This window comes from Cynocephalus volans, chromosome 1 (assembly GCF_027409185.1).
Source record: "Cynocephalus volans isolate mCynVol1 chromosome 1, mCynVol1.pri, whole genome shotgun sequence".
NCBI lineage: Eukaryota > Metazoa > Chordata > Mammalia > Dermoptera > Cynocephalidae > Cynocephalus > Cynocephalus volans.
In genome coordinates this window covers 127,273,506-127,417,684 of record NC_084460.1, presented here as the reverse complement: position 1 = coordinate 127,417,684, position 144,179 = coordinate 127,273,506, and the positions used below count along the sequence as shown (strand labels likewise).

Below are 144,179 nucleotides of genomic sequence, written 5' to 3'. Positions count from 1 at the left end.
TTGTTCTCTTCGGTTCCTAAAGTTTCTCCTTTCACAGGGTTTTGGGTGGGCCTTTTTCACGGGCTTGTCCTGAGCCTTCAGACAAAGAAATTTCCTACAAAGGGGTAGTAAATTGGGGTACTCACAGACGTCATCTGGGAAGATTGTGCACCCCAACCAATGAAAAGGCAGGGGCAGGGACTTGCACACTAGGAAATAAATTGCTTGTTACAGCCCTTTTCCGTGTGCCTGCCTGTCAGACACCTGAACCTTGCAAGGCAGTAATTAAAGTCTCGCTCTACTGTACCTCATGTCTCCGTGTCCACCCTTTGGCCTTGGATGGGTGAGGAGGTTTCTCACAGTTATTCTCATCCACTCTAAAATATTTGAACCCCCACTTGAAGTTATTGTTTTGTTTTTTAATTATTCTATCTTAAATAAGTATGTTATGTACCAAATGCATGACTACATCATTATTGATATGTCTACAGGTAAGGGAAAACCTCCCCAAGAGCACATGGTTTCTCTGTTGCCTACTCATGAGAACCTGAACACAATTTGTCAGTCAGAGTTTCTCAACAAATCTAAAAATTTGCTGGTGACATTACTTACACTTATAAAGTTCCTTTATAAAAAGTACTTATAAATATCTTAATCTATTATTGGTTTAATTATAAATTCTAAAATATAAAATTCCATGATATTTCATGTAGTTATAAATTAAGAAACATACAAAGAATAGATTAGAAAGATCGATGGGGGGGGGGCTGGAGGGGAAAGTCCCAAGATTAGCCAGTCCTGGAAATATATTCAGCAGAAATTTCTTAAATTATACCATACAAACTTCTACCATGTCTCTCCACAGGTAAACTGAGGAGAGAGAGATTTAAAAAATCAATGGTTATTTGGAGATAAAATGAGATAATTGATATAGCAACATGTGTTGTAAGTATCAAAACCAACTGGAGAGTATTTACCTGGAGTCATGTCATGTGGCACAAGGGAAAAACAGTGCATCAATTTTAGAAAGCCTGGATTCTGGTTTTGGGACACCCACTAGCAGTGATGTGGGCATTTGTTTCCTCATCTGAGAATTGAGGCTGGTAGACAGGATGATGCAGAGACATTCTTCCAATTCTGACAGCGTATGTTTTTTATCCACACTTGCAAAGCTATAGACCTGACAGGATATAGGACTGAAATCCTGACTAGATTGTTTGGGCTAGATTTAGAGCATCTCAGAGACAAGTCTGTGTGTGGTCTCCTGTGGTATAACAAGAAATATTGCAGGGCATGTATGTAGGCAGAAGTGTGAGGTTTCTAGAATGCCATAGCTGCTGCAGGTATGGTTGAATTGTAGGTCCTGGAAAGATGTGACAAGGGAACTCAGTTGTGAGTGAGGACGAGGCAGTTGGGGGCAGTTTCTGAGTCAGGCTTCCTGAAGTAGGGAAGAGAGTCTAAGGGCAGGATCACTTTCTGGAACATTACAAGGCGGACATCACTTGTCATGAGCACCACCACTGAAACATCAGAGAGAAAGGAAGACAGACATATGGGTGACAGATCTTTATATATCCTTGAGAGAATGGCTTTTACTTTTGAAAATTATTTTTAAAAGAAAACATCAGGAAAGCTGGTCAAGCAGCTGCCTTTTGAGTAAACAAAGAACCAGAGTTCAGAGAGCAAGGATGGCTGTGAAGATGGAAAGGTCAGAGGGTAGATGTTGTCTCAACACGAATTGTGTGAAGTTTCTCAAAACTTGCATCATAAATAAATCGCAGTGTACTAATGTTTTTCTTTATTCTTCCTTCTCTGCTGGCTCACCAGAGACTTCACTGTCACACCTGCTCACTATTTTGCCATGCTGTTTTGTCCCTCCCCTTGCCTAGGTTCCAAATAAAAGATTTGGTGGATGTGTATGGTAGGTCCTGTCAGAAGCAAAGGCAAGAACCCTAATGTGTTAGTAGAATATTTAACAAACACCAGAGCACACCTGGCCAAGTTCCTGGATGGTCAGAGTTGCATCCCTGAAATTTCTTTTTATCTCAATCTAAATGATCTTGATCTTTATCTAGACTAAATGGTATGGTCTCAAGTTCTTTGCACTGTCCTCAACATATAAGCATATAAACATGAAGATTATACCTGCTCTCAGGAAGTTTGTACTCCTTTCCAAAGTATTCTCAGGAAAGCTCTTTTCACTAATGTTTAATTTCAACAATAGTATTTCTGTAATAGCTTAGCGTTCTAAGCATGCTCAAAAGTACTTCATGTATACTCGTTAATCCTTACCATAACTATGCACTAGGTAATCTTATTGTGCCCATTTTACAAATAAACTCAAAAGCCAAGAGAGGAAAAGTGACCTGCACAGAATCACACAGAGAATAAGTGACTGAGCCACCCTACGAAATGCTACTCTTGCAAGAAAACATAAGAGTGCATGATGGTGCCACATAACATGTACTCAGCGTGAGAGAAAGAGAATGCCTTTGAAGACAGAAGAGTCTGGGTTCACATTAAAAATCAGCTGCATACTAGCTGCATGATTCCGGGACAAGTTACTTAACATGTTTGAAGCTGGAAGTTACCATCTGCAAAAACAGAGCTAATACTTATAGAGGTGATGTGAGGGTCCAAAACAATGTACAAAACAATGTACAAAAGGGTCCAAAACAATGTACAAAACAATGACATGGCAGTCACTCAAAGAGAGCTGTTGGCATGATCATCACCATTGGTTAACCACAAAACACTACCTGAAATTATTGCTCCTTATTTTTCTCTCTACTGTAATGGAGTTTCTGCTATTTCGTCACTCCCTGTGAAATTTTCCTCCTTCTCTCTTGTGCAGTAGGGATATGGATCAGGCCTTTCTGTGACAAGCCCATTGACAAATGTGATGCTGCTCAAGGGACGGGGTGCGAGCAATAGGAAGGGCCACAGCAGGCCATTGCATATGTCTCGGATCCCCAGGACAAGCTTTGTTCACTGAATGGAAGAATGGCTGGTTAAGTTAATCCCAGGGTTGCATTCTCAGTAATGATACATCTCAGGCCATCGATCCATGGCTTTATTTTCAAGCTTATTTAAGCAGGAGCTATAAAAAGCAGAGTGTCATGCACATGCAATATGGAATTAAGCCTCACACTCTCACCCCTCTAATTCTCTCAGATATCTATTTGTTTGTTCTGATTTTAGAAAGCAGAATTCAATAAAGAAACAGGTTAGGGAATATTTTTTAAAGTTATAATTTCCCATATAATGATATACATAGTTCTTTGTGGAATTGCTATCTTGCTAGTGAGTTGATTTCTGAAATAATATGCCAACAACAGAAATCAGTGTTGGTTCTTGAGGCGATTCACTGTGGCATTATGGCTGCTGTGAATTTTCTAGAAATTATAAGGTACATCTTTGAAAAAGTAGGGGTGGTTTTAAATTTCTTATATCAATAGGCAATAGGATTAAATGTATCAGGCCTATAAGATGTGAGAAGAATTATCAATATATTTTGGTAGAAGGAGAAAAGGAAACTCGAGGCTATTTTAGCCATAAAAGCATCCTTGTTTCTTCTTTTTCCTTCTCCAGCACCGAGATAGTAAGCAAGAAGGTGATGTGTTCCTGAGAAGCCAGGAAAGGAGGTAGGGACCATGTGCCCTGCTGGGTGGAGTTAAGAGGATCAGAATCTCTTCTGATATCTGCCTTAGACATTTCAGGAACTTCCGTGCAATTGATTTAATCTTGAGAAGCTCTATTATCTTCTGTGGTGGAGGGTGAGGGGAACTAGAAAATTACCAGAGTAATAATTTTCCCCAGAAAATGTTATTTTATTCCCTGAATGGAAAAAAAAATTATATATATATATATATATATTTATATATGATTTGCATAAAATCAATAAGGATTATAATACACATTTTCAGTATATTTGAAAGAAAACAAACTAAAATATTTGAGCCTCAAGTAAATTTTTTCCTTGAGCTCCATATCATGGGACTAAGTTCTTAGTAAATTAAAAATAGGATTCTAGGTGATTTGCATAGAAAAACTCTCAAGAGTAGAATATTAGATATATGACATATCAAATGGGTACTTCATAGATCCTATCTGGGCAATATCAGACCCCAGAACTCTTGCTTATCAATAGTAATTCCTATATAGCTTCTAAGGGGGTTTGGCTGTCTACATTATGAGAAGTGCATGTTGTTAAGAGCTTTATAGGAGTCCAGAGAATTGGCTTCTGTCTCTCCGTTTGCACTTAATGTTCTAAGTTCTTAAGCTGGAAATGTTCTGAGAAGTCTCTCTGGGACTCTATTTCTCAGATACTAAATAATCAAACCTATCATCAGCCAACTCTCAGTTTTATTTTCTTGCAGGCAAGTTTAAAAATATATACATATATGGTACAGAAGCTGGATTTTTTTTAAAAAACCTTGTTTTATGAGCCAATATGCTTGTTTCCCAAAGAAAAAAAAATGTTTGTTTTCATGATTTTGGCAGAAACAAATGTTTTCTTTGAGGCTGTTTAGACAGTCAAATATTTTCAAGTTTTCTTATGCTTCTTTCTATTGGGGGGAGCACCCCCTGGTGGAAAACCGTGAAAATGTTTGCCACGTGTTTTGACTGTTAGGTGCAATAGACAGATGTGTTTTGAAAATATTATTTTTACACAAAGCACTGAACCATTTTCCCAATGTTAGCATCTTGAAAAATTCCACAACTTCTTTCTAATCATTGCCACAATACTTAGGATGTGCTCCCTTGTTTTAGATGTTACATAGATACAGACAGAGATGCTGCTGTGATCTCTGTGTCAGAAGTGAGGGGGAAAGGGCACCTTGGCAATATGTTCTCACATGTAGAAGGAGGAGGCTGTTTTCTTCACGCCCTCAGTTCTTCCTTACTCCTTTCCATTTCTTCCTGTTACTACAAACAATATTTTATTTATTGGAAGGCCTGACTGGGTGAGAGAAGAGCCTGCCATGACAGTGCTCAGTTGTCTATAAAGACTAAGGTGCATACCTTTCCAGAAAAAGGTCCCTGTCAGTCACAGCAAGCTGGAGGAGATTAATTTGTTGGGAGATCTTCTTGGTTCCCAATATTTCCCCTAATATAAACTTAAATAATTACTGACAAACATATCAAGTTAATCTCTGAGCCTACCCTTACTGCATCTTACAGAGAAAATAAGTTTCATTTCCAGAGTAACTGGAAAGAGCAAGGCACTACTGCTTATTCTTTCTGTCATGAGTTGAGTTGGGTCCCCCATAATTCATATGTTGAATCCCTAACCTTCAGTACCTCAAAATGTGACCTTATTCAAAAATAGGGTTGTTGTAGATGTAATCAGTTAAGATGAAGTTATACAGGAGTAGAGTGGGCCTCTAATTCACTATGACTGGTGTTTTTATAAGGGGAAATTTGGACACAGACACACACAGGGAGAACACCATGTGAACATGAAGGCAGAAATTGGAGTGATATTTCTACAAGCCAAAGAACACCAAAGATTGCCAGCAAACTTCCAGGAGGTAGAAGAGAGGCATGGAAGTGATTCTTCCTCACAGTCCTCCCAAGGAACCAATCCTGTCAAAATCTTGATTTTTTACTTCTAGACTCCAGAATTGTGAGACCACCTATTTTTGTTGTTTAAGCCACCCAACTTGTGGTACTTTGCTACAGCAGCCCTAGAAAACTAATCTTCCTCTGAAATCAAGTAGTAGTCCCCTCCCCACTACAGTGTTTCTGTGTAGAGATGTTAGAATGAACCAACTCCTTTCCATGGTCCCCTGGCCATCTGTCCTCAAAAGCACTCAAGACAGAGATGGAAGGCAAATGGCATGTTGGGTGCTGGGCAATATGGTTGGTCTACCAAGTCGCAATGGCCTGTCCTAATACGAAAGCCTAGCAATAAATACTTTCACCGTCACTACTCAAAACCAAGATGGAACGGCAGAACAGCAAAGGAACCCAGAGTCTCTCTCCCTGCATTCTGTGTTCCCAATAACTTGGGTGTGGTTATTCCAGCAGGCAAATAAAACAAAACAAAACATAATAGAAGCAGATAGATATGTCAGCTGGAATACTTGTGCTGGTAGAAATTTTCTTGACAACTCTCTTCCATCTAGCTTCAATGTAGCCAGTTATTACACCAAGTATCATCTTCTGCTACACACGGTCTTGATCCTCCTGCCCAAAGGGCCTGTCCTCCACACTGTTCCCCAAACACATCAAGGTCTTTCTTCCATTTGATTTGCTCATTGTACAACCTGTGTCCCCCACTTCTCTTTCTGGCATGTATTGAAACACTTTTCTTCTTTCAAGGTCAAGCTTGAATTACACTTTTTACTTGAAGCCTTTCCCAACTGCACCAGCCCACATTCATCTTTGATTTCTGTGAGACATGTGGACTCTACTGCATCATTCAGCCTCACTGGACTTCCCTCCCACATAGAATAGTAGTGTCCAATAGAGACAACAAGGAACTTTTTCTATTTTAAATTACACCTCATAGCATATGCCAGGCTGCTGAGCAGAGAGTGGACGAGCCACATAGGCTTACTCACTGAAATAAAACAAATAATACTGATTATTTTGATGTATATCCCTGTCTCCAAATTATATATGTGTGTGTGTGTGTGTGTGTGTGTGTGTGTGTGTGTGTCTGTGTGTGTGTGTGTGTGTGAATAATGACTTTAAAGTCTAAAAAATATTTTTATTTGCACTATGCCATGTAATCCTTACACCAACCCTGAGTGACAGATATTCTCACAATAGCATAGATGGTTTAGAATTAGTTACAGGGTAGTTTTAAAAAACCTTGGTGTGTTGTAGGCCTATGATTCTCAGAAAATGGTATTTTATAGAAAAAAATTCTATTAAGAATCTTCCAGCTTTGAAAAGTTCTTTTTTCTTTCTTTCTTTCTTTTTTTTAAAAAATTTTTCTCTTCCTTTCATTCATACTCCTGGTTAGTGAAACCCCAGCCCCATCTCATCATCCACACTGCTACGCAGATCATGCTCACATTTTTCATCACATGCTCTGTTTTAAACAAGCCCCCCAAATAAAGAAAAATAATCTGTGCCATTGTTTTCTTTTTGTAAAAAATGATGAAACAAATAACAAGGGGAAAGAACCATCTAACAAACCTGCAGTTTCCACTTCAGGAAAATGCTGAACTGCTTTCCGCTACCAGCCAGCTTGATTAAGGTGTCATCCCTCCTCTTCGTTTAAATTTATTATTTTTGGAGGATTTTTTTCCCTTTAGTGTTGTTTATCTTTTCCAATTTTTTAAAAGTCATGAATCATAGTTTGATTTACAACCTCACTTGGGGGAGATAGGCAACTCTAACGAAGGAGCAGCCGGCAAGTGTAATTAGTACCCACCAGAAACATTACCCCATTAGCAGCCAGCATCCTGGGCTGGGGAAGGATGAAGTCGGGAGGCATGCTTACAGAGCTGTGCATGCCAGAGCATTAGCAGCGATGAGTGACATGGAGTGGCAGCGTGCAAGGGATCGCCACCCCACTGGTCAAACACAGAAGACTAGGAGGACAGGGAGGTGAGAGGAGTGGAGTGGCAGAGAGCCCAGGGAGGAAGACCAGCAAGGCACAAGGAAGGACACAGAGACAGAGATTCCGCGTGTGGCTGATGGATCACTTCCATTTAAAACACAAAAAAAGGCAGCTTGCCAGAGCAGTTTGGGCCAGTTGCATTAAAACTCTTCATTCATCATACTGAAATGAGGCAGTATTTGTTATTGTGCTGGTGCTGTCCTAGTACCGAAGCTATTACAATACTAGGTGGTGACTCAGGGCGGGCAGAGCAGCAGGTGGGGAAGGAGACTGAAGAACAGCAGGAGCAGCGTGCATTCGTGTCTGTCCTGTGCTCCAGCTCAGCCCTGCACCCCACTGTCCACAGGCATGTGAGAAGGCCAGAACCTCCATAATGGCAAGAACCAGGAACCTGAATCCCACTCTCAAGCCACTCCCCTGGACAAAATAATCAGAATTATCATCAGTCTGGCTCTTCACTGGGGGTATCATGGGGGAGCAGCTGCATCTCCATATGTTGCCTCGATGTGCTTGTGGAAGACCAAGTTTCTGTAAATGCACAAAAGTGAATATCCTTTTACGTGTGTGTGCACATGCATACGTGGGTTCCTGTCCATCCTTAAGAGTAAACTGTGAAATGTGAAATACAACTATGAAAGTGGTTAAAATGATAGCATCCCAAAATTTGTCCAGTTATTTTTGTTTTCTTCTTTATCAAAAAACACCACCACTTTTTTTGCTTTTAAATACCTTAATGGGGGGGAGGGAAGCCAGAATCAGATCACAGTGTAAAGGGGCAGCACTAAAAATTGGGTCTGACACTGGTATAGGTATTTCCCTGAACCTGATTACACAGAAGAGGAGAACAAAAGATCTACACAAGAAAGGCCTGACGGTTGTTTCTCATATATCACTTGCTGTCCCTAGCCATGCTATGCCAATCTTTCGTAGGTGCAGTACTCACCCTGAGATATTTCTGACAGTCAGATTATAAAAGCTTATGTAGTAATGTTGAAGGTGCTATAAAATGAACAAAATCCCCCACAGCTGTAAGAACATGACTGGCAGTGATGTTGCAAGATGAGGAATGAACTGCATATATCAGACTTGTCTCCCATCTTTTGATGGATTCTTTGTCTGCTCCCTTATGATGCCAAGCCTGCGCACCAGGAGCCAACAGAGAGCATGCATTGCTGAATTACACGGGGAACTTCTGCAGAGCACTGCTACTCAGTTGTTTGTTTTCCAGGATTGAGGTTGGCATCAAAATACCAGAATCGATTTTTCAGCTTGGAATACTGACCAGAAATATGGCATCTCATATGTGACATAAAGAGTTATTTGAATTGTGCTCTAATTTTGTTCCTTAAAATTCATTCATCATTCATTCCTTTACTCATTCAACAACAGTGCTCTGTTTTTAAAGCCTGCATGACAAAGTCTAGAAAATGGAGGTGCAGAGACGAATAAGATATAATGCCCCTACCAAAGGCATGCACATGAGCTATGTTTACAAATAACACATCTGCGATAAGTGATATTAGAATGATGCAGTTTCAGTGTTATAAGGATTCAATGAAGGAGACAAAGTGCTGACAAAATACATTCTCACAGACACACAAATACACACAGTCTGTCAGTTATTTTATTGTTGTATTTATGAATTTGGCTCTAAATAGTAAGAGCAAGAATACGGCACATTATTTTCAGTACTAAAATGGAAAAATAACCTCCATTGAAAACACAGTCACACTTTAGTCTTGCAGTTGACTTTTTCACTATTCAACCAGTTCAAACCCCGAAGTCCAGCCATCTCATAGGAGACTTACCCGAGCTCCCTACGCCTCCCTATTCTCTGGTGGTAAAAACTGTTTATTAATGGCCAATAAAGAGCAAGTAAGGGGAAAAATCAGAACCAAAGAGCTTGGGTAATTATTAGACTGAATAATTGGCTTCTGCAATAATGAGAGTTGATTGGATATATAAATGACTATTAGCAAAACAACCCACATAGTTCCATAACAACAATTATAACATTCAAATGGTATAGGGTATATAGGTAATTTGATGAGATGGAAATATTCTCTAAAAGGCAAATGTTAAAAAAATAAATGTTATCATTCATCCAGTGTCAACTGATTAATTATAAACTCACTGTAGCCTAGAATAGCTCACGTACAGGAAAGCAGTGGTTCCTTGTCATTGTTAAAAAGTAACTAAATAGCCATAAAAGTGTGGAGCTTCCATGCAAGGTCTTTCTGGCTCATCATCAAGCTGCCCACCAAAATATATCTACTTGTCCTGCTGGATGAAACCTAAACCATTTCTTATTTATTGTGGTTGGTGATGGTAGAGATGGTATAAATAAATCTATAGAAAAATTCAAGCCTTACATTAGCTAATGGTTGTAACTCTCTTAGAATTTCCACTTTGGTCTTTGGAGGTGTCAGTTTTCTATATATCTGAAAAAGCCAAAGAGAAATATATTGTTTTATTTCTCGCTTCTCTTTCATAAGTAGCCTTCAAAAATAAAGCTAATACTCAATGAAATAGACAAGAGAAACATTAAGAAAGGTAGAATATAGTTTAAAGAAATATGCTGAGTTAGTGCATTTCAGATTATTAAATTAGAATGCCTTTTGTAGGAATCTGTCTGCTACCTTATATGAATTAAAGATTGAGCAGTTACAGGACCTAGAAGATAAATAGAATAAACATAGCATGTATTCAGCTTCTGTGATGTGCCAAGAACTATTTTAACTTTTTAGCTGTTTTCCTATATTGGAGACAGCAGGGAACACTGCTGTATAGCCCTGAAGAACAACATAGTTTATACATTGGGGACACACACACACAGATACACACATGGACGGACACCCTATATGGATGCAAGCTGCATAGTCAAAAAATACAAAGGAGTGATTTTTTACCAATGGAGATGTGTCAGACTTGCTTTAGAAAATCCCTGTTAAGGAAGATTTTACGTTTAATTTTGGGCTACTTTTATTTTGATTGGCAATTTTATTTGAGTACTTCAGAGTTATTTCTCAATTTAACATGTTCACATCAATCTGCAGCAAACAGCAAAGACCTGTTTTAAATAAGATGAGAGGCAGTATTTTATATTACGCTAGGTTCAAATCCCAGCACTGCCACTTCCTAGCTCAATGATCTTGAACAAGTTACTGAAACTTCCTATGCCTCAATTTCTCCATCTGTAAAATGAGAATAATATTAGCATACCTGCCAAAAATGGCTAATACATGTAAAGTGTTTAAAAGAGTGCCGGTACCCAGTTAGTGCCACTTAACATCTTGCTATTATTATACTGATAATATAGATAAAGCATATAGCCCATGCCTGGCACTCAGCAGGGATTTAACAATTCCCAGTTTCCTTTCCTCATATGGAAACCCACAACTGCTTTCCCTCAAAAAAAAAAAAAAAATGTAGTTGAATTAAATTTATTTTGGACATTGTTTAATGTCCTTTATTTTGCTACTCCTCCAATTCTCCTATATTCCTACCTTAGATTTTTACTACCCTTGAGAGAAATATACATATCCTCACATATCCCAAGAATCCAATTACCATTCACAGGCTCATCCTACAATTCTAAAGGATTCATTCAGATTTCATCTTATGATAAAAATAAGAAAATATCTCAGTATACACTTCTGCTTAAATGTCATTGGGTATGAATTAGAATGATATATATATTTCTTCTTTTAAAAAAAAGAAAATATAAAATCAAACATGCTGAGTTAGGAATTATACTAAACCCTATTCCCTCCCTTTGCCATCTGATGCTAAATACTTATGTAATGAAACAAAAAAATGACTACTGAGACTCGATATTTCCATTCTAATGATTTTTTATATGATGAAAACATTTTAAATCCATTTTCTTATCTTGAGCTGAAAATTGTGCATCTTAAATTTATTGGCCCTAAATCTACTTTCTAGGAGAATGAGAAGCATGGTTGCTGTTGGTATTTGTAATGGATGCTAAAGTGAGTTTCCAGATCTGCACCCCAGAACCAAAATATTCATTTCCCTGCTGCTGAGTCATTCTTACTGAGATATCAATTTAGTCTTTCCCAAAATTTACAACTTTTCTGGGGCAGCCTTTGCCCAATGACTGGTTGTGCAGGGGCATAAAGTCCTGGCCCCTAGCTTTTACAGAGTCAGCAGAGGCCCTCATGGTGAATGAATTGGGGATCCACACCTCCCTCTGCCCGGTCATGCTTCCTTCACTCCCCACAGGTGTTGACCTCAATGACTCTCCAAATAAACTTTGATCTGTGTCTCAGAGTCTGCTTCCTAGGGAACCGGACCTGCTCTATTGTGTCCACCATTTTAAGCTTGAATTGTACTGCTTCCAAGACATATGCTACTCATTTGTTTTTTCTCACTCATCTGTTCATTCACTTAGTCATTCATTCACTCATGTCTTCATTCAACAAAAAACTTTTGAGTAAGTTTAACATACAGTAAAGGTAACATGCTGAGTTCCACAGGGACAGGGAATGTACACAATCAGTCCTTTCCCAACCCTCATCCTAACATAGTTCACTATCTAGAAGGTAAGACTGGACAAGTACCCCAGTACACCAACAATAATACTAGGGAGATGATAGTGGGGGGGGAGAGAGAGAGAGAGAGAGAGAGAGAGAGAAGGAGAGGGAGGGAGGGAGGGAGAAGCAAGCTAATCAAACAAACAAACGAACGAAACATTAGAACCCATTTACCATTGAACATCATTGTAGGGGAGTGTGTGTGTGTGTGTGTGTGTGTGCACGCACACATGCGCACGAGAGAGATCTTCTTAAAGACATCATTCCCTACTCCTTTTCTACTACATCACATTATTTGTAGTAGTTTCTTTTCCCTCCACCTATGCTATTATTTTTCTTCCCACTTAGAATTTCTTGTGGATATCTTTCCAGTATGCAACCTTAGACCCTTACTTAGCTTCCTATACCCTTAGGAGTTTCAAATGTTTCAAATTTGATTTTAAGCCTGAAGGATCTTGACATCTTTCTTTTCCTTAAGCTTCCTACTAATCCACTTTCTCCTGTTAGTTCTTTCTATCATGTGCAGTTCGAAGAGAAATGATATCTCTAATGAAAATGCCATGAGGGAGAGAGGGTGGTTACAATTCAGGCCTTAAATCTCTGCTCAGATCTCTTAGAAAGTTGTAGTAAGATATTGTAGTCCTTTACTGATAAAAGAGGAGAAGATTAAAACCCAATGATTATCAAAAATTCCCAATTTTAGTAAAATAAACTAACACAGAAAACACAGAAACTAAGTTGTGTCTGTTGAGAAGAGAATGTTCATCAATGCAGAGTATAAATTTAAGAGCAAATGAATAAATAAAAGAAAATCACTAGCCCAATACAAACAGATTTTAAAGTATGATCAGCAGCATTACAATTAAAATTTAATTCATTTAAGCTTTTGGGCTATGAAGTATTAAGCATAAATCATAATTATTGATCAGGTAAATGTCATCCATGTCCAATGAGCTCAAGATACCTATTTTTGCCCTCAATAGCAAGAGAGTCTAAAAAACAAAGGTGCCCAGAGAATTCCCACTGACAATAATTTCACAAATCCAGAAAGAATTACAACTGCTCCTGAACTGGACACAAAATAAACATCTGCTTAAGTCACTTGTTTTAAAACAATGAGTTGTATTCTTTCCTTTTCTAAGATTTTCCTTCCTTTTGTAAGATTTTCCTTGTTAAATGAACATGAAAAGTTCCTAACTTTTGACGGTGAGGCAGTCATCTTTGTTTTAATCCATGGTGAATCACAAGTGCCTAGAACACAGCCAGGTACCAAATAGGCACTTAATAAATATTTGTGGAATAGGTTAATGGATTCTTTCTTGTCTCTTCAAAGAAACTATTCCACAAACTCAAAGCTCAATTTACTAAACTTTTCTCCTGCTTATTCTTACACAAGCCATTTTTTTTTTCTTTTCTGTTATTCTCCATAGTGATGCTTCACTGGGATATTCCCCATACTTTCCAATTAGGTGTCCAATTGGGTGTCTGAAAACAATCTGGAGTAGATGACATATGTTTTAAAGTAGATTTATTTCGAATGAAACAATATTTTAACACTCCATTATTACATGATCATCTTGATTACTGAAGTGGCTGTTGTGATAGAGTTGTTTCACATTGTATTTGACTAAATGCAAATTAAAGAATCACTAACATGTAAAATAATGAGATATCCTTAAGGGATGTGGGAGAGGAAAGGAAAAAGAGAAACATAATAAATTGATTGTTTTTAAATTACTTGAATAAATTGATACCTATGATCTGGTTTGCCACATGAAGTAATGAAATTAACTGGGTAATTTTAAAGACTCTAATACAAATGTGTGTGTGTGTGTGTGTGTGTGTGTGTGTGTGTGTGTGTATCTACATAAATTTTTTGGTTTGTAAAACTAGAGATAGATTTTTGTTTTTGTTTTTGTTTTTGTTTTTGTTTTCTCATAATAATCCTTCTTCTGAAATACTACCAACATACTCCAGGTAAACCACTATAAAAATTTCAATCTTTTTCATGAAAAAGACTTTTTACCTTTTAACATGACTGCTGATTTCACAGCTGCACTATCTTCTTTTTATTTTTGCTACCTTTCAGTTTCAAATGAATACAAATTCTACTTACTTATGAATCCTTTTTTTCCCCTTGAGTGAAATACGAATTTCATATCCAAGATGTCACATTTCTCTAGGTCATGACTCAATAAATACTTGTTAAATGTTGCATGAATGACCAAGGATCATCTGCATTGGATTATAACATTACATACGTGTAGATTACTACAAAAGGGAAAAAAAAGATTTTTTGGTTGATGTAATCAAAATTACAGCACTAAAATAAAGACCACATATTACATAAAAGTTTGTATGTCTCTCGTATTTCTTATGATAGCTTAATATCTACAATCCAGTAGCACTGAGCTACTTCTACTCCCACTACACAGCTCTTCCTTCTGCACGTTTGCTCATGCAGTTCCCTCCGCCCGGAATGTCCTCCCATCTGACCCTCAGCATCGGGCTGCAATTTCTACTCTTCCTTCAGATCTCAGGTTAGAAGGCACACCTTGAACAGCCTCAGTGGACACTCCCAGCCTTTTGGGAAGTCTTCCAGTAAGCTCCAATACCATCTTACAAGAAAACTCAGATGATGTAAGAAAATGAATGATCATGTTTGTTTCTTTTCCCTTACGATTGTGAGTTCCTCAAAAAAAGGAACTGTATCTTGTTTGCCATTGTTTTTATACATAACACAGTGTCTGGCACTGGGTAGTTTAGTATTTGATAAATATTCTCAACTGATGGACTAATTTACTTTATTTATTCATTCAATGTATGCCAATTTTCTTTATTTTTGCTACAACCCTAGCACTGCATGTGATTTCCATGAAGCTGACTTATTAAAGCAAAGTGTTAACATTTTGTGGCAGGTAATTTTTGCCTTCATAGCCAGTGCTTAGGTACTGACTTCTTGTTAGAAATGTCACTGCCCTGTTCCTGTTAAGCTTACAGTTGACATCTTAGAAAATTTCTCACTTTTCTTCTCTGTCAAAGTCTTTTAATCACAGCAACATGGATGAGCTTGGAGAAAAATTATGTTAAGTGAAATAAGCCGGGCACAGGAAGAGAAATGCCTCATGTTTTCACCCATATGTGGAAGCTAAAAATGTTGATCTCATAGAAGTAGAGAGTATACTGTTGTTACTAGAGACTGATAAGGAGATGGGGAGAGGGGATCAGTGGATACAAAGTTGGAGAGAGATGGGAAGAATAAGATGTAGTGTTTTATAGCACTATAGGGATAATACAGTCAACAATAAATTACTGTATAACTTCAAGGAGCTAATTGAGAAGATTTTTGTTATGTTTCCAACACAAAGAGGTGACAAATATGTGAGGGGATGAATATGCTAATTACCCTGATATGATCATTGCACACTGTATAAATGTACCCAAATATCACATTGTACTCCATAAATATCATGTTGTACTCCATAAATATATACAATTATCATGGGCCAATTAAGAAAAATAAATTAAAAAGAAAAAAGAATTCAGAGACAGAAGTATATTAGTGGTTACTAGAAACTAGAGGGAAGAAATAATGAGAAGTAATTGCTTAATGGGTACAAAATTTATGTTTAGGATGACAAAAAAAGTTTTGGGAATAGACAGAGGAGGTGATCATACAGCATTGTGAATATAATTAATTCCATGAAATTTTATGTTTAAAAATGCTTAAAATGCAAACCTTATGTTATGTGTATATTATCATATTTTAAAAAAAATTCATCAGTTCATAAAGAGGCCCCACAAAGACATTAATTGCTACACAACTTATAATAGGGAATTATTTGGATAGTCAAATAAACTGGTATATCTAAACTATAAAATATTATACAACGATTAGAACATGGTAGATCTAATATAATAAATTGATATTTTACTATTGAACAGAGAATCAAATAGCTAAAAGATACTTTCAGTACTATCCCTTATATCTTAAGAAAACTGCAGTGTATTTCTATGGGTATTGTACAGGTATGCTATGATCCAGGCATATGAATGTGTGGGAAATAGTCTAGGAGGACTCATATTAAACTGATAACAATGGCTACATCTGGAAAGATAGAGAGGGAATGAAGAATAAGGCTGGAGATCAAAGGGGACTTTATTTTATATGGTTTATTTTTTATCTGCAATGTTTTAGTTTCTTACAAAGACAGTTCATAGTCATTAAAATTACTCTTAAACACGTTGAACCTTGATATATTTAAAAGACAAAAATATATGCCCTATGAAGAATTATGTAAAAATAAATTATCCATGTATCATTTTATATAAGGTAGAATGCTAAAAACTAAAATTTGCCTGCAATAAACACCCCTAAATCAAAATATTTTTCTTTCATAATAAAAGAGAAGGTATTAGTTATCTTTTTTTTTTTTTAGGTCAGCATTGTGTAGATAGTAAGAAGAAATAAAAATGACTTCACACGTCAGAAATATAAAAAGAGCCATCAATTTAGAACCTGTTGACATGAGGGCCATCCTTGGCTCCACCACATCTTGACCATGTTTCTACATGAGTCATAAACTCCAGAGTCTCTATTACGCTAAGCTTTGTACTTTGTAGTCAAGTACTTTGTAGTCAAGGGGGGACCGGAGTAGTCCTTCTGAAACCTACAAGTCCTGGTGCTCTTGGAGGAACAGAACAAAACAGTACTACATTGAAAAATATGTTGTCATATGCTGCCTCATGATAAATTGTAGTACAGGTAAATGGTAATATGAGCACATTTGTTTGCTTAATTATGTGTTTTAAAGCCTCTTCTCCCACTAGACTGATCTGAACAGGGGCAAGAGAACATGTTTTAGTCAATGTTTAGTGTGTTTCGTAGTACATAGCACAAGTTAGACATTCAGTAAACTGTTTTTAATGAATGAATGGCAAAAAAAAAAAAAAAAAATCACAGGAGAGAAGTTTAAATCTGATTAATTCTGTTTGTTAGACTTTTCCCCCCTTATAGATAATACCAGCATTATTTTAATATAGAAAATCTACACTTGGTCCAAATCCTAGAATGCAATTGAGAACTCTGGTTATGACAATCTTAAAGGATCATTCTCCTCTAAGCTAATATGTCTATACAACTTTCACTGTCTTTAAAAAGCCTCTCTATCATATTCCCTGAGGAAAACAGTCTCTCATCCAGATCATCAGATGAATGATAGTGAAAAAGAAAATCATTTCTCCAAATATTTAAAACTCCTTTCGATCACCACCCTGAATTCTTTAGAATAATTCTCATTTACTTGAGTAATTTCCTGTTACCTTAAAACTACATAGTAGTTACTCTCGTAAAGTGAATGTACACTTCTACCTGGTATAACATGAACTCTGGAACCAGATTTCTTGGGTTTGAGTCCTAGGTCTATCACGTATAAGCTCTGTGACCTTGGAAAAGACACTTAATGTTTCTATATCTCAGTTTCCTTATCTCTAAAAACAATACAATAAAAATACTGACTTCAAACCCTTGATATAAGGTTTAAATCAGTTAATATATATAAAATTCTGAGAACACTGTCTGACCCATAGTAACTGCTATACAAATATTCTTTGAAAGAAAAAACAAATACCCTATGCCTATGCCAATCTTTTCACCAGACTGCATAACTACTCAATTTCAACAAAGTTGGCTAAAATTATGCCAATATCATCCAGGAAAAATGTACTCAGTCATGAACAGCAGAGAAACCTTAGGAAGAACAATTGAAGCATGTAAAATAAAGACACAGAGAAATCAGTGATACAAGTTTCTGAAGAGGTACTAGAACCAACGGTTCCTGAGGTGGACGATTAGGCATTTCATATCTACAGATGATTCTATCAGCTTGAAAATGAGGGACCTGGTACAGTACCTGACACATGGTAAATACTCATTAAAATTGTTTAATTTATTATAAGTAAACTTAATTTGATTAAGTATTTAGTTTACTGGTAAATAAAATAGTTGTTTGACTGTAAGCCAAGTCACTAGACATTTGTAGATTTCTGTTTCCTCAACTGTAAAATGAGGAAACTTATCTAAATCAGCATTTTCTTAATTGTGTTCAATGAAAAACTAGTTTTCCAGAGTTGTTAATCAGCGTCCTTGAAAAGAAATCAATCCACGGTTGAATAAATTCTGGAAAAACCATGTGCTATATTCTTCTTTTGCATTCACAAACACATTAGTATAGTAGACATTTTAAGATGTTTTATCATAAGGTGATTCTATTTCCCAAACTTAATTGACCATGGGACCCTACTTGTATCATACAGAATTAGTGCTATTCTGAACAAAAATGAGAAACATTGCTAATCAATGTTTGGTTTGCAGACCAGTGGCAGTCTATAAATTATTTACCAGTCTATGACAAATAAGTACAAAAAAAATGGGAGAAATCATTTAAAAACCTTTGTAGCAATTTGACAGAATAATTTTATGTCTATTGAAGATAATAATAAAAATTAGGGACCGTATTTTGTATGTTTTCCCTTCATTGCCTTTTTACTTTTAGAAATTCATTAGATTATGTTTAATCTAATTACACACTGGATTATTTTTTTAATAAGGAAAATGAAAAGAGTTCTTTACTGCAGATAGTTTGAGAACACCAAGCCATTTCCCAATCTATGATCTATTCCATTATGAGGGAATCCATTAACATGAAGATACCTGGGTTCTACTACAGACTTTTATCTCAATCTTTAGACACACAGGGAATCTGTATTTCCATGGCTCTTCAAGTAATTCTGACTATACTTTGAAAAATAATGCCTTACACTATGAGCAACCCAATGAGAAAAGTTGTATTTATCTTCTTTCTTATCAGTGATGAACCCACAGTAAATAAATGTTTGTGGAATATGTAAATGAGAAAGCTCAGGTAACAGAACATGGAATCTGTCATTTGTATGGGACTTCTGAGTCCTGTGTTCATGTATAGTTTAGAGTTAACCAAAACTGGAAACAAATTACTCGCTTAAAAATTCAAATCCTCCTTATAACTTGTCAGGAAAGAAAAATGTAATTCTTCAAACACTTCCACTTACAGCTCTCTTCATGTTTAAGTTATTTTAAAGTGGAAAGGGTTTTCAGCATGATCCTTGAAGAAATGTTAACCAATTTTTCTTCTTATCCAAGCATAGTGCCACAAGAGAAGCAGCAAGTTGATTTAGTAAACAGCTCTCTAGTATTGCAATTCAATATAAAAACAACCTCTTGGTCCATGTCTATGTTCATCATGTGGACACAAATAATTTAAACTCTTTGTTAAGAGATGCTTTTACTAGTCCTTGTCCAGCAAGGCATCAATCAGTTTAATATTAGTTTGGTATTTATGTTCATGTCTTCATGGTCATACAAAAAGCTAAGTGTTTATAGTTTGACATGTTTTCAATATTTTTATGCTGTTAACACAATTTTATACAAATACGTGGTAATCATCGGACAGCTCAGACCCAAGGCAAATATGAAGATTTGGAGTAGGATTGACTTGGAAAAGGGACAGCTGTGAACCCATGGTGAAGTCTTCTTCCATTCACTGAGAAATAAGAAGCTTGATGATGTCCAGTCCGAGGAGAGAGATATACAGCCTTTTCCACACTCCTCACCCTGTCCCTCCTGCATACCCTTTACAATCATTCTCTGCTCATGAGATCAGGTTGTTTATTAACAAGAAAAAAGGAGTTAAGAGACAGAAAGTAAGGGACCACAATATATGAGGGGAGTGACAGAGACAAAGTGAAAGAGAATGTCTTCCTTAAATAGCCAAAACAAAACAAAACAAAAGAAAAATCAGAAAACAATTATCCCTCTTTGCAGCCTCAGGCCCTTGGGTCTAACCTGCTCCTGAAGTACCAGGGCCCTGAAGGTGTGAATTTCTTTCCTCGGGGCAGATCCTTTCACCTCTAGACATAGCAAGAAGCCTTTGAAGGGATGGAAGAGGAGGAGCAGGAGAAGAGGATAAGGAAAGCTTTACTCGGGGAACAAGAGGGATTTGGCTCTCCCCTCTCATTCCCCCACACCTGGAGTGCTCAAGTGTGCCGTCCAGTCACATCCAGCCAAATGGTGGCCTGTGGCTTCCTCTCCTATGCCCAGAGGTCATATTCCCTGCTTCCATCTCCTGCCATCTAGGGTGGTTTCCACCTCAAGTCTTTGTTCCTGGCACTAGGGTTAGGCCTGATAATGCCTCAAAGTCTTAAAATCATGAATAAGCCCTATTTCATAGGAAGAAAAGCATCTGTTTTGATTAAGAATATCTTATATCATCATCAGATACATTCATAGCTGAAGGGCACTTTCTTCTCTGGGATATCATTTCTTTGAGTTCAAGAAAATATTCCTATTTGTTCTAAATCACCTCTAAATTTACTTTGATTTGCAAATTCAGTGCACTTTGTGTAAACAGCACTGACAATGCATGAACAATACCGCGTGACCACTTCTTTCACTGTATGAATATAGATTTTTATGCTCAGAGCATGTCTGTGTCCCCTTCACATATTTTACTTCAGATCTTAATGAGTAACCTTGAGCCTTAATAACTTTTACTTTATGTCAAGCACCCCTATTTTTCTTTGATATTTTCCTCAACTACACACACGGGAAAAGGAGAGGGTGCCTGGTGAGGGAGGTACCCTGTCCACATAACAGCACGTTGCTCTCCTGTCTGCAGCCTGCTGGTCACTACAAGGCAAAAAGCAAGGTGTGATAATTTACCACTAGTACTAGTCAACCCTGCCATTTAGACAAATTATGTTATCTATGGAACTTACTCTAAAGGAAATTATTGTTCTGTTTTAATCGATTTCCTCATTTCTCACTATCACCAAACCATATTCTACTTCAATTGATTTTTATTTAGTATTCACTCAACAAACTTTAATTGGGAACTACCACATGCCGGGTATCATCCTACATTCCAGGAAATAGTTTAGACTCATGGTCCCAACCTTCAAAGAACTCACAGATTCTTTGTGAAGAAGAAATAAGAAAACCAAAGACTACAAACAATAAAATAGACAGGCAGACATAGTTGACGAGCAGCTATAGGCTTTCTTAAATAGGACTGCAGAGAAAGGACGGCTAGCTAATGCATTTTGGCTGGAGGGGAGAAGAGGAAGGAATAGTCAAGGAAGACTTTCCAAAGAGGGTGGGATGTGAATGGAAGTTACTTAGGCAGAGAGGAGGAATGTGCAGGAATAGTGAGGAGTTTCCAGCAGGAAATCCAGTAGAGTCAAATCTTAGATGCTTTTATTATCAAAGTATGCAAAGAAAAATTGCTTGCAGTAAAAATCACCCACAGAAATCCCAAATTTTCCCAAGAAACATAACACACACATTTCCATTTATACAACCCTGTATAATAATTGTAGCCCATTTACAATTGGTAACCACTGAACCAGAATAAAGGAAATAACAAAAGGAAAATCTATATGAGATACCTTGAGATTCAAACCACTCGGCCTTTTAGATAACTATTATGTCAAATCCCTGGAGACAACTGGAAGACAAAGAGGAAAAATATCTGAATTATTTCTGGTTAACTAAAGGGTTTTCCATCCTATTTTGACAATAAGACTCTCTTACATGTTAAGGCTCTCTTATACATTAAAATGTTTGTTGTTATGTGGACTAGGTGTTATATATAAAATCACTTGGCACAGGGTCTAACAGTAATACTTAATAGATGTTTCTGTATGTGAATCTAAGTCTTGATTAGTCAGACCCATGTACTTGGCCACCCCTTTATTATTCCAAGTTGATGTTTTTTAGAGTAGCCTCATCAAGTTGAGTTATCCCTGACATGATTTGGGGAACCAGTCTTATATTCTGAGTAATTTAAATCTTAAAGGCAGTATGTAAAATATGTTGTTATGTAATGTGACTTTGATGATTAATTTGTATAAGAACAGAGGCATCCAAGTGCAGCCATGAAGAGGACTTTAAGCACTTCCACCAAGATGCACATACAGAGCATGTGGAAGGGTAACCAGAGTTAAAACAGGGGAGGCTGCTGCCAGGATGACCTGAACTAACACAAGGGATTGTTCTGACAGCTAAGGATTTAAAATTGACAAGATAGGCAAAGTTCTTGCCTCTGAAGATATTAGAATTTGCTGGTTTAGGATAGAACGTAAGCCCATATATATTACTTCTATTTTCAGTTCCCTTTTTTTGTTTTGTTTTGTTTTAATTCATTGCTTTGTTATTGGCTTACCCTGGGACACCTAGGATCATTTCGCTCATAACTCAATTTGAGTTTACACAATTTCCATTACATCTCTGCCGGTATCAAAGTGCCATTTTCCTCACCTTTATGAACAATCCCATCATTTGCAATATGTCTCTCAAAGCTGCCCCTTGGCACCATGGCAAAAAGTGAGTCATCATATACCCATGAAATCTGAGATGATGCTTGGATAATTTAGTAAAGATTAGCTATCTCACACCTTTTCCCCTCACTCTGTTTTTCATTCTGGCTCTCTGCCCCAGGCTGACAAAATGTGCACATAACTTTCTATCTTCATTCTGAATTGTACAACACTAGAATGTTTCCACAACCACATGCCTCTGATCAAAATCCTACATTGATTTACAATGCATGAGTCATATCTTGGGTTCTATTTGGGAAAATGCTGATCTTAAAAAACAGGAATGTCTCATTTCCTCCCCCTCCTTTATTTTCCTTGATCCCTAAAGCCTACGCAGAAGTTCTAGCCCACCCTTTGCATGGACGATTGCTTACAATGCTCCTCGGTCACAAAGGCCCAACAGTTGGCAGGGGTTTGCAGGATTGCCACTTGATCTGGTGTACACAGACACTGGCTCCTTTTCCAAAGTATTTAAGGCCCTCCTCCTTTTTGGAGACAAAATTATTCCTTTGGTATATGTGTGTGGAAAGGAGTGGTGAGAGAAGAGGAATTAAGGCTACATTGAGGGGACTGGGCATATCTCTGTAGGTGCATGATGGCCCACCATCTCTCACAGATGATACAATCCATTTCATTTTCTGCCTTAGCTGGTGTAAAGCATTATGAGCCATCCAAAATAATCCATTTTGCAATAAAATGCTCTTGCATTCCAGTATTACTGCCTGTAGCTCAATTTAAACTTGACCCCACATCAAACGGGAGTGAAGCAAGTCAGCTGCTAAGTCTCAGTGGATGCTCTTAGGTTGTCTTCAGGGCTTGAATAATGTCCATGGAAACCACATTTTAACACAAAGTGCACTGTATATCAGTGGACATGCTTTAGTAGATCAGAGTGCCGCTGCAGGCCCCCTCGGAATGCAAGCACTAAAGCTCTGTAGGTTGGTGAACAGAAGAGCAAAATGTAGTATCAGAAGCTAAGGGCAGTTTTGAAACTTTTTGAAGATTGTTACAAATGGGCACAGTTAGGAGATTCTAGTCTTCTCATATAAAAAATATAGTCTTCTCATATTAAAAAATCTTCACATTCACATAAATACAAAAGATACGGAGATGTGTGAAGGTGTTAGGAACAAGGGTTCAGGCTAATGAGCCTCAGAGGACTTAAGGGCACACTCTGTAATCATCAGTGATGGTAGTACAGTCAGATAAAATGCCATGGGGTGAAATGTCTGGCTGAATAGTAGTGCTCTCCCATTTCTAGAGGATAATCTGGTTCTGGTCCCACTGTGTCTCTTATTGTCTTCTAATATTATGTTTGAAGTTTGTTTTTTAAAAAACATTCCATATTAATCTTCTTAGTCACTATGTTTGCACAAGTCTGTTAAAGAAATAAACATGCACATAGAGATATATGTGTAGAGGTAGACATACGGTTTCTTCTTCTTCTCTTTTTCATGACTGGCACTCAGCCAGTGAGTGCACCGGCCATTCCTATACAGGATCCGAACCCGCGGCGGGAGCGTCGCTGCACTCCCAGCTCCGCACTCTCCCGAGTGCGCCACGGGCTTGGCCCGACATACAGTTTCTTCTATGCGTGCCAGTTTACCTACATTTCCCTGCTGTGAATAATAGAGAAATTTTGTATGTTGGTCCTGCCTTTCTCATTAAGTTGCTAACTCCTGTGGGGCAGGGATCATGGCTACACAATACATTGCCTCTAGATACCCATCTGAGAAAGACAGATTATTCTCTTGAACAAAGAGTGAACATTAGGTCAGGTAATCTTGGATCTATTCTGATATGAATTTAGTCAGATAACAATCTCCGTGTGCCTCAGACTCACCAGCTATAAATCAGGATCAGAAGCAATTTCTCTATTGGGGGAGGCCTGAGAATTCTGATGGTGGGGGGAAATTTATAAGGAAAAGATAGTGTAGAAAGGCAGTGTTCTCTTTCACCGTCTAATTCTTTCTGTTTGTGGAGAGTTTCAATCCTAATCCATCAGGTGTTGCATTGAACACATTTTATTTTCTCCATAAATTCTAACTCTGCCCCTTGTGCTAGGTAAAATAACTTTTATTTTGCTTTATTTTATTTTACTTTATTTCCATTTGAATATTTATAACTATTCAAAAAATCTTACCCAGATACTTCTTTTGATGAGTTAAGTTATGTAAATGTACTTTCTTCTGTGGGTTTCCTGGAGTCACTATTTTTTTTTTTAATATTCCTGATTTTTTTCTCTTTGAGCAATTCATCTGCAACATTTTGTGTTTAAAAAGTAATTTTTCACTAGGCCCCCATCATGTTATTCATTAGAGACATTTTTCTGTTGAGTACTTCACAATTAGTTTTATTGTCCCATCTTTACCATTTCTTAGGGAACAACAAAGATTTAAAGGTCAAATTGCAAAATGTGGTATCAAAAGCTAAAGACAGTTTTGAAACTTTTTGAAAAGTGTGACAAATGGGCAAATTTAGGAAATTCACTTATGTTGCCTCCAGTTTCCTTATTGAAGATGTGTTTTCATTATCCTGATTAATAAATGATGAATAAGTGATATAGACACTCTTCGGTGTTGAGGCATAAATAAATAAAGAACACTCTATTAGATACCTTAGGAAATAACTTGTCCTCAGGAGCTAAAAGTATGATTGCTCATTTAAATAACAATACAAAACAGAATACAATTAAGTATTAGCAATCTGATTGACAAAAATATAATGAGAATTACAGAACTTCTGAGGCTGTATGTGTTTAAATGATCTGAAAGAAGTAGGTGACAAAGTACACCTTGAAGAGCAAGATAGGATGACATATTAAAAATAAACTCAGTAACTCACAGAACTAACGATAGGTCTGGAGAACAAGGTTCGAGTTTGGAAAAAATGTCCCAAACTACATCTCAGAATTGGTTCTGATGTGGCAAAAAAAGATTGCCTCCAAAGAGAGAGAACTTATATCACCTGCTTATTGAAGTGTCTAATCCAAAAGCACAGCCAGTGGCCCAGGGCTTGTCATTCCCACAGTGTAGGTTCTAAGCTTATGCCCAGCTGCAAAGGAAGCTGGGAAAGCCAGTTTCCTCTCCAGTGGTGGGAAGTAATGTCCTCACTGAGACACAGAAATGTGGTTTGAACAGCAATGGAAACTTGCAAACATAGACATGGACGGACAGGTATTGGAGAGCCACACAGAATAATACATGCTCATTATCAGCATCCTCTTTCAGTCAGCATCAGCTCCATGAGACTCGAAAAGATTTAACAGTGCGGGTATATCCTTGCTCTTAAACTCTTAGCATTTTATTTATTTTCTTTTTACTATTACTTAGGTTTTTATTGAAACATAATTGATTGTACATATCTGTGGGCACAGCGTTGAATATCAATACCTGCGTGTGATATGTGATGCTCAAGTTAGGATGATTGGTATATTCAACATGATACAATGTAATCATTGTTGTAACCTTTTACCAATTTCTCACTAACTCCCCTTCTTCCCACCTCTGGTAACTGCAGTCATAGAATTGTTTTGAGGTAAAATAATACTGATTGTCAACTTTGTACCCCATAAATATTTATAAATAGAAAATATATATATTTAAAAAAAGGAAAGAATGAAAGTAGAAGCTGAGCTTGGCTGAGAACATGAATAGAGAACTCTTAGCATTTTAGAGCTACAAGGATCTTAAAATTCCTTCCATACAATATCCTTAATAAATAAACCAAGGCTCAGAGAGATGAAAAGATATATCCAGGGTCACACAGCCAATTACTGGTGCAGCCATGACTAACACCCTGGTCTTCTAACCCCTGCCCAGTGCAGTGCCTACATCCCTACACCACGTGCAATTTTAAGAGAAATGCTTACTTCTTGGAAGAGTGAGAGTGCCATCACATCACTCTCTGCTGGAGGGAACCCTCCTTTTCTGCTGCTTAGTAGCAAAGTTTTAGCCAAGTCAGGACTAATCAAAGGCTCTTGTAACCAATCCCTGTGTGTTACCCTGTATTCTCAGCCCCAGGCTCTTCTCCTTTTGCCCTGTCCTTTGGCTCTGTCCTTCACGGGTGTGTGAACTTGTACCCTTCACTTCCTCTTTCTGGAACTCACTTTCCCGATCTGTAATGTCACAGTACACACCTCTGAGGTTTTCAGTTTTGTTTTGTTTAATTTGTGTAACTTTGTTTCTTTTAGGATCAAATGACACATCAATGCACCAAGTTGGTGCATAATAAATGTTCATTGAGTGAATGAGAGAACAGTGAATGCCTTTCCAATGTGCATTTATGTTCATGTAGGAAAACCAAGTTCTCTCTCCCATGCTCACCCTCAACCATATTCTCTCTCTGCCTATTTAGCTTCCTCTCTCTCTCCTCCTCTCCTTACCTCACTCTCTTCCTTTGGCCCCCTTTTTATAATCTCTGTCTCTCTCTCATGCATACACGTGAATACAGACATGCACCGTATGTATATATATCATGAAGCAGGTACAACTTCTATCCATCAGGAACATACATATTTCTTTAGAAAAATGTAAAACTTTGCAAATCTTTACCAATAAACCACAATTATTTGGCCCCTTTATCCTCCAGCTTCCGGCCCCTGTTTTCAGTTTTGATGTCAGGATTAACCTACTGATTCTTGCCATTTCTTTGGCTCAGTAGTCTCCCAGAAAACAAAATCTTAACCACCTTAGTGAATTGGGTACTATTATAACTTGAATATCTCCCAAAAACTCACATTGAAACTTAATCTCCAATGCGTCAATATAGACAGGTGGGACTCCAGCCTAATGAATGAATTAATCCATTCGTGGATTAATGGGTCAATGGGTAAATGGGGTTATCAAGGGAGTGGCACTGGTGGCTTTATAGGAAAAGCAAGTGAGCATGTTAGGATGCTCTTGTCCCCTCACCACATTCTGGGCTGCATCAGAACTCCTTAGAGAATCCCTACCATGAAGAAAGCCTTTATCAGATGTGCTCACTCAACCTTGGACTTCCCAGACTACAAAACTGGAAGAAATAATTTATTTTGTTCATAAATTACCCAGTTTCAGGTATTCTATTAGAAGTGACAGAAAACGGACTAAGATAGATACCCACCCCATGGCCTATTGAGCATTAATCTAGGCACATTTATATAACAATATACATCTTCTCTTAATCTCAGAAGACATATTAATCTTCCTGTGGCTCCTGATTCCAAAGAATCTTTGTTTTAGATCATTTGTTTAAATCAATGCATTGGCTTGAACTTTTTTAAATTTAATTTTGTTATTTTTTTCCATAATCTTAGACACTTCATACCTATGATCCTAAACAATTTCTGCTTTTCTCAAGCTTCAATGTGCTTGCAACACCTTGCTTAATGTCCTCCAAATAAATGTGCCATAAATGTTATTTATTGCTTTTCCAGACTTCTAATAAAGACTTTAATCTGTGCCCACCAATTGTCACTGAAATCACTCCCTAAGTAAATATGTGGATGGATTGGTTCTTATTAGAGAAATTGCAGCCTATATGTAAATTGTCACATATTTTATCTTGTATTAAGTGCTTCATTATTAGATTTTAATTTCTGATATTCTAAAAGTTTTGACTGATAGAAATTGCCATGGCACATGATTAAATCCAATACAGGTATACCTTGGAGATACTGTGGGTTTGGTTCCAGACCACCATAATAAAGCAAATATCACAATAAAGTGAGTCATAAGAAATTTTTGGTTTCCCAGGGCATGTAAAAGTCATGTTTATACAATAATGCAGTCTACTAAGTGTGCCATAGCATTATGTCTAAAAAAATGCACATAACTTAATTTAAAAACACTTTATTGTTAAAAAATGCTAATGATCATCTGAGCCTCCAGCAAGTCATAGTCATTTTGCTGGTGGAGGATCTTGCCTCAATGTTAATGGCTGCTGACTGACCAGGGTGGTGGTGGGTAAAGGCCTGGGTGGCTGTGGCAATTTCTTAAAATAAGAGAACAATGAAGTTCGCCATACCAATTGATTCTTCCTTTCATGAAAGATTTATCTGTAGCATGCCATTCTGTTTAATAGTATTTCACCCACAGTAGAACTTCTTTCAAAATTGGAATCCATCCTCTGAAATTATGCCACTTTTTTATCAACTAGCTTATGTAATATTCTAAATTCTATTCTATCAATATTCTTTGTTGTCATTTCAACAATCTTCACAGCATCTTCACCAGGAATAGATTCCATCTGAAGAAACCATTTTCTTTGCTAATCCATAACAAGCAACTCCTCATCCATTAAAGCTTTATCATGAGATCGCAGCAATTCCGTCACATCTTCTAACTCTAGTTCTTTCGCTATTTCCACCACATCTACAATTACTTTATCCACTGAAGTCTTTAACCCTTCAATGTCATCTATGAGGGTTGAAATCAGCTTCTTCCAAACTCATGTTAACGTTGACATTTTTACCTCCTTCTATGAATAACGGATATTCTTAATGGCGTCTAGAATAATGAATCCCTTCCAGAAATTTTTAAAATTTACTTTGCTGAGATCTATCAGAGGAATCACTACCTGTGGGAAACTATAAACTTATATAATATATTTCTTAAATAATAAGACTGGAAAGTCAAAATTACTCCTTGATCCACAAGTTGCATAATAAATGTTTTGGTAGCAGGCATAAAAACAACATTAATCTCCTTGTACATCTCTATCACAGCTCTTGGGTGGCCAAGTACATTGTCAATGAGCAGTAATATTCTGAAAGAAATATTTTTTTCTGAGTGGTAGGTCTCAATGGTAGGCTTAAAATATTTAGTAAACCATGCAGTAAACAGACGTGCTGTCATCCAGACTTTGTTGTTCCATTTACAGAGCACAGGCAGAGTAGATTTAGCATAATTCTTAATGGCACTAGGATTTTCAGAATGGCAAATGAGCATTGGCTTTAACTTAACGTCGCCAGCTGCATTATACCCTAACAAGGGAATCAGCCTGTCCTTGAAAGCTTTAAAGCCAGGCACTGACTTCTCCTCTTTAGCTGTGAAAGTCCTAAATGGCATCTTCTTTCAGTAGAAGTCTGTTTCATCTACATTGAAAGTCTGTTGTTTAGGGCACCCACCTTCATCGGTGATCTCAGCTGGATCTTCTGGATAATTTGCTGCAGCTTCTGCATCAGCCCCTGCTGCTGACCCTTGCATTTCTATGTTATGGAGATGCCTTCTTTCCTTAAAGCTCATGAACCAACCTCTGCTAACTTCACACTTTTCCTCCACAGCTTCTTCACCTCTCTCAGCTTTCACAGAATTGAAGAGAGTTAGGATCTTGCTCCAGATTAGGCTTTGGCTTCAAGGAATGTTGTGTCTGGTTTGATCTTCTGTCCAGACCACTAAAACTGTCCATCTCAGCAATAAGACTGTTTAGCTTTCTTATCATTTCTGTGTTCACTACAGTAGCACTTTTAATTTCCTTCAAGAATGTTCTCTTTGCTTTTACAACTTGGCTAACTGTTTGGCACAAAATGCCTGATTTTTGGCCTATCTTGGCTTTTTCCACACCTTCCTCCCTAAGCTGAATCATTTCTAGCTTTTGATTTAAAGCTTGAAACTTAGGACTCTTCCTTTCATTCAAACAATTGGATGCCACTGCAGGGTTATTAATTGGCTTAATTTCAACTGTGTTGTTTCTTAGGGAAGAGGGAGGCCCAAGGAGAGGGAGAGAAATATGAGACAGCCGGTCAGTGGAGAAGTCAGAACACACAACATTTATTAGTTGTCCTCTTATATGTGCAAGGATCGTGGCACCCCAAAACAATTATGACAGTAACATCAAGGATCACAGATGACCGATCACCATCACAGATACAATAATGATGTAAAGCTTTGAAATATTGTGAGAAAAACCAAAATGTGACACAGAGACACACAGTGAGCATGCGCTGTTGGAAAATAGTGCCTATAGATTGCTCAACTTAGGGTGGCCGCAAACCTTCAGTTTGTACAAAATGCAGAATCTGTGAAGCACAGCAAAGTGAAGTGTGATGAAACAGGGCGTGCCCGTAACTGTGCTGTGGAGACACACGGCCTGGAGCCGGGAACTGCGAGTTCATTCCTGTCACTGGGTGACTGTAGGCATTTATTTTTCTTCACCTTTCTAAGCCTCAGTTTCTACAACTTCAACATGAAGCTTTAAATTAGGTAATTTCTTACTTATCCTCTAGCTTTTTAAAAATCTATATTTACCTGTCATAAAGTAAGGTCTTGTTTAGACCTATCTTTAAAAGAAATTTTTTTTTTTTTTTTGTCTTTTTGTGACCGGCCACACCGTGCTCAGCCAGTGAGTGCACCGGCCATCACTTATATAGGATCCGAACCTGCGGCGGAGGCGCTGCCGCGTTCCCAGCGCCTCACTCTCCCGAATGCGCCACGGGTCGGCCCAAAGAAATTTTTTAAAATATTGTTTGAAATATCTCAGAGAGAAAACATATAAAACACTTTGGAAAATAGTTCTAGAAGATTTTACTTTAAGACATAAATTTGGAGATAAGCTCTAGTTGCTACAGGCTTTTCACAACAACAAACAACAAACAACAACAAAAAAATCCCATGGTGTTTTCACCTCACCCAAGTAACAGCTCCCTACCAGCTCTTTGGAAATGCCTGCATGTCAGTGACACCCCATGTGGAGTATAGTCCAAAGTAAACCAATTAGCTCTCATACCTCCGTGTTACTCAGACTCATAGCCTCAGAGTTGCCCTTGAATTCTGCTCTTTGCTCTCTCCATTCAGTTGGTTGCCATGTTTCTTCTACCTACCCTCTGTCCCTCACTAATTCTTCTCTCTCATGTCTATCACCCAGATTCAGGCCTCATGAACTGTCATCTAGATTATTTTAATCATCCAACAGCCATTCTTCCTGCTTCCCTGATCTCCCCCCTTTTTAATTGACTTACATAAGGCTCTCAGAAAAATCACTTTGACTATAGCTCTGATCATATTATTCTTAAACACATTCAATAGCTTCCTGATGTCTACCAAATGACTTTCAAATTTCTTGGTTTATTAAAAAAGTATTCTAAGATCTGATCTCAACCGTCTGTCTTATCTTTCTATTAGCTGGTTCAAATGATAGTCTTTCAAAGCCCAGTTCAAAGTCAACCTTTTCTTAAGATACCCATTAGGTGTTAGAATAAATCTCCCATGCCTTCAATGTGACTCTTTCATAGCACTCATGATGTCCTAGTATAAATTATAATTTCTTGTGTACTCATTAGACCACTTTTTCACTGAAAGGAGGAGGGAACTATATTTCTCTCCAATATTTCAGCCTTCATTATCACCTGTAAAGTGATTCTTATACAAATTCAAAATGAATAGATGGTTTGCTTATTCCCTAAGGTAAAGTAGAAATGTATTTTCTCTGAGGTAAAAACAGGAATGGAATTATTTTTATATTTTATATTTCAACTGAGAAATTAAAATTAAAAGGTATGTTATACTTGGATATCTTCTTTTAAAACCTCATGCAAGTTTCATCAGACCTTTCTTTAAAAAGAAAGATGATCTTTTTATTTATTTAATAAAGACATTTCAGTTTCAGAAAATAAGCTCTACTTTGTTTAATATATGTGTCTTGGTACTTTGCTAAGTAGTGATATTCTACAAGTTCAATTCTAATCAAAACTCACTGGCTTAGCTATCAAAGTTTATCTCTCCTTTTGAACCATGTACAAGATAATGTAAACCCTATCCATTAGTAGAAGTAACAAGGGTTTCTTTAGTTTTGAAATAAGTATACCTTCCCATCTATCAGGCTAAAGAACAGGATTAAATACATATCAGGAATAAATAACTCCATTAGTCTAAAGAATAGACTCATCAACCAGCTTCTGAAGTCAAACATTTAACAGGTGCCAATGAGCTCTTTCCAATATCACCTTTCAGAAATGAGGACATTAAAGGAATTAACCAAGGTATAGTCAAGGGGACTGCCAAACTCACAAGGACAGGAGATACCAGTTGGTTTCACTCAAGGTTGCAGGATAAACCCAGAAGCAGAATGTACTGTGCAATTTTTTAGTTGACCCAAATAGGTAAAACTGGGGAGCTATAGACAAATACTTCACATTTTCACAAAAAGTTATACTTAAAGGTCATTCAAAGATATCAGAGCATAGAGCAGTATAAATATTTACTAGTAATGTAGATCTAGTTGAGATTTTCCTTGCCAGTAACTAAACATAGCAGCATAAAATTTGGCCATATTCTTTTTTGTCCTATTTGAGGAACCTTTTGAGTCTCCTTTCTAGAAAACTCTCATGGTAATGAATAGATTTTTAGCTGACTATCCCTGAGAACATCCCCTTCATAATACATAGTCTGATGGGAGGGAGATATGATATTTTTATTTGATTTACTTGAATTCCTGCATTTACTAATCACACAGACAAAATGAGATAGAATGTCTCTGATAACCCAGATGCCTCTCCCTCTTCCTTAGGCAGCCCTCACTATTCACTACTCTTGCCAACTAACTTCTTTACTTGACCATGAGAGCTGGCATGAAGGATGCAAGGGTCAGGGGTTTCACATACTTGTTCTGTTCTGTGACTATGGACTGCATCCTTTACTCAGGTAGCTGGATGATGCCTACAAAGAGATTCAAGAGAAGCACAGGATATCACTCAAACCCTCTCAAATAAGCAGGAAGAAGACTGACAGCTCAAACCCAAGGCAACTCTTTCAAAAACTGCCAGATGATGAAAATTAATCTGAGTTCTTGTTCATTTTTTATAGTTATTACCTCTTCAAGGATAACTCTCTCCCCAGATTCCTGCCCCCCCATTAAATATACTTAGCTGAGGCAGCACTCAACTCATACATAAAAAGCAGAAACAACACACTACTGAGTCCATATTTCTTTCTTCTAGGCTCTTCTTGTGTTCCATAGAAAATACTCATTCTTAACACTACTGGCAAGTAATAAATGAGAGACTATTTCCCCACTAAAATTCTTCCCCAAACCTGCTACCCTGAAAGCCTTGTCACCTTCTTCGTCAGATAAGGATCTTGTTTTTCAACTCAAGGGAGCATATTTCTCTGGCCAGAATTTGAGACCTGGGTGCTAATTTTAGGAAATCAAACACCCACAGCACTGCTAGAGTTACTTTTACAGGGCAAGAGCCTATTCCTGATGAGCAATGCATTGCTGTCTGCCTAAAAGGGATAGAGCACTGGGAATAAAAAGAAAAAAGCATCAGTGAACGGACTCGGCAGCCACAAACAAATTACCAGAGACATGTACCTTCCTGAGAGGCAGAGAATTATGGAGGCAATATTGCATGATGGGATATGTAAGTAGATCCTTGCAGGATCATGTGTGAATGGAAACCAATTAAGTAAAGCACTTAGGAAATTGCTTTCTACTGTCTAGATGAGAATTTATCATGAGACATGGTTTTTAAGTGAAAAATCTTATATGTAAACCTGGACTAAGTGTTTTGTCCAAGGTGACACAACAAAGCAAGTGGCAGAGATAAAAATAGAATGTTTGAAACCAGCCTCCTGATCTAATCACCAGACACTTTGCCAGTTTATTGAAGAGGTCCTAATGCAAAATAGAACCTTAAGAGTGCGAGGTCAGTTTAAGAATGGCAGCAGCTCATTGGACAGCAAAAGAAATAGAATTGATTGCTTCCATAAAGAGTGATAAAATTTTATCAATAAGGACACAACAAAAGAAAAAGAATTGCAATCATATGTATCATGAAGAAAAAAGCATTTTCTCCCCTAAAATGGCTTTTGCTAGTCATTACTAGTCATTAAAGATCACATGACATCTGACCCCCCTTAATCTCAGTATTTTGGCTGAAGCTGTAAGCAGGCAATTTCATTACATCTCTATTTTTTTAAAAAGTCCATTTTGGTACAATTTTCTCAATCATTCAAAGTTTTACAGAACATCTCCTAAGTATCAAGTGCTGTAAAGGGGATATAAAAACTGGATGAGGCTTATTTCTACCTTTCAAGGAGCCCAGGTTCTGTTGCTTATGGATGCCTGAATAACACTTCTGGATACAAGGTGGTGAGTGCTCTCAAAGAAATAAGAACAAAGTCCTGTGCAGTAGGGGGATGGAGAGAGGGAGGCTGAGAAACAAAGAAATAAAAGTTTTGCTATGGTGGAATAAATTGTAGAGTTAAATCAGGCCCTGAGAGCTGATAACTTTGCAAGTGGATACAGAGGAATGACGTGGAAGAGAAGGGAATTCAAGGCCAAAGGAGAAACCTGAGCAAAAGCTCTTGTACTTCAATTACGTACTGAAGTAGGACTGAAGTAGGATTTCCCTTCTCATACATTTATTTCTCACAGCAATCCAGGCTATATGCCTTATTAGGTGTTTTACATTTCTTAATCTGGAGGATGCTCAGTTTCCTGACCTATATGATGGTGATACTGATAGTATCTGTCTAATATGGTGGTTGTGAGGATTAAATGAGCTATTTCATGTAAGGACTTCAATAGAAACTTAGTATTTTGTGAGTTCCACACATAATTATTAGAATTATTTACTTAATGGATAGAGAATATGAACCCTCCTTTTTTCCATGCAGGACATGAGTCACATGAGACCATCACTGTTCCTACTCATCATGGAGAACCCAAAGCCATGCCTGATCAATGGTATTGCCTCAGCGGTTTCTCACATGCTTCAAATACCACAAATATTAGGTAGATTAGGCCACTGTTTTCTGAGAAGGAAGCATTCAGTTAGCCAGCCTTTGCAAAAGAAGAGCTGAGTAAACCAGATTCAACTAGCAAGAGCTGCAGCATACACAACCCTGAGGAGATGAGAAACAAGCAGGTATATTTTGACATGAAAAAAGTCTAAAGAGTCACAGGGGAGAAGTCTTGGGGACAATAGGACATCAGAGAAAATTCAGGAAAAAATTTGCCCACATCACAATTCTGCCTGGTGACTGTCCCCATGAAATGATAATTAGGAGATGATCTACTAGATTAGATTATGTCCATCACATCAGCAATATGGACACTATAGTTGGGGCTACAGGCGGGGTGAACTACATGCTGATAAGATTTGTACCAATTTGTTCATAGTAACATTTGCCCTCAGCTACTCAAAGTAACTTGGAAACACTTTATGGATGTGGTGGCTTGGGAGAGGAATGCATCTTAAAAATAGCCATATGCTTGAATGCTATTAAAATTAGTTTTCTTGGAGAAAACATTTTATATTACCGTGAGCAGGTGCTTTTCACTCTCAAGAATGAGTGTGTGTGTGTGTGTGTGTGTGTGTGTGTGTGTGTGCACTCATGTGTAGGGGGTTGCCCAGGATGTATACAAAGAGTATCTAAATATAACCTGTTTTTGTCATTTGAGAATCTATGATATAGTTTGAAGAACAATTAAGACTAAATAGCACATTGAAAAGTGACACAGATGACCATGCTGTCTTGGGAAGTAAGAGGAAGCGGAAAAAATTGATTTCTTACTACATCAACTGCTTTATAAAGAAAAGCCTAGAGAAAAAGTTTAAAAAAAAAAAAAAAAAGCCTTTTTTTCCCCAAACCCAATCATTTCTGTTTATTTTATCCTAGTAAGAAAGTTTAATTTTAAATGATGATGCTTTTCTGCACAGTATTATTAATTCTAAATTATTCTGGAAGTTTCAGTGCCCTGCAGGGGGGAGGAAACTTCTGTATTTTCCTTTGGTCTGTAGCATGAAATAGCCTCACATCTTCCCACAAAGTAGCAGTGATAAAATACTTCCTCCAAATATAGTGAACCTGATATGAGTATTTAACAAAACAACAACAAGAAAAACCCAGTTCAACGTATTATCTAAATCACCAACCCAACATAAGGGAAATAACTACTATCTAGATTTTAAAAATGAATAATGTTAAAATACGGAGTTTAGCACATAGAGACAAAAAACACTTGGAGTATCAATATAGGGGGGCAGTTAAGAGTGAGAGCCTTGGTGTCACACAGACTTGGCTGGCATCTAGACTCTGACTCTTACTAGTTGTGTGATCTTGCCAAGTTACTTAATCTAAGACTGTTTTCTCATCCATAAAATAAGGATAATATTATGGAACTCAGAAAGTCAAGGAAAGAAAATTATTCATAAAAAATTACTTGGCATTTAATAAAGCCCTGATAAATGCTATTTACAGTATTATCATTACCATTTACATTAAATAGCATCTCCAAGTCATAAAGCAAGACTGCGGCAGAGCTAAAACTTAAACCAAGATCTTCTACCTCCCTGTCCATAGCTCTTCACATTTTCTGCACTGGTACTAATGATTTTCACAGAAATAGTGTATCTATGAAGGGACACTTCCTTTCATTCACTATTTTGTTAAAGTATTAAATTAATGGAAATGGGAGTCTTTAACCCTGTTAGAAAATCTGTTAAGAATGTAGCTTTCCCAGACTTTGAGAGTAAACCCATATGGTAGAACAAAGGACTCTCTCTCTCTCTCCATGTGCAATGACAAATAAGGTAAATATAGTAGCATGTGCTGAAGCTGCATGGACCACATCAAATTCATTTCATTTGTGAAGTCAACTAAAAGAAATGGCTGTGTGTTTGCCAGCCACTTGGCCTGTGGTGGCATGAGCACCTGTTACCACAAGGTCAACAGTGGTGACCTGACAGTGTTAGTGCCCTGTAAAGTGAGGCATAAGGGATGGGCTGGCTCAGAGCACCTCTGTACTGATACTGTAACAGTGTTGTGGGCTTTGCAGGTGACGTCAGTGCAGTGCCTGTGGTCATCAAACCAATAGATACAATTAAACCAACTTTCAATTGAATGGATGAATATGGGGCAAACATTGTTGTATGTGGTGTGAAGGTAGCAAAAGGTGATATTCAACATCCTCTTTCCTTTCCAAATGCTGGGCCTCTTTATCTGTTTAATCTAAACTGGCCTTTCCACCCCACCCCACCCCCAAATTTTAGGACCAGTTGTCACCTAGGGCAGAGGATAAATAAGACTCTTTAGATTCATGTTTTTTTTTTTTTTTTTTTAGCAGCTTTACTGAGATCCATATTCTTGACTTACACAATGGGTCATGCTTACCAGAATCCAAAATCAAGTATTTATTGAATCCCTTCTATATGTTTCAGATTCTGGTCTATGCAGGCCACCTTTAAGCATATAGTCCATTGGACAGAAACAGAAATAGCGTAAGTAAATTTACAGCATCTCAATAAAGGATTACCATGAAGCAGAAAGGGTAATCAGGAGTGTGTCTCCTCAAAGAGCTGATCTGCCACTTTAAATAAGGGTTATTAAGAGAAGCCTTTCTGAGAAAAGTTTTGAGGAACGTTAAGGAGCAAATCAAGCAAATATCTGGACAAGAGTGTTCCAAACAGAGCAAACAAAAAATGCAAAGTTCTAAGGGAGAAATGTGACTGGCGAGTAAGAAGAGCAGGGAGACAGTCTGGCTAAAGCACAGTAAGGAAAGGAGAAGAGTAGATGAGGCTGGAGGTAACAGGGACAGATCACACAGGGCCTCATAGGCTTCCGTCAGTACTTTGGTCTTTATTTTTTAGTAGAAGCATAATACAAACTTACTAGTTGTTTAACAGGATCACTCTAACCCGCAGCTACTTGTTTTTCTACTTGTACAACCTGCAAGCTGACAATGTTTTCAACATTTTTAAATGATTGAAAAAAAAATCAAAAGAATAATACTTTTATGAACGACATGTGGAAATTATATGTAATTCAAGTTCCTATATGTCTGTAAAGTTTTATCGGAATACAGCCATGATCATTTATTTTCCTCATGTCTATTGATGCTTTCATGATGCAATGGCAGAGTTGAGTAGTTATGACAGAGACCGTAGCGCTGCCAAAGCCTGAAATGTTTACTCTTTAGCCCTCTACAGACAAGGGTGCTAACCCTAGACTAGACTATGAAGGGGAAATGTGGAAACAGAGACCAGTTAGTAGGCATTGCAACAGGTGCTGGATATGTATGGAAGGTAAAGTCTATTTGCTATTTTATTACAAGTAAGGTGCAGGAAAAACAGAGGGGTCAGGAGGACTCCATAATGCAGCCTCCAGTCCTGATACCAGGTCCCCAAGCCCCAGGGCCACCCACTCAGATGTTTCACAGTAGTTTTATTTTTTAAAATATGCTTTCAACTGATCACTGTCCCCAAATTCTTAGTCTCGTAAACTCTCTTCAACCTCACTCTCCTCTAGGAGAGGATACTTGTTTATCCATCTCTCTCCCAGATCAAGATTATATCTTTATCTCTTCTTTTTTCTGTGTTTGTTTACAAACCAGAAAGTGGAGAGAATAGAAACTAGAGCTACATAGAAGATTATTTAAAGGGAGTCTTTTGAATTACCACATTTCCTTTTGGTCATTACTAAGAAGCAGTGGTTCTTTAGAAACTGTGACAATGAGCAAATTTTGTATTTTGCCTCTGTAAGAAAGATTCCAGAAACAGACCTCTAAAATGGTAAGCTGCTTTTTCAGAACAAAATATCTAAAAACAATGCTTTTAAACAGAAAACTTATCAGTATTTTTGTATAATATAATCTTAGAATAGTAAATAAAGAAATTGATTTCTCATCTATTTTTGCCAAAAATTAGAAACATGAAATTGTACTAAAATTGCTATGAGAGTTTGCCAGAATTACCTTTTAGTGTTAAAATTATACAACTTAATTTACAGTATTTCACTTATGATCCAAGGAGATGCTGAAATAAATGGTTTTCATTAGGGCTTCAATGATTTTTTTTGCCCCCACAACTTTCCTAGGCATCAGTTTCTTCATCTAAAAATGACATAGGTTGATTAAACTATCTTTAACGTCCTTTTCATTTTTAGCATTTTGTGCTTGTGAGTACTCTTGGGGGTCTGGTAATATTCAAGTAGTTTAGGGAAAATAATCTGATATAAAACGCTAAGTCCTTTTACAGATTTAGTTCCTGCATTTTACACTGTATAGTATACATTCCGACATTTTACACTGTATAGTATACATTCCTTCTTGTCTCTCTCCTGTTTCTGTCCCTCCAAGGCAGGCTTTTTGCATAGAAACTGTCTCTTTGCCAGGTCTTTTGTTTTTCTCTAGAATCAGAGGTCAGGCTCCTCTGCTTACAATGTCACAACTATCCCAACTGGCTAAAGGCTGTAGGAAATGCCAATTACTACACCTGCAGATAGAAGCCAATTATTTTTTCCTTAAAATAATGTGTGTCCTGTAGTCAAAATGAAGAATACAGCTCAGTAAAGGAAGCCAGCTGAAGATTAAGAAGGAGGTGAAAGAAAAGGGCAGTGGGGTGAAAGGAAAGTCAGGATGTAGTATACTACAGAACTACAGAACGTTAGAGCTAAACAAGATATTAGAGATCATCATTTCAGAATTATATGCTTAGCCCTGACCCAGTCTTTGGAAATAGGAGGTACCCCCCAGCTGATGACTCAGGAATCCAGATGTCTCAAATAACACCATTTCAATTTTACATATATTCTGCAAGGAAGCATGTAATGTAAAAAATAATAAAGCACATAGGGAAAATCAGACAAATCTAGAGATGAATCCTAGCTCTACCATTTTTTAGCTCTAAATCCTATAGCAATTTAACTACCTTCTCAGGATCACAACTTTCTATAGGAAAACAGGGATGATCATAGCTACCCCATGGAAATCATGAGGTTTATTGATGATGTAGTTAAATCATCTGGTACTAAGTAGACACTTAACAAATAGTACTCTTTACTATGTTCTGTGTGTAGTTTTGTTTAACATGTTTCTCCAATCTGTTTCCACTTACATTTTCCACAGCTTTGTTCTCCAACCATCTTGATCTTTCTTGAATGCTTAACATATCTTCCTCAAACAGAAGGGGACCCCCAAAGTCCTTGGATATCCTTTGTCTTTCACTAGATCAGATTGAGAATTTAAAAGTCCTCAGGCATCCCTCTGCAACTGCTACCACTGTTCTCTGCTGCCATTTCTTGGAACTAATCTTATATAGAATTTACTCCATTCTAGCAGCTGGCCTTTATACGGCATTGTAGAATGAGGTATGGTTTTCCAGGAATGTGACTGCTATGTGTATGTACATATGCATGCACTCTGTAGATGCACCATTTTCTATATCTCTGAATGTAGGACAGGAACCACTGAACTGGACTTCTAGGTTCCCTGGCAAGGATTCCTAGGAAGAGCTAAGTCTATATCCAGTAAGATGTATAGTGTGAGGAACCAATATCCCAAGCCTCAGTAAGAGGCTGAGACATTTTTCTCTTGGTTGGTAATGAGGAAGTAAAGATTTTTTTCCCCTTATTTCCTCTTTCCTCTGTGGTACAAGTAAGGGTATACAAAGACAATAGAATAGAGAATACCTAGCAGATTTGACTCAATGTTCCTAAATATACAACTCAAATCTCTAGGATACTGAATTTCTTAGAGAACATCCAAGTTTGGAAATCCAACAGATAAATTTGTGTTCTAGAGTCAGCCTAGGAGTGTGTAAGAGAAGAGACTCCAAAAGTGCTCCAATATTTCTAGAAAAAATTAAGATCTCCCCGAATAAGCCAGAAGCAGTGAAGTTCAATGCCCTCAGATGCTGCCTTACAAATCGCTGATTAATCTATGGGGAAAGGTCATTTTTGAATTTGTTTCTGCATGTATGCAAACGCCATGTAAATGTATGTATCATATTTGCATTTGTCATAGGCCCCAGCATTAATAGCATATTTAAAAGTCATGATGTCACTGCCGTTAATCAGGCCCTGTGGTGCTGTGTTTCAGTGTCACCTATTAATCACCAGTGTCTGCAGACAGGTGTGTTTGGAAAGGCTACGTTAAGATCTATAAAACATGATTTACTTTTTTAAGTAGCTTCATTGAAAACATATTGCCATCTTTCCCCACTTTGGAATTTCTTACCATTGTGTCCTTGGGAAAGGTCTGGCATTTTCAAACTGGTATTTAAACAGCTATTCTGAAACAATGCAGTTTTAGAGGTCCTGAAAAAGCCACTGATTAATATCTTGCTTCCTCTTTAAAAGAGCACAACTCTCATGTGCAGGGAGTTCAGTCTTGTTCTTTCTGAGTCAAGGCTTCAGGAATAGAGGGGACTTCACAGAGAGGTGAAGGAGCTGTACTTCCAAAGGACAACAATCTTAAGGAAGGACACTAGGTCAAGCCCCAGAGGATTACTTCCCACTAGAGCCTGCTGCTTATCTGATTTCCAAAAAAAGAAGTTTGTGAAGATTTACTTGCTCATGGGTTGTGATGCTGCTGTTAAGATTGGCCACATTACAGAAAAGTCACAAAGAATTAGTCCAGTGTTGAGAAAGGGAAATAAAAGAATAAAATGGTAGGAAGAAAGATGCTAGACCAATGCAATAAAACAAGAAACCAAAAAATGAGGTAATGAAGAGAAATAATAAGAAAATAATTGAAAAACTGACAAAATGAAGTAGAATGCAGGACGGGAAAAGACATGGGAATCACAGGCAGTGAGCAACCTGTTGGTGTGGAGTTCTCTGCTTACTTATTTTCCTCATGAGAGCCCTTTCTTAGATTAACCTGAGTTTTTTATATATTGTCCTGGTTTTAACATTGGAGTGTATGCTTTACCAGACCTTTACGTGTCTTAGCATAAATAAGTAATATCACCATCTATTTAGTTAGTCTAAGACACTAGAAATGCTTCATGTGGATCACTATGTGATGCATTTCTCCCATTATCTCATTTGATTAGAAAGTCCTCAGCATTTTCTTTACTTCTATTGTATATTTCAAATCTTGTAAAAAAAAAAAAAATGGAAGACACGCCCACACAATAGCTTGTGGTTGTAGCCCTAAAATAGTCATGAAGTCTCAATAGGGATTTGAGCACTGTTCTATTCAGAAGAAGAAATCAAGTTGTTTTGTTAGTCAGTTACAGAAGTTATTTTATATGCATCTATCGGTTTAAGATAACATTTTTTTTTTTCTTACTATAGCATCTCTCCCTAAACTCTGACCATGTGGTCTTTCACATTTACCCTGTCATTACTCACACATCTCTGGTATGCCATGCACGGCCTCTTGGTGGACACTAGGGAGTTGGAAGCTATTATTACTAGAAGATCAAGGTGCTGTTTCCGTGAGCTTCTCATTTCTCTCCAAAAAAAATTAAAAAGAAAGAAAGAAAGAAAGAAAGAAAGAAAGAAAGAAAGAAAGAAAGAAAGAAAGAAAGAAAGAAAGAAAGAAAGAAAGAAAGAAAGAAAGAAAGAAAGAAAGAAAGAAAGAAAGAAAAAAAGAAAGAAAGAAAGAAAGAAAGAAAGAAAGAAAGAAAGAAAGAAAGAAAGAAAGAAAAGAAAAGAAAAGAAACAATGTCTCTCCATAAAAAAATTTTTAAAAAGAAAGAAAGAAAGAAAAGAAACAATGTAAAACACTCTTTCCTAAAATGGTTTGTACATTGGCTCTTGAGACTCGGAAAAATATTTTGTCATTACCTTGCCTCCATTTGTATAGTTCAGCTTGCTTCAAATCTCTGTTCAAGAAAGATTTTAGATGAGCAGAAGGGAAAGAAAAGTACAGAGGAATGACTTCCAATGACATTACCCACTGTATATTTCTGTGATGAATGAAACATAATCCCTGCCTTCAAAGAATGTATACTCTAGGTAAAGAGTGGTAAACAGACCCCTAAACAAAAGGGCAATACATTTTTAAGGTTCTACAATAAAAGCCCATCAAATGAGAAAGTGCTACTTCTGCTACTGAAACAAAATGGAACTAAAAGGGGAGGTTGCGGGCAGGGGAAGGAAGGGAAAATTTGGCAATAGGGAACTTACATATGAAACTACTGTTCTAGAGAATGCCTTTCAGACATATGTTCTCTTGATCAATAATACATAATTATCAGTCACTTTGTACTTGAAATTTCAGCCAAAATTAAAGAGCTGGACATCAAGAAGCAAATAGCAGAGCTTATGTTTGCCAGTGGATTTTTAAAATCTGGAATAAATTCTATGAGCAAATATTGGGGTCCACCCCCAAAATATGTTGAAAATAAATAGAAGGTAAGCTGTGACACTTTCTGCTGTCCTAGCAAAGATGACACTAATAGTAGAGCACACTTGTAATCTAAATAAATGAGAAACACAACTACACCATGTTACATATTCTTGATTCTAGTTAGAAAGCATTATTCTTATTTTCTAGAAAACAAAGTCGTATACATCTCTACCAATTTAAATGGCTGAAAGCATATGTATTTCTAAAGATTCTAGTCTTTTGCATGTATAGAAACTTAGATTGCCTTTTAATTGTGATTAAAGTAGAAATAAGTATGTATAGTCAGTTTTCCTTTTATTTTTCTTCTCTCATGGTTGTTTTTATAGAATCCTGTGAAAGATTGCTTTTCTTATAATAAAATGGACTTCAGGGTTCAAACTCAACCTTTGTGTTTCAAAATCCAAGTGGATGATGGAAAGGGAATGTTAATGATAGGAGCTGTAAAGTCTCGGTGGACAACAAAGAGTTAGACCCAATTTTTATCAATATCTTCCCTGAACACACACACATCCTTCTCAAGAAAATTTTTAATTAGATTGTAACCTAGTGGAATGAATATTTCACATGAGGACTGATCCTTTCCTGCAGGCCACTGAGTTTTACTCCCAGACACCTCAAAAGAATTGTGTAACAATAGCCTTCTCAAACCAGTTGTTTCTTTGTCTTTGATCTTTCTCTTTTTGCAAGGATATCCTTTGTCCTTTGCTCATTTTCCCACAGGGATCCATACTCTAAGAGGCAGAGCAGGCACAGAGGACAGGAGCAGAGGCTGGCCCATTTTCTCCAATAACTAGTCTTTAAAATGGTTCTAGAACGTCTGCATTGGTTCAAATCATATTCGTACCTCGACTTCCTACATTTCTTCTTAATCTGTTTCCCTTATAAGAAGACAATCAAAGCAGAACCATATCCTGCCTGCTTTTGCAGCCTCATCCAGCTCTCTCAGGAAATTGGGTCTTTGGTCTTCCTTACTCCAAGAGCAATATCTTTGTCATTGTGTTTACTCCGCTAGACTGCAAACTATTAAAACAGAAGAATGACTTGATTTATAATGTTGAATGGATAAATAAATAATAACATTATTTAATAAAGAATGTGGAGAGAAGGCTATCAACTCAGTGGCTTTATCTAAATAATAAAACTATTAAAATTTTTTAATTAGACATGCACATAGATATTAGCTGCTTTAAAAGTACCAATGTGCTAAGAAAATAAGTTGGACTCTTGTTTATTTTATGGGAATCTTCAAATAAGAGAAGTAGAAAAAGCTATTCTCAATGCCTTTCATAACAGCACACAAGATCGTATTTTATCAGTGGTATCGGATGCTATAACCAGGACTCAGAGAGGAGACAACAGTATAAACCTTTATGACTGACCAGGAAAACATTCTACCACCTCCTTTAAAAGCAAAAGAAAGACAGTATTAGGAAATGAAAAGATGAAACAATTCTGTAATAGCATTTGGGAGCAACTTGAGAAACAGTACAATGTTGTATTTCAGCATAATAGAGATAGGGTAAACATAAAATAAAATGAACCTTTCATTTATGACTGCTGGCAGAGAATTAGACCAGAGGTGTAAAAGAAAAAAAAAAGTAACTATGAAATGATAGAATGGAAAAATCTTAGTGTAGAACCAATCTCAAATTATTAAAAAAAGATATCAGATATAAACACACTATTTCTTAACGTTCCAGTCCAAGTAATTCCAGAAAACTTCAGCCCTCCAGTGTTGGTTATGAAAATAGAGCCATCACTCCGACCAAACAAAGAGTAGTATCACTTCATATACTCAGTATGTTTTTAAAGGTGTGTATAAAGCAAACATTTTATTAATTCCATTTTCTCATTGATTTCCATTAAAATGACACACATGGATAACCCCTTGAAAAACAGTTGAATATCATTTTAAGAGACAAAATATGCTAAGAATTATAATAGTTACCTTGACATTCAGCCTTTGTTGATACAACACCTGCCTCTCATCCTTGAGCTCTTCTCAGTCTCTTTTGCCAGAAGCTAATCAAACTTTCAACTAATCCACATCATTGGATTGAGACTTCTGCTTCAAGCTATGGTAAAGCAGCTTGTAACAGTCTAACTCTTCACTGTGAACAACTATAAAAGCGGGATAAAATACAAAAAGTATATAAATGGATCAGAGGGCAACCAAGGCAGCCAGAATTTAATAATCCAAGATCCCAAGAAGGAAAACACGTTGAGGTGAATCCAACTTTTTCCACTACTTTTTCCCTCAAAAGCATTTGCCAACTTGTAAGCAGTGCAGGATTAAAAGCACAAGCAGAAAGTAGGAGCTCAAAACTTTTGACAAGCTCTTGAGACTGGGGAGATGAAAATTGAAGTTTAAGATTAGCAAGGCAGTCAGGACATGAGGGGGCTGAGACTGAAGAAAAAAGGGAACTTCAGATAAGTGAACCCTTCTTTATATGCCACTTTTTCCCTCATGACATTTGACGATTCCTAAGCAGCAGTAGGCAAGACCTAAGAGCCAAAAGAAAAAAAAAAAAAAAAAAGGCAACTATGAGGGCACAAAAGCAAGCAGAACATTCAACTGTCTCAGGGCAGTGGGAAGACAGAAATTGGAGTTAAGGGCCAGCCAACGAAGGTTCAGTGGTAAACAGCCCAGGCTTTGTGTTGAGAGCTCTGAAAATCTACAGCCTAGGAGTGAGAGCAAACACTCCCAAAGACAGGCTCTCACAAAGACTGAACATCAGCCTCAAATCATCTTAATGCCTTATTGGGCCAAGATGATCAATCTCTAATTCATGCATTCTCAACAGGGATGATATTGCTTCAAAAGGAGTGAAGATTTGTCCTAGAGTCATAAGAAAATAATCTTAAATGTGTAGTCTGTAGACTTCCAAAGCTCAATTCTACCCAATTGAATCTTATCCCTTAATATTTATTTTCTTTTGTTGGATTTGCATGGGTATCACATGAACAACACTGACAGTGAGTTCACAAAAGATACACAAAATATATGCAAGATTGGTGCTACGAAAGTATGGTGAACAGATGTCTGTAACTGTGGGACCTTCTCTTATTTAATTGTTCAGTCTCAAAGTCATATTGCAAGAGCTGGCTTACATGTGCCTAAAACATATCTACCTCATGGAGGTTGTTTACGTTTAATACACAGAGCTTTTTGCATGTGGCTTGTGATTTGAAAATTTAATAAATTTTTTTTATATTTTATTATTGCATTCTATGAAAGTTATTCAAACAATTATTAATTATGTCAAATGCTTAAAAGAACAATGTCAATAAGATCTGAATTAATATCTGGCAGCTACTTAAGTTAATTATTTTTCATATCATGTAAAAATTATATTAAATTCACTAAAAATTTTAAGAAATAAATTTAATTTTTCAATTGTTTTACTTTCGGTGTAAAAACATTAATTGTAAATCATTTAAAAATGTGAAATGTGATTGTATTGCTATTATTATGTATTTATATAAATTTATAATTTGCATATATAACAATGTATTAAAAGTTGTTCAGCAGACACAGTTGGACAGTTAGATGTTAGTAGCTTTTTAATTGTTAAATTAATTAAAAAAACATTTTTAGCTTAAAATTCTTAGTCCTGTATTACATAAGAAAGAGTAAGTTTAATATTTATTCTTTGTCATAAAAAAAGAGTAAGTTTAATATTTATTCTTTGTCATAAAAATGAGTAAGTTTAATATTTATTCTTTTTATGTATAAAGCACATATACACAGACACTTATAAACAGATACACAGTATAACTACTACATTGTAATTTCATGAGGGAGGGGTTGGTTAGGAAACAACATGTCTAAAAAGTCTGATTAGTAAGGCAGTAATTTCAAAAGATTAAGAAACACTGCCCTAATCTGACTTCCAGAGGAAAATGAAACTTGCTTTGGAGGAAGATTAAAATTTTTTTCTAATTTCATCTAGAGTCTCTAAAATTTATAAGCACAATGTCTGGCATTCAATACAAAATTACTCGTTGTGTGAGGAAGTGGGAAAGAAAGATTAAAACCAAAAAGAAAAAAATAGATAATAGAAATAGACCCAAAGGTGAGAATATTGGAGCTATCAGATATGGATTTAAAACAACTATGACTAACATATGCAAAAACAGACGAGAAGATGAGGAATTTCACCTATAAATTGGAATCTATAAGAGACAATGAAATAGAAATTCTAGAACTAAAAAATGCAATAACTGAAATTATGAACTCAATATATGGTTTAACAGCAACTTGGATATAGCAGAATGGAATTTTTTTTTTTTTTTTTGGCCGGTAAGGGTATCACAACCCTCGGCATGGTGAGGTCTGCACCGCGCTCAGCCAGTGAGCGCACTGGCCATCCCTATATAGGATCCGAACCCACGGTGCAGTCTCGGTGCTACCAGCGCTGCACTCTCCGGAGTGAGCCACGGGGTTGGCTCCACAGAATGGAATTCTAACGTATGTGTAATGGAGAGATAAAAGAAACAGAAATAATATTTGAAGAGAAGGTTTCAAATCAGACTCAAAATATTAAGGCACTGATTCAAGAAGCTATACAAACCCCAGGTAGGATAAACACAAAGAAAATGACACCTTAGGGGCCGGCCCCATGGCTCACTCGGGAGAGTGCGGTGCTGTTAGCGGGGAGACTGCACCGCGGGTTCGGATCCTATGTAGGGATGGTCAGTGCGCTCACTGGCTGAGCGTGATTAAGTGCTAAAGAAAAAGTGAAATTCCTTTCTGGAATTCTATGTTTCTAAGTTAAAATATTAACTTGATATTAGACTTGGTGTAAACTGATACCATACAAATAAATACCAGAAGTTGTTTTGTACCAGCTCTTATGCAGACAAGTAACTGTCAACTGAAGCTTTCTATGAGCTCAGCTCATGCAAAGGAAAGAAAGAAAGAAAATCTCTACTCAGTCCTCATCCCCTTTCTTACACACAGATCCAAGCCTAACTTTCTCCATTCAGGATGTAACTATTGTCCTTGACTTGATTCTCATATCCATCCAGAGGGAAATCCCTCAAATACCTTAGTTATTTTAAGACCCTATCTGTCCAATTTAGCTAAATATATTTTCAACATTTTTTATATCTTGTAATAAGCCATGACAGTAATAAAATCAGAATAATTTCATTGTTGATAGCACAAAATTCAGTACTTTTCTTCCTCTGACATCCCCCCCCCCCTTTTTTTTGGTAGCTCTACTTCAGGTACCTATAGCTCTGCATTGAATTAATATTCTGCATTGTCTTGTTTTCTTCAAATATCTGCTCCTCAGAGTCTCTTGAATAAAGATCTGATATCACATTCCTCTTCCTTAAATTCATGACTTGGGATAAATTCCAAGTTCATGAATAGAGTGTAAAAGACCTCTTACAATTCAAGCATTGATCAACTCTCCATTTTCTTTCCTTTTAGTCTTTGGAGCTGCCTTTAGTTGCCCTGCACCCCACAACACACTCACAGCTCCACACCCTGTTCATAACGTTCTCTCTACCTAGAATAGCTTCCCCTTCTTCCTCTCAATGCTAGATCACATACATTCTTTAAAAATCAGTTTAGGTTCTGTGCTCAAGTGGCCTATTCGGAAGCTTTAGATTGGGATTTAGTACTTTTCCTCCATGTTCTCTTTACACATTATATTGAAACTTCTGCTTCTATACCTGTTCCCACTCTACTAGAATAGAGTCTTCATTAGTTCAATAGTACTGGAGCCAGTAGCACTCAGGAGATAGTAGGCCCTCAATATATGTTAAAATGAGAGTAGTATAGCTCCCAAGAGAATATGAGATCTGAAATGCAGTCTCTTTGGCCATTTTAAATTTGAAATACCCAGTGATATTTTGAAATTACCAATATCTTCTCTGGACCTAAACATTCAATGATTCCTTATATCAATTATATTTTTCTCTGGAAGGATTCTACACCTTGAAAGATTAGAGTGCAAATGGCAAGGTATGGTGAGCATCGTTTGTTGCCAAACCATACCTGATTTTGTCATGCCTTTGGGCTTCAAAGAGAAAGGCAGGTGAAAACTCTCATCCATTTGGTGGCAAGCTCTTTGCACCGTTTTTCTTCATTTAAATCTGAACTGCTTACCTGTTCTTGTTCCTTACCTGTTGATCCCACAGGAGCATTTGCACTGAATTCTGATTTTATACTGCTATCTGGATTTGATGTCAGCCTTATTTTAAGACCTGGATTGTCACATGACTCAAAATGCCTGTCCTGTCTCTTATGTGGAACAGCTGCCTTGCTATGAACACAGGTTTTGATTCTTCCTTTGACACAGCAGTATCAAATTTGATTTCCTGAGTATCAGTACTGGATCCTGACCTTGAAGTTCAATGGATGGTTTATGGAAGGTAGAAAAGGGGCCTATTTCCTGGGTAAATGTATCCTTTCATGATTAAAATCAATCTACTTAGGAATATTCTGTAGACATTGCATGAAAGGAGAAAAAGAGTAAAAATAGGTTCCAATAGCAATATTCTTAACTTTTTCTAACACAGTGGAGGAAGAGGACAGAGGGCAAAGAACTAGAAATGAAGTTCTGGAGGAGTTTCTTATAAACATGGGGCATTTTTAAACTTGACGAAAAAACTATATCATTGCTTACCTTTCTAGATTTTTTTCTTTCCCAACTTTGGATACCCAGTATAAAAGAACTCCTAGCATTCAATCCAACAAATATTGAGTGCACTAAATACCTGGCACTAAAATTGGCCTAGAGTTAGAAAATAAATTAACCCATTGATGGTGAGAGAATATGGTTTTAAGGAATTTCATGGCCAGTTTCATGATTGGTTCTTACAAATACTAATTTTCCTAATTCAGCAATATGGTATTTGTATCATTCAAGAAATATTTATTAAGTGTATACTTGAGCCAGGCTCAAAGCTAGACACCAGGAATATAAAAATGAACAAGGTATGTGTTTCTGCCTCATAGACAGACAGATATAGATAACTAAATAGGCAATAACAAAACATATACATGTAAGTAATAAGATAAGGAAACAAGTACACTGTTTTGGCTGCAAATAGCAATAGCACATAACCTGGTCTAGGGGTTATCTGCAACTCTCTCCTGAGAAAGCACGGCAGGATTAGGAGGAGAAAATCAACGTAATAGAAGGGATAAGGAAAGAACGTCAAAATTAGGCTAAACGGTAGGATCAATTAAGCACAGTGATAATAATTAAAGTAATTAATAGAAAACTCTAAAAGAGAAACTTCTCCGACAGGTGTTGATTTAGAAAATCATTTTTTCTCATCTATGCTCAGAGATAGCTTGGATTTTTGCCCCAAAAGGGAGAACTGAGAACTCATAATATGAAAATTATGTTTCTGAGCATTGCTGAAGATAGGAGATTATGTGAAGGAAAATTCCATTGTCTCAGCCAACACAAATGTTCAAGAATTCCAGCTATAAAGGAATGCTAATCATTCTAATTATCCAGATGTTGTTACTTTGGATTTTTTTTTTTTTAAAGAAGGCAGCTGGGGGTGGCTGAGAGCCCTGATGTCACTGACATAGTCTCCATGATAGACAGCAGTCCAGGGAGGAATACAATGGCCTGTCTTGCTGCCTAAGCTTTGTCCACCCAGCAAAATGTCAGCAAACCGAAGCTGCTGTCATCTGCTGTACAGAGTGAACAGGGAGGGGAAAGTGGCATATCTCAACTTACATGTGAAAGGGCACCATTCAGACATGTCTGTCCTGGCTCTCAGCCCTCTCTTCAGCCTGGAATAGAGGCTGATGTGGATAAATCTTCCCTAATGGATAGGGTTGTCCACAGTGTGCCATGCTATTCCCTGATGAGAGATCCAACATGTTGTCCGACAAGAAAAACAAAATCAGATCTCTGCTTATTCAACTTGACTCCCTGTCTCCTGATAATTTTTGCTTCCTCTGCTCCAGTTCCTACCCACAAACCCAATTATGATCAAACCACCATTCAGCATGCAAGAGAAGATGGTCAAAAAATAAAAATTAAAACTAAAAAATGTATTTATCCCTTTCTGGATTACTCATGGATTTTTGTAAATTAGTCTTGATGACCTGTAACTCTAGTGCTTAATTTTTTTAACCCATATGACATTTCCTTCAAACAAAACCTTATGAGGAAGCCCATATATAAAACAAGTGAATTGAAGTTGCATTGGTTTAGCTCCTATCCTTAGACTCTAAGCCTAAGAAGTCCCATCCCACTGAGCTAAGTCCCAGGGAGCCACAGTCCTGTACATAACCCATCTTAGACCCATTGGGACTGTCCCACCAATGTCTCCTATCCTTTCTTGCTTCAGTCACTACCAGTAAACTAGACCTATCTGGCTATTTGTTTTAATCCAGACTCATTTACAGGTTTTTCAATTCACCTCCTATTCAGGCCCAATCCCTGACCTCTTTGACTTCCCTGAGCTGCTCTCTAGTGTTCATTTCTCAGAACCTTACCTTCTTATCTCAGCTGAAACCCAATGCTCTGAGAACAAAATTTCTTCTATAACCTCAAGCAGTGATTGTGTTTTCCCTTATACATCTCATTACCTCAAGGCCAGAAAGTGGGGCTGGTGTCCCCCTTGCTTCCCCTGGTGGCTCCCTGACTATTACCAGCCCTCTCCCCTTACAAAAACCACTATTCCTTTAAGATATACACCATCCTGACAAATCATAGTCTTACCTTTCTTGCTGCTGTTACCTCCCTATCTCCTTGTCACTTCCTTTATTTCATGGGAAATGTTACCACATAGTTTCTCCCCACCACAACTGTTGCCCTTATTCACAGTGAGTTCAATGTCCGCATTAATGAATCAGCTTTCTTCTCCTTTTCTTCACGTCTTCATTTTCCTACAAGACCTCCCACCAACTCAAGTACATGGTCAAGGGCACACTCTGGACCTTGTGCTCACTAGAAACTCAATTTTAAATATTTTGATATTTGCCGACTACTTCTAAACATCCCCCTGATTTTCCCTGGTACTCCTACTCCCACAGTTTTTTGATTTCCCAAATATCTCCTTTATCCTCCTCTGTCTCCATTCTCTCACATATCTGTCATCGTTTACCTGCGCTTGCAAATGCTTTCAGCTCCCTCTATTATAGTCATCTGGCAAAATTCCAACTGCGAGAGTATTATACCATTAACCTTTTCTGTACTTGCACCTAAACGGCTAAACAGTCCTGCAAAGATCTTACCTGTAATCCAACTGATTTCATTTAAATTACATAATAATTAGCCTCAAATAGGAATGCAATAATGTCTGGCAATCTCACCATAGTGTTCTAGGACTTCGCTGTTTTAGTCATCAAGAACATTTTTATACTTTCTTCACTCTAAGACTTTCCCTCAGATTTCATTAGAAAAGAGGAAGACTAATCACCAACACGAACACTCTTCATTCTCTCCTCACTTTATCATGTTTGCAAACCCACCTGCATCCACACTCTTCTTCCTCCTGTTACAAGAGAGGAGGCAGCCTTCATTCCATCGAAGCCCAGTTCCATAGCTTCTGTGGGTCCTATTCATTTTCACCATCTCAAAGATACTAATTCTTCATTTGTCCTCCCTCCAACCTGTTTCCCAAATTCTCAGTTATACACAATCTCTCAGAAGATTTGTGTACATGTTTCCTCCAATTCCTTCCTTCACTTCTCAACCTATTCCAGTAAAAGCAGGTATAAATCAAAGTACATAGTATCACACCTTTAAATACACACACACACACACACACACACACACACACACACACACACACGTATACATAAATTGGAAGGTTAGAAATCAGAAAAGCTGCAGTTCTGTCCAAGTGATGGGATTATACCTACTTATTTTCTTTATGTTTAAAGGAATCTCCTATGTTTGTATACACACACTCAAATACCCCCATATTTAGAATTCTGATTTGCGAAGCAATTTACTTTACATTTCATGAATGCACGTCATGCATGAACAACCAAGTTTCTAGTTTTGCATTGCTAGTTAAGTTATCCTGGGACAGAGACAACCATTCAAAGGTTCAATACTAACCCTCACTATCCTAGCAGGACTCATTGCGAACATTTTACCTAGTTATTCCACATTCTGTTTCAGTGATCTGTAATCCATATGTTTGCTGCCATTATTGTCATCCTTCTCAGACAGTAATCCTTTGGGAAGCCTCTGCCCTTAGGCTAGATTTGTTATGCCTTGATAGATAGATTTAAAGAGTGTGTAGATGAACAATACTCTTTGTGAAAAGTGAATAGCACAAGAGAAACAAACCAATTACACTATTAAAATAGGAAAGACAGTAAAGTGTTGTGATGATAGGAATGAAATACAGGTAAAGAAGAAAGGGTGGATCTTTGGAGGAAGTAGGTACATTGATAAGAGAAAGAAATATGAAGGTGTCTTTTTAATTTCTTGGGTCACTGATGAGGAGAGGGCAGTGGGACATTTTCCTGCACTAAATTTATGGCTGAAGCTGTCTGCAGCTCACAGATGATGGCTCGCTCCTTCAAGAGTTTCTTTGGCTATTTCTTATTCTTTAATATTTTTATTTCTCCACACAGGACTGGCGAGGGGTGTCATTCTTTACTTCGGGTGCTTCTTTGGGATGTTTCCACTTCCTTCCGCATTCTGATTTTAATGCTTCTATGATTGGCCATTTCAAGCAGACAGCATGTTGCAAGATTTTTCACATCATAGCTCTATTAAATCAATCCTATTTGAACTCTTCCTTTTCACCACTTCACTGAAAATAACCTCCTGAGGATTGGAGCGATTGAAAAGGGCAAAAAGCTTTAGCTATTGCTTTGAAGAAAACTTTGTGTAAAAAGGAAATATCAGACAGAACTACTTGCATTCACATATCATGTTTACATGTCCATTTAGGGCTATATTCAGAGGTCATTTCTCATGATGACTGAGCAGGGAACTGACTATAATGGAGAATAAACTAAAATATACTTTATAAGAAAAGAAGAGGAAGATAAAACAAAGAGTTAGTGATAACAGCAATAAAAATACAAAAATAAATGTAAAATCTACTGAACTTCTTGGATTCAAAGAAGGAGATATAAAAATTCCTACAGGTGTTCATCACAGGATATTTACTCTCCAATTAATGAGATTAATTCTTCCTGTTTTCTCTATCCCTTACCATAACCTTATATATAAAAATAAAGGACTTTTTACACTAAGACATTTAAAGAATTGGAACAGTAGCTTCCTAGGATCGCCTATCACAGGCAGTCCTCCATTTTAATTGGCCAGACCACTCCCCTTCTCCAGTGAATCCAAACTTTGCTCAACAAAAGAGACTCCCACACACATCATTTGACAATAACAATAATACCACACGCTTGCAACGTGTGTATATAATTTATGAAGCATTGTACATGCATGCATAATTTTTTTGAATAATGCCAAGAATAAAATTAATGCCACTGTCCCAATCTTGCTATCAAAATCTGCTCCTGCAATATGCGAAAAATTCTGGTAAATTTTTCTCATCCATTCATGGTGGTCTGAAACTCCTAGTTTTTAAGGAAAGATAAGACTCCCATGTCAATGACGCACCTTTGAACCTTACTTATTCTAAGCCCATGGTCTTCTTTATTACTTATTACTTTTCTTCATGTCATCCTTTGCCTCCATTTTCCTTTCTCTTATCATTGCTTTGACATCCTATTAAAATAGAGTCCCTAAAGTAAACTAAGGCAATTATTCGTGCTTCACAGTTAACATGTTTCACAAAGCACATGAATATACTATCTCATATTATCTTCATAACTCCGTGAGGTAGATAGTCCTGTAATGACCCTGCTTTTAAGGACTATAAAGCCTGGAGAAGAGACCAGCCCGTGAGTGTAGATACGACATTGCACGCCAGCGTTAGGAGCTATTACATACACCTATACCTGTGAGTGCTTCTTCCTGAGTTATTCTGACCACACACACACTACTCCAGTCCTGTTACTAATGCCCAGTGTTGTAAGACCTTTGAATGTGGACCACTAATCTAATCATCAAAACAGACAGGATATTATATATTTAGGAAAACTTAAAGTACAGAAGAAAGAAACATTTTGAGAAGGACAGTATATAAGTTTGAAGTTCATAAACATGAACATTGTAAAGAAAACAGATATATTAAATAAATAGCACTTTAAAAGTGATTAAAAGTGTGCCAATATGTACTAAGGTATTAATTTTTCTTCAAATTGCACTTTAAATATTGCTATTATGTCAGAATTCATAAAATGAATTAACTAGTACTTAGCTTTGAAAGCTGGGATGCCATATTAAATAATAATAAGTTGAATTTTAAAAACTTAAAATATGAATATTAATCTTCTGCTCCAAAACATTTATGTATATGACTAAGAATTAAGTATTCCTCTTGGAAACTTTACATTAGACTTTATAAATACCATTGCACACAGCTACTACAATTGCAAGAACTACATGTGTCTAGGGTGCCTGCCTTAAAAAATAACCCTATTTTAGCAGCAAACATTCTTGTTAAAGTAGGAGGGGTGAGTAAACAGAGAGCACATTGTGAATTCGGGAGACGTCCATAGCTGTAATGTCAAAACAACCATCTGCCATTTCTAATTTTTACTAGGACTGGTCTTTTATTTTTGATCGTATTCTTTGGGGAGTTGGGAGATCACGTAGGCACATAATATTCAGGACATTTTCAGGTCATTTTTAGTGGAAAGGTATGATTTAGAAGAAAGAAAATTAGATTTGATGTCAGAAGACCCTTTGTTCCAGTTCTGGGTCTGACTCTAAACTATTCATCTGTAAAATGAGGAGACCACTCAGTCCTTTCTAGCTGCTGTGGCTTTTGTGATTTAAGTGATATCCTTATCAGTTCTCTTTTTAGATTTCGTCTAAAGCCAGCAGGATCTGGGGTAGGTATGGCAGCAATGTAGGAGGCCCCATGGGAAGAGAAGCATTAATTGAAGAGTCAAGAGGAGAAAGAGGCAGAACAAAATAGGACCACCCCCAAATATCAAGTAAGTGAGTCATCCTACACTCTGTTGTTTATTGCTTATAGCTTTCAGGTCCACAGTCAGTCTAGCAGAGACTAGTAAATAAAAATCTTTCTACTTACAATTCTTTGCTTTACTCAGTTACTTTTCACTGTGGTAACTGTTAGGCATTTACCAGTAATTCTTTACAACACAGACAATATTCCATGTAATAACAGAGATATAGAAACATTACTGCATTACTCAAGTAAAATGACATTTTCAATCAATTTAATTGAAATAAGTTATTTCTTTATGCAAGTATCTAGTTATTTTCTAATTATTTTAAAGATATTCATAAGGCAAATAAAGCAGAGTTAAAATAAAAATATTGCTGTTACACACAGAACTATCAAGAGATTTGAGAAATGGGATTACAATATCTTTACCAAAGCTTTGGAAACTCAACTGCTTTGAGACAGGGTAACTAATTCCCCAAAATTGTAAACATCCTCAAATGAGAACTATAAGAACATTGTCTTCTTTAAGAAGACATGTGTAACCTTAAATTGTTTTTCTTTCACATGCTATAATGAGTGAAGGCAGTATTGTTTATTTTAAAATTCTAGTTCCAAAAATGATTGCTTTCATTCAAAAAACAAATAAATTAACCATCCATGAGAGTGGAGATGTGGTAATAGTCTTTTCCAAGATAATAGCAAGTTGGGTAAATGTTTTGGTCCATAAGCTACAAGAAACCAGACTTTTTGCTATGACAAGTCTGCTGGGTCACTTAGAAGGGAGACTGTAAGGCAGCACTGACAAAAAAATATAACATGAGAGAAATGTAATTTTACATTTTCTAGTAGCCCCTTTTTAAAAGTAAAAAGAAACAATTAATTTTAGTAATATATATTATATTTAACAAAATATATCCAAAATAATACATTTCAACATGTAATCAATAAAAAATTATTAGTACAATATTTTACATTTTTTTTTCATAATAAGTCTTTGAAATATGGTATATGGTTTATACTCAGATCATATTCCAATTTGGATGTTACATTTTCATTGGAAATATTTGTTGTGCATTTATATTTCCTAAAATTTACAGATGAAAATGTAAATCCACATACCGAAATTATTCCAAACATACTTAAAAAGTTTTCCAATAACTGAATCAAGTGTAAGTTTTAAAAAATTTAAGTTAATTAAAATTGAATAAAATTAAAAATTCAATCCCTCAGTTCCAGTAGCTGCATTTCAATTATTCAATAGCCACATGTGGCTAGCAGCTAGGGTATTGAACAGTGCAGCTGTAGGGAAAGGAGAGGGTGATAGTGCCCAAGAGCGGTGCTGATGAAGATCCTAAAGAATTCTGATATTTTCTAAGTCTATGAGGAGTATTTCTTATGAAATATAACCTCCTGTGGGTTTTTTGTTTTTGTTTGCTTGTTTATTTCCTGAGGCTGCTGTAATGACTTGCTGAAAACCTGGTGGTTTTAAAACAACAAATTTATTCTCTCATAGTTCTGGAAGCTGGAAGTCCAAATTCAGCAGGGTCACCCTCTCTGGAGAATCTAGGAGAAAATCCCTTCCCTGTCTCTTTCAGTTTGATAGCATCCCTATATTCCCAGGATTGTGGCCATACCACCCCAACATCCGCCTCTGTGTTCACATTGCTTTTCTTTGTGTGTCTGTGTTATCAGCCTTTGCCTCTCTATTATAAAGACACATAAGTAGCTAGCTATTGGAAGTTGTGATGGCATTTTAGGACCCAGTGAATTAATCCAAAATAATCTCCTCATTTCAAGATCTGTAACTTACCTACACCCACAAAGACCCCTTTTCCATATAAGGCAACATTTACAAATTCCAGGGATTAGGATGCAATATCTTTGGATGGCCACTGTTTGACTTTCTCAGATCTGTGAAACCCTAATTTTTCTTGTATCTGTAATACAAAAGTTGACAGTTTGACAGAGAGGTCTTTTTCTACATGAACAACAAATGCATCCAAATACAAACAAATCTGGACCCTACAGCCTCTCTGTTCCTACTCTAAAGAGCAGTGACAGAGCAGCCAGAGGGATATTGAGCCAGAAAAGAGCCGATAAGCTGCAAGAGGCCTAATGGGAACAATCAGAGAGATATGAGTTGATTAACACCATCCTGATTAACACATAAACACCCCCATTAAAACATACACACACATACACACCCATGCTTTCCTTCCAAGACATTTGTTGGCAGAACCCAGGATTTTAAAATATAATCCTATCTGAGGTGATACAGCTGCCATTGCCCAGTGTAGAGTGGTCTAGGGTACAGAATGCTCCAAAATGAAAATTATAAACTACAGAAATGAGGAGTCATGGAGAAACACAGATGCTCTTAAAGAGAAGAGATGAGCAAATGTTTTATGCACATAATTGCACAATTTTCCATACTCCAGAAATATGGCTATGCTGGTCTGCATATATATTTATATTGTAATTTAAAAGATACTGAGCATAAGAAAAGAAAGAAATATTTAGAAATTTTTAAGGTGAAGTTTGAATGTAAACACAGGTCTGACAGAAGAAATAAAAAGGAAAGACCCCCCCCAAATGGCACTTTTATCACTGCTGAAATTGATGGATAGGACTAAGGGTTCAGAAGAATTCTGAGTGAAGTTGAGTAGTCATCTCCTGTCTGCATAAATGATAGTTCTTGATTTATTATCAAACAGCTAGAGGTAAGAAGATCACAGATGCCAAATAACAGCATATTAATTGTTCTACTTAAACAAACAAACAAACAAAACAAGAAAAATAAAAGCATCATTTGTGACTTTATCAAGGAAATTAAGCATTTAGTATATATCTATATAATCCTTTTTTCAATTGACAGGGGAGAATATGCTCAGAGAAAAAATAAATTTTGATTCATTTTTCTTTCTCTGAAGAATGGAAATTTTAACAAGAGTCTGTAACAGTTTAGCAAGGGCGTCCTCACTTTCTAGTGAATTCTGAATTGGGTCATCATTGGTCTAAATGCAAAGCAAGGAAAACCTTTTCAAACTGTTAAAATAAAATAAGCACTTTAGTTTTCAGCGTTTTTTTCCCCCTCATCTGGCTGGTACAGGGATCCAAACCCTTGACAATGCTGTTATCACACCATACTCTAACCAAGTGAGCTAACCAGCCAGCTCCTCAGCACTTTTTTTTTTTTTTTCAAGAGCTTCCTAATGCTCTTAATTTTTTTTTTAAGGCATTATCTAACTCATGAGGGGAAAATGTGGGGTCTATTTAAAAAAAAAGTTATTTTTCTCATGTCAGTATAGCAAACAGATAATGGACACAGCCTGCTGTACAATTCCAAAGTCTGTGGAAAAGCCATTACCCACTATGGGAAAGGTTATTAAAACACATCAGAGCCTCTGGCAGTCACCTAATCTGTTGAAGTCTTGAGTTATTGATGAGAACAATTTCATTCCTAGAACAGTTTTTTCTTTCCTCACTCATCTCCCTACCACCTCCACCCCTGGTACAGCACATTCTCTCCTGACTTAAGAGAAAGTTCACAATGAGACTGTAAACAAGAGTTGGTAAATGGACTATTACAGGCTTCCACAAGTAATCTGGGTAATTCTCAGCATCGTCACCAAATGTCTCTGTAGTCTGTAAGGAAGCTGAAAGCAAGGCAAGCGCTTACATGGGTTTTGAGATGGTTGCTGTTTTGAAAGGCAGCCAACCACCACCACAATTGGCCCTAATTGCTTCTCTTGTTGGCAGTCTCAGGAGAGAGGACAGGGCTGAATGAGCGAAGGAGACTTACACTCTCTCTCATTAAGAGCTCAGCCTCTATGGTCATGGACGAAGCCCCGAGGGGAAAGGCACATACAGCAGGAGCCTTGCAGCACTACCAGTCTTACGGGTCAATGAGAGACCAGCCTAAGACTTTCAATTTAAAATCCTCCCTGGAATAATCTGAATTGATTAAATGAGAAAAATAGCAAAGAGGACAGGATGAATGACACTGGAATGGGGGGAAGCTATCCTTGGTTAGGATAGCTGAGGGAAATAAGTAGGCACCGTAACTCAGGAGTTCAGAGAGTTTTTCTCTAACTTGAAATGTGAGATCTGAGAGCCCATCCCCTCTAAGCTATTGTGGAGTTGTGGAAATACTTTCTTCCTTGCTTTCTTTTCCCATTACAAAAATGATATTCACTAATGAGGATGAAATATTTCATTCCATTTTGAAATTGTATTTTTTTAAAAAAAACTACATAAAATCCAAGTAAGTCAACTAACCATAAAAAATGCTAAATTTATTTTATATTTCAGATTTTTTTAAAAATTAACTTTTATTTTTCAATAGTTCTATATTTGCAGAGAAGTTGTGAAGATAGTACAGAGTTCTGATGCACCCTGTACCCTGTTTCTCCCATTGTTAACATCTTACATTAGTAGAGTACATTTGTCACAATGAGTGAATGAATACTGATAAATTATTATTAACTAAAACCCATATTTTATTTTGATTTCCTTAGTTTTCCCTCATGTCATTTTTCTCTTCCAGGATCCTACCCAGGATACCACATTACATTTTGTCATGCTGTATCAGTTTCTCAGTCTTTCCTTGTTTCTGGTGACTGGGCAGAATGATGAGTGGTCAAATAAAAAAAAAAAATTTATAAAATGTCATTCAATTTGGGGTTTTTTGATGTCTTTTTTCATGGTTAGATGTTGCTTTGCATTCCACGGATTTGTCACCCCTTTTTCCCCTGGGTGACAGAGCCACCAAAGATTACTCAAAGCTCATCTCTTCTGAGCAGTGAGAAGCTCCCAAAAGGGGTTAATCTCCTGGAACCCTCAAGAGTGAGGCATTCCTTCCAGTTGGGAAATTAACCATGAATTGGGGTTCTCTTCCCACATTTATTCTCCAGACCAGGAAGTTCCAGGAAGAGAACATATGTGGGGGTTTTGCTAAGTACTGTTTAACAAGTTTAACAATAGAAGCTGGTAACATTCAGTAAGGTGACATTCTATAATGCAATTCACAACAAAAGCTTGATTTTAACAAACATTCTCTTCTTACAGCAATTTCCCAGTATTTTTACATATCAGTCAGCAACCTTTGAGCCAGCAACCTTGCTGTGTTACAATTCTTTATCTTACAACAGCGACTATATAGCCTGGGGAAAATTTCCTGTCCTTTGCAAGGTCAATATTTGAAACTACAAGGCTTTGGAAAATCAGGCCCTGTGAAATACATTGTTTTATGCATACTTCACAGTTAGATGTAGGTTATTTGGGAATTTTTGAGTTTGGGGGAGGGAGACCACAGAGATAAAGTGTTCTTTTCATTGCATCTTATCAACAGTACATGCTATTGACATGACTTGTTGATGTTGACCTTGATCACCTGGCTGATGTAGTGTCTGTCAGATTTCTCCAAAATAAAGCAACCATTTTTCCCTCTTTCCATAGTGCACTCTTTGAAAGGATATCACTATGTGCAGCCCATACTTAAAAGGTAGGGAATTATGCTCCACATTGCTGAGAGGGTAGTATTCATATACACTATTTGTAAATCTTGTACATGGGAGATTTGTGATCTGGTTCTTCTTGCTTATTTATTAATTTATTTAATCATTTATTTGTATTAGTATAAATTCACAGATTTTATTTTATTCTCTGGGTTGTAGTCCAGTACTACTTATTCGTTTTGTTGCTCAAATCATTCCAGCTTTGGGCATTAGGAGCTCTTTCAGTTGGCTCTTGTATCCTTTGACATACCATCATTGTGGGGGGAGGTTGTTTGTTTGTTTGTTTGGGGTTTTTTTTTTTGCTATTTTTGATTGTTTATTTGTTTGTTTTTTTTTAGCACTTCTTACTTTCTGGCATGACATGATGCTCCAGACTCATCTTATTTACTCCCTGCCCCAGACCTAAAATCAGCCATTTCTCTAAGGGTCCCTAGTTTCTTTTATTGCAGAGTGAAATTAGAAACCAACATATGGATCCTGGGTATTTTATTGCTACTGGGTACTGGGGTGCCATTGCTTCTAGACCCGCTCAGCTGACAGAGCAACAAAATACATGTGTGTATACTAACTGATGGATATAAACATATCTATAAATATTGCTGTATGTATTCATCTCTATTCAACTAAACACGAGTTCATATTTATGCTTCCAAATCTAAACCAGTACTATATGGATCATTTTAGCCTCCCTTACACCTTGCTTATCTGTACCCCCCAACTTCTAGCTGCTGCTATATGCTATCCATTTAATTGTTCAATTCCAGTGTGTATGTATAGTAATTTCAGAATTGTTTACCTGTACCACCATGGGAAGCAACCTTACCAGCTAGCGTATAGTACTTACATACAGTTCTTTTTGCCATTAATGTTATATTCTCCACTAATTTCCAGAGTTACTTACGTCAGCACCTTTTCCCCATCCACTTCAGTTAGGTTTTCCATACATTCGTAATACAGTTAAACTCTTCATCACAGCCTGTTTCACAGACTGGAATTACCTGACCTGCTTGATGATTTTTACTGTGCACACATTAAGTTTCACTCTTTGAGTGGTATGATTGTATAGGTTTTGATAAATGCATAGTGTTATGTATTCAACATTACACTACCATACAAAACAGTTCCACCAACTTATAAAAATCCCCTGTGCTTCACCTTCATCTATTCAACCTTCTCTCTTCAACAAACTCCTGGCTACCACCGATTTGTTTACCAGCTCTGTAATTCAGCCTTTCCTAGAATGTTATAGAAATAGAATCATACAGTACTCAGTATATTACCTTTGCAGACAGACTTCTTTTACCTAGTGATATGCATGTAAGGTTTTTTTTGTGTCTTTTCATGGCTTGGTAGCTCATTTCTCTTTATCATTGAATAATATTCCATTGTATGGATGTAATACAGTTTGTTTATCCATTCATTTATTGAAGAACACTGCATCCAATTCTTAGAGATTATGAATAAAGCTGATATAAACATTCACATGAAGGTTTCTGTGTGAACATAAGTTTTCAAATCAGTTAGATAAATACCTAGAAGCGCAATTGCAGGATTGTGTGATAAGATTATGCTTATCTTTCAGATGATTTTGACCAGAAACAAAACGAGAAACTAATAGTTGACTGCACTCTTGTCCATGTATGTCCATGGCTATGGTGTTCTCTGAAAGGTTCTGAGAGTATTTACCTGAAAAAGGGATGAAAAAGAATCAGCTTCAAAGTGAGCAGAATATAAAGACAAGGGCTGACCTTATAGCATAGTACCCTGCAGGATTTCAGGAGGAAATGCCCAGGCCAGCCTTAAGATACTTTTCAGTTTATAGCCATCTTTTTCACATGGATTCTGGTGGTCCCCAATTATAAGTAATTTTAAATTTGCTACTTAAATTTGATAGAATGAAACAAAATAAAAGGAATCCACATAAGCATATTTTAGATCACTTAAAGGACCACTTTATACCACTTCAACTTCACTAATGCAACTCTGTGCCCACGTTTTTAACTTTTTCAGGTCATAAAGGCCAAATAACATTGTGGAGCATTGATACAAACAGAGAGTTCCCAATAGTTGAGCAGAGAAATATTACTCATTTTTGAATTGTCCCAAAGCCATATTCTTAGGAGTATGTAAGAATGTTTTCCATTTGTGTTTTCATTTAAAGGTGCTCTGTATATTCATGCCTGAGCAGCACTGTGATGGAGCCTAGGCAGTTGCAGGACACTTTTCAAAGAAATATGCTATGAGAGGGAATTCTTTACCTGCTGGGAGGGTGAATCAAAAGATAGAAGTACTCATTAAAGACGTAAAATTCACAGCTAGCCCTAGCATTTTTCTTTCTCAAATTAGATTCAAACACATTTATATTCTTTACGTATCTAAAATAGCTATGTAGAATTTTTTTCTTGGTAAGATAAGATATGAAACTTTTGAGGCTAAAGACTTCCCAAAAGCAAAAGTCTCTGCCAACTTCTCTGTCTCTGTCTATGTCTCTATTTCTGTCTGTCTCTAACACTGTCTCCATCTTTCTCTCTCTGTATATGTAGTATGTATATTTTCATGCAAGTTTGCATATATGCACCCAAAGTTATGTCTACTGTGGAAGCTAGAAAGCAATCAACAAAGGTCAGTACAGATATTATTTCAGGAAATCTTACCATGTGCTAGAAATTATACTTAGTTATTTTTTTTACATTAATGCATTTTATCTTCTCAGCAATTCTATAGGGTGACTATTTTCATCACCATTTTACAGACGAAGAAAAGTGACTTTAAAAGAAATTTAATGACTTACTAAACAACACACAAAATTACTAGTAGAGCAGAAATTCAGAGCTCAGTCCTTTCAGACACTAGTATCTGGTGTCTTTCTTCGTCTAATTCAGTGATGTGTCAAGAATCGGCTGTTAAGTTTACCTGAAAGGACATTTTATAGCATAATGGCTCATCTAACACTGTAACTCCCTTTGCACTGCCTTTTGGAGAAAAGAGTAAATTAGCTTAAATAACCACTGATTTAGATAATATCATGTATATAAGAGTAGAAAACATTGTGATATTTCAGAAAGTATAATCCAAGTACTACCTATATCAAAATTACCTGGGGTGATGATTAAAATGTTGATTCTCGGGTCAAGACCTACTCTGCAGGTGTTTTTACATACACTAAGTCTTAAAATTGCCTGTGGTGTCCTCATGGCCTGCCTTCTCAGTTTTCAAATAAACCAGCATCCTTTTCATTTAAATTTGGATCAAAGTTGGTTTTGACATCGTTATTAATGTAGAAAATAACTTCTAATTTTCCTTTTTATCAGGAGCTTCATAAACAAAGGCAGAAATAACATAAAAAGCCAATAGTCTGTGATGTCAGAAATGGCAGACTACTGTTTTAAAAATTCACCGAAAATAATATCAAAATGTTCCAGAAAATGCAAAATATGTTCCTACCAGTAGTGGGAAAGTTCGTCTTGATTCTGATGGAGAAGGGGCAAGTGAGTGGAGAAACACAGCTGACACAGGAATAGGTGGAGGGGCCCTTAGGGCAAAGCAGGGATAAAGCAGGGAAACCTCAAGGTAACTGGAAGAAGCTGGTGACAAAAACTCTTCCACCCTCAGGAACTCTGAGGGGCCTTAAATGACTCTGTCCTTTTGGGTACTATCATTTATGACTTTCTCCCTGGAAACCCTAGTTTCTAAATCAGGGTGATGGCTGTGTGTGTGGTAGGACTAAAGAACTTCTTTGAGGACTTCCAGACCTCCAGTACTCAGCATACAAACACAGAAATATAAATCCAGTATACAGAAAGTGCCAGAGCTTGTTGGAAACAAAGCACTGTAGAAGGGGCTACCCTAGTAAAGGCTGTGGCCAGGAAAAATTAAAGATGAAAAGTCCTTACCTAATTCTCTAGGAAACCATACACTCAGGAATTTGATACAATTGAGGGAAAGGGAATCCCCTCCCCACTCAATAAAAAAAAAACTTGTCATTGCAACTTGCCATGTCACAGCCAATCTTCCTACTTTCCAGGCCTGACTCTTAAGTGTTCCAGAGTTATGACCCTTGCAGACGTGATACCTGTTTCATCCTGGTATTATAGACCTGTTCAATTCCAACCCCAGATTGGAAGCTTCTAATCTGCAATTTCAAGGAACCTCCCTGAAGTCTGTTCCTCAGTCTGCTTTGACCTTCAACTTTGGGCAAACTAGTGTCTGATGCTTTGAAAATAAAACAGAACCTTGAATTGTCTTGAATGTCTCTCACTGACAACTATCCCACTTTATCAATTCAGGTGAACTCTCCTTAGACCCCTGACAAGTTTATGCTCTGGCCCCTGTGTCTCTCCCACTCTCCTTTCTTGCTGATTATTGCCTTTTTCTGGAAAATCTTCTACTTCCTCATTATTCTGATATTGCTAGTAGTGTACAGCGAACAGGTACTTGACTGAAAGTATTACAGAAAACAGTAGAACATCTGTAGCCAGAAACAGCCAAGGAGTTTTCTAATACCTGACAGAAAGCTCAAGATGCTGAAGTCATACTCCATAGCCTTCACCCTCTCGCCTAATGTCAGCCCTGTGTGCAGGCAACCATGCTAAATTCAAGAAAAGCCACACATAAGATATTTTTCTATGGATGTCTGACAAAGAGGCTTTTCTACTTTGTGCAGTTTATAGATATATTAGGAAGCTTTTATAAAAGTTTGTTTTATCATTGCTTATTAATCAAGATCACCACTGTGATGCTAAAGAAAAAGTTTAAGGAAGCAGATTGCTCCTTTTCCAAAAATCTCAGAGAAGACTTGCTTCATCAGAAGAAAGGTAACTTCATGAATAATTTTAATATTAAAATGGTCTAGGAAAATTGATGCAATATAAAACTCACAACGAAGTCTAGGATGGCTTGTATGTGACAGGTGGGGCAGGAAGTCCCACTGGGGGAAAAAAAATTAAACCTGTGACCTGCCTCGGTGTGGGGGTGATGTGGTCTTTTTAATTTATTTTTTCAGTGTGATAGCATCTCTTCAGATAGGAGATATGATGCAATCACAGGAGAGGCTGTTTCATGTGACTTCAAGGTTAATAAGAGGGAAGCTCGGCAATGACAAGACCAGCAGACAGGGAGAAAAATCTCCCTTTAAAGCTACAGATCGAAGGGTTGGAGTGATATCTATGTGACATTTCACCACTGATGTTCCTGATTAATTATCAACAATTCAAAAGAATATCAGTGTAGAGATTGGGGAGTTCTTGACAGTTAAAAGGGACATAACCTCATTAAATCTTTGGGATACAGCTTCTCTCAAGTCATTTCAGAGATGGGAAAAAATGATCTCAAGTGTGTAAATCAGAAAAAAATTAAATTAAATTCTTAGCATCAATGTGATTTCAAAAGCACCTATCATAATAGTAGCATTTGCCTTACCAGTTGTAACACATGTTCCAAAATAATGTGTTATAAATTGATCAAATATTTATTGCAGGATTGTTTGCAATAAAACAAAATTAGAAAACAGCCTGCATGTCAATCAATAAGGAAATTGCTAAATAAAATATGGTACATTCATGTTAGAATGTACTGTAGCAGTTAAAGAATGAACCTGATCTATTTGCAATACTTATATAGCCTTTATGTCAGGCAGTATTCTAAGTGATTTACACATATTAACTCATTTAATTTTCACAATAAATCTGTGAGTATACAAAAATAGGATACAAACCTATTATATCCCAGTTTCACAGATGAAGAACTGGGGAAAAGAAATATTAATAATTTGTCCAAGTCACACAGTAGTAATTGGACCCAAGCAGTCTGGCTCCACAATCTGGGCTCTTAACAATATGCTTTACTTTGTCTGGTATACCTTATACTATACAGATTTTTTCAAAATATTAATTTGGCATAGAAAGACAAGGTGAATAATACTAAAAAGCTACATTATAAAAAAATCACAATATCATATTACATCATACTCTGCTATGGATATATGTTGGATGGGTCTATATACACACTCATACATAGGGAGGGCAGAGAGAAAGAGTCTAAGATGCTGGTAAATGGGGTTTATCTTTCTCTTCAATATTCTAATTCCTAAATTATGAATGTATCTATGTATCTCTTGTATAATTAAGAATTATAATAAAACAGGTCTACTACAAGCCTAGAGCCATTTTCCCAGAACAGAGGACAAACAGCAAAGCACCCTCTACTTCTTTTCCAAATTAAGTACAAACTGCTTAAGGGCCCCTTCCCTTTTCTTTAGACATTTTTTCTCACCACTACCCCTGCTAATCAAATCAGAAACTGTTTTTCACACATATGCTGCATTTCCTAAATCTAGGCTTCCACTCATGCTCTTCTATTTATCAAAATTGCTCTCTCTTTCCAACACACTTATCTTCATTTTGATGAAAGCCAGCCCCTGCTCAAGGCCCATCTCTAGCACCATCTCTTCAAAAAATTCCCCAGTGGGGTGCTAAGCATTCTTCTTTCAAGTCCCCAAGGCTTTTTAAAGCTCTGGTGTGGAGCTTATGCTCTGCCTTATGTTTCTGCATATGTGTTATAGCCCATGCTGAAATGTAGCATCCTTGAGGACCAGCTCTGCATCTGATTCCTTTTTGTATAAACTGTTTAGCTAAGGAATCTCAATGAGTTGAGAATATACATGTGAAATGTTTGTGTGTCTGTTTTTCCCGGTTATGACCCTCTAAATGTGCTTCATCTTCCTGAAATAAACCTAGGCCTAATAACTAGCCCCAAGTCCATAACTTCCCAGTCACTCGCATCTATTAAAACAGTCTAATTTTGGCAGGTAGGATGCTGCCTCTTTCCTTTTAAAACTTCATCCTGAAACTCGATTCACAGTTCCCCTTCTGAGCCCTAGCACAGGTCAGCCCCTGTGTAAATAGGGAGGGGGAAGAAAAGCCACACACTCCTCGCACGCCTGTCTCTCCCTCCTGTCTGTCTCTCCTCCAGAGGCATATGGAGGATATGTGTCTCTTTCGGGTAAAAGGGCCATCCTGTTAATGGTGGTTATTGTTGTTTTTCTGGCCAGTGCTACTGATTGTCAAAACCCTATGATGGGGTAGCAAGTGATCAAAAGCTGATATTCTCATGGACCTCTTGTATATGCTCTTTGAACAATCCTGTGGTGTCTCCCAAGTATGTAGTTCCCTGAGATGGGTAATACAATTCTGATTCAAATGCCTCCATTATCTCTATTTCCCACAATCAGGAATCTGGATACAGCCTTTTGATGTTGGGTGTTCTCGCCAGGACTCTAGGTAGAGCCCGAGGAACGAAGCCCAGCTGCTTCACAGTGTCCTTGACACGTGTGGGAAATCCACATATGATTTCCACACTGTCTTTGTCCATTCAGGCTGCTATAACAAAAATACCAAAAACTGGTGGCTTAAATAATAAACATTTATTTCTTATAGTTTTGTCAGCTGGGGAGTCCAAGATCAAGGCTCTGGTTGATTCTATGTCTGGTGAGGCCTGGCTTCCTGGTTCACTGTCTTCTCACTTTGTCTCTCCAGCATCTCTTTTATATATATGGGCACTATTCCCCTAACCCCGTGAGGACGGAGCTAATCGCCTACCAAAGGCCCCACCTCCTAGTACCATCACCTGGGGGGTTAGGATTTCAACATATGAATTGGAAGGGAGGGAAACACATTCAGTCTGTAGTACATGCCAAGTAGCCGGAGTGCACAACCGCTCTGAGGTTACCTCATAGTCCTGTCATCTCCCTCCACACACCCCTACATCAGATTGCAAAGAGTCCTATTGGTAGGACAAATAACAAATAACAACAAACCATAGAATAAAGTGACCCTGTCTTTCTAAGACTCCATCATCTCCTCCTACTGGTGAGTCCCAATCTTCTTATAGTGATAAGTGTGTGTGTGTGTAGGGCTGGGGGTGTAAGAAGAGAAGTGGGGGGTAGATTGATTCTGCCTCCTGTCAGAAAATATCCTCTCAGTAAGCTCCTCGTGGGGGGTACCTAGTCACAACTGCTGGTGGAGCTTTGGGTTTTGACCACAGTTCCAATACAAAGGGGGAATTCTTTTCTCCGTCCTGTTAGGTGTGAATCTTCCCCAATAACCAGCCATGGGTATGGAACAGAAATGAGTCCACAGTAGAGACTGCTGAATAGAAGCCCCAAGAGGCTCCAAATGAGATGCTGTCTGAGAGAAGAGAGGGTTAGGGAAAGGGACACCCATCCCCTGGAATGGCATTTGGGAGGTCTCAGCACCGCAGGATCATGGCCTCCGCATTCCTTCCTGCTCACCCCACAAGGCAGATCTGTCTCCTTGTGTCTGTGTTTCCATTCACATGGCTTGAAAACATCTGTCTGTCCCATGACCAAGCAGCAGCCCCAGGACCAGCTGCACTGGAACAGGTTGCAGCTCAGCTCCTCCCGCACCTCAGATGACCTGCCTTTCCTTCCCCGCTGCTCTGCAGAAGCCTGGCACACCTGCACTGCCTTACCTTGCACCTGGGCCTTGAAGGAAGCCCCTTCTTACCCGTTCCCTCCCATTTCTGAGTTTTCTGCCCTCTGTTCATTTCCCTAGATCTGAACTGCAGTTGGTGGGGAATCTTCTCTTTCCTCACCAGCTGCTTTAATGCACACCCCAGGCCCAACAGGTGTTCACACACTTTTGGAGATCCCACTGATCTGTTTTTTCCTTTAGTTTCAACTTCACAAAAGTATCAGTAAACTAATCTTAGAAGGCACAGGCCTAAACAGGAGCCAAAACTCCAAAATATTGACAAATGAGCTGAAAACACCATGCATCCAGCAAGTGAAACCTGATAGTTCTGAAACAGATATTTCTTCTTTCACTATTCTGCCTATACCTGGAAATACAGAAAAGCTAAAGCAGAGAGAGAAAGACACTGTGTCTACTTTCACACTTTTCTATAAAATTGTCTTTCCCTCTCAGAGACAAATACTTGGATGTATTAAAAAGTATTGATGGGCTTAAATCCATCACCCCACTAGCCCAGAATTCTTGTGCTTGGTGATCCACAGGACCTGGTTGGAGGCTGGGGTGGGGGTGCATAGGCTCACATTTACTCACTACCAAGATACGGCAGCCATTTTATAAACTACCCTGTAAGATAAGTTCAGGCTTGAAGAGAGTAGGTACCTATCCAAGTCATGCCCTGGGAAGCAAAAAAGACAGAATTTAAACCTAGGTCTACCTGATCCCTTAGGCCATGCTATTTCCCCATCACATAGGGATGGGGTTAGATTCCAGAACAGTATTCCTAAATCCTATGAATATCACAGTCAGTTGAAGAATCTTGTTAAAATATAAATTTTGGGGTGTTAAAAAATAAAAATTTCTACGAAAAAGTCTCAAGTGAAGGTATGGGAATATATATATATGTTACATATATATATTATATATATACACACACACACATATATGTATGTGTGTGTGTGTGTGTGTGTGTGTGTGTGTGTGTGTGTGTGTGTGTGTGTATAGAAAGTACCCTCAGGTGACTCTAATGATCAATTAGATTGCAAGACCACTATTTTAAATTATACACATCAAAAATTCATACTCACTAGTAAACATCATCTGGTTTATTTTGATAACTCATTAAGGGCTTTTCAACTACAATTTATCAAAACCTGCTTAAATTTACTTAGTTTATACTACTACTTAAGGGTAGGGGTTGGCGTAATCGTATGCTCTGCTCTGTAAACAGCTACTATCTTCTGCACATCTCTCCTCTACCCTCTAGCTCTATGGCTTTCCCATGGTTCTAGTATTGTAGGACGTGGCCACCCAGTTTGTGTTTACCTTATCTGTGCCCTTCATATTTTTGTAGAGGTCAGCATGTAGAAAGTTAATTGTGTTACTCTGCTCTCATACAGCACCCTTTTTTTTTTTTATCCCTCTGATCATTTTATCTGCCCTTCCTCAGACCTTTTCTAGCTCCATTTCCTCTCTTTTAAGGTTCATCAACCAGAAGCACATATAGTGCAGATGAACTAAGGTTTTATACAAGGGCACTGCCCTTGGTATTCCCGGGGGATTTAATGTAATTATCCTAGAAAAGGTAAATCCTAGGGTTTACAATTTGAAATAGTACAGGAAATAAAAATGCAGAGGAGATAGGCACATGAATAAAAACTCTTCCTCTCTTCTGTCTCAGCCTGTTTATTTCTTCACTCCTCTTTGCATCTTAAGTTGAAAAGGGGTGGGGATTAGATGGCAGGAAATTAGAGGAGCTGTAGTGACTTGGGGAAGCAGAAATGTTCATTAATTCCAGCTGGTCTTCACAACAGTTGACAGGTTTCTAGGCAAAATTGTCTTTATTAGGATCCATCCCCCTTTCTAAACACATTACTCCTGGGTTTCCTTTCTTCCATTTTCCTTTCCCCACATTAAAGTAGTCTATTGTCTGTCTAAGGTGTACCCCAAATCACCACCTTCTCCCAAACCCTTGCCTTCCCTGCCCCTTACTACTCTCAAAAGAAAAGTGCAAATTTGTAGAAGGAATTTTGCTGAGCTGGCATCCCTAAAGAGCCCGTGATCTGATTATCTCATTAAAGCAATTTATTCTGAGTGTGAATGAGCCTTAATCCTTCCAGGAATCATATGAATTTTGAAAGGCATTTGTCAAACCTAAATAACCTATGATTGATTATATTTTGGTGAGCATCAGAATATGTATAAGTGCAGGAGTGAGGGGTATATTTTGGAGAGATGACTGCTTCTTTCTCTTTTTTGCGTAGCTCCAGGCAGGAGTGTGTGTGGGTGTGTGTGTGTGCGTGTGCGTGTGTGTGTTGAGGGGTTGGTACATGAGGAGAGAAATGCACAGAGCCTGTATTGCAGCTGCCCAGAATGTGCTTGACTATGTAAAGACAGAGAATGCTTTGGGGGAGAGATAAAGGTTAACTGACGGTATCTCAATTTATTCAAAATTCAAAATCACACAACTGTAGAGGGGTATCTATGTCTTAAATTGTTGCCCTCTTCAATACCTTTACTTGCCCACAGAATTGCTTTGCCATTTTCTCTTGTAGACTGGTAATATCTTCCTGGAATTCATCAACAATTCCCCTTGTACATCCTCCTGTATATGTCTCCCTGCAAATTTTAGTGCCAACTGTGAAGTTGAATCACAGTCTCACGGAATCTTGGCATTGGAAAGAACCTAAGAAATCATTCAGTTACACTTGTCATCCTGGTCTTATTTGACATGACATTTTTGTAGCCCAATGTCTAGTCGTCCTTTTCCTGATAGGAGATTAGGCTGGATGACCTTCCAGAAACCACTTCTCCACACCATCAGCCCCAGAAATCTACCTGAGAGTGACCCCATCCTTGGTTGGGGGAAGGGTGGGCCCTGACTGGCTTGAGTAATGAAGCAGACATCCCATACCTACCCCACCACCACAGCAATTGGTTCAGGAGTGGGAAAGGGGGCCAGACATGGGTAAGAAGAATCAGGTCTGGGATTTTCATTCTCCTATTGATGAGACAGGGCTTTCCCCTGAATATAAAATCGAGGAAGGGTGTTCCAATGTGCTGTGTTCATCTTCCTGTGATGATACTGAGCTCCTGTCAGAATGAAACCACAAGAAAGGAGGGCAAGTGGATCCTATGAACATCATCAGCAACCTGCATGTGGCCTCTGCATGACTGAAACTTGACTATGTCCACCACTTCTCAGACAATAATTGTTCCTTTTCATTAATATAGTTTTGAAGAGGATTTTTGATCACTTGCATCAGAGAGGATCCAAAATGACATGGCAATGATGGAGAATTTATTTATTTATACTGTAGCCTGCCACACAGTTTTTCTAAACGTTAGGAAATCCTTCTGTCTGTATATCTTCTTCTCTGAAACTTCTAATTCGTTTGTCTTTTGCTTAAAGCTGTACAGAGATAATCAAAATTTCTTTCATTCTGCTACCTTTCAAATAGTTAAACACAGTTAGCCTGGCTCACCCTCCTTAGACCCCCACGTTGTCAATTCTGTGGGATAAACATCTCAAGCTACTACAACTTTTCTTTATATGACAAGTTCCCATCCTCCAAATGATACATATGGTTACAGTTTTATTTATATGTGGGTCCTGTAATGGAAAGGCAGACAGCCATGTGAGTTTACAGCTCTGTGACACCCCTCCTCACCCACCTCCATTAAAACTCTATTGTTATTTATGAAACCTAAGTTACAATCTTTTTTATTAGCTGCTATATCACACTGTGGAAACTTTTGCCCTCCAAGTAACCCAGAAAAAATTTTCACTTGAAATGGTGGTCACCTCAATCTTTTATTTTTAGGATAACATTTTTACCACAATTAATACATATGTTTTAAAGAGATATGACATAGATAAGCATAAAGAAGAAAATCTCATTCCTAAATTATTAACCAGAGAAACCACTGACGTATTCCTGAATATACCGTTGCACTTTTTAAAATGTATTTGCATATCTGCATACACATACTTTTTTATAAAAATAAAGTATATAATATTCTTTCATAGTCTTTTTTATCTGTTTTATCATTGATATACTTTCATGTCAATAAGTAAAGGTTCAGCACAGAATTGTTAATGGCCATAAAGTATTTTATTATGGTAGTGCTGTAATTTATTTGACCAGTTGTATTTTCATGTTTTTGCTATTTTTGTTTGTCTCTCATTAGACATTCCTGATTACTTTCTTAGACTAATCCCTCTGGTAGAATAACTATTTTAAAAGTTGTAAATGCTTTATAGCTTTGGTTGTGTATTTTCAAATTTCTCTCCAAGAATAGCAAACTAATATATAATTCCATCACCAACATCACTAGGTATCATGTAATTTTTTTAATAACCTATATTCAGGACATACATCTTTATCATGCTGGGTTTGGCCCAGGAGTTAAGCCTGTCAGGATCATTTTAAAGTCTTCATCCTCATTAATGTATTATTTATATTCAGCTCCTGTCACATTATCGTCTTTAACTGATAAGTTATTTATATGACATAGTCAATAATATAGATAAAAATCTTGACTACAGCCATACCTTATTAAGGTTAGATACTTTAAGAGCTCTTTCCAAGTTCATGGTAATTTATGTTAATAGTATTTGGACTCAACAAGCGATTGTTGTACTTTTTACAATTACCTAACCCACACCTTCATCTGGTCCTCTAGATTTGCTGGCCTGACTGAAAAATAAATAAATAAATAAATAAATAAATAAATAAATAAGTTCAGATATGCCTCTCTGGATTTTCCTACCACATCTCCAACCAGCCTTCCCTTGAGGTTAGAATTAGCCCAAAGTTGCAATCCCCCCATAACATCTTCTCCCTTAAGAAAGATGAAACAGTCGGCAGAGTAAGTCAGGTCAATAATTTATCAGTTTGCTTTTAGTAGATATTTCAGTGTGAATGCCCTCATCTAGACCATTTATAAAAGTGTCAAAACCGGCCCCACGAGAGTTTCCTGTGGGTCTTAATTATTAGCCTTTCTTTACATATAGAAATGTATATGTATTGCTATCTTTTTTCTTCTTCTTCCTTCTAATCCAATCCCTTATTATAAATTATTTCTTCTAACACCATAGTGATTCATTTTTAATAGTGTGTATTATGTAAAGATAGTAATGACTTCTAATGTTCTAAAAAATCTTTTAAGCTCCTCAAGAATATTACTTTATAAGAGCATATATGCTAGAGATAAGAACTAATCAGCCATGTTCAAATTAGAATGGGAAAGATTATCAGGCGGATTATTTAACGTAAAGTGCATGTGTACTTCACAGAGGTCTCAGGAATATCAAATGAAAGCACACACATGTACATGTATGTGCCATTATGAAGCACCAATAAGTTATAATCATTAACATATTTAATAAAAATAAGTTTGTATAAATAAAATGTATCTTATTTAATCTTCAGTAGTAGATGCCAGCACTTGGGCTCCAAGTGTTTGCTACATCCCCCAGGATTAAATGGCAGAAACGTATCCCTAGCCCCAGCCTATAAGATTCTAAATCAATGCTCATTTGACTAATGGGTTGAGAGGTATGTGGCTGCAAGTAATTTGCTACTTATCTTAAAATATTAAAGTCTTTGAATTTAAAAAAATAAATATAATTTAGAATGGTTCAAAATTATATCTTTAATTATGTCATTATCACCCATTGGAATTTCATGCTCTTTCTGGACTGATAGAAAAAGGGGGTGGAGGTACAGTTGGCATGAAATTAATTATTTACACTTAACATCCAGCCTTTCTAAAGGGCCTTAAGGGAGCAACAGATACTGACACCACTTTAATAATTGTGTTGACTATGAATTATTGCAGTACCTGACTTTACTATAAATGTGGTGTTTCGTCAAAATCTGGGTATGCCCATGGGAGTGTGTTGAGCACGTGAATGTCATCTGTCACGTGTCATGGCAGAAGCAATGGCTGGAATGTTGGACAACACCAAGCTGCAACTCCAGATGAGGTATGAAGCAATTTATGTACTTCTTCTTAAAAGATTTTCATCTCCTCATTGAGTTCTCCAATGTGTGGGATTATCTAATCCTCCAAGGGCGGAAAATTTCATTATTTTAAGATTCAAACCCATATAAATTGACTTACTCTGTTTCCATAAGGGAGATCCTGCAGCAATCCCTTAGCTACCTAGATCCCATTTAATTAAGGACCTTAAAACAGAGGAAATAATTTTTATAAAGTAGATCCTTGGTAATAGAAGAGCAAGTACAGATGCCTAAAATGCCTGAGACTTCATAGTTATATTGAACAGGAGCAAAGAGGCCAGTGAAAATAAGATACACAGAGGCCTAGAGGTAGAAAATCAGATGTTAATTCCAGCTTTCAGTGACCTGCTGAATTGAAAATATTTAAATAATTGACATGCCACATCTAGTCCTGTATCAGGGATCCCTCTTAAACATCGTCTCTTTGTTGAAATGGGCCATGGAGTTCCTTGGGGTATTTGTGGAAGGGCAATTCTGGTTGCTAATGTAAATTTTCAACAATGGATGTAGTTTAATTTATCTACTAATGTTTACTCTTGCCAAACAACTGCATAATTTATAAGGTACTACTGATTGCCGGAGACTTTCTTATTTGACATCACCAGAAAAGGAGGTGTTAGACATAAATGAAATTTTCTCCATAATCATAATGACAGCCTAACCATTTTAACATCCAGGTGTGCAGCAGTGTAAGAGTAGCCAGCCCTACTCTAAGTGCGCCCCAACTGCAAAGAACTTCAAGCTCTTGTTTCTGCTCGACAATAAGCAATTTGACAGCAAAGACAATGCCCTGGGCTGAAAAACCTGATAACCAAGTCTAAACAAATCATTTTTACATAAGAGTAACAGGTTCTGAAAGAGAGTTTGAGGGAAAAATCCCTGAATTTTCATCCATGTGTAACATGCAAGGCTGTGGGTGTGAAAAAAAGGTTCTAGCAGTTACAGCTAAGAAGCTGTTCATTATGCTCTTCAGATATCACACGGTTATTGTCTACGCCATGAGAAATCCTGTTCAGTCTGTCCTCAGCTGGGAATTGACTCTTCCTACTACATACAGGCAGGGTGGTCCCTTTTGGGGGCAAACATGGGGGAGAGTTTCCCAAGCAGATCAAAAAGAAGCAATGCTAAATAAAGCACCTGGAGCAGCGATTGCATACAGGACCTCAGACGGCTCTAAAACAGCCAGAGAATATCTGCTCCACTCTTCTCTGGTCTCTAGTCAGTAGAAGGCACAATGTAACCCTTCCTCAACTACAGCCAATGAGGACTCTTTTTAAAAGAACTGAACTCTGAATAACTACTTAAGCCAGGGCTTAGGTTTCTCTGCAATTAATAACAAGGATCCTGACACAAACCAGCAATCATCCTGGACACACTCTGGGAGACAGGGAAGAGAATTAGCAGACCAACATGGTGAAAAGACAAGGGAAACCGGGAGCACAGCAGATACAGATACACTGTAGCCATTTTAAACAGGGTGAGAAGAAATTAGAATATCAGAAACCTATTGCATATTATATGTTGCATATTGCATCCCATTATGCTTAAATTAATGGTATAATAAACTATTGAAACATCATTCCATAGTATGCATTGGCTGCTGTAAGCCCATAAATTGAAGGTTCCGGCCAGGTATTATTATAATACTATTGTCAATGACTGAACCAGGGGGACGCTAAACGACGACTGCAGTTAACATTCCAGCATGCAAAGAGGGTCAGGGTGCAATCACCTCTTATGTGCACTACACACGAACTCACACGGCACAGCACGTTCATGTCAGTCCACTAGGTAAAACGATTAATCATTTTCTTAGAGAGATTTTATTTTTGTTTCCTTTAGAGATAAGTGACATTGTTGTATAAGAGCAACTATTACTCTACATTTTAAAAATAGAAAAGGAAATCTTTAAGTACAAGCACTTGAGTTCTTCAAATTTAATTTGCAGTTCAGGGTGGATCAACCTGATATACAAAAAACAAGAAATAACATGCAATAATAATAAGGGTGCAAAGTATTAGGACCTCACTGCTTCCTCACTGACATTATTTCATTTGTTTCTAATTGTTTATTCTTTATTTATACTTTGTAGAATGACATACAAATTTAGGAGGAAATATGTGATTTGTGTATACAGATTTTAATTTTTAAAGTTTAAATAATCATCTTTTTGTTTAAATAATCATTTAATCAACTCTCTGAACAAAGGTTGTGGTTTTTAACAAATTAACAAAGAATTAACAAAATTAACAAAGAATTTAGCTTTTGTTCATAGCTCAGTTTATATTAAAACATTTAAAGTTATAAAACCCAAATTTTTACTCTCTTCATTGTCTTTCATTATACATTTATGACAATTCATACCTCTCTTTCTCATAGCATATCACACTTATTACCATCGTATCCATGTAAGATATGCCCCACCTAATCTTTCCTTGGTACAGTCTCAGCTCCTCCACCCTAGGGAATACTGAAAAAGTTAACATTCTATATCAAATTAATTTTTTTTTTTAAAGATCATTGGGGGATGGGGGGTGGGGTGAGGAGAGGAAGATTGATTATGTCAAGCTACTGGTGAATAGTTTTATGATATCCAGAAAATTGACAAAATGAGCAATAAAAAGTAATATATTTCAGTGAAGTCAAAGCACCACATGAAATTAACATCAGTATTGTATAATAACTTACCCATAGCATAACTTAGTGTATGCTTTATATGCTCTTGCCTTCTCTCTCTCTCTCTCTCTCTCTCTCTCTCTCTCTGTTAGTTGACAACAAGATTATGCAGTTATTTTTTCTTTCCTTTATACTCATTTGATGGTTCCAGGAGTTGAAAACTTCAGTACAAGCTAAAATAAATTCAGAATACTGCAGGCAAGCAAACACATACATATATACTCAAAACACACACACTAACATTATTTTACAGGAGAACAGGTCCTTGGATGGCCTTGACTGACCCAGCTCTCCCCAGTCTGCCTGCTTGCAGATCTCAGAATATCTGTAGAATGTGCCAAGAATGCAAAGTCCTGAGATAAGGAGAAACTGTCCGGGAACAGCCCATGCTGTGCCCTTTTTCTTCCTAGAACAAGATGTCCTGCAATTCTTGAGCTCAATGAGTCAAGTTGTGCCCAGGGTATAAAACCCAGTATGGGATACTTTTGGGGTCCCTCAGCTGCAGTGTGATGTGGGGCATACACAGAGGAGACTATTTGCCCTGGGCAGCTTTCCTGAGCCTTGAGGGACCAGCTTGCCATGGATCCCAGGCTTCTGTCTATTCTTGCTTCCTACCTGTGAATAATAAATTTGCTTTGCCTGATGTGTTGTTCTAGTGTCCTGTCTCACAAGCACCGAGAAATTTTGCAAAATCACTGTTACTTAAATACTGTTGAAGCATTTTAGGAAAATATAGAATAAATCAAAATATCAATTAACACACATAGGGCAAAAGGTATTGTTGGTCAATAGCAAGGATAACTTGTTTATGAAAATCAAATCTTGTTGGATTAATTTGATCACTTCCTAGGAGTGACGAATTAATGTCACAGATTACAGAGGAGTGACTGAAATGATCTTGCTTGACCCCATCAAGATCTTGGCCTGCATAAAAATTTCTACAAAAGGAGCTAAAATTTAAAATCCTCTCACTTTACACTTTCAACAATATCCATAAGTTATAAAGTTTTATACATAAAAGTTGAGCTTCTTTAAGGGGAGTCTCAACTTTGCAACAGGCTGCAAAATTTGAAAACTACAAGCATTATCAGAAAGAAAGGTATAGATGTTAATTAAGCATTCATTAGAAAGGAAGGCTAAGTGAGCTGTGGGAGAAAAAAAGAGAGTACAATATAACTGTTAGTAATTTAGAAAGTCAGAAAACCTGTCCTGATTAGAAGTTAAGGGTCACAGTTCTAGGGAAAGAATATATAAAAATCAGTGAAAAGAGGGGTCTTTTTCTGTTGCTTTTTATATCTTTCATTTTAGACTACAAGAGCAGTTGTGCAAAAACTGAATGGGTATTTTAAAAGGTCAGCATGTAGTGAGAAAGGAACCATGATTCAAGTTTAAGATGTCCTCACAAGGACTGATTAAGAAGGCTATTGTAAGAAAGCTAATTAAGGCAATTAACCCAGCATCAGGTGAAGCAGCTGGTGGGGATTTTCCAAGAAAAACCTAAACTAGCTTAGATGTCCCACTGTCAATGGCAAAGTCCAAGGGCTTCTGGCTCTCACTAAAAAATAAATAAATAAATAAATAAATAAATTTAAAACTGTAAATTGTAATTTAGGTCTGGGAAGGAATCCAATGGTTTGATTATGTTAAGTGATAATTGGTAATTACTGGGGAGAAATCAAAATTGTCTAAGTGTACTAAAAAGTAAAATGTGTGCAGAGAGTGCCTCATAAACTGCAAGGGACAGGCACATTTTGACTCGTTAATTCACCTCATTTTAACATTAAGTCTAAAGTATACTACTTTAAGGTAAAACTTACATTGCTTTTGCAAAATATCATAAGTGGTTGGAACCTGAGCATCACTTTTATTAATCCCATTGTCCAATCACAGTTCATTGCCTACTGACTGCCACAAACATGATGGAGACAAAGTGGATGTTTTGTTCTGTGGCATGTAGCTTCCAAATTTGAATTAACTCTTTGTTCATCAACAAGCTAGGAAACAACATGTGAGAATGTTTGGCTGAACTTGGAGGTAAGAAAAGAAGAAAATTACATAAGGAAAAACAACTGATAGTGAGAATTATAGTTTATAATCAAGAATTTCATACTGACAAAAAAAAACCAGAGCTGAGCAAGGAGAAGATATGGAGCAGAGCAAATGGGGAGGGGGAGCCTAATAATGGTGAGTAAAGCAAGAATAAAATGGTGAAATTATGAACTGAGGAGGTTTTGGCTGAGGAAATAGAAGTCGGTCAACAAAGCTACAAGAGAAGAATCATCTACACATAGGATCCAAGAGAAAGGGGACTCAAATATGTGTCCAATTTTGTAAGTGGAACAAAAGTCTGTGATAATAATTTAAGTCCAATCAACATTCACTTGTTTGGTATATTTTTTGCAACACTATTGAATGAAGTAGAATGAATTTTTATTCTGTTCAAAGCAATGAAAGCTTAAGAGTCAATATATTTTTACTTATTTAATTATAATAGGTTATATTGAATAACTACTTTGTAAGTGCTTTATTTGTTCATACTTGATAAGCATTATCTCACATGAGCTTTTTTTTTTTTTTTTTTTTTTTTGTCGTCTTTTCGTGACCGGCACTCAGCCAGTGAGTGCACTGGTCATTCTTATATAGGATCCGAACCCGCGGCGGGAGCGTCGCCGCGCTCCCAGCGCAGCACTCTACCGAGTGCGCCACGGGCTCGGCCCCTCACATGAGCTTTTTGCCAACCTTTTTCACCTCCATTTTACATCTTGAGGAAATCTAGTCCTAAAAAAACAAGCCACTTCAGTGTTACACAATTAGCAAACACTGCTGATACAAGTTTATTTATATGAAAAAACAAAACAAAACTACATTTTAAAAAGAAAAAAGTGGTTACTAAGTATTAAGTGGTATAATAAAACTTTTTGTTGTATTTAATTTTGCTTAAAATCTGATTATTAGATTTAATTTTACAGTCAGTTTGTCAAAGTTTAAGAAATTATCCCTTGGGATTTTGATTGAAATTGCATTAAATTTAAATTTAATTCAGGAAGATTTTTACAACTTAAGACATTGAGTTTTCCCAACCATACACAAGTTTTATTGCACCATTTTAGTTGTCAAGCGTTATGTCTTCATTAATATTTTAAATTTTTCTTCATAAAGCTTGTGTTTATTTTTAATATTTATTTTTAGTAGCCTTATGGTTTTTGTTTCTATTGTGAATTCTATCATGGTTACATTTTGAATTGGTCATTGCTGGTGTAGAGGAGTACACTTGATTTCTGCATGTTGATTTGGCCGAAGTAGAACCATCTGACTGTGCATGTTCATTCTTTCTCAGGCAAGCTCTAAAGTCATCATTTATTCATTTATCAAATGTTCATCAAAGAGAGATTGAAAACCCATTAAGTATAATTATGCTGTGCAGAGTAGTCAATAAAAAATGGCAAATGAAGGCCCAAGTCTTCACCCATTCCTAGTAACTAAGACCTGCATAGTGCTTCGGAGCAAAAGTAGGCAAAGCATCCTAAGGCTCGTAAAGAGCAAAACACTATTAAAACATATACAAGCACACATAGGCCTCTAACATCATCAAAAGCCCTTCTTCTTGAAACTCCTATCCACTCTTCTCTATTTAACTTCTATTTTAAGTATATATAAAGAAAACTGCACAAATCGGAAGTACACAGCTTGAATTTTCTGAGGTGACAGGGTCCATGTAACCAACACCCAGATCAATAAACAGAACATTCAGAAGTCCCTGTATATTCTTAAGCTCAAGCTCATGACAGCATATCTAGTTATTCAAGGCAGAAAACTTGGAATCTCTACTAGACTCTGCCACCTACATATCTGCATACAATTAACACCAACTCATGCTAATTGCTTCTCATGTCCCTCATCTCTATCACCTCTTTCCAAGCTTTCTTGCCACAACTACTTCCAGGCTCATATCTCTCCTTACTGGGGATATTGTGACAGTCTCTTAGCTGGCCTTCCTGCTCCCTAGTCTTGCTCTTCTCGAATCCATCATGTGCACTCACTGCTTGTGTGCCACCTCCTCCAAGAAGCCTTCCTTGAATCCTCAGACTGTCTCCTAACTGCCATGTCCTTACCCCATCACTTAATTTGTACACTGTGTGGAATTTTTGTTGTTGTTTATATGTCTGTTTCTCCAAATAAATTTTATTCATGGTTGCACCCACAAAGTTTAGTAAAATAATTGACATCTAATAGATGGTCATCATGTGTCTATGGAACTAAAGGCAAAGGGTTACAACTATTTGTCCTTCTTTTAACAGGCAATCCACAAATGTTGCTATTTTTTTCAGATCAATTAAATAAGCATTGTGTTTGGGGATTATTTTCCCTTTGCAGGCCACCCTTTTATCTTTATTTAAATTTGATTTTATCTGGAAAATACTGCTGGGTGGAAGGGGTGCCATAGGGTTTCATACTCTAATTTATGGCCCCAAAGGATGGGTGGGTATTTGTCTTCAATTGGATGAAAGCAGATGCTCTACTGTGGGCATAGAAGAATAAGGGTGTTTCCCACTAGGATGAGAGGGAGGCCCATGGACATTCCTGCAATTAAAATTTTATGAATGCATGACAAATAGTTTAGGTTTGCAGAAACATTTTTAGTCACACTCTTTATAGAGTCACTATAGATCCTTATTACTTTAAGAATCAGGGAAGAAGTCATGCCTGATATCTGCAGTTCATGAGAATTCTAATGCAGAGGTCCAACTAGTTCTCTTTATTACCACTGCAAAATTTCACATCATTCCATGGGTTTTGTTTCTCTTCTTTTAATATATGTGATGAGGGAAGGAAAGAAACACTTCAGAAATGAAAGATTAGTTTTCTAAATCATAAAGATGAGCTTTGTAATCATTTTCCTTTAAGCAAGGAATTAAAGGATAATAAAAGCCCTAATTAAGGACCTCGTTAGCTTAACTAGATTTTCATATGCAAAACACTGTTATGAAGTGCTGTTATGGAATGGAAATGCTTCCCGTCCATAGCAAAACCAAAGAGAAGTATTCCTGCCAGGACTTTCCTTTTGCTTCCATCTTTCTGTACACTCAGAGTCATTCCCTTTTTCTGTGATGACCAGTTCTCTTTACCCTCTCCATGATTCCTTTGTATCCTTTTATTTGTCCAGTCTTTCTGCTTTCTTTTAAAATTTGCCATGATTCATTCATTCATTCAATTAGCAATTACTGAGAATTTAATATAAGCCAGGCACAAAGCTAGGAGTTTGGGAGGCACAGAATAATATAACATGTTCTTTTCTGTCTTCCTTGTCCTCTGGCCCATTCATTCATCATTAGACTCCCATGTAATTACTTCTTTTAGTCCCTCTTTCTCTGAGGGCAAAATGCCTCTTCCAGGGTGAACTTAAACCCTCCTACTTTCCTTCAGCTCTCTTCCTCTTTTATGCAATAACCCTGATGTTATATTAGCCACTTCTGACTTATCCATAGTTGATATTATCATATAATATCATTGGGCTTTTCTATACTCCTTGTTACTGCTGTATATTAAAATAAGTCATTAATAGAGACAACAGGTATACATCTTTACAATGCTCTTTTACTACTGGGCAGGGCTGAGACAACTGTGAGCAAAACAATTCTCTCTGCTAGTCTGGAAAAATGGCAAGAAAAAATATTCTCCTCCAATAGAATGGTACTTTAGGAGTTAATGTTTAACCTACTACATTACAGGAATCATTGGGTAAGGTGTGAAACATTCTCAAACTGTTTTACAGTAAAAGTCTCTGTTTTTTAACTTCAAACTCAAAATCATAAAAAAGGAGTAGAGTAAAGCCTGAGATTTAATCTGGGCTTACTGAATAAGAATTTCTTGCAGGTGGGAACTGTGAGTTTGAATATGTAAAAACATAACGAGGAAGATTCAAACACTAAATTCTGAATACACCAGAGTGAGCTTCGAAGCTGGTTAAAATCCCAGCTCTACATAGACTCCCTTCCCTGAGTTTTGGTTTTCTCAGTTGTAAAGTGGGATTAATAGCATACACTTTATGAAGCTGTCATTAGGATTAAATATTGTACTTTTTGTAAAATATCTAGTTCATAAAGAGTTCAGATATGTAGCATTTAAAACCCACTCAGATGTGTAGTATTTGAAAACCTGGTATATTAAACATAAAACAAGTCAACAATTAAAAATATTTTCTATATGTATTAAAAATAAAATCTCTTTTATTTTTATATTTTTAAATTAAATAGCATTTGGTTTTTACTGATACTTTCTTGTCAGCTTTGTGAATCCAAACAATATCACACTGCACTAGGATACAAAAAAAAAAAAGTATAAATTTTCATTGACACTAAAAAGAAACTGAATAGTAAAAGTATTTGATCAAATAAAGTGGAAAAGATGAACTATATGAGTGTACTTCAAAAAGTTTGTGGAAAAATAGAATTAAAAGATAATAGAAATATTTCCATGAACTTTTTGAAGTGCCTTCACACAAAGAATAAAATGTGCATTTTTCTTTTCCCTGGCAGTTTCATTCTAATTGCTGTTAATAACAGTTGGATGCCTACAATGCATTAGGTTCTCTAAAAAGAGCAGAAGTAGAAAGTGCCTTGGCCCACTGGAGGTATGTTATTGATTCAGGAAAGGCCTTACTGAAGATGTGAGCCTAACCAACGAAGACAGAATGGTCCATGGAAGGTAATTCTAAAACTCTTGTTTAGCAGAAAGAGGAGACTATGCTGGGAGTGAGACAAGGGAGACTATAGAAGTGAAAAAGCAGGTGGATATGTTCTTGCCAGCGCAGAGATGCAGAATCCTGCAAGGCCAGACAGAGATGCAGAATCCTGCAAGGTAGAAAGTGGCAAACTCTGAGAGAGACAAGACTAAAGGCAGAAGTTGAAGTATGATCTATTCTAGTAATACTTTATTTTTTTTATTTTATTTTTTTTATTATTATTATTTTTTTTTTAAATTTTATTTTGTCGATATACATTGTGGCTGATTATTGCTCCCCATCACCAAAACCTCCCTCCCTTCTCCCTCCCCCCCTCCCCCCCAACAATGTCCTTTCTGTTTGCTTGTCGTATCAACTTCAAATACTTGTAGTTGTTATATCTTCTTCCCCCCCCCCCCGGTTTGTGTGTGTGTGTGTGAATTTATATATTAATTTTTAGCTCCCACCAATAAGTGAGAACATGTGGTATTTCTCTTTCTGTGCCTGACTCGTTTCACTTAATATAATTCTCTCAAGGTCCATCCATGTTGTTGCAAATGGCAGTATTTCATTCGTTTTTATAGCTGAGTAGTATTCCATTGTGTAGATGTACCACATTTTCCGTATCCACTTATCCAATGATGGGCATTTGGGCTGGTTCCAACTCTTGGCTATTGTAAAGAGTGCTGCGATAAACATTGGGAAACAGGTATACCTTCGACTTGATGATTTCCATTCCTCTGGGTATATTCCCAACAGTGGGATAGCTGGGTCGTATGGTAGATCTATCTGCAATTGTTTGAGGAACCTCCATACCATTTTCCATAGAGGCTGCACCATTTTGCAGTCCCACCAACAATGTATGAGAGTTCCTTTTTCTCCGCAGCCTCGCCAGCATTTATCGTTCATAGTCTTTTGGATTTTAGCCTTCCTAACTGGGGTTAGATGGTATCTCAATGTGGTTTTGATTTGCATTTCCCGGATGCTGAGTGATGTTGAGCATTTTTTCATATGTCTGTTAGCCATTTGTATATCTTCCTTAGAGAAATGCCTACTTAGCTCTTTTGCCCATTTTTTAATACAAATTCAATGCAATCCCCATCAAAATTCCAAAGACATTTTTCTCAGAAATGGAAAAAACTATCCAGACATTTATATTGAACAATAAAAGACCATGCATAGCCAAAGCAATGCTGAGCAAAAAAAACAAAGCTGGAGGCATAACACTACCAGACTTTAACCTATACTACAAAGCTATAATAACCAAAACAGTATGGTACTGGCATAAAAACAGACACACTGACCAATGGAATAGAATAGAGAATCCAGAAATCAACCCACACACTTACTGTCAGCTGATCTTTGACAAAGGCACCAAGCCTATTCAGTGGCGAAGGGACTGCCTCTTCAGCAAATGGTGCTGGGATAACTGGTTATCCATATGCAGGAGAATGAAACTAGATCCATACCTTTCACCATATACTAAAATCAACTCAAAATGGATTAAGGATTTAAATATACACCCTGAAACAATAAAACTTCTTAAAGAAAACATAGGAGAAACACTTCAGGTAATACTTTATTTTAAAAAAGCAAAAAACACAAGAAAAAAGGCTTAACTATCTGTGTTGCATGTGGTAGGTGCTGAGCACATGTTTAATGAAATGACAATAGTAAGGAAGTAAAAAGTGATTAAGTAAAAATAATAAACATAATCATAAATGCAAAAGATTATTCTGATATTCAATAAATATTTGTTCAACATCTAATATGTATAATATGCAGTGCTCTACTGTGTGTGTGTGTGTGTGTGTGGTTGGTGAAGCTTGGAAACAAAGCAAATAAAACTTCAACTCTGACCTGAAGTTTAGAATAAAAAGAATAATTATAATTCAGATCTGTAGACTTGAAAACCCAGTATATTAAATATAATACAAATCATGGCAATTCAATATGTCACCTTATTATGTCCAAGAGCAACAGAATATATTGGCTTTCCAAAGTATCCGTTTAAGCTTTTTATGTTTTGAAATTATAATCCTAATTAATATTAGATTTTTCACTTTAATCTATTTGCATGTTTAGGAAAATAAGACAGCTAGTGTAAAATGATTGTCTCAGAAAAATGTCATTTGTTGGCTTGAAGGTCAATGTATCTTCCTCAGCCTGAAATAGCAGCTTCCACTTCTGCTCTTTAACCAGTCCTCTTGGTGAGAAATGGTGTTTCTAAGGTTTTCTAGGTCTCATTATATGCCATCCAAATTTGCTAAGTTATGATTTTCTTTCCAGTCATGTAAGGATTATTTTTTTAACAAAATTTAGCCAAGGAGACTTAGTCATAAAATTCATGTTGCCGAAAATTGAATAAACCACTTATTACTAGAAAATAATATTTACTAATAATCCTAAAATGATAAATAAAATTTATTGACAACTTTCCATATGATAGGAAATGTGCTAATCACTCTGTATGTATAAATCTCATTTATTTCCATGAACAGTCCTATGAAGTAGATATTAATATCTCCATTCTACAGATAAGGAAACTGAGGCATAGAGAGATTATGTAAAAGAGCAAATTACACAGATATACTGCTTCTTTTTACCCAATTTTAAACCTTAAGATATAAATGCTTGGTAAAATTTTTATATTCTAGAGAAAGAAGAGGAATGCTAATTTTCATTCCCTGGACACTCTGTCCAAAATTTACAGCCATTTGAAAACAGAGGGATGTAATAAAAAAGTAAAATGTAATCTTCTTTGACACTCTAAGAGATACAAGTAATATATACATTATGTTCCTTTAGGAAATCAGAACTAGATTTCATTTTTAACCCCAATTATTCAGTGAAGCTAGTGCCATATCTCAGGATATTTCTCTCTAACAAAAGCAGAGAGGCTACCTGAGTTTGACATTTTCATTTCTCAGAGACAATATGCCAAAGAGGAACAAAATGGCCAACAGAGAACTGCCCAACAGAAGTGGTGGTGGTGACAGCAGCAGATGGAAAGTAAACCAATGGCGTATTGGAAATAATCAGACATCATCCTACAGCTGGGAAATCAGCAAGAAATGAAGATCAGGCTTTCTCCTCATTAAATCTGTAATTAAGGTCTCATTCTGCTTTGCTGAAATCCTGCTGTGTCAGAGGGTAATACCCTCTCTGTACTGGGGTGAGGGAACCCCCACAAATGTCAGAGTGATAAGTTAATCAAAGGATTATGTGGAGATAAAGCAAGGTTGGTAAGAGATTTAGGAGGAACCACAAATAGTAATGAAATAATTCTTATCAATTTCCATGTGTGTATACCAACCTAATGTGGAACTTGGAGGATATGAAAAGATATTCAGGAGTCTGTGTTTGCCACTCTGAATTTGGATGTGAGAAATGAAAATTAGAAACTATTTTGAAAGTTTAATAAATATAATTCTCTGGCATATATGAAAATAATAAACTATTTAATCTGCTTTAGAACCTTTACTGAGACTGTAAGAAGTACCACAAAGTCAGATCCATAGTATATTCTGCCAATAATTTAAATTTAACAGAGGCAATCCAGAATTATTTGTAGAAAAGAATTCCTGCTCTGTCATATCAACATTCCAGTGTGAGGCACATACCCAAATATCGCCAAACTTATTTAATAGTCCAGTCCTGAACCATCATTGATGAAACACCCTTAATTGCTACTTTCATATCAATCTTTACAATCTTTTGAGGTAAAAACTTCTGTAAGTTTATTAATTTTGGTATGAGTATTTCCTCTATTTACAGATTTCCTTTTCATAAGTTTCCTTTTTTAGACTTAAGAAGCTTGCCAAGCTCTCATTTTCATGAAATTCAGTGTACCCACACTGACCTTTGATAACTTGGTAAACTAGAGTCATAGCCTTCTGACTTTCTCTCAGTTGGAAAATACTTGAAATATCTGTTGAATAAAATGCAATTGGTTTCTGAAATAACTTTTTTTTTTTTGTCTTTTCTGTGACCGGCCACACTGCGCTCAGCCAGTGAGCGCACCGGCCATCCCTATATAGGATCCGAACCCACGGCAGGTGCGCTGCAGCGCTCCCAGCGATGCAGTGCTCCCAGCGATGCACTCTCCCGAGTGCGCCACAGGGTCGGCCCTTCTGAAATAACTTTTAGTATGGTTTTAAAAAATCACAATATATCATTCTTGTCTTCATAAGAGGAAAAAAAGTGACATGTAATTGCTTATGTGTAAATGAGATATGAAACCCAAATGTCTATAGCAGCTGTAACACTGGAGACACTTTATCTTGACAAAAGAAAGAATGAAGAGGGCTTATAAACTCTTGTTTTGTTTTTATGGCTTAAACACAGGCTTAAAATTCTCATATTCAACTAGTTCCTAAATTTTGTCACTACGATATTCTCAAAGAAATGTGGGCTTGTCTTATTTTCCTATAGAGCAGAATGATCCAAGAAGCAGAAGGTCTGCACTTGCACCATAAATCTGGCCCTCACTAGTGGTGTAATTATAATCAGCAACTATACTCAGTGATAAAGCCTCTGAGATAATTTTCTCACACAAATGGAGATAAAAATAATACTAATCTAATAAAACATTTATGAAAGTACTTTGTAAATGGTAAAATACTGTACAAATATTAGTTAGCTGATACAGTTTGGAGGCATAATAAATCCCTAACATTTTCCCCTATAGATTTCTATTTTCTTTAGAGGGCCAACACTATCGCTTCCTTAGATACCAGACCTCAATTACCATCTAAGGTTTTCAGGAGCCCAGAAACCAGGAATGACTCCATTACATATTAGGGAGAGTATTTTTTAAGGAGACAGATAACCAGATAGTTTAGAGTCATCATTGCACCATTTAGTGAAAACCGTCAGATTTAGTATGTCTAGCTTTCAACAAATTTTCCAGAGCAAGGCTTCTCAAAATTTAATATGTTCACAGATCACCAGAGGGGAATATCCTTAAATATGGAGTCTAATACAGAAAGTCTTGGGTGGGGCCTGAGATTGTGCATTAGTAATAAGATCCCAGGTAATGTCAGTGCTGCTGGTCTTTGGGCCGCACTTTGAGTGGCAAGGCTCTAGGCCTATAAAGGTGCATGCTACAGTATGGTAGCCAATAGTCACATGTGACTATTTACATTTAAATTAATTAAAATTAAGTGACATTAAAATTCATTTATTTTGTCCCACTAGCCACATTTCAAGTGTTCACTAGCACATGTGGCGAGTGACTACCACATTGAACAGTACAGACGTAGAGCATTTCCATCATTGCAGAAAGTTCTGTTGGACAGCTCTGCTCCGGAGCACAACAGCAATATTCAAGGGGGAAAATTGGCTTTCCCTAACTGGTTTCTCCTCACATCTGTGGGTTCTAAAGTAGTATCCCCAAGTGTCTACTTGGCATCAATGGTTTAATCAACTGTATCCTTTACATATAAGAATGATATAAATGACCTCACCTGAGACACCCTCTTGGAGCTGTGATGACAGGAGGAAGACAGATTTTCTGTGTCTGAGCTTTTAGAAAAAGAGGAGAGAAACTGAATGTTATTTCCCTACCAGCATGAACAAGAAGAGGGTCCAATGATGTCCAATGAGAGAATGACTAAGAGCCAGCCTTACTCCTCTCGAAGAAAGAGTGAAGTGATATTAATCAGCACGCTATTGTGTACAGAGAGGGTTCTCTCAGGAGAAGAGCAGCACATCTGTCCCACTCACACATCAAAGAGACCAGCAGCTGAAAACGCTTGTGTCAAATCTCCACTCAGCCTCTTTTTCTCCTTGCTTTCCTTTCCTGGTTCATTTGCTATTCTGTGGGCTGTTCAGCAATAAGCCCTCATCTGATTAACATTTCAAACCCATTGTTGGTCTGTGCTGGCTTAAATGAACTAATCATCATTAGTACTTCAAAACCTGTCCAGCTATGCCTGCGAGGGGAAAAAAAGAAGGAAGAGAAGAAAAGGAAAAGGAAACAACCCTGACTTATTAAATAAGTCATCCATTAGCAGTTGGTCAAGACTGAAACAAAGTTGAATCCTGAGTGTTAATCACTAATCAAGTCATGAACATAAATAGGAGCTGGAGAGGCAGAAGTGGGACCTTGAATATCTATCCACTGGGCAGTAATGAACTAGAGACATCTTCCTCAGGAAGATGAAGAAAGGGAGGCTGGGACCCCATTCATTCCCTTGGCTCTGATTCCTTTTCCACTGGAAAATATCAGTTTATGACTGATGTAAAAGCAAAATTTGTTACAAAAGCAGTTTATTTTCTATTCTTTCTGCTTTGTTCATTTTGACAGAATTATATTCCCAAAAGTAACTGAGGTGGATCGCCTTTCTGATTTGCGGTAGTATTAATATTGTCTTAATTTAAATGTATAGTCTATATCATATTACAGAATGTGTTTGAATCTATTACATTATTGGACCGGGTAAGCCATCAGCCTGGCTTAAGCTGAAGTTACAAGAGGAACTTTTTTCTGTATCAGACTTTCATAGTAAGTATAAACATTGTTTATTTCACTTCATACTAAAGTTTTTATCATGATAGTTATAATACTGAGGGGGTAAAAAAAAAAAAAAAAAGGAAAGAACATACCCTGCAATTGTCTGCAGGACATAGTGACATTTTTAAAGAATGTTCTGGATTTAAAAGGTAAATTTCAAGATTTAACAAGAAGATTTTTCTTGCTTTTCTTGTGGAATCAGCATGCCCCACAGATTACCCAGTCTGTGATCTAGAAGTGTGTTTCCTAAAGTACAATAGGTATCGAAGAGATGACTGAAAATGGTGTGATATCACAGACTTACAGATTTTGAATCACACAGTGCGCACCATATTCTCTTTTCAAATTTCTTTTAATCCTTTGATCAGGTTAAGGAGAAAGTCTCTTTGGGTACCTTATGCATTTAATACCACTTCTACTTGCCAATCTCCCATTTTAACAAATAAAGCGGCCCTTAAACTCAGAATCTTCTGAGGGGAATTGTATCTAGCTAAAAATCTGTAACATTTTGTTTTCATTGAATTTATTATTTTTAATGGCACATGATACTGGTTTTACTACTCATGGTAGTAGTAAAATATTTCTTAAAAATACATTAAGTAAAAAATAGTCTTTAATGAAAATGTTAACATTATAACAAAGCAGGTGAAAACAGCACAGATCAGGAGTGGCACTGATTTGGAGCACCCTTTTGCTGTGAGGGGTGGAAAGGAAAAAAGATGTATTGCTCCGTAGCTGTTGGCAACCTATATACAAAGTGGGTTCAATTTCTATATCAAAGATGGTACTCATGATACAATCTTAGGAAACAACGTTTCATTGAAACTGCAAGTGGGAAGATGAGAGAGGAAATTTCTAATTCTTTTATAGAATGATTGTTTAGGGCTGAAAAAGGTCTCCAGAAGCACGCAGGTATCTGAGCAGCAGAAAACAATGAAGCAAAGAGCACCCACAGCAGAAGGGTTAGCTTAATGATCAGCAGGGAAAACACAAGAAAACTTTTCCCATCCGTTCTAACCTGGTCAACTTCAGTACGGTGAGCTGCCTAGTTTGTCACAAGCTTTTTCCCCAAGATGAAGTTTTAGGTGTCTTCTTGCTATCTTGAGGAGGTAAGAGGAAGCACAAGATTTGTTTACTATGTTTCAAATCCATGTCACATTGCCATTTTTTGACAAATGGGACCAAATTTATTCTAAGTAGCAAACATTCTGGAGCTCTCTATCATTAATTAACTTAATATGATCTCAAAATACTGGTTTCCACCTACCAATAATTTGTCTTAGAGGAAACCCTTTGTCAGCGCTTAATGAATAAACACTCATGGAGCACCTACTGTTCATGAGGCAGTTTGTGTTTGTCGTGTCAAGGATACGATATGGTATCCTGATACCCAAAGTGTGGTTTGTGGACAAGCAGCCCTGGCATCACCTAGGAGCTTGGTGGAAATGTATAACCTCAGACCAACCTACTCAATGAGGACCTCCCATATTTTTAAGATGATCCAGATGATCCAAAGGGATAGTATTTAGTATAAATGGTATAATCAGATTTTAGACAAGATAATGATCTCCAAAAATTATGGAGGAAATAAACTGTGACTTAAAAACTATCCAGAATTAGGGGATAGAAGCAATGCCCCACCATGGAATGTGGGTGATTTCTATGGAAGGGGAAGATAGAATTATACATATATCTTAAATATGCATGGAGAAAACCTGCTGGACTAGAGTGAGGGATACATGCTGCAGAATTAGGGACAACAGTCTCCAGCATGCAGAGGCTATAAATATCCTTGGTGTGGGATCAGATGCCCTGAATAATGCCTGTTGAGCAGAAGATAGGCAAAGGCTCTAAAAACAATAATTACATGTAAGAGACTAATATAGTCAAACCACTGTATCACAATGACTATGCTGATTTGAATTTTCCTCAATTAAGGCACTCTTTCATTGAAATAAAGTTTCTAAAAATGTTACTTAATAGCACTGCTACACTTCTACTCAATCCATTCAGCTGAAACCCATGTGTGTGTTATGTATCCTTTTATTTCCATGCTCTATTGTAAAAGAATAACAACAAAAATGAGTGCAAACCATTACATTTTAATTCAGAAAATACCTTTTCTTCAAATGAGGCATCATCCATGCCTACAAAATCTTGGGCTGTGGAGCTACGCTTGTGTTTGAAATCCAGCTAGAGCACTTTCTAACCAGGCACTGGTGCTGCATGATGCTGGCCAGTGGCCTAACTTCCCTGATCCTTACTTTCTTTATCTGCAAATTGAAGTCAATATTACCTACTTCATATCCTGGCCCATAGTTGGATCCCCAAAATAGGTGCTGCTATTAACATCTTGATCATCATCATATTCATAATCATCATCACCACTATAACTGACTTAATGAGAGATTCAAACCCAAGGCACAGATAATTCACTTTTTAAGTATGAGAATATGGCTCTGACTTTACACCAGTTTCTATACAGAGATTCCACAGTTAAGTCAGAGGACTTTCAGATATAAAGAAGAAGAAAAAAGCCTGTGTTTCACTTAAGTTGTGCATTTGTCCTCTACAAATGTAAAAGTGCATTCGATGTTCAGTGACATGCTGATATGGGAAGTCAGATGTGGGAAAGGCTAAAGCAGCTGAAATCCCTTCTTATCCCCAAGTTAGGTCTGATCCTGTGAGTCCCAGGACACCTTTACCCAGCCAGTTTTCTGGTCAATCTCCTCTGCCTTTGCCTTCTGCTCTCTCACCTCTCTCCTAACTGTGATTGAAGCTCCAAGCAAACAAGCCCTCCCCTCACTCCTTCTTTCTCCCCTAATACCAACCCAAATTGCCCACAAAAATATTTTCTCCTGGAAAATGGGGGAAATACAAGAACCAAAGCCCTTAAGTCACAGTGCATGAACTTTCTTGTAATCACAGGAAGTCTAGGGCTTTCTAGTTGTTACCAACTCTCCAGGGGTCATTGACAGAGCATCCCCGAAGGGACTAAAAGAGGCTTTCTATAATTGCCTCTGGAATCAAGACCCTATCTGATCTTCTTTCTCTAGCACTCCTGGTAGCTAAAAGCATGCAGGTATGTCCTTACTTGTAAATAAAGAGGGTGTTCCTAATTCATTTGTAATAGAACTAATTTTTATCTGGGAGCCATCTGGTGTGGTGTGGAGAGCAGTTGGTGAGAAGGACTTAAGTCTACTTTACTGGCATATACAGGATTTAATCCATGGCATAGGTTCTTGTGATGAATTTTGAAAGCCAAGGCATTTTCTAGGAGTGGAGTCACAGATTCAATGAACTGGTCCAGAGCCTCGAAGAATCTCTTCACTGCTTATGAACCATATATTTACCATCTGTATACTATAGATTAACACAGAGTACTAAGTGATATCAGCTTGAACATCAACTTCAAGTTTCTCATTTTCCAGAGGAGAGAGAGAGAGACCTCTGAAATGACTTAACCAAGTTAAGTTAGGGCTGAACCCATATTTCTCTACATCAATAGTTCTCAAAGTTTAAGTTGCATCAGAAAAACATGCAGTGCTTGTTAAAAGAGTCCACAGATTGCTGGACTCTAACCCCTAGCATTTCTGATTCAGTATGTCTAGGGTTGGGTCTGAGAATTTGCAAGTTCCCAGGTGACACTGATGCTGCTGGCTTAGGGACCACACTTCGAAAACCAATGCTCTATCTCATACTGACAATCATGCAGAAACTTTATGAAATGCTCATCAGGTAATTTTAAAAATGCTTGTATTAAATACCATAGTTTCCACTTTTTAGAGGAGAAACAATTTGAAAAACTGAATTATCTACGTTTTATCAAAAATCATCTCCAGTCTCTCCACCCACTCATTTGTCATAATTTTAATGAAGTCCTATCTTTTACATACTTACCAGCATGTATTTAGCTCCATTTTGGGTTGTCAGGAATGTGTTTCATGATAAATGAAATCAAACGAAAAGTCCTCATTGCTCTCTTTAAAAGAGGAAGCTTTTTAATAGAAAATGGCAATAGAGTTTGCTTGAAAATACCATACTGTGAACTTCTCTATATTTTCCTCTGGGTGAATGAAAAGAACATGTTGATTAAACAAAGTGGTTTTGGGAAAATAAAAAGGCTGTGATAGCAGTTTAGGAAAAAAGTAAAGAAAAGTAAAGGAAGTAAATCAGTACTTTTGCGCACCTACTGTGAGTCTGGCACCAAAGAGGCACCTCCACATAGATTTACGTGAATATCCGGTCAATCTACAATGTTCCTGGTGTAGCTGTTTGCATTTTTCATTTAGTGCTAAAGGACAGTTTTTACTCTATGCCATGTCCTCTCTATATGTACATAGTCACACCCTTACGAACTGTACCACCTATACAACATGTAAATTACTTTTTAGAGTAATCCTTTATTTATGTGGCAGAGAGAAGATTTTTACAACTAAGCTATCAAAAATGACAATTTACTTTAGATCACTTTGCTATTGAATGGTAAAGGTGGACTATTACACAGGTTTGTGTGATTCTAAGTCTACTAAGGGTACTAGAGAATACTATTTAGTTTTATTTTCAACCTAGTAATGTAGATTGGATGCCCCCCCCCCCGACACACACACACACACACACCTCACTGAGGCTTAATCCGCACTATAACTGTTGAGGGTGGGAAATCCTATTATGGTAATTGAAAGGTGGGACCTTGAAGAGGTGATTAGATTGTAGGACCATGCCTTAGTGAATGGATTAATAATAATGGTCAGGGGTGTGGTTCTGAGGGTTTTAAGAGCACAGCACATGAAGAGTTTTTCTCTCTGTTCCACCATTTTCTGCCATGTAAGACCCCTTGGTCACTGTTGCCATCACCAAGGCCTTGACCAGCTGTGTTCCCTGGATTTTAGACTTCCCAGCCTCAGAAACTGTAAGCAATAAATTTCATTTTCTTTATAAACCATCCAGTTCCAGGTAGTTTGTTATAAGTAACAGAAATGGACTAATGCAACTGGATGCTACACAAGAGACTCTACATGTAAAAAATAAATAAATAAACACATGACTACAGAACACAGGGAAATCAAACAACAGGTATGGGTGCACAGGTCTGAAATGTATCTCTTCCTCCTTCTCTCCCTCTCTCTTTCTCATCACAGTGCCCCACTCATTCAGTTGAAACTAAGATTTTGCTTGCTGGGACAGAGGCAGGAGGACCGAATGGGGCTTGGGGGAGTGTCCTCTCTTGCCACCCTTGCACATGCCCCAAATGTGACTTAGGGGCCTGCCACAGTCTCTGAAGAGCTGTTTAGAGTCCCACATGCATTTCTATGAATATTATGAGTACCCATTTCATTCTCTGAAGGGTCAACACACAAAGAAAAGCAAAGAAACCTAAACTGCTGCTATTAAATGGCAGGCTGCCAGAAATCTGAGAGAGAACACATTGACACAGTATCTCAAGTTTAAAGAGAGAATTCCAAGCCAAGATTTCTGCATCTCACTGACTATCCAGGCAATCAGCCTCGGGGTTTCTATTCTCAGACATGTGAGCTTCTTACAGGGACACTCAGGAGTCATCCTGCAGATGTTCCAGGTGCAGACTAAAAACAGTTACTCATGTATTTCTCTTTTGGTGCTTAAGGCCAGTTTGTACAGTTGGTACTATTTCCTATTCCCCATCCCGATTCCCCACATGTAGACATAGAGTCATGTACCTGTATAACAGGTAATGTTAATAAAAGAGTATCCTTCTCTGAGGAACTTGGTGCATTTGTTTCCCCCTCGTTTTTGCAAGGAAAGCCAATGCAGGGAAAAAAGGAATCAATAGCAGAAACAGCACATAGGCACCGACAAGAAGAAACCTGCTCAGCTGTTTGATATTGATGCTCGGTGGAGAAGCAGTGTCTGAGCTTGGAGTGGCATTTCCTCTTGCTCCTTACGGAGTTCAGTGTAACTTAGCTGCTGGCTACCGAATTGAATTCTGAATTGAATTAATTTACTTTTGACATGGCCAACACGTCACAGTGTGAGATGAAGCAGATGCTGAATTAAGTGTAACATGATGAGTCCCTGGGTCTAATACCTTCTTAATAAGGAATGTTGCTGTGGACATAAAGAAAATTGTATCTGTGTGTGCTCAGGATACATGCAGGCCAGAACTAGAGCTTCAGAGTTTATTAAGTTAAATGATGGGTTGAAGAGAAACCTAGTTAGGGTTGTGTAAACAGTACCCAGGATTTTTACATTTATATGTTCAAAGTATTGTAGGTCAGAAAAGAGTAGAAAAAGAAGAACCAAGTGATTCCAACAGAATTATACCTAGCAGAAGTGACCATATGCCACAAGGAATAAGGATGACAGCTGAGAGCCAATCGGCTTGGCACTGAAGACTGACAGATTGGCCAGATGGCGAGCCTCATTCAAGTGGATGTCATCTTTTGATTCGGATTATCTTTTAATACCCTTGATAACTCTTTAAATCCTATAACAGAGATAAATCTTCGTATTATACCTACATTTGCCATTTTTTGCCTAGAAATTATATAATAAATCGCTCAGCAGAGGGAGAAGCATTTTCTTTATTGTCTGTACACATTTCACAGTCCATGGTCAAAATAGCCTAATAATACTTAAAAACTGTCTTCCAGATGGGAATTCTAGCACCTTCACTTATAAAGTCTTACTAATTGTAACTCTTCTCCTTCTGTCATAAATAAAGGTCATGGCTTTGTCTTTTTTTTTTTTTTTCCCCTCATGGTCCTTTACCTGCTAAATGTTCACCACAGTTCATTGTGTCAAGTGAATTCAGTCTACAAATTCAACTAGAGATTAGTGAATAGCAACAGTATTCTAGGAGATAGGAATGTAAAGAAGGAAAATGCAGTGTTGGCAACTTTGACTCAGTTTTAAGGCCAGTTAGTCTTTCTATTCCTAGTCTCACTCTGTTACATTTTATTTACTGTTATTTTTGAAAAACACTCTCTCTACAGTTAGAGTAGTCTCCTCGCTTCACTCAGAGAATTCTGTGCTAATTGCTTCATTCCCATTCTCATCCCTCCCCCCTCTCCCCACCTTGAATACCTGCTTCTACCTGTTTCAGTCAGGATAGACTAGGTATATTGCAGTAACAAATGACCCCCAAATCTCAATGTCTTACAACAACAAAGGTTTATTTCTTCTCTTGCTACAAGCCCACTGTGGGTTGGCTGTGGTTCTATTCCACAAAGCCATTATTTCCAGTTGTGTGGCAAAAGGAAAAAAGATCATAACAAAACATATATTGATCTTTAAGGTTTCCTCCTGGAAATGACACACATTCCATTGGCTCAGAGCAAAACACATGGCCAAGCCTCATGCCAATAGGTCAGTGAAGCATAATCACCTGCTAGGCAATGTGTAGTGAATATTTCAGAACTGCAATACACTTGATTTCTGTACACCAATCATTTAGAAGTTCTCAGTCCGAAGTTCACTATTAAACTTTCCCATCTCAATTACCGATAACGCCTCTAATGTTTATACTATACATATAAGCATTTATATGGAAAATGTTATCATGCAATATTTTAAAATACTTTTTTTTTGTTGCATTAGTCTTTTTCACTCAATTGTATGTTCTTCAAAGACGGAACCGTGTTTTAAATTTCTTCAGGGGTTCTACTAGCTTTAAGTATTCCATGTTGATTGGCTCCAAAAATAACTCATCCTATGCATGTCCTGGTTTTTAATCAAAGCAGGTAAATCAAGACCCTTCCCTCTGAAATACATTAAAGCTAGGTTCTTGTAACACAACTTAATTTAACACACATGAAAACCATGCTAGATATGATATTCCACCAAACACACAAAAATGTATTTAATATTATACAGGAAAATAAAGGTTGTCAGTATTTTAGATACAGAATATTTAGGTTATCTTTCAAGATTACATTGGGATAGGAGAAATGCAAAGTAATCTAAATAATCTAGAGGAAGATTAGGCTGGAGATGCCTCATTAAAGTGGCTGAAGAAAGTATAAATAAACAGCTTTATCCTACATTTAATATAATTAAATAAAAATTGTTCTATGAACCTGTGTCTTATATTAGATCCAATATTATATTTGTCAGATCACTTAAATATTTGCTGTGATTCTCCTGCTTGTAATTGCAAAGGAACTGAGTGCATAAACTCGCGTATCATTCACTTTTTAAAAAGTGTTTGGAGGATTGATAAAATAATTTGTTTGGCAGTTGTGGTGTTCAAGGGGGAATACAATGGAACCTGACACTAATCTGTTAACCATGTGTGATTCAGAAAGGATGTACAATTAGGATATGGAAACAGAATCAGGAAGATATGTAACAACATCAGGATTGCAAGGAGCCACTTAATAACAATCGACTAAACGCATCATATGTACTTAGCTCCTTGAAATCACTTCATTAGTCTGAAAATTAAGCATATGTTGCTCCTGAGTGGAGGAGCAAGGGAGACCAGTTTGCTCAGGAGATTGGTAAAAACACACAAAGCTATTTATCTTGAGATTATAGGTCTGGCATCAACCAAGAAGGTAAAGACAGTTATTGCTACTTTATGGCCCATATGAAATGAACTATCATTATCAGTTTAGATCCTCATTTCAGCAGGCTGCCACCACAATACAGGTTTGGATAACCTTAATGAATATGTGGACAGATGTCTACTTGGAGAGATAAAATTGTATATTGAAAAGAGCCCTTGGCTGAGCAGTCAAGGTAATTGGGGTCTAGCTGCAATTTTGCCTCTAATAATAAGTAGCATGGGTGTCTTCTCTCTGGGTGGGAGTAAGGGAGATCAGGAAGAGAAGGGAAGGGTCAGATGACCTCCAAAATCTCTTCTAGCACTAAAGATGGATAGTATCATGTGAAGGAAAGTTCCCTTTGGCTCTTTCCAATAGGAACATTGTCCTTTTGTTCCCCCCCAAATTATTGTCCAAATAATCCCTGGCCTTGCTTTTGGATTTTTAGTCCAGACCTATTTCCTCTGTGATAAAAAGGATAGGATGTCATTTTCTCCCTTTCCCCTTCGAACGTGCAACTTACAAATTATCCCTCAATTTAGAACAGATTCTTAGGCTCAGTTGTATGGCCTGTTTCCCTCTTCAAGCTCTTTTCTTTTATCCTCTTGATATATACCACCTATTACAAAGGGTGCTGGGAAATTGACCAAAGATAATTAGTATCATGTACATTTTTAACAAACGTGCTTTATTTTTTTTAGTGTAATACTTATCTTACTTTTTCAAAGAGAGTAGGCTGAGATGAGTTCTGGGTCCCTGTCATGCTGATCATAGTTCTTTCAGAGGCTCATAACTATTAATAAAGAATAGCTACCAGGCCAGAATTGTGCATCGGTAGCCTAATTAATTATGACCTACTGCAGTCCTCCCATCTATTGGCTATTTTTTGCTGCTTTCAGTGAAAGCCTGAAGCTGCATGTTTCTTTGTGAGAAAGGATGACATGAATTGCAGATGATGGGAAAGAAAATGGTGCTTACATTTGTTTTGTTTTCTAATTTGAAACTTGGGAGTTTTGGGGCCTAAGAAAAGTGAGCCTGATACAAAGCCTTAGCTCAAAACCAGCATCGTGACACCAAGTTAGAGATGTGGAGGAAACAACACACTCTCAGGTGACCAGGTGATGGGGTAGGGGAGGGGTCTAACACGTATCCACAGCCTGCCGTAGGGTAGCTCAGTTCTATCTTCATGTACATTAGCTCTTTGAGTCATAGTCTGGCAGATGAAGACATCAAGATTCTGAAAGTTTAAGTCACTTGCCCAAGGTTACATGGTAGGCATAGAGCCAGATCTGTACTTCAGCATTCTGACTGTGGAGCTGATTCTGTTAACCATCAAGCTCTGCAGCCTTGTCAAGCCATGTGTAGGGGGTGGGGGAGCATCTGCCTGGCTTCAAAACTCATGACTTTACTCACAAAGTCAATCTTCCTTCCCGTAATGAAGAAATGGGCAGTGATTGGGCATGGAATAATGATCAATGCTAGGCGAACCCCTCCTCCCAACACCTCCTACACTACCCCTGCCACTGCTGAGCAGCGATGCCTCTGATGCTCCTTCATATATTCTGAAAGGGGACACATTTTTGCTTAGGAAAACTCTTGGAACAGCCAAAGTCATTTTCTAAAAGTGAGTTGCCATAGGGGATATTTGGGGGGATGGGTCTCATCCCAGCTCTGCCACTTATCTGTTGTGTGGCCTCATCTAAGCCACAAAATATAGATGGGTTTCAGGTTCCACAGTTGTAATGAGTTGTAATATGTAAATCATCACGCATGATTTAAGTCATTGGTTTTCAATTCTTTCCCCAAAGCAGGAGAATCCATGGTTTAAATGATATCTTGGGCCTAAACCAACATACGTAACAGATGCAGTGGCTTTCTCTGGGTGACAGTGGATTCACTACCTCCCCCTCCCCAAACCCATGCCAATGAGGTAGCTGGAGACTTCTCAGTGCACAGGAGCAAACACCTGGTGTAGATCCATTAGGTGGTCTCTGAGCCCCTTGACAGCCTTGATAGTCTGCGATAGTTCTAGGATTCCTTTGAGTAATATCAGTTAATCTACTATGTTTTAGTAAAACCCTTGCTGTCTCCTTGGAGCAGTTCTACTCATAAACCTTACAATTAGTCTCCTTTGAATTACAGCTGTGATTTATTTAGTTTTATACACACTAAAACATCCAGCACTTTAGATAGATTTACTCTTCAGTTCAGAGGAATGAAGAACTGGACTTTGATCCATTACCACTGTGCTGGGAATTGATTTTGGGGAAGGATATGTGATTATGGCATAGAATGTGAATGGGGACAGTTTGGACCGACCTCGACTCCGATTCTCCAATTGTGTGTGGTGCTGCGTGAGTGGCACGGGGCGTGAGGAGTGCTTCATAAGATGTAAAAAGAACTGATTGATTTATCGATCTAAGGAAGACAGTCTCCTTGACGGAGACATGCTGTCAAACAGTGGCAGGATGCGCTGCTAAAAGCCCTCCAGATTGATTACCCTACCTGGCACCTGATCCCTCATCACTGTGGCAGGTGAAGAGTTCTGCAAATGTACTCACAGCTGCATTAATAAGATAGGAGGAGAACAAACAAGGAAGCGTGGTCAGGCAAGGCTCTGACTGAGGACGGGCTTTCCCACTGCTCCGATTTCCTCAAAATGGAAAATCTCTCAAACGGTGTGAAGCACACAGACTCAGAATGAGACAAAATAGCTAATCCAGCTGAAAATGTGTGTGGCAGCAATGACAACTCTGGGTTCTGAAGTTCCATGACTTAGTTTTCCCATCTGTTACTGCTTCTAAAATTTGACAGTTTTTGTTTGAACACTTATGTAATTAGAAAATGCTTTGGAAATAGTGTACCTAGAGACACACCTGGTAGCATATGCAAAACACTTCTTTTAACTGTGCTAGAGAATCTCCACACACAACCGTCACTGCATCTTACCTAGTGGATCAATAAGAAAACTTAAAAGGCACACTACACACTGCACACACCCACAGAAGTGATCTTTATCCACACACTCTTCTTAGCAAATCACAGCCAAAGATCAAACACCAGCCGGTAATCAGGGAAGGCATCCAGCTAATGCTAAGACTATAGACGAAAATAGTGGGGGAAATAAATCAATGGTGCTGAAAGAAGGTATTGATGCTACACTTTCCAGAAGATGAGTGTAGTCTCTGACAGGTAGAGTCACACCCTTTTGAAAGGAGACCATTGAAAGTGTTGGAGTATTAAAGGAGAAATTAGCCAGCTCCAAAGCCTGAAAGAAAATGGGAGTTTTCGATGTAAAGCTTATGTACTCAAAAAGATAAAAAGGGTAGCTACAGATGTGAGGCATTAAAAATGTTATTGTATTTCTAGCACTAAAATTTAAACTGTAGAATTATAGAAAGTTCAAGCTAGAGAGACTAGAGATTCTTAATTACTTATTTTACCTATGACAAAACTAAACCACAGGAAAGCTGACAAATTTGCCCAATGTCCCACCATATGTTAGTGGAGGAGATGGGATTTGATCCTGGTCTTCTGACTTCTGAGTACAGTGATCTTTCCACTACATTGTGAATGTACATTCAACCTCTTCCTTTTAACCTTCTATTGCCTTTTAAATATGCTTGTCTCATTACCAACAACAATGACAAAAACAGCAACAGCAGAAACAATACTAATAAACAAAAGTACTCTCCATAGCAAAAATATCATCAACTTTTCTTCTCTCACTTTTAAAATCTATTAACATAATGAACTAGGCAGTCAGAGCCCAGTTGAAATAGACTTTTGTCCTTGCCTAGGAGATGATAACATCACATATGGGGACAGAAGACCATTAAGGCAAAGCTAATTTTCTAACTCCATGGAAATAAACTCTGGCAAAAGGAAGCAAATCCTTTATCAACCAAAATTTGTGAGAGAGGCAGGGACAGCTGAATTAGATATCTGAAGATAACACTTCAGATGGAGCAACAGTTCTTCCAGGCAGTTTCACAACCTACTGAATACTTCTGCACAAGGGGTTTTTAACAGGGGATCTGTGAACTTGATAGGAAATAAAACTACATCTGTGTTTTCAGTAAGTTCTAATTGAATTTAGTATTTTCTTCAACTATGAAAGTGTCCAACTGATTATGGTAGTATCAAAATTACCTGTGATGCTGTCCTTAGTAGAATCACAATTATTTTTGTATTGTGTTACTTCAGATGTTGCAAATTTTCAAAATATAATTTTCACTCTTCCCTATTTTGCAGTTACAGTACAACTGAATGCACTTCTAGATCTTCTGATTTAGTATACTAATAAAATCAAATTTATGATAGTTTTTATATTTTGATAATTATACTTTGAAATAATTGGTTTTCTTTGAATTATTCTCTCTCTTTGTGCATGTGTGTGTATGTGTGTGTGTGTGTGTGTGTGTGTGTGTGTGTGTGTGTGTGTGTGTGTATGCAATTTTGGTTTTTTACTTTGAGGTAACTGTAGATAAACAGGTAGTTGTAAAAAGTTATACAGAAAGATACCATGTATCCTTTACCCAGTTTCCCCCCCAGTGGTAACATGGTTCAAAACTATAGTACAATATAGTGACTCGGATATTGACAATGATATAGTCAAGATGCAAAACAGTTCCATCACCACAAGGATCACTCCTGCCTTGTTTCCCTTTACAATCATACTCACCTTTTTCCCACACCCCATAGACTGTGCTTATCCCCTGGCAACCACGAATCTGCTAATCTGTTCTCCATTTCTACAATTTTGTCACTTCAAAAATGTAACATAAATGGAATAATATGAGTAGACGGTGTAATCTTTCAGAATCACCCTTTTTCACTCAGGCTAATTCTCTGGAGATTCACCCAAGTTGTTGCTTACTGAGCAGTATTCCATAGCATGGATGTACCACAGTCTATTTAACTAACTATTCACTCAACCACTGAAGGACGTCATTGCTTCCAGCTTTTGGCTATCATGAATAATCCTGCTATGAACAATCGTGTACAGGATTTTGTGTAAACCTAAGCTTTTATTTCTCTGGGTAAATGCCTAGGAGTACAATTACTGGGTCATACAGTAGTTTCATGTTTAGTTTAGGTTTGTTTTTCTGTTGTTTATTTTTTTAAACTATTAAACCGTTTTCAAAACTTTAGGGAATTTTGCATTTTAACAGCAATGTGTGAGTAATCCTGTTCCTCTGCATCCTTATCACCATTTGGGGTTCTTATATCTTTTAAAAATATATTATTATTATTAGCCATTCTGATAGATATGTAATGATATTCCATAATGGTTTTAATTTTCATTTCCCTAATGGCTAACAATATTTTACATCTTTGTATTTTTATCTCATGTGCTTATTTTCCATCTGTATATCTTCTTCAGTGAAATGTCTGCTCATGTCTTTGGCTCACTCTGTAATAGAATTGTTTGGATTTTTTACTTTTGAAATTTGGGAGTTCTTTAGATAGTCTAGATAGTAGTCCATTATAGAATACTGGGTGTTTTTTGTTGTTGTTGTTGTTTTCTTTTCTTCAGCTCTGTAGCTTGTCTTTTCATCTGCTTATTAGTATCATTTGTAGGGAAAATGTTTAACTTCAATGAAGCCAAATTTATTAATTTTTCTTTTTAGGAATTGTGCTTTTGGTGCCAACTATAAAAACTATTTGCCTACCACTAGATTCCAAATATTTTCTGTTTTATTTTCTAAAAGTTTTATTGTCTTATGTTTTACAGTTAAGTTCATGATCCATTTTGAATTAATTTTTGTATAAGATATGAGGTTTAGGTCGAGAATCTTTTTTTTTTTTTTTTGGTCTAAGGATGTCCAATTGCTCCATGCTCCATTTATTGAAAAGCCTATCTTTTCTCAATTTCTTTTATACCTTTGTAAAAGTTGGTTCAACATGTTTGTGTGTATGTATCTCTGGGTTCTCTTTTCTGTTTTATTGGTCTATGTATATGTTCCCCTGCCAATACCACACTGTATTGAATACCATAGCTATATAATAAGTCATGAAAACAGATAGAGTGATTCCTCCCAATTTATTCTTATTTTTCAAAATTGTTTTAGCTATTCTGGTTCCTCTGACTTTCCACATAAATTATTAAATAATCATCTTTATACCTACAAAAAATCTTTCTGGGATTTTGATAAAAATTGCATTAAACTTATATATCAATTGGAGAAAATTTACATTCACTGTACTGAGTCTTCCAATCCTTAAAAATGATCTGTCTCTTTATTTAGATATTCTTTACTTTATTCCTTCAGAGTTTCATGGTTTTCAGCATATAAAAGATGAAGAAGTTTGGTGATTTGCATCTAAATATTTAATTTTTGAGCAATTATAAATGATATTGTATTTTTAATTTGGGGGGCCAAGTGCACATTGTTAGTATATTTTTATTAAGTACTGATCTTTTTAAAAAACTTGTTTATCATGTAGCCTGTGACCTTTCTAAACTCACTTATTAGTTCTAGTAGTTTTTTGCTTTTGTTTGTTTGTTTGTCTGGCAGCCAGCCAGTACAGGGATCAAACCCTGGACCTTGGTGTTTGGTGTTAGTACTATACTCTAATCAACTGAGCTAACCAGTCCTAGTTATAGTAGTTTTAAAAATATTTTTTTTTGAGATTTTCTACATATACAATCATATCATCTGACAATCGAAACAGTTTTATTTCTTTTTGATCAATATGCCTTTTATATCCCTTTTTTGCTATTGCAATGGTTCAAACTTCTAGTACTATATTGAATAAGACTGGTGAGAGCAGATATCCTTGCCTTGAACCCAATAGTAGGGAAAAAATATTCAGTCTTTCATCATGAAGTATAAGGTTATCTGTAGGATTTTGTAGATGCTTTATGCAAAATTGAGGCAGTTCACTTCTCTTCCTTGTTATCTAAGAGTTGTTTTCATGAATGAATATTAAATCTTATCAAATGCTTTTTCTGCATCAATCAATATGATCATGTGATTTTTTCTTCTTTAGCTTGTTAATATGGCAGATTACATTGACTAATTTTCAAATACTGAATGAGCCTTGTATTTCTGGAATAAACCACACTTGTCCATATCATTTAAATCATTTTATACATTGTATAATTGTATTGGTAATATTTTGTTAAGAAATTTTGCATATATAATCATAAGGGCCATTTTTCTGTAGTTTTGATTTTTGTACTGCTTTTTTTTGTTTGTTTTTGGTATCTGGAAAATACCAACATCATAAAATGAATTGGTATGTCTCCTATCCTCTCTGTTTTCTGGAAAAGATTTTGTAGAACTTGTGTTAGTTTTTCTTTAAACATTTGAAAGAATTCTCTCAGGAACGCATCTTTTCTTGGAGACTTATTTTGGGGACTTTTAAAATTACAAATCCAAATTTGCGGTGTGGTGTTTGGCTTGAGCAGAGCAGTTATTGCCTAAATGTTTTTACCTATGGGCTGCTCCTTTCCTGGCTCTTTGGCTAGACAGAAAAAAAACTTTCATACAGACTTGTCTGTTGTTTGTTTTTCTCTGTTCCTGTTGGCATTTTCAGGCTGCTGCTTTCTTTACTTCCGAGTCTGGGATATATGAGACAAAAAGAAAACTCAGAAACTCACTGCCCTATCAGTCTTTTAGTCTCAAGGTGCCTAACTAGTCCATCTTCTTCTCTCCAACTTTTGCAGTTTTCTTATGTTTATTTTATATATAATGTCCAAGGTTTTTAGCTGAACTTAGTGGGAGAAAGAAAGAAAAGCAAATCTGCTCCATCTTCCTGGAAGTGGAAGTCTGAATTATGTATTTTTGATTATGTCTTAAAAATTATTGCAGAAATAAGTCCATTGGATTTATCAAACCGTCAAAGGAGGCTGTGTCAAACAAAAGGTGAGAAAGCTTTTCTCTAGGCATTCCCTTACAGTGAGTAGTCCACAGCCACTCTGCTTTTCATTCTGTCCCTGTAGCTGACCAACTGACCAGTGTTTATATTGTTATTAAACCTATCCATTGTTATACCCTGCCTGTGAGCTGACATTAAATGCTTAGCACAATTCCAGACCTCACAGGAATTCTCCTACGTATAAGCCAGGCTCTGTTCTAATCTATATCCTGCCTGAGTATGGGTAATACATTTACTTCCCACGTGCATAGACATGTGCATTGCCTAACTTCAAACACCATCGATGATGTAAGTTATAAGCTGGATTCAAGGTCAGTGTCCCAATCCTAGACTTTATTGAGGCCATCATGGCATTTTGGAAAATAAAATCTAAGGAAAAATACTTTGTTTGGGCAAATAGAATATTTTTAAATCAAAAGTCAAACTATCACTTTCAAGAAACTGGAATAAAACAAGATCCATTCATTCCTTTTGAAATATTTAGTCACAAATTAAAATAAACATCCATATAACTTTAGCTTCAAAATTCACTAGTGAGTCAGTGGAGTTACTCTCAACCTAGGGACAGGCATTTCAGTTTGGGGGGAAGAAGAGCCAGCCAGCTGTGGCATATCCAGATAATTCCTTCCCATCTTTCTGTAGAGAAAGAAGTTCATTAAGGCCTCAAAAAAGCCCTTTTCATGGATAAGCTTTCTTAGTGGCAATTAGCACAGTTGCACTAGCAGAACTGAAATGGAGAAAGAGAAAAAGAGAAAAGATAAAAAGATATGTGGATTAAAGTAGAGGGTGAACCCTTTCTCTGCCAGGATAAAGCCTGTCATGCTGACTAATGCTCTTAAGCCCCTAAGGGGCCTCTGCAGTGAGCTTTAGCAGTCTCAAGTTTTTCAAATGAGAGTATTATTCAAGGAAAATATTTATTGATCTTCTCAAAATGTGGTGGGTGTGAGATTTACGATTGAGAAATTATGTTAAGTAATTAATTTATTTACTTACACAAGTGCTGATCTTGGATTCCTTGTAAATTAAATTGTCTACAAGGACAGAGTCATGAAAAGGACAACCATGCCTCTCTCAGCGAAGTTAGTGACAGTAACCAAGTCAGGAAATATTTGGGGCCTAACTACTGGCCCACCTGACTTGATTGGATGGCTACTCATCAGCTGTGTGTTATTTTTAATAATTTGTTAGTCTATAGCTGAAATGAAGGTTTGTCCAAGTAGGAAAAAGAATATTGAAAATGGAAAAATACTAGACACATGTACAATTATTCTCTACCTCACTCCTCCCTGGGCTTTGGAATCGTTTATATTGAGCAATTTGAGATACACTTAAAATTTAAGCTGTCACTTTTTCTTAATACAGAGAAAATATGGCTCAAATGTTTGACTACAGTTGAAATTTATGGATTTGGATAACAAAGGAACTTAAAATTTAAGGGCAGTATGAACTGGAGGAAAACATAACAAATTTGCATTTCCTTATTTTTCAAAGGGGAGATTTCTATATTCTTATAGCACTTCTGGATGCCAGCTGATATACCTGGACCCCAAACCATGCAGTCAGCATTGCCGTGATTTCCACAGCATTCCTGGGCTCAAGTGGCTGCAGTGTGAAGGTGACTGGGCACAGATGGGCAGAGAGAAATGGAGCTGCTATGCAGATGAATGTAGCATGAGAACAATCACCCATGCCCCTAGAGCCTGGGGGAGGCAAAGGAAAGTCTGTCCTTTCACATCCCTCTGCCCTCTTAGTCTATAATCCAGCTCAGAAGAGCTAGGAGATAATGAGGTGAGAGCCAGAATGACTGCTGAAAAACATCACTTGAGAAAACAGTTTTGTGCAACAGATATGCACAAAATGGTATTGCAGCCTTGTGTTATCCAATCACAAAGGAAAGGAAACCTGAAGAATCTTTCTTGCTCTGTGTTTGATTGACATAGGATATTTAAATAGGTTCATGATGAAATGAGTGCCTATCTTAAGATCCAATATCACTACTTTTAGTTCATTTTGTTTATCTCCAAAACTAGAGCAATATATGATAGGCAATCTCTACAACATACTTTCTCAGCAAAAGAGTATAGGGGTGACAAAGCACAGGGCTGGCATGGGGACTCCTTGTTCTATGCTCCCCGATCAGAGCATGGCCATCTCTGTTCTTGCTGCATGCCGTTCAGGCAATTGGGAGGAAGACTGAGGGGAGCACAGCTCTGCTCAGAGTGTCTTTTGCACAGCCCCTCCTTTTCATAAAAAGCTCTGGAAATATCTCTGCAAAGTAACCATCCTTTTTTTTTTTTTTTTTTTTTAAACTGGCTTCCAGATCCCACTTTAACAAACAGTAGAGAGGAAGTGGAGTCGAGTCGAGAAGAGGACTAAAGGATGACAGAACTAGGAAGGACAGAAATAAAAACTACCCAATCAGTCTATTCTTCCATTATAATTGCACACTGGAATCTTGGAAGATTCTCTCTCAAGTGTTCTTTTCACTATGATGCCGGGAAGATGGTAGACCTGAAAAAGCCAGAGATTCTGAAACTCTACAAAACATGATCTCATCAATAATATATACCTTCCCCACAGCTTGGTGAAATAAAATATTAATATGTTCAGTTTTAAAGAGGGAAGCAAGACTGTATGCTGGAATGTATTTCATCCAGTATCTATGCTCTTGTTCATACCTAACGTGCTCCAGTGATTTCCATGGTCTCCTCCCCGAATGCCACCCTGACTTGGGTCCATATACCTGTGTCAGAAGGGAGAAGCCCTGGGCTCTCAGGCTAATACACAACAGGCTGGTGGTTCAGAGGGGCACATGGGATATTGTTATTTCCAGTTTTGAAGTCTTCCAAGTGCTTTTTTTAAGCTTCTTTTTTTTCACCTTATCTTTTCATTCTGTATTGTGTATTCAAGGTGTGAGCTTCATGTCACTCATTAGCACCCCTAAGACAGCTCTCCACTTGTTCTAAAATATAAGACTAGTTATTGAGATGAGATTATAGAAAGCCGAAAAATTCAGGTAGGTTTCATATCATTCCAAATCAAGGGAAATGTTAATGTGTCTTGATAGGACGTCATTAAGTCTTTATGACAGCAATAGTAGGACTGGTAAGGGAAATGTAATATCCTTCACATGAAATTTGGAAAGCTGGTCTTCAGGACTCTAGGATTCAAGCTGGAAAATGTGCACATACAGGATCATTTATCATCTTTGTGTGTTCCACTACTCTTAAAAAATGTTAATGAAAAAAAAAAAGAACTCTAAAGACTAATTTAATAATGTTATATAGTTGTTTAGCCATCAAAAAAAGTGCAGTTAATCTTAAAGATACTTACTTCAAATTGCATCACAAAAAGAATCAAAGATACAAGAAAATGACATCCAGATTTACAAAGTGTTGTTCTAAAAGAACACCAGACAATATTTACTGCAGTGGTTTCAAACAGATTTTTGGAGAACCCTGGAACTCCACTGAGTTACTTCAGAGGCTCCTGGGATGGGGGCCAGAGAGAGGTGAAAAGACATCAGATAAAAAGGGCTCTAAATTCTTTAGCTTGCTTCAACTGGAGAAGTTCCTCTTTTATCTGTTTTATACTATATCATAGTCTGATGTGAGTTAGATACATATTTACTGAAACCATCCCCTATTTTTAGAAAACACCATCTTCCTTGACCTTGTGGGCAGAATTAAATGAAATATCATAATGTGAAAAATCACATATAAAATGTACATTTTAGAATAATAAAAGTAATATAAATCATGAATTTTGTATCATTGAGGAGCTATTTTTTGGTAACAGTTATATTGTGTATGTGTATCACTGAGCATTACGGACTCCCAACACTGCCAGATTTTCATGTCAGAATTTTTCTAAACTTAAAATTGCATTATCATACCTACAAAATTAACATTCTAAATTACTTAAAATAAATATGCATGGCTGTGCACCTGTGTATTGGCCATGCAAATTAGCCCATGAAAATATACCTATAGATTAAAATGAATTGGGATATAGAAATAAATGAAATCAGTTGGTCAATTTCAATTTTTAAGAAATCCTACTACTCACATAAATTTAGGTTAAGTGGTCATTGTGACCCATAAGAACTCTCCACCTCTCAAAGCTTCACGTTCCCTAAGCTGTAGGGAGCAGCCCATGAGGGGCAATGATAAATGCATTGCTGATGGGGTTGCTAGAAATGCTGATGAAGATAATGTTGCAAAAAGGAAATAAGAAGAAGACAAAGACCTTCATGTAAAAGCACCTACAAAATGTGTTATAATGCATGTTGTGCAAAGCAAATGAAATATACATTTTCCCTGCAACCCAGAAGTTTACAAACTGAACAGACCATATTTCAGAGGACAATTATTAACAGGATTATAAGTAACTAATAGGAGGAAGGATATCTCAATATCAAAGGATAACAGATGTGATAGCTGGAAGTAATGCTGGTAATCATAAGTGGTATTAAAAACCCAAGTGCCTACAAAGTCAGGCAAATAGCGTGTGTGTATTGGCCATGCAAATTAGTTCACGCAAATATGTCTATATCCTGACTTTGTGAAGTGGGTTGGGTGGGAAACAACTGAGCAGGATGATTATTGCAAAGTGTACACAGTCAAACAGTCTAAAAGGGAGAGGTTTCATCAGGTCCATCCCACTGTAACCATCAGAAATAAGGTTACCAGTGATTGAATTCACCAAGGAAAGTTAAATACAATTTTCCTGATTTTTTAAACTCAACATTACATTCAATAAATAAAAAAATTAAAATTGTAAGAACCAAACAAATATGACTTGCAATCATTGACACATGTGCTCTCAGAGGTAACTGTTGAGGGACTTGAGTCCACAGAGGTTAGTGGTGCACACAAGCTGATGAGTGGCCATTCACTGCTTAGTTTTCAGCTCTTCTAGTCCTTAAACAAATAAACTGCATCTTAGAAATTATAAAGGGAAGAAAACTTCCCTCTGTCCCACGTCTCAATTTTCCCTCCATTGCTGGAGGCTTCAATGACGGGCAATGTGAAGACTGGCACCTCAGTTTCAGCTTAACAACATTGTGGGCAGCTCAGTGGTGGCCCTAATACAAACGAGCCACAGCCTTCGCCTTTTCCACATCCTGCTTGTTTCCCTTCTCCTGCCAGCCGTAATGTCAGCACTCTGCTTGGACCAACACTCATCCATCAAAGCCTTGAGGGGAAGAGGTTACTTCTCTCTGCCAACTCCCTCTCCTATGTAAAATTCCAGAAAAATCATGTCCTCCCTCCCACTAAAAGAGCTGCAAGTTATTTTAAAGGTTTAGGTCAGAATGGATTTCAATGGCATTCATTTTTCATTTCTCATCCACATGCCCAGTTTTAAAATTGTTCCACTTTAAAAATATTTTTATTTTGCTATTTTGGTTTCTACTTTTTGGCTGGCATTCATTTCTGTCAAGAGGAAAGAAGCAGAGAAGCAGTGTTGTACATGTCAGATGGAGGGAATCTGCTAAGTGTCATTGAGATAAAAGACAACGGCCTATATTCTGCAGCTGTTATGCATGAGCACGCCATCCTTCTGAATAGGGTTAGGGTTAAGGTAAATTATTCCTGAGAAATAGCTTATGCAAACATTGCAATCTCCAAATAGTGTCTAATAAAAATTAAGCATGCTTCTTTTTCTATCTCATCTCTAAGTAAATGGGTATCTTGCCACTTAGCATAACCTCAAGAAGTAACCTTGTCATATCTTGCCAACTGAACAGTATTATAACTTGTCAGTGTGGATGGCAGAGTTCTGCAGCAAGTTCCTCTTGCAAATGGAAAACACACTGGTTGACAAACAGAATGGAACATTGTGCCTGTTCTTATTGGGATAACATCAATTGGGAATTTATGCCTAGACTTAGGGGCTGAATAAAGAGAATCAAGCATTTTAAAGATATCGTAAAGTTTTCTCTCTAACTCCTCATGTGATGTGGTATTAAGAAAAGGGGTTTAACTGGACTTCAACTATCCAGTAAACTTACATTTTTTACTCATTTTGAGTCCTTCATGAAGACTTCAACACTGACATGTCTGGGGTCATGCTAGGTACCAAGAATCAAAAACTAATTAATATATTCTGTAACTTTCAGGTGTAAAAATCAAACACAATTAAGACAACAAGAAGGCAAGTCACAAACTGGGAGAAAATATTTGCAAAAGACACATTTGATAAAGGACCATTTTCCAAAATACACAAAGAACACTTAAAATTGAACAATACAAAAACAACCTAATTAAAAAATATGCCAAAGACCTTAAACAGACATTTCACCAAAGAAGATATACAGACGGCAAATAAGCATATTAAAAGATGCTTCACATATTATACCATTAGGAAAGAGCAAATTAAAATGATGAAATACCACAATAAACCTATGAGAATGGCCAAAATCCAGAACACCAACAACACCAAATGCTGATAAGGATGTGCAGAAACAGGAAAGCTCATTCATTGCTAGTGGGAAGGCAAAATTAAAGGACAGTTTGGCAGTTTCTTTCAAAACTAAACACACTCTTACCATGTGATCCAGAAAATCACATTCTTTAGTATTTACTCAAAGGAGTTGAAAACTTATGTCTACATGAAAAACCTGTATACAGCTGGTGATAGCAGTTTTATTCATAATTTCTGAAACTTGGAAGCAACCAAGATGTCCTTTAGTAGCTGAATGGATAAATAAAATGTGGTACATCCAGGCAATGGAACAATGTTCAGCACTAAAAAGAAATGAGCTATCAAGCCCTGAAAAGATATAGAGGAAATACAAATGCATATTACTAAGTAAAATAAGCCATTCTGAAAGGGCTTCATACTGTATAATTTCAACTATATGACATTCTGGTAAAAGCAATATTGTGGCATCAGTAAATAGATTGTAGTTGCTAGGGTTTGGTGGGAAGCAGGGAGAGGTACAAATAGGTGGACCACAGAGGATTTTTAGGGCAGTGAAAATACTGTTTGATACTGTAATGGCAGGTGCATATCATTATACAGTTGCCCACACCCATAGAATGTACCACACCAAGAATGAACCTTAATGTAAACCATGGGCTTTGGGTAATAATAATATGTCAGTGTAGGTTTATTAATTGTAACAAATGTATCACTCTGTTGGGGGATGCTGGTAGTGGTGGAGGCCATGCATGTATGGGGACAGGAAAATATCTGTACCTTCCTCTCAATTTTGCTGTGAACCTAAAACTGCTCTAAATACAGTAGTATTTCTAAAAATCTAGTACAACATATAAGGGAATATTTTGACAAGATGGAAAAGATCACTAAATATTTGCATGTTTGACATTTTCCAATATAATTTTCTTTGACAAGGGAGAGGGCTTAAACTAGGATGAAGACATAGGGCAGAGGGTGGAATTTGTTGCAGAGGGAAGTCAGGGTAGGGCAGGAGAGAGAAGAACACAGGCACTGAGACCACTGAGGGCTACGGATTCCATCACCCCTACCACATGCACTTGTGTAAGGCTGAGTGGGGGAGCAGGATGAGCCTTCTCCAAAGAGGGATGGTGGGCTTTGTGGTATAGTCCTATTTTTGCTATAAAGTGGTTATTCCTCCTCTGCAAAAACTTATCCAACCTATTTCATATTAGAAGATCAAATTATACAGAAAGTAAAAAGTGATATAATATAAAAAATATTCATTTGAGAGATAGGTAAGAGGGTTAGAACATAGGTTTTTTTCCTCACAAATATGTATTACCCCACAGCCTAGAGGGTGGTCATTCTATCAGCTTTACTTTACCTCTCTCCCCCATCTGATTCCTCCTTGGTGGGCAATGTAAGCATTAGGACAAATTCTCGTTGAGTCCTCGGTAAAGGAGTGGCTCTGTACCCTCTCATCATTCCAAGGAAACACACAAACACATGTGTGCATGTGCATATACACGCACGTGCACACACACACACACACACACACACACACACACAGATCCTGCCAAAGTGAGAAAGTGAGAGAAGTTCCATTCAAGCAGTGCAAGAGCAACTGAGGGACACACAATCACAATGGCTTGCTGGGGTTCTGCTCTCACATAGGCTCCCCAAAAGAAGTCACCCTGGCCAAACCAGGCTTGGTTTTCTTGGGGTTAGTCTTCAGGGCCTGTCTCCTATTGGACAAGTATGTTTCTGGCAAGAGGGAGTTGATTTCAGCCACACACCTAGAGACTCAGAGCTTCAAGCAAGAGAGCAGAACTGAATATCTCTGAAGTTTCTCTTGAACAAAAATAAGTCTTCATAAGCTAGACTGACACACATTAGAGGTGTCTCATTAGAGTATGAGCTCCATGACAGTAAGGACTTGTCCACCAGAGCCACTGTTGTATATCTCAGATTCAGCACAGAGCCAGCTATTGTAAGTGTTCATTACATATTTATTAGATTAATGCATTAAATGTTAAAGATAATTATTTAAACTAAAATTCTAATTCTGGCACATTGAATTTTAATTTGAGTACATTTTTCTTCCATGAGCAGCCAGGCTTATCTCTCCTTCCATCTTGTACATATACAAAATAACATTATTGTATAGAAACACTTGCTGTAATCAAACCCTAGCATCCTATAGAAATTAAAATTTCCTGAACATTTTTGCCATCTGAGCTGTCTTCACAAGTGGGTGCTGATATCTTTAGAGCCACACAAATCGATAAACCATTGAGAGTAGAGCACCTGCAATGGGAAAACTTCTCTAGGACACATCTGCTATAAGGGATTTGTTTGGGCTACAGACACTAATGAGTGTTCTAAAATTGTCTGGAATTTTCTCCATGATGTTGAGGAAAGGCTCAAAGAACATCTTTAATAAACGTAGTTACTTCAAAGTCTGTAATCAATAGAAAGTCCATACTCAGTTGCATACAACTTACAACATTTTCAATATACTTAGATATATAGCTTTAGGCCTATTTCTCTAAACGTGTAGAAATCATAATAAAATAAACTTTATGGAAATTGGTTAATTTAAAAATATAGAAATTATCTAACTTTAAGTTTCTATTTAGACTAATAAATCAAATTTGTCCTCCTGTTGCTGCTAGGTTAGGGAATCACAAAAAGGATTATTCCTTTTTCTTCCCCAAAGATTGATTTGACATAAGTACATTAAGTATAAGGAGAACTAAATATTACTAGCAAATTTATCAAGTAACAATGTAAAAGACCAGGAGAAGGAATAAAGTGTCAAATTGAATAATATAAATTGAAAATAAATCCATAGATGTATTAATTAATGTAAGACTTGAGATCCAGCAATGAGCCAAGCATTATGCTAGGAACTGCACATGAGGTAGAGAGTCAGAGAGAAGTGGTCCTGCCTCATGCATCCTACAACAGTCCAGTGAGGGAGAAAGAATTAATAAATCTTTGCATAAACATAAAATTTCAAAATGTGATAAGTGCTCTGAAGGAAAGGTACAGACAACATGTAACAGGAATCCTGATCTGGTCTAGGGGGATGCAGGGGAGATGTTCTCAGGCATCCATACCTGGGCTGAGATCTGAAGGGTGAGGAGGAAGGAGGTAACCAGGTAGGGAGAGCACAGCACACGCAGGGAGCTCCCGCTTTCCACAAATACCTGGAACTGGATAGTGCAGTCTGAGTAGAAAGAATGAGGCAGAAAGCGGTTTATGGTTATGTGGCTAAGAGGTTGGCAGTCACCCAGGGCCCTCAGGCTGTGATAGAGAATTTGGTCTTTATTTTCAGAACAATGAGAAGACTTGGAAGGTTTCTAAGCATGGATGATCTGCATTGTTCTTGCAACCTGGAAAGTGGATTACAGCAGAGCAAAATCAGAATTTGGCGAAATTAGTAAGGAGGCTTTTTTCCCTAGTCCAGATGAATTGGGACAGTAGTTTGGATTGGAGTGGTCATGGTGATGGTACAGAGGTGATTTGAGCAGTATTCAGTAAGCAAAAGCGGTAGGGTTTAGTCATATAATGGACGTGGGGGATTAAATTAGGAGAAGCCAAAGGCACCTTCAGAAAAACAACAACAACAACAAAATTAAAGAACTCGGAGGCTCTGTTATGGATTCAATTGTGTCTTCTCAAAAAAGGTATATTGGAGTCCTAACTCCCAGCACCTCAGACTATAACTTTATTTGGAGATCGGGTCTTTACAGAGGTAATCACATTAAAATGAGTTCATTAGGGTGGGTCCTAAACCAATGGGACTGACTGAGTGACAGACACAGAGGCAAGGCCATGTAAAGAGACACAGGAAGACAACAGCCATCTACAAGCCAAGGAAAGAAGTCTGGACCAGACTATCACACCTTTCAAAGGGACTGAACTTGCTGACACTGTGATTTTTGGACTTCAAGCCTCCAGAACTGTGAGACAATAAATTTCTGTTACTTAAACACTCAGTTTTTAGTACTTTGTTATGGCGGCCCTCGCAAACTAACACAGGTGCCTAGAGCCTAAGTGAGCTATTCTTTACATAATAGACACAAGCTTGGGAGGTCATTAACAGAGAATTTCTGTATACCCTTCACCCAGTTTCCCTTAATGTTAACATCTGACGTAACCGAGGCACGTTCGTCAAAAACTAAGAAATAGGTGCTGGTTTATTACTATTGACTTAAATGCTATCTTTATTCAGATTTCACCAGTTTCTCCACTACTGTCTTTTCTATGTCCAGGATCCAATTCAGGATCCCACATTGCATTTTGTCTTTGTGTCTCCTTGGTTTCATCCTATTTGTGATCTTTTCTCACTCTTTCTTTCTTTTTCATGACCTTGACAGTTTTGAAGAATGCTGGTTAGGAATTTTGTTGAATATCCTGAAATTGGGTCTGTCTTATATTTTTCCTCATGGTTGTACTAGAGTTAAAGGTTTAAGGGAAGAATACCAGACTGGTAACATGCTCTCCTGATCACATGCAATCAAGGTTCATGATAACACCATGACTTATCACTGATGACATTAACCTTGATAACCTGGTTAAGGTAGTGTTTGCTAGATTTCCCCATTGAAAAGTTACTAGATTTTCCTCTCCATACTCTCTTCATTGGAAGAAAATTACTACGTCCTGTACACACTCAAAGTAAGGAGAAATTTAGATTTTATTTTTAAAGGCTAAAAGAACAGAGTTTTGAGAGTAATTCTGTTTTTTAAATGTTTATTTTTTTACTACTGGCTTGACCCACACCTCAGCAGTGAACTAAAACAGCAAACACTGTGATCCAGCTGGCTCTCAAGGCAGAGCTTCTGAGCACTAAATGTTGATTTTAGATTGCAAGAAAATTACTAATGACTGAAAGGCAGTATAGAAATTTCAAGGCAGAATAGATCAACTGAAGACACTGGATAAATTAACTACATAAAAATTATTTATAAATATTGCCCGTGACTTAGCAGATAAAGGTCGGTGTATGTTCTTGGATGACAGCACCTTCAAAACCAGGTCAGCTAATTTGCTAAGTGGTGACAGTATTGGCTAGGCACAACATAGTTCCTAAGGATAATTCAGAAGGGTGGTGAAAGATACATGCGATCCACTAATTGAGCTGGGTAAGGAGGTTCCATAACAGTTCACCTCTCACAACAGTTGGACAGTGCTTTGTATCCTGTCAAGAGCAATTTGCAACAGTCACTTAATTGCTTATATCATCTAGTGGTCCAGCACAGGATAAGTTCATAGACATCATTCACTGCAAACATCTCATGGTATAAACAGGGAACCGAGGCCTTAAAATCTTTGCTGGCATTCTCAAGTTTACAGAAAAACATATTGGCCCAGGAGGGACTAGAGTGAAGATTCTTGACTTTTCTCAAGTGTTTTTTCAATAATCTCTTGTTCCCTCTTATTTTAGACTCTAGACTGAAGCCATCAACAAGATCCAGATGGCTGTTCAACACCTGGTCCAGAAGGGCCATGCAAGCCAGGTGAATATAGCCTTAAATGATGATGATAATACACATACAATCTCCACTCTGCCTTCAGTTTTAAATAAACTCTTTGTATTCATACAGACTGCAGAAATGTGTTACATCATGGCTCACAGTGATAGAATTCAGCTTTATCTTAGGTCAAAACCTGTTGCCACAAACAACTTAAAAAGTGAGAAGCACCAGAAACTGGATAATGCATAATCTATGTGGTATATATTTTATTCTTGTTTCTCAGCACCAGCAATTAAATGAGACTGTCCATATAAACACTTACAAATGGTATTAACTATTCTTCTCTTTTATATTTTCACATTATTTTGTAACAGAGCATCCTTGATGAAAGTGCTTTCCATGTGAAAACTCTTGAAACACTGACTTAAGCTTACACAGTCATATTTACTTTTTAAAAATAAGAATGGGAGCAAAAAGAATAACTAGCACATATTAGTGACAAAAATGTTTGGATTATTTGTTAAATTATCAAAAATGATGACACAAATAATTGCTAGCTATTCCAGAGAATATCTTTAAACCGAGTCAATTTGTACTGTGTGTATTTCACCCTGGTGAACAAAACCACACACTGAGCTCAAGACACTTCCTGAATGTCAGACATTAGCACATGCTTGGACTTCCCGTGGTACACCGAATGGGTTAGACTTCTGTTACTATGTGTTTGCATCCATTCATGTACTTGAAGAAGGGTGTTTATACAATGCTGGTAGTTAATAATTCCCCTCTTCTTGCCAGGTAAATCAGCTTGGCCTAGAACTTACTTTCCTTCTTCCTACCCTCCTTCCCCTTCCTCCTCCCTCATCTCCTTCTCTGGCTCCTTCCCATCCTCACCAGCTGCACCGTCACTTCCTGTGGCATGTTCTCCTCTACTGTCATGCTCTGCTTCCACTCCTGCTATTGTTCCTCCTCCTTCTCTTTCTTCTGAGCAATCTACACAAGACCCATTCCAAGTAGTCCGGTACTGGAGTGGGAGGAGAGGCGGCACTATTCTTCTATGCCTGAATGGCCTATGAAGAGTCTGGCATCTGGAAGACTCCACCAGGAGCTCCAGAGCTGCTGCTACAACACCCTCCACATGTGAAATGCTGATCCTTCATGTTCTCATTCAACGTGCTTTGAGGTTATCTTTAGGTTTTCTTGTCCATTTTTTTTTTCTTTTTAAATTTATTCACCTAGAAGCACACTTTCGAAGTAGACTGTTACTGTAATTCTGGAAATTCTTAAAATCATGTAATACCTGTTGCCAAGGTAACAAGATATGGGGCAGATGAAGGGAACAGGGACCATTGATTACTTTCAAGTTCTCAAGATGTATGAATAGTGTGCAATAATATGACACTAATTAAAAAATGTAAGGGCCTTGGCCCACATCTAAGGTTACTCAAATGTTTCCCCAGACACAGCAATATTTAGCAATCTCTAGCAGATCATTTTTCAGTACTCTTGCTGAAATAAATGTTTTCTTTTTCCACCTACTTATCTACAATTTGTTATATCATCTCTACAAGCTATACCTAAGACCTTGCCCACTTTTTCTGGTTTTCCATTTTAGCAACATTGTGGTTGAGCCACTCAATCCTGGATGTATTTATCATAGAGAATAACATAATACTCATATTGCAAGCATACCAAAGGCTGGTATAGGTATCCAGAAGCCTCAGGTAAGAAAATAAAAAAACATGGATCTGACATTCAATTTTTCTCAGTATGAAGAACATACATGAAAATATCAAAGTTGCAGCTTTTTACCCACCACAAAGTACACATCATGACTAAAAACGTTCAATGATATTATTCTTTTTTATTACTTTGCAATAATTATACTATACAATGAATATGAATATATACCTCTGTTTTCAGCATACTTCAGAAATGAAAATGAATCACAATTCCTGACATTGTGGAATGTGGTAATTAGGAACTTTTAATGTTAACAATAAATTGTACACTTGACCAACCAGGTTCCAATGGTTCTAATGAATTTGTAACAGAAAAATAGAATTATAAATATGTTATTGTCATGATTATCACCACTTTACTGAATACATCATTACCAAATAACCTCATGGTGCACTCATGAAGAATAAAAGCTCATGTCTCTCCAATTTCAAAAAATATAAAAAATTATAAATTTGGGAATTTAAGGAATTAATGTCATATTAGTGTATAGTAGTGTTTGTGTATATTTGTAACACATTTGTCCCTAGATAGTCAACAAAAGAAAATATATATGTCCATTAAAATAAGGTGTTTTGAATTTTAATAAGTGACTCAAATATGAGAAAGACATAACAGGAGAATAACAATCACTTAATCTGATATAAAAACTATTACTTAAAAATATATCTGTTTTCATGTTTATTAAGAAAGGTCACGGGCTCAGGCATCTGCAGTCCCAAAGCAGAAGAGGGTTATACTGGGTGAATATAACCCAGAAATGCTCCTTGTAGGGGGCACTGAAGGAGCATCCAGCATGGGCACACTGGCTCTCGTGGGGATTCACTGGGTCAGAGGTCCCTCTGGTCAACATAGAAGAGACCCTGTGACATGAGAAAGAAAGTGGTTCCTTAAATCTCCCTCCCAATAATTAGAGCAGCCAGGGTTTCTTCCAGCAGACTGTGCACCTTCAAGATTAGGGTCAAGGGTACACCATAGTATGAACGTCATAAGAATTTGTCTGGAGGACAGAGGTGGTGAAAGGAACGGAATGAGCAAAGGCTGGACAGAAATAAGCCTCTCTCATTTTTGCTGTTTCACACCCCAGGAGAAGAGAAAAAAAATTCTGTAAAGAATTTAGAATGACACAGCTATTGAAAGTCAACTTTGTGCTCCGTATATCTGTATAATAAATTATCTTTAAAAATTAAAATAAATAAAAATTTAGAACCAAAAACCTACACACACCTCAGACATGTGAAGGGAGTGGCAGAGTAAAATTGGCAAGGAACTAAGAGCTATCAGGACTGTCAGGCTTTTTTAGCTTTGACTTGGAAACTAGCAAACTTGCTAAAAAATGGGCAAATCATATCACCTTCCTATGCCTTAGTTGTTTTGCCAGAAAAGTGAAGAGGTTTGCGCTTTCTGCAATCTCAGGTTGCCTTTGGTTCTATCATTCCTTGATTCTAAAGCAAAAGTACCACATCAGGAAGTCTTTGAGGGCAGCTACTGTCTTTGTTCCTTTCACTCCGCAGCAGGGCCCACAGTCCCTTGCTCACTGAGGGCTGTCAAATGGATGAGCACAACTCAGTCCTCCTAAAAAGCCACATCACATGGCTTTTCTAATTGTGGGACTCCATCCCATCTTCTCCTGTATAGAAACATGAGCTTCTTAAATAAAGAGATTGCCTTTCTCGCTATTTAAAAAAAAAAAAAAGCCAATGCCTAACATCTGTAGAAGATCCTTAATAGTGCTCCTCTGTCCTTGTTTAAAACACTTTCAAGGCTCCCCAGATGGTCCTGAGACCACTTAATTTAATTTAATTTAATTTTTTAAAAAACTTTTATTGAATCAAAATTGATTATACATATTTTTGGGGTTCAATGTTGACATATGTTGATCAAATCAATATTACTAGTATGTATATTGTTACAAGTCATACTTACTCTTTATGCCCCTTGTCCAATCTTTCCCCATCGTCCTCTCCCTCCCCTCTATCCCCTCTAATTGCCCTAGTTTTCTTCTCTCCTTCTGAAAGAATAATGGTTACTCTGTTGATTTGTTGCCTAGATGATCTGTCTAATGCTGAGAGGTATGATCAGGTCCCCCAATATTATCATAGAGTAGATGCATCTTCTGTCACCCTGAAATGGACTTTGTGGAGAGAGACATCCTCTTCTTTTCTTTACCTCTCCTGGTGACTCTCCCTGTGTCAGTGCACTCCAGTGGCTGGCAGACCATCTGTGTGGTGGTCGTGGCATCCAGCTGCTTTCATGGCAGCCATGGTTATTGTGGTGGCTGTGGTGGGCTACCCACATGGAGGTAATGTTTTTGGCATGCTCCTTGGTGCTGTCAGTGTGCCTGGTTGTGGGGAGTGTCCAGTCCCGGGCTCCATACCTCAGGTCCCCAGGCAGGCTCTGGTTGTGGGAGGGGGATCCAATCCCCTTCTCCATACCTCGGGTCCTGGGCATGCCCTGTGGGGCTGGTGTGGTGTGCCTGGTTGTGGGAGGGGGGTCCAGTCCCCGGCTTCATGCCCCAAGACCACTTAATTTTATAGGAGAAAAGTTAGTGACCTAGAAAGGGAATTCTCAAAACTTGACATAGCTTGTGAATAGAAGAACAAAGCAGAGATGTCAGAGTTAACTGATTTTAGTTGCCTCCAGGAACTCATATCTACCTGGTACTGCTAGAAGAACTTTTCATCAGACAGATATGAGGACTTTAAAAATATCCTATAATTTGACTTTTTTCAGGGAATGTAAAAAACAGAAACCTAAAATCCTAGTGTGCATGCATCCATTCATTAATCCTTAAACCATTCAGTGACTTACACAGGTTAGAAATTTTTTTCACCCATGAATGAGTGTTTCATTGGCTGGACTCAGAATACACAGTTTATTGCAAAACAACAACAAAAAATACATTACAGTGCTTCCCTGATTAGATCTCAGGACTAATTCTTGGTGCTGTCTGATACTACCAACAATCCTTTTATTAGATTCTAGCTGGATAGCAGGAGGAGAGAAGGTGTACATTATGGTTACACCCTGTAACCAGTGGACAATTATAATTTTGACATTTCTTGAAGGGACCAAACCCCATTGAGTCTCCAGTCCCATTCATTCCACCCCTGGAAGAAAAGGAATGTCAAGCTGTGATATGGAGAAGTAAGCAGAACATTTAAAACCAGAAGTCCTTTCCTTGCCTATAATTTTCTACCTCCCTTTTTACTATCAATGCCAGTAATTAATGGAAGTATTTGCATTTGAGTGAGATTTCTGTCACTCCCTCTCCATTGTTGACGTTAAGATCTGACAGCCTTCCCAATTTATGAGGGGCAAGAACTGTTCTACAAGGTGCTATGGCTTGAAAGGAAAAGACAAATAAGGATAAGGAAAAGGCAAAACAAGAACAAAAATCAAGCCTCAAGACTAAAATAAACTTGTTTTAACTAAGGATTATTCAATCAATAATACTACTGTTTCTTGACTTGTCTGAATTTATTATTTCAGTTTCAATAGGTGTATATAAATTACTTGTCTCTGAAAATGTATTTTACTTCCCCCAAATGCAAATTCCCCTCACTATAAAAGGACATTCAAGGGCATGCTATGTGAACTTTACAAGAAACACCTATGACAGATAGCTCATGATCAAATATCAATAAAAAGCTTAAATAAAAAATGTTATTGCTGTTAACCCTTGTTGAGTGGTTCCTATGCAGTCTCTGTAACATAATTTTATTCATATTTGATTTTTACAGCAACCTTAGGATGACATGTTATTACTCTCAACATCTTCCAGGTGATGAAATGGATTCAAACAGTTTATGTAGCCTTTGCAAGGCTGCGTGGCAGAGTTGGGACCACTTACTCTGTGTGACTCGGCAGCCAGTGCTCTCAAGGACTATACTGTACTCTGAAAGAGAAGCCCACAAAACTTCCCATAGGGGACGATTTGTGAAATGTGTGGTTATGAGATGAGAACTGGGTGAGAAGTCAGAAAATCTGACTGTGAATCTGGGTTCACTAGGTCTTCAGTTTCCCTCTCTGTGAAGTAGGCATACTTTTTGGGCCTACCCAACTCCTGGGTTGCTGTGGAGGCTAAGTGAGATAAAGACACACTAGCACTTAGGAAACTATAGAAGTTATAAAAATATAAAAAATATTACTTCAAAAATATTGTCATTTAAATGATGAGTGTGGATATATGAGCAGAACAGTTCTGCAGATACAAGGAAAAGAAAGGAGATAATGCCATGAGATAAATGAGACCCACTGGAGGGAAAAAATAAGAGAAAGCTTGGTGGGCTCCACAGAACAGGTCCAGGTAGAGCTTAGAACCATCATCCCAGAAACAGAGTCTATCTCACAGAGCCACAGGAGTCAGGTCTTCCCAGGTCAAACAGAAAAGCCAGTCTACTGAGGCAGAAAATTATTTGTGACCTCTGTACTCAGTATATCTGTTTCCCAAAAAATATAAATCTGTCTGTCAAATCTCACAAAATAAGTATGGCATGAAAATGAAAAAGTGAAAGAAACATGGGATGGGATCTGAAATAAGGGGGTAGCCCAGGTCTCATTCTCGAATAGGAAGGTTTTACTTGCATTACCATAGATGTGATTAATATTGTGCTCTTGAACATTAGTCTATAATGGTCACCTCTGCATTTATATCTACTATCTCCTTAATCCCTTGAAATTCAGATTCTGTTCTGAGAAGTTTAAAATCCTGCTCTTTTTCCCATTTTTTAAGCTGTTTCATCTCTGAAAACTTAACCTTTTTTTCCCATCCTAACCTTTGGAGGAAGGTGTACCTAGCTCGCTTGCAGGCCCTCTGCTCTGTGCTCAGCACACATTCCACTTGGAACATGTGGTCTCTGCTCTTGCCACCATTTCTGAGCACCAGTGATGCCTTTCCTGCTTTCTGGTTCATATTCTGCTGATACTTAAAGGTTGTCCTGTAAAATTCTCTCCCTTGTCCTATAAAATATCTCTGCTCTCTGGCTTTTCTTCATATTTTCATTTATGTCACCATTTTCCTAATCAGCTAAGGTCAAAACCTATGAGTTGATCACACCAAAAAAAATCAGCCCCTTTGACATAACTGGGAGAATTATGTTGCAGTCAAATCACTCTCACATCTAACCTGCACATCATAATTAACCCCTTCTCCTTGGCCCCACAAAGTAAATTCATGGCCAGAACTGCTTCATTATTTCTGTGCAGTATATATTTTTTTCATCTGTCTATCCATCCATACCTTTATCATTGCCACTACATTTAGATCCTATAAGTTCTTATCTTTGAATAATTGACAAACTTTTCTAATTGAGCCAACTGTCTCTGATATTTAGTCTTCCCAATGCATCATTTGCATGCTAATTAATATTAATATTAATATTAGATTAACAGTCCTAAATGTTTTTTAAATCACATCACTCTCCTAATAAATACTATTTTCATTGGCTTCCAATCTAAGAAGACAAACCTTACCCAGAGATTTTAAGTCTGCATGTCACTCTTTTTCACACTTTCTTTCATTATACCCCTACTGAAATCCTTAGGTTCTCTCAGAATTTTTTTTTACTGTCTTTACACATGCCTTTTGCTTTCCTGCCTTTGTGCCATCCATCTCATGGTGTTTCCTACCATTTCTTTTTGTGCCTATAAACCTTTTATTAACTTTAAAGCGTAATGCCCCTTATAAACGTTAAACCCTGTTTTCATTTCCTTCCATTTGCTCATCTGTAACTATAACTGTCACACGTATTCTTTGTGTCTAAATTAAGGTGTAATGTACAAAGTAAATGCATATTATTAAACAAGAATAATTTGCCCCCAAGAGTCCTATAACGATGTAAATTCAGGTCCTCTGAGCCTCACCTTGTAGTTCACTCTCAGCTTGAGAAAACACGTAGACATTTCAGCATGACCTGAAGGTCAATCCACTCAGGTTCATGGACAATAGTCCTATGTAAACAAACTCAAATGTCTCATCTTATCTTCTTACCTATCCATCAAGCTGAGAATCCCTGAGCTGCTGCAGAAACTCCCTGTGGCCACCTCCTATGTCTAGTGGTGCTGACCTTGGCAGCAATAGTCTCTCTTTCTTTCATCTGGTGAGACAAATGCTGTTGGTAGATCATAACCTCAAAGCAGCAGGAAGACAGCGTAGGACGTCAACCTTCCTCCTTTGAGACCTAGCTACAGAGTCTTTTGCCGAGGAAGGCACCTGCTGTTGGACGGGTGCCCAGTATCAGGGAATGCTCGTCAGCCCATGAGGCAGAGCTCTGCCAGAAATCAGTGAGGCTCCATGTTTCCATCCATAAGTTAAGTTGCAAATACAGCAGAAGCAGGAACAAATATAGGACTAACTCTGCATGTGGTTGGTGGTGGTGAGAGAAGAAGAAGGGGAAAGACAAAAAAGGACACCCAGCCTATGCAGAGGATAGCCCTACATGCCACAGTGGGAATGAGAAAACATGAGCATGAGTGTTGGCTTTGCAATCATTTCACCAATGAGCTCCCTTTCTCAGGCATCAAAATTTCATCTGTTAAAAAAATAGGACTGCTTTAGATAATCTTCTGAGTTGTTTTCAGCTCTTATATTTCTATGATTCTAGGAAGAAAAGTGTCAGAAAAGAGAGACAATGAGTACACTCTTGGTTATTACCAGATAGATTTACCTATCTCTTAATCCCCACATCTTTCCTATTTCCTTATCTTCAGTACATTAAAAATGTAATCAACAACAAATGTACAAGTTTTCCACTCCTTTTTCTTCTTCTTCTTTTTCTTTTTTTTTAATTTTTATTTTGTTCTGTTTCTATAGAATAGCAGCTGTTGCTGCCATTGGAAGCTCACCAAGGGCTTTACGGATACAAATCCCATCGGAGCACACTTCTCCCTGTCAAAGCAGGACAGAGGTGACGTTTAAGGGACAGCCAGGAACTTGGCACTGGCTAGAGTGTAACAGAGGAGTAACAGGAGATGAGAACTATGAATCAGGCTCACTCCTCTACTTGAACCCAGCTATTTTCACATCCCTCACTGCCCATGTTATCATTCTGCCACCACTTGATGCTGAGTTTGGCCAGTGCTAAATTATGGCCAAGATGCTTTTCGCTTATCAGGAAAACAAAGGAGCAGTCAGCCAGGACTGCGTTGCTGTGTAGTGTCTCCTTATTATCTCCCCCGCATCAGAAGTATTCAAGTAGAGATGGGTGACCTCCGAAAGCCCTGCATCTCAGAGATTCTCTGATCTCTCTCTCTAGATCAGAGGTGCATAAGCCCTAAACATGACACTTGAAAGAAAAGGAAATCCAAACTTCAGTTCATTAGCAGTTCATTACCTCTCCCTCTTTCTGCTCACATTTACCCAGGGTCTGTATCTACTTATTTAACACATGAGCTCTGTGAAGAGGCCTTTTGGGATGCTGCTAGCTAATGTTGAAATGATAGGAAATATATATATATATATATACACACACATACTATGTATATTTTAATATATACATAAATAAATGTATAATATATAGATATGTTTTTTGGCACCTGGCCAGTACAGGGATCTGAACCCTTGACCTTGGCTTTATCAGCCCCATGCTCTTGCAAGTGAGTTAACTGGTCAGCCAGGAAATTTATATTTTAAGCAGCTTTGTGAATGATGATTGTGTATAACTTAAGGCTAATATTCAGGAAATGAGGATGATATCACCAGAGTCAATGAAGATTGCTAATGATTGTGACTCAGTGACTGCCATGATTCCTTGCACACCCTCCTTCATGCAGCATGCCATCACACACTTTTTCTGTGTTTCCAGAGGAGAGAAAATGGAATATATATATATATCTTCCCCTGCACACTCACACCCCAACCTCAGGTAGGGACAGAAATCTATGATGAATAGACTCTACAGAAAGAAGTTTGAATAGACTCTAGGAAAAGGAGTATTTTGACAGCTTGCAAATCAATTGAAGACATTTTGTCTCTTTAGTCAAGGGTAAGCCTAGCTCTTTTTTCTCTAATATTCCTTCCTTATGCATCTTCTAAACTTTCCTTCCATTACTCTACAACAAGGAGGGAGAAATTGCATAGTTAAAATGAATTTATTCATATACCAAACACTGTGTTTAGTGGCATTGGGTGTCTATGGCTGAATTATTTTTCTCATTAATTTATTCTTTCTGTAAGTCCAAGATAGGGACATTGCAGGATGCCCATAATAGGTGCTTGAAGAGTGGGAAATGGAAACATAAGCTTCTGGCAGAAGATAATGAAGATAATAAAGAAGACGATTCTGTAGCAGATGCTAATACTTATCAACTATTTACCACATGCCAGGCATTGTGCTAAAAGCTTTGCACTTACAGATCTAACAACCGTATGTATAATACAGGTACACACAAAAAAGAGGTGATATTTGAGACCATGTTCATTTGAATCCAGTGAACCTGCTCTTTATGTTTTATCGTGTTTCTGTTGTTGCCAGTTTTTGGTATAGAATAAGTGCTTGAGAAGTACAGTTCTAGAGATGGAAAGCCAAAGTTCAAATTCTGGCTCTGGTGCTCACTCTTTATATAAACTCAATTCTTTAGCCTCTGTAGTACTCTTTTCATGTTGCAAAAGAAGATATTAATATTTGTCCTGTAAGGTTTTTGTGAAATTTATATTCATCACCCAATAAATCTTGATATAAAATGTCAGGATTGGGTTCTTAAAAATTTTGGTTTCCTCTAGCACCCAGATCTTGATTTCTAATATTATTTTCCAGTAACAGGAACCAGGGTTTCTTGAAAAAAAATGGCTCCTGGGACCAGAGCAGAAAATATTCAAGATGAGCCTAGAACAACTTATAGTGCCAGAAAGAAAGAAAATGCCTACAAACAAACAAACCAAAATCCTGCAACAATGGGGATATGTCAAACAGATATATGGGGCAACTGAAAGAGCTCCCAGTAGCCAAAGCTGCACCATTTAAGGTGCAAAATAAACAAAGTAGTATTGGATTACTATACTATAAAATAAAATCCAAAACTAAAATAAATGATTATGAGTCCATACTGTTACAGATAAATGACTGAATAAATAAATTAGTAAAAGAGAATAGGCAAATTTCATGTTCAGAAAAATTACAGATACTTTATGTAGATACCCCACCCTGAAGGAGGCAGTGCATACCTCCCCACTCCTTAAGTGTGGGCTGCAGCACAGAGAGGGGAAAAAGTAACTCTACAGTGGAGAAACCTGATAAACACTTCCTCAGCCTGTGATTAATGTCAACACCAACACTAAGTCATACTGACAATATCTACCCTTGATACAATGTGATGAAAATGGTACTTTACCTTTGTGGTTTTCTTTCCCCAAATCCATTACCCCAGTCCATGAGAAAAATAACAAATTCTAACAAATGAACATTCTACAAAATACCTGACCCAAACTCTTCAAAACTGTCAAGGTCATCAGAAACAAGGGAAGTCAGAGAAATTGCCAAAGTCTAAGGGAACTCAAGGAGACATGATTCAATGTAATGTGGTATCCAGATGGGATCCCAGAAGAGAAAAAAGGATATTAAGTAAAAGGTAAGGAAGTCTGAATAAAGTATGGACTTCAGTTAATGATAGTGTATCACCAGTGGTTCATTAATTGTATCACACGTAGCATACTAATGTAAGATAATAATAATAGAGGAACATGGGCGTGGGGCAAATGGGGCATCTACTATCTTTGTAATTTTTATATAAATCTAAAACTGTTCTACAAGAAAAACTTTAAGGTTAAAAAGTATTTTTAAATGTCAGATGTCTTATATTCTTTTATAACAATTTATGGATAATTGTTAATGCCAGGGAAGTACAGCAGAGGTGCTGGATTGGGGCAGTGAAGGTAGTTGTGTATTTAAAATGGCCTTCACTGTGGACTTAGATGTCCTCTTCATGTCCCCAGAATCCCTAACAGGATTGTGTAAGGGAACCTCAGTCACATGAAGGGTCTCTTTGACCATGAACCTGGGAAGCCCATGATGACAAAGTGGGGTTAAGAAAGGTTTCCAGGGAGTTGAAATTGGGAAAATATGTTTTGCTACATAACTGTGCTCTCATCGCGGGTTGCTGTAGTTGATTGCAGCAATGTTATTTTATTTTCCTGAACAGGAATGGTTAAGCCCCACCACACACTCAGTAAGGTCCTCGGGCTACCTGTGAGCAACTTCTGCTCCCAAATGTACAAAAGGATGGCCTCACAGAGGTGGACAAGGTTAAAAGGGAGAACATGGGAAGCTGGAGGAAGCAAAAGGGAAATGAGTCAGCTGAAGACTGGGGAGAAGGACACTCTGATTCTCTACTTTTGCAACCACAAAAATCCCAGATCAGGGCCAGCTCTGTGCTAGGGTCCCCAGAACGCCTTGTGCATTTCCATTTCCCAGGCCCCTGTATCAGCAAAAGACAGACCATGGTCTGTGACCGCCAGGCAATGAGAAAAACTGCCGAGTCAAGGGAACTCGGTGGAGTGAAATGATGTGGTAATTCCAGTTAGCTGAAGGATGAGGCTCAGATCGCAGAGTGGGGAGGAGCAAGCTGTACTCACGATAGCTCTTTTCAACTGAAAGGTGTGTTTACAAGACTGAAACTAGCAACTTTCAACCCTGGGCCTCCTCCCACTCCCACTCCCGGAGCTATGAGATGGGGAAACCCATATATTATATCTCAGGCATGTGAGATGACTGCTAAAAAAGCAGGGCTGAGTTATGTCTGCTGTGTGGAAGACAAGCTCTCTTGGCATCTGTCATTCACTGCAAACACTGAGTTTTCAGATGTTAAGGCTGCACTTTATAAAAGTTAAGCTAACTGCTTCGAGATGATTTTTTCTTTTTTTTCAAAGATAAACTAGGTGGCATGCACTGCCTCTCACCTCCATTCAATCAGCTTGGCTGTGACAACAGTCTCCTGTGACTGCTTGTATCCCTGATAGCCCGTTTGCTCAGAAACCTACAATAGCTGTCCTCCTACATCAAATCTCTCTGCTTCTCAGACTGACCTGACTCTGTAACTCCTTGATCCCCCACCAAGCCCTCCATTCTTACCTCTGCAATCAATTCTCTGTTCCTGAAATATAACATGCCCATTCTCGCTTAAGTGTGCATGATATTCCTTCTGCTGGCAAGACTATTCTCTTCTTCCTCCCATTATCCAAGTCCTGCACGCTTCTTCAACCTTCATGGATTCTTAGAGTGATTCTCATTTTGCGTCAATTTCTATCAAGCATTATTTAGGTCACTGTTTTATTATTTCCCATTATTCCATGAGGGATCTTGATTGTTTATTTATATCTCACCGCATTCTAAAGATAAATTGAGGTAGTTTCATGTCTTAGTCTTTCTTTAGCAGTTAAATGTTAAATATCTTGAAGGACACAAACTATGTCTATATTTCATTGTTACCTTCAAAATCCTAGGCCCAAAGTCAGGAGTACCGATGAGTTGGCAGCATGTGGTACTGCCTGTGGAAAAGTGAGAAAGTTCTGAAGTCAACCTACATGGGTTCAAAGACTGACTGACACTTTCTAAGCACCCATTTCATCATATTGCTGGGAGGGGTACAATGGAATGTCGCATTGACCACTTAAAACAGTGACAGGCACAAGCAAGCACTCAGTTAGTGGTAGCTGTTTTTGTAGTTTGTGTTGTTGTTACTGTTATTACCTTGACAACTCTCATGTTCAATAATATATCTGGCCAGGTCATGAATGCATTCCAGACCTTTCTTCATCTTAGAATTCTTCTTAATCCTTTCACATACCATGGCTTCCCACTGTTATTTCCATAGTCGCCATACTGTCCTATCTATTTCCACTTTTCAGTTTTGGAAAATAATTTCTTCTGGCAACTTTGTCAGGGTTTTCCATCATTATTCAAGGCAAAGAAACATTGACATCAGAAATGTACTCTCTGAGGTGGGGCAGATGATTCATCTGGGCTTTCCCAAGGCCTGGCTGGGGTAAAGATCCTTCAGCCCATCCACCTGCTAATTCCATGTCCCAAGCTGCCTGATATCTGGAGAGAGGCATTCTACAAGTAGATACACATATGCTGGATGGTGGAAAAGGTTATCAACACCGCCAATTAACATATTGGCATTCTGAGCTATGAAAAAAGCCAGAAGCAATTTTACACTGTCTGTGGTCATCTCAAACGCGACTATTAAGCTGCTCATTCCTCCTCTGGATGTACAAAGTTCAGTCATTGTGCAGAGACCTCTTGGGGGTCCATTGCAAGCCAAGCCCTTAAGCACCCTCCTGCCAGCCGTCCTTTGTGTATCTGACATTTGACAAGGTAGTGTTTATCTGGTCACTTTGTTACCAAGGGCTATTTCTCCCTACCACAGCAAGACTAAACTCTGAAACATTAAATACCAGTTGTTCAACTTCCAGCACAGCCATGTATGGGGACTTATACTACCAATATCACTCTATTGCTCCAATCTTTGTCATTTGCTCATGCCTTATAATTTTTTTTTTTCCTCTTCCGCTTTCCCCTTTTCATTCCAGCTCTCATTCCCCTGTCAGACAGGTTTGGAAACATCCAGCCCTGAGACCAGCCCTCCAGGAACACGTGAGCAGCAGGGCCATCTGGAGAGACTAGCTCGCTCCTTGCTCATTCGCTCTCACTTGCCCTCCCTCTGCCCACGCTTTACCCCCAGTGGATTGTGTTGAAGGCCTGAAACAATCCTGGCAAGGTCACACTGTTTGATTCTGCTGTCAGTTTAAATTATGTCTCAGCATTTATATCTAAATCAAAATACCAGAGAATAAAAAGAGAGAAAAAGAGACAGTGAAGAGACATGGCAACATCCTACAGCGAGTGGAGCAATGACATCTCAATTGGCCAATTGATCTGTTCCCTTGACAGCTGCCCCACCTCACTCCCCCTGACTCATTATTTAACATATACAGACGCTGAGCCCACTCTAAGCCATCTGTGCAAGGAATGTACACCTCCTTCTGGGGATCAGGGGAATAAATATTTTCTATAATAGCAAAAAAGAACTTTGTTTAAAATGATCATTTTTATTTGCTTGATCATTCATGCTAAAATTAAGCTCCTTATTTTCAGAACTTATGACTGCAGTAAACTTTGATTTCCTGTGGTCTTCCAGACTATGTGTAGACTGTAGTATCTATATTCTTTTCAGTTTAGCAATTATCAAGGTAAGATTTTAAAACTATATTCCACTATTGAGCTGTGTCTAAATGCATTTTTGTGAAGTGAAGAGTAAGAAATGGCTGATTTAGTGCCTGTGGCAGCATTCCATTGATCCTAACGTTTTATATACCCCTTTTCTACAAAAGGATGATTCTTTTTTGTATTACAGTGAGTTGACTTGGAGCCTTTTACTGAAGTGTTACTATAGAGATTTCTCTAAGACATCAGTCTGTTAGACTTTTATAACTTTAAAATATGATGTAGTGGTTGTGAGAAAAGTTGACAGAATTAGGGTCAAACATTGTAAAGTACTATATAGTCATGAGATACCACCACATTTAAACATGCTGTGAATTTATATTTTATTTATTTATTTATTATTTATTATTTGTCCTACTCTCTACATTTTTTCTTTAAACACAGAAAGATTAATATCTTTATTGCAAAAAAACACTCTCAAAAATGAAATAGAAAAGCCTAAGCAGAAATTTGGTGGACATGAGCAGATAAGTCACAAACCCCAAAGAAACACACATGGTTAATAAGTACATTCTAGGATCTGGTTGTGGGGAGGGGCAGGGCTGGCCTGGCCCCTGTCTCAGGATCCCAGCTGTTGGCTGGCTCCATTGCTTGCCTGGATGTGCAGTGGTGGGGGTTCAGGGGCTGAGGCCCACAGCCCCCCAAATTATATTTTATTGATGATATCACCATGTCATTAAAAGTGTTACAACTTTTTAAATTAATTTTAAGATTGTGTCCCATTAAAATACTTTACTAGGTTTGTATCCTTTCTTGAGTATATTTTAGAGTGAAAGAAATTTTTAAGTCATTATTAGTGAGCTATGTTTATTATTGTTTATCCTGAAGTAGTGTTTGGTTCATTCTGATCCAGCCATGACATATACCAGCATTTCCAAAAGAGGCTTTACTTTGAGATCAGTAAACAAACATTAAATAACATTTAATGCCTCAAAATAATTTTTGTAAGTAACAAGTTCTAATTCTATTTCCACTCCACTACTGTGTGATTAATTGACATTTCTAAATTTTTCTGAGGCCTCAGTTGTTGTTTTTGGTTGTTGTTATTATTCTTTCATCTATAAAATGGAGTTACTACTTGATACAGCTACTTCGCAGAGTGTTCATGAAGGCCAAAGGTGCAGTAATGTAGCATTGCTTCTTTATTGTAAAACATTATCTGATTGTAAGATATTACTAGGCTGTAATGACGACTTCGTCTTTATCAGCACTGTACACTGACCCTCTATGACAATAGACATCTTTCATCACAAATTCTACAAAGACAACTCTCTTCCCTAGGTAGGGAAAAATAACTGAATATTTTAATTCATTCAAAAAACTCTTGGAATTATGTTCAGTGAAATGGTCAGTGGTTAGGAAGAGCTTGATGGTCCTATAGAAATGGAACAGTTTGGTTCTTACTTTGAAAATCCCTTTGGGGTAATAAAGTTACAAGTGGTTGGTTCTGACAATCCCCCACTAGGGCAGTAATGATAGAAGAGTGTTGTTAATCTTGCTTCTCCTTGTGCCAATAGCAGGAGAAATGCTGACTTCACCCCCTCACATCTACTGTCCCCATCTTGAGCTGTAACAATGAAATAGTCACTTGCCAGATTGTACACCGAACCTCTCAGGAGAACTGTACTTTAACTGTCTTTGTCTCACTGAGACTGAACTCTATTTACTATTAATAACTATTAGATGGTAAAATACTGTTCCTTCTAGAATATATTAAATATCAGAATACTATGATACTGTTTCTCTAACTTTATCTCACATTTATTGCATTCGAAAAGTCATTACATTTTGCTGATTTTGAATAGGTTTAGAGTTAAAGACTATTTCACAAGTTCTTCATGTTGTCCAACTTAAAGATGAAGTAGAAACTCCAAGAATTGAGTATATTTTACATGGAAACTTAGCTGGTGATTTACTTATTTACATAATACAATTACCCTTTTTGCCACATAAAAGAGCAGAATTTTTATGCAATTCAACACTCAAGAGTTGGCCAAGAAAAGAAAAGTGAGGTTATGGGCCTTGTCTCTTTTCCCTAAATTCTGGGGCAGCAGCTGCCAAGACCAAGACAGAGCTTGGGGCAGGGAGCTCGATCACTGTAGGGGGTGGGCACTGTTTTTGTTTTTGTTTTGTTTGTGAATCTTTATTACTCTTTCCTACACTGTGGCCATGAGTCAGAGAGCACTACTGTAGATGTGCAGTTTGGTAACTTGCCTTTGGATTGGTATAAGGCCTTACTAGTCCCACATCCTCTCCAATAGGTTGTGGAAATTCCAGTGGTGGTGGGTAGAGATGAGTCATGGTGAATCATCTTATAGATGATATCCAGCTCCTTAGAGGAGACACGCTTAATCTGATTTAGCCCAGAGATAGAGGAAATTACCATTTCCTCTGATCACACCAATGAGCCCATCAACTGCGGCATCAGTCTGCAAAGTCACACAGGCAGTGTGGATCTTGTTTCCCAGCAGGAGGTACTTTGCAGTTTCAGCATCCAGCCCCTTCTGAAGGCCAGTGGCTGTGAGATCAATGTTTCCCTCAGACTTCTTAAAGCTCATGTGGGGACTTTTGCTGTTCCAATAAATGCCAACTCCTTTCAGCTCACTCTCAATAATATTCTTGAGCTTCAAGTGTTTTAGCTCATTGAAAGTAATGAGGATCAAATTTCAGATTAGGTGTCTGCCTTTCTAATTCTTGGTACCCTTCATAATACTTAAGAGTCTGATGGTATCTGCCTTTCCCATTTTTGGTACCCTCCAGAATGATTAGGAAATACAGGTGCTGGAGTTTGGAACTTTGTATCTGATGATACTAATGTGGTAGAGCAGTAAACTAAAAGGCTTCCACTTCCAGGTGTACCCAGCCAGGTTACTGAGATATATTGACTTATCTACTGATGGAAAAGCCACCAACTCAATATGAGCATCACCAGTCCTGCCACCTCCTGGCCTACCAACATCACTACATATTGAGGTGAGGATGTCTCATAGAGGCTTAGCAATGTGGGTATAAGCTCTAAAGCAATGTGGCTTTCTTCTATGTAGATGAAGTCATTTCAGCTCAGATCTGGGTTGAACTAGCTCTCATTGTGATGATCTTCACAATGGCTTTTATAGCAGAAACCTCCCTACACAGACACATGAGGCAGATCCTGTGCTGGTGGTGACTGGAACTTACCTAGTTTCTTATACAATCTTAGGAGCTCTATTTAAGAAATTAGGTACAAAAGAACACAGAAGTCTCAACCAATTGCAGCTTAATTATTATGCTTTTTCAAATTTTACAAAATCACACGACTATGAAAACCCATTGCTACGGCCCCTCCCACGGTGTTGACCTGGATGTCATGCAGGAGAGTATATGTGAAACTTAAGCATCATTAGCCTTAAGGTGCACCTTTTAAAAAATGTTTCGGGGGTGGGGAAAGATTTTCCTAAACATGAAAATACATCAGATCAAGAATCGAGGGGCAATATAAATCATGAATTAAACTAAGATTTCCAGTATTTGATTCGAAAGTTTAATTTTTATCATGTGCCCACAATGATGTGCTGGCTGGACTCTGTTTTGACAAAAGTTCACAGATGAGTAAGAGTTATCCCTTGCCTTGAGGAGTTCAGAGTCTAGGGATAGAGTCAAGCATATCTGTAACCCAGAGAATGGTCAAGTATAAAGTTCTGTTATGTTTGTTCATTTGAAATAGGTCATCTGTGAGGATATCTCTTAAAGGTATATTCTGAGCAGGGCTTTTCACTGCTGAATGGTTCGTGCAAGCATGTGGGCAGAATAGCTTTGGGAAAACAAAAGCTTTGAAGCAGGAAATGTAGAACATTTTTGGGAAATAAGCTAGTATGGACAGAGCTTAAGATCCGAGGATCCAAAGCAAAGAAGAAAGAAGAGAGACATTTGCTGTGGGAAATAAGAGAGGAAAGATGAACCAAACCTGAACTTTGGAGAACTTTGATATGCAATCACAGAAGTGCAGTTGTTTTCCTTTCCTGTGTGCTATATGAAATCTGCAAAATTTGTTTGAATAGGGAGTTGACACAAACACTTGTACACTTTGGGCAGCAAGGACAAGAGAATGGAAGCTGTGGTAATGGCTCTGCTGAGAGCTTTGATGGCCTCTCTGAAGATGTGACTGTGGGAACGGAAATCAGAGGACACGTGTGGCCTGCAAAGAACAGTGCTGAGTACAGAAGACTAGCTAGGTAAGGGGATACAGGTAGAGAGAAGAGGGAAATGTGAAAGAAAACTAAAAGTTTAGAGCTAAAGAATATAGTTACACTCAATTGAGATGGAGATTATCGAAGGAGGAAGACTGTTAGGAGGTAGAAAAGGAGTCAAATAGGTGGAATTTATATTAAACGCCCACAGGACATCCGTGTGTGGTTTCCCAACAGACATCTGGAGAGACCATTAACTCTACACTCAGCTGCAAAAAACACTGCTCATTATCCTCAGACTGACTAGTTTGTTTCTTCTCTTCAGCTTTTAGGTCCTGTTCCTAACATGGTTCATAACATTCTCCAATGAATGGAATGGCTCTCTTACTCCCTTAAATAACCCTGTTCAATGAGCACTTTCCTCATGAAACTCCCCAATTATCCCCAAAGTATTCTGATCACACGCTTTGCATTATATTAAATTTCTTTGATATACATGTCAACTTTGTTACTGTTCTCACTTCCTGCCCTGTAGATTACTTTAAAACTCCCATTTGCATAAGCTGTAAGCTTTTTTATTTTAAGGGCAGGGAACCAGATTCAATTTTACATATACTTCCATAGTAGTCAATTTCGAGCTCTTTGAAAATACTAGGTGCTTAAAAATAATCACAATCGTATTATCATAAAATATAACATTTATTGAACACCTAGTCTATGCCAAGCACTGTTACAAATATGTATTAAATCTTATCTTACAGAAATCCTACAAAATAAGTTTTTACTCCTATTTAGATGAGGAAAGTAACATTAAAAGAGATTAGCGACTTCCCCAAGACCACTTGAATAGGTTTGGGTTCCAACCAAAACCCATTCCTCTCCAAAGCTCACGAATCTTTGCCCAGATACAAAGATTATACATGTTATAATTTCTACTTAATCCTATACTGAACGCAATTTAATTTTTACCTAAAAATAGAAAGACTTGAATATCTTATTTATTGTGTCTTATTGTTGGGCTGGAAACAATAATTATTTTCTTCTATGACTATACAAAAATACTCATTTTTGATATTAATTTAGAGATTAATAGAATTCTGTTCAGCAATGCCTTTTATATACCAGTCTTGAAATGAGTGAAGATTACAGGACGGTTAAGCCTCCTAATCAATAAGTGAATATTTCCCAACTTATACTCATCTTGTGTTAAAAAATTCAATTTATAATTCAGTTGTTCAAAACTTGGAATGCATATTTTCCCATTAAAATTATGTTGTAAATAATATTTTCTTTTCTATGTTGCTTTATTTTCACACAGCATTTTACCATATGTTATAGTTATTTCTGTATGTTCCTCTTCTTTCATTTCCTGTCCAAGATAGTGCAAGTTTTCAGAAGGCAGATCATGTTTCTTGTCTTCTTCATCTTAACATATAACCTCAAAGTCTAGTCCAGCTCCTTATTCATAGTAAACACCTATTCCTCCATTCATCATTCTATTTATTATAGAATTTGCAACATGCCTACTATGTGCCAGGCACTGGGACAGATCTTGAAGATTTAAGGTACATAAAAAGGACATGAACTCTGCCCTTGCAGAGCTTATAATCTGATGAGGAAGACAGCAAATATTTACAAAACTATTTAATTTAAAATTGTTACATGTGCTATAAAAATTATGAGGAATATTGAAAGCATAAATAGAGGAGACTTAACGAAGTCTGAAGAGTTAAGATAAAACTGAAACAATAATTTTCTCATATAAGAAATGAGATAAATTACATCCATAGATGTGCCTATTACTAATGACTTTTAAAATTATAATTGGCTGTAATGGGAATTTAAACAATCTATAAACCATTGGTCACTTATAAACACATTTCAATGGGAAGACATATTCTGAAATCCTTCTTCAAAGGCTGAAAATACAACATGGGCCCTTTCCAATCATCCATACTTGGCAGCAAAAACTGGCATCTACCTATTCCTGCTAAGACTTAGCTAGAAAGAAAGGCCAATTTTTTCCTGTCACTAAAGATGATACTGCAGTTGTGGGGCCCATGAAGGGAAATGATGGCCTCGAGGAAAATTGTGAGGCCTGATCATACTCTAGAACCACTGTGGGGCATCCTTAATTTAGGATCTTTAGAAACTGGCAAGAGCAAGGGAAGTATATCACCATACCATTGTGAAATGGGTTATTACCATCTCAGTCACTTTCCACAAATGTCGGTATTATGATATCTACTTCTATGGCTTTCCCATAAGGACTGCTCAAAGGACATTGCCAAGTCTTTCCATTATGGCAATTGTCTCTTTACGAGTCTGTGTGAGAGCTGTCATGGAAGGTCCCTTGTTACTGCCTTTGCCTGTATGCAGCCATGCAATTAGATGATCCTTGTATACTTAGGCATATCAAAAGTTTGATAGTCACTGATTTTAGACACATTCTACTCAGCACAGTAGAGATGTCCAGTGAAATAATTAGGATTGGCTTTGATCACTGGCTTTTGTGTAAGCCTTAAGTCCAAAAGAACAACAATACTATACTTAATTAGTGAATAAGAATCAAAATTGATAAAAACCGAGTAAGTTCTAAATATGTTTCTATTTGAACGAGTCAAAATTCAACCTATTATCTTTCATCTGTAATTTTCATCCATTGTTGCTGATTTTATACAAAATGCATTTTTCTCTTATAAAATAGCTGATTATATGTTTCTTCCCCTGCCTGCATGTTCCTTTATCTTTTCTCTCCATGGGTTATTCTACATTTCAGTCTTTTGAGAAATGACTGCAGTTTTCATATTGATTTTGAAATCATGCATGCCCAAACTTTTCTTATCCAAGCAGTTCTGTATCTTTAATCTTTGTTCTTAACAGAGCATGTCCATCCAACACCCACACGTGGGTTTGTTACATGAATGCCAGTGAGTGGAGATGTCAAGCACAATTCTCTATTCAACAGATTCCTGGATAAACTGCATCATGGAGGTGAACTAGGTGTCAGATATGAATTTCTGGACCCAGAGAAAGATATGGTTCACCCTGTATCTGGAAGAAGCTGGATACCAGGTCCTTATTCTGAGGATGAGCACAAACCATTCCTAGTGGCCCTATACTTTAAGGTGATGTCACTACCGGTTTGTCTAATTCCCTCTCCACTGATCTATGAGCTCTCTGAGGACCAGAATGATTTGCAGTCTTTTTGTATCCCTAGTACTTACCATGGTGGTTGGTTCATAATAGATGCTTAATGCATATTCGTGAGGGAAAGAAGGAAAAGGAAAGGAAAGGGAAAGGAAGGAAGCGACATTAGTAGGGTTAGGGGATCTGCCAATAATTAGGCAAATTGGCAACCTAATCATGGATCACAGATGTATCTATTCTAAAATGGTTGGATTTATCTTGAAATTTCTTCTAGCATTGAATTCTATGTCTGTGAGGAGGTAGTATACGTATATGTATTTTGCATAGTATGTATGAATAGTATTGCTGTGTAAGTAAAAAGCAATAAATCCACAAAAGTAGGGGTTACTTTAACAGAAAGTTTCTGATGCCATTTTTGTTGATTTTGAAATCAACATTTCAAATTTTTCCATTGAAAGTTTGTAAGTACATAAATTTTGAAGATATTTGTCAGAATTCAGACAATCTAAAAAATAACTATTAAAGTTCCAAGCAAGAAGAAGGAAAAACAACAGCAACAACAACAACAAAACCAGATGCTTATTGTGGAATTTTACAACGCACAGCACTGAGCAAAGACCCTACCTACGTTATCTAACTTAATCCTCATGACAACCTTAGTAAATTATCATAACACTTTTCTAGATGAGGAAACCAAGGCTACAAAATGAAGCATCCTGCCCAGTCTACAAAACTAGTAAATAATAGTCTTATCTGTCTCATCTGAGTGTTTGACTAAAGAAAATGCTCTTTTACTATGCAAAACTGCTTCTGATAATAAAAGAGAAGTTTCAGATTTTATTTATATTGCAAATCAGGTCAATAAATACTTTATACACTCACAACCACTGCTTCTCAGACTTTTCCTTGGAAGTATCCTAGAGGCAAAGGGAGGAAATGTGTACCACTGGGGTGGCTATAGTCACCTGAAGCATCTGCTGTAGGCATAGTAATGTATTTGAATCCATGTGTTTCTTCAACGCTAACAAATGACTTTATTCTTTTGCATAAGTGGTTTACC

General features: G+C 37.4%; 1 pseudogene; it reads right to left on the bottom strand.

Moving 5' to 3' along the window:
• Positions 1-28,374: 28,374 nt before the first annotated feature.
• LOC134388065 (tigger transposable element-derived protein 1-like) lies at positions 28,375-138,361 on the bottom strand (annotated as a pseudogene).
• Positions 138,362-144,179: the final 5,818 nt, after the last annotated feature.